The sequence below is a fragment of the Electrona antarctica genome (genome assembly GCF_951216825.1).
Source record: "Electrona antarctica genome assembly, chromosome: 11".
Lineage (NCBI taxonomy): Eukaryota > Metazoa > Chordata > Actinopteri > Myctophiformes > Myctophidae > Electrona > Electrona antarctica.
Window position 1 is genome coordinate 15,805,555 of NC_136792.1, and position 123,711 is coordinate 15,929,265.

Genomic DNA, 123,711 nt, shown 5'->3' on the forward strand with positions numbered 1-123,711 from the left:
TGAGCGCACTATAGTGTTTGATTGATTGATTGATTGATGAATTTATTAACAGATTGGAGAATTACAGTACATTTCAAGCACAACTCAATACAAAACTGTTAACTGTGGACGACACCATGAAGTATTACACTTGTTTACAATGGGGTGCATACTTAGTTTAGACTAGTCGCCTCTTTGTTCAGACATAAGGTTGGTGAGGGGTGCGTTAAGGGTTGGGAGAGGGTTACGGTTAGTTAGGTTTAGGTGTGCTGCCCCGTGGGAGGTTAGGGTTAGGGTGAGGGTTTGAGATATAGGTTGTAGGACTACCATGCATGTTCAATTCATCTTAATTCAATTCACCTCTTGTCTTCGTTTATTCAGTGCACAGTGGAGTGCACTCGAAAAAAAGATCTAGTGCGCTGCGCCCAGGTGTGCTGAGTGGGCCCGCACTGACCGGCCCTACTCAGAAGTTGGGGTTGTCCTGAGTGAGTGCGTCGCTGCGGTGCGCTCCCCGGGGGCGAAAGCTATAAGCTAGCTATGGCAAGCATTTAGTAGGCCTACATCATCATACAAGTGTTCATCATTTACCTTGGCCCAATGGCCCATGTTGTAACTGGTTAAAACTCGTTCGTAAGCGCTCGCCGCTCTGTGACGTGACTGCCCAGCGCATAAAAACTGAGCACATTCCCGGTGCGCATATCCGAACGCACAATCTCTTCATTCCATAGAGATACAGAAAACGCACTCTTAATAGCTAAACCTAGCCTTGGATTTTGACGAAAGATAGGAAAGTAAAAGTATCGATAAAAATGCATCTCTCCAAGGCGAAGCTCAACCCATCCAAGTAAAAACATCAATAATGTTGTAAAAACAAATGATGTCTACTTACCAGGTGTTTGGTGAAACAAAAGTAGCCTGTGTTTTTAGGATCGGGACATCTCTTTGAAAGTATAAGCACGTTTTAAACTTCTCATGAGTGAGACGCAACAGCTAGTGCCCTGCATTGTGAGACCGAGTTCGTTTCCAGCTGGCTACCACCTGTGTCAAGTGACGGCAAGGATCGAAATGTGCGTCACGTCGGACCAGCGTAAGCATTTTACATCTGGTCAGCAAATTCAAAATAAAAGTCAGGCTGACATATTTCACAATTAAACGTTTCCGGTAACCAGAAGAGTGTGGGCACCTGAGAACTCCAGGCACCATTTATATTTACATGCATTTGAATAAATGGGGGGCCAAATACATAAAGCCTAAATAATGTTAGGCTACAAATTGCTATACAAAACCTGTGGATAGCTAGTCAGTTTATAGGCTATAGTCCTAGTTGAATTTAGACCAACTTTTACATTATTTCTGACCATTTCCCAAAAGCTATAAGGTTAAATCTTTATTTCTTTTTGAAAATAAATAAATATAATAAAATTAAAAATGTTTTATGTTTAGGTTCCCAGTCGACGTGCAGAAGTGCCAGAAATCACTTTTATACTGATCAGTGATCACTGATGGTTGCTTTACCATGCTTTAACAGCCACCACCCTGACTGGGGATACCCAGTAGTGGATGGTGAGGCACTTCCAGACTGGGCATCTAGAAATGACCTTGCTGTGATACACGACCCCAAACAAAGAGGAACTTTCGCCCTACCCTGCACAGATCTTCATTCTTATGACGATTTCCCACACAGTCAACACCGGCCCTTGCTTGTAGGCTACACATTGGCCTACAACTCCCAGTCAGTAAGACGCTCTAGGGCGAGTGCACGCATCCGCCTCGTTGACGGCAGACTGCTGGGCGAGTGCTGGCGCTTTGGCATGGGGGGTCAGATCAACATGGAATGAATTCTGTACTGGCCATATAAGGAGCATGTCTTGAGTGTACAGGGTTTGATGAGGTCAGATCAACATATGGAATGTCAGAACAGGTCAGCTCCATACAGTATATGGAGATCTAAGGGTGGTAGTGGGGACATTCTCTTGAGTGTACAGGGTTTGATGAGGGCCCAGGTAGGCCTGGGCCTTAATTTTCGGGCCTGTTGAGAACTACATTTTCGCCGGCTGCCATGCACGGCTGCACTAATAACTTTGGGGCAGGCCCGTCTAGAGTTTGAATGGACAGGTGGGCCTGTTGAGAACTCTAGTTTTCGCCGGCTGCCGGGCGCGGCTGCACTAATAACCTGGGGCAGGCCCGTCTAGAGTTTGAAATTTGAATGGACAGGTATAAGTCAAAAGGGAGACATCGAAGAGGAAGGATGGATGGGGAAGGATCAACATGGAATGTCAGAACAGGCAACTTCTGACATATATCCATATATGGAGATCTAAGGGTTTGAGGTCAGATGTAGAGTTGCTGGCCACTATTGATGACATCAGGGATCTCCATATACACTGGCTTAACTGCGACAGCAGGTCGCATTTACTATGACATCAGGGTCTCCACATCTCCATCCCTGATGATGTCACATGATGTCACGAGACCTGGGCACCATATATGGGGGCTTGCCTGGGGTGACCAACCAACCAACACACTGACGGGAAATGCACGATTCCATAGTAAATGCGACCTGCAGTCACAAATAAGACTACGTTTTTTTCCAATGGAAATATCCTAAAAAATGGGGTCGTATTATAATGGAGGACTAGACTATTTTATCAATGTTCTTTATTATTATTATTACCCTTATTATTATTATTATTAATTTGATTTTTTTCAGCTACAATGTCGAGGAGCCAAAACCAAAGAACTGTCGTGCTCTTGTTTACCAGTATGTGCATACATGGGGCACAAAGTTTGATCAAGTCACGGACCATAAGCAGTCTGCGAGGCTGCAGCTGTGTGCCCCTCATTGCATAGTAGGCTATACCTATACAGTACCCAATCCAAACCATGTGCAGGCATAGAGTGATGGCCTGGCCTGCAGCCAGTATGGCTTCAGAGTGGTATATGCTACATATACAGACAGTATACCTGGCTGGAAAACAGTTTCAGAACATAGCAGACCCAACCAAGTCCCCAGCAAATCTGTTGAGATTAAACTGTTTCTGTACAGAAGCAGAAGGTGCGGAAGATGAATTGAACAATATCAAAGTGCATCCTGTAATGTGTCAAGGAAGGACACCATTAGTGTAGAAACTTGCGGAGCTGGCCTCAGACTTTGAGGTACCCCTTCCTGAAAAAATAAAAACAACTAGAAAAGTGTGCTCCTCGTCAGGCAGGGTTGCGTATGTGTATGCGAGTTTTGTCGGAAATCTAGTCTAGCACAAATGGCCTATTGGATCTATATGGACTACATGAGAGTTGCATTATGATCCCAGAAAAGATTTTGATTGCATGACGGTGATGGTTCAAGAGTTATAGGCCAAAACGTGAGGTGGCCTGTTATAAGCGCCACCATGAGGCAGATTTGAAAGATTTGTGGGCTTTACTCAACACTAGTGAATGTATCATTTAGATGGTTTGCTTAATGGACAAATTTAAGTTTGAAACTTAAGGTAAGGAGAAAATACATTTAGAATACACTAGATGACTAAACTTGACTTAAGTCTACATGGAACTGTGAACTTAAGTACCCTCCCCCCCATACTTTTTATATACAAGCTGTAATATCATAATTGACCTCACATCTGATATCCATGTTTTATTTTTCTTTGAGAAACTACAAGTGGATCTTGGACACTTCTAAACCGATGGGACTGTATTTCTTTTATAGCTAGAAGCAGCTTTTACCATACTTCAAAAGATATATATTTTTTTACCTCCAATGACTAGGTACGTAGCACATACTACATAGCTAAACCTAATAACTCAATATTGAAACCAATATTTCACAGAGAGGCTGATATTTGAAAGTTCGTAGTGGTCGACAGTACGGCAAGTAGGCACTCGACAGTAGTTACTTGGTGGCATTCTGAAACAAAAGGCATACATAATTCATCCAAGTAAAGAAGGTATAAAGCAGAAACACGTTTAGTTTTGTTCAAATGATATTCATTTCAATATTTCATTACATTTGTAGGAAAATGCTCAGTTCTTGAGCAGCTATACAAAGGGAAGGATGGGGTTAACACTGAAAATAAAAGAAAAAGCATTGTCCTGTCTTAAACCTTTGCCTTCTGTACAGTTCTAATTCCATTTGAGTATCTCTGTCTTCTGAAATACAAAATTAAATAATCAGTCAACAAAAACTCTTTTATGCCATCTGTATCAAAGTAAATACAAAAATAAAAACCTTTACACTCCAAATGTTTAAAATATGTTAAAAGTGTTTCAAACTTTAGAAAGCAACAAGTGGAAACAAGCGGCCTATAGTGTATTGCACCCAGTGCAAGCAAGCCTACTACAGTATCCCTTCAAATCTGTGAAATGTCCTCTATTGCTCCAATACAGCTATTCATCCTGTGCAAAGGTAGCAGGGAACTACAATGTGTACTGTATAGATTGTTGCATAGTCATGCTTGACAATGACATGTACACAATTAACATGCAAAATGCAAGATTGGTTTTCAACTAAAAACATTTCAGATTCAAAACAAAATGTGCAGAATTTGTACAAACAACAAATATAGAAATACCACTAAAAGGAGAGGGAAGACTTAATGTAATATGATCTTCTTTATAGTATAGAACCCATCTTTTAAAGTAGCTGTTTAATTATACGACACATTCAAAAGATACAAACGTAGTTTTTTTCATCGTGCTTAGAACATATTTTGTTCTTCTTTTGCTTCAGTTAAATGTCAATAGGTTAAACAGGTAGTACATCACAGGGACAAACAGTACAATAATTTGTACAATCAGTCTTGAAAATAGTTTACAGGAAAGAAAGTTCCCAAGTACAGTTACACACCGAACAAAACATAGAAACTACACTTCCAGACAGGGAAATTGGGTTAAGATTCCTTCACTAAAGAATAGCGATTATTTGTTAGCGGAAGAACATGCTCTCAGATCCATCCATAAAGTATATGATTCCCCAGTAATATTTTACAGAGGATACATTTTTTGGGAAGAAATAGACAAGAATTGAATTGATTTGACTATTATTATAGAAACCAAGTGAGAACTAATTATTTCAACATTTCTTCATCTAAATCCATATCTTCTGTCTTACAGAGTAATTGCACTTATCTACAATCTTTTTTTCTATTTTGTCTTTAATTACTGATCCATTAAGGTTGTAACCAGGTATTGCAACTACAGTCTCAGCAGAAAGTATACCTCGGGCTCTGAGGGAGAGCAGGAAGAGTTTGCAGGCAGAAATGACTCTTCTGTATAGTAATGATCGCCAAAGTGGTCCCCATATCCATAGTGTAATGATGTGCAAGCTCCCTCGGGAAGACCCCTGTCCTCCAGGTGACCGAGGTAGCCCGCTATATAAGAGCCTGTAGAGTGCCTGTTAGCTGGCGGGTTCTGAGAGCCTGGTTTATTCCGTAACACCACCCCACCAATGTTGTTGGAGCTATTGATCCCTGCTACTGAAACCCGGGGTTTCTGAGCCTCCTGCTGTCTTTCACGGGCACGGCTGTTGATGTGACGCACGCGGCTTTGGCTCCTGGAAGACAGGCGGCGGGTGAGTAGTGGAGGGGAATCATCAATATCCCTGGAAGCAGAGGGGATTACGTCCGAGTTATGTGGGTGTGGGGCTTTGGCTACCTGGGGAAACTGGGGGGACAGGGGCCTGTCTTTGTCCCCCTCATCCCCGTCCAGGCTCACCAGTTTGCGCAACTGTTCTGTAAGCGAGTCAGCAGGCTGTGGATTTTCACCATGACCCAGACCCCCCATCTTCCTCATGTGGTCCTGCTTATGGGACGTGATGAAACTGCGGCTGATTATGTTATATTTGCTCTGGAAATTGCACAATATATCATCAGAGGTCAAGTCTCCCAGGGACTTGGACTTACAGGGGCTGGCAACTTTGGAGGCAACAGGACCAGGCTGAGGAAGAGCTGTGTATGGGCGTGAATAGGTCTGCAATGGAGCATCAGTTTGAGTCTGTGATTGGTGCTTATTATTCGTATGTGAAAACATTTGTGGCTGTGTTTGGGTGTATGTCTGGCTCTGTGTCTGAGCATAGTGAGAAGCTGAAGGTGAAGGGGTGAAGCAGCTGTTGTCCACCTGGTTGTACACTGCATCACAGTCAGAATGAGGGGAATACAAATGTCTCTCTTTAGATAGACTCGCAGGTGAAGCCGACAGGTCGCGGAGACACTCAGAGGAGGATGAGCCATTGCGGAAGCGTTCTGTCCCCTCCTTCATCATCCGTTTGTCCCCTTGTCTGTCCTGGTAGCACATGGTTGGGGCATGGATGCCATTGTAACGCTTTTGTTGGGTGTAGGACCTGTTAGGGCCTCTGTTGTGGTCAAAGGAGACAGGTTTGTTCTGGGTAGTTGGGTAACTGTTCTGTGGAAATGCACTGGATTGGGAGGGTCTGGAGCTGGGAGGTCTGTGAAACAGAGACTGGTGGTGATTGGGTGCACTTTGTACATGAGAAGCGTGTGGTATGTGCTGATGTTGAATAGCATGGTATGATGAAGGGGGTTGTTGCTGTGAGCAGTTAGAAGTGGATTCATTCTTCTGGTAAATGGCATGCCGTTTGGTTGGGCTTGTGAGTCCTCCCCACATGCCATCATGCTGTGCTGAGGTCAGCATCATCTCCAGTGGATCCTCATCTACGTTTATCTCCACTTCCATAAAGCCACTTTCTGCTGTGTTATGGTAAAAGTGGGAATGATCATTGTCTACAGAAGGAGCCATATATGTCCTTGATGTCCCCCACTCCAGTTCAGATATCATTCCTGGAGGATCACATACCTCCTCATACACACTCTCCTCTGCCTCCTCACCCCTCCGTGTTTGAGCATTATGCCAGGCCTGAGTAGAATCTGTCTCCAAACGCTGATGGACCTTTGCTGGGGAGGACCCCAAGCTACTTGAGGACATAATCCCTGTGGAGAGTGCTTGAAGACAGATAGTCTGCTGCTTCATTTTATACACGGATGTAGGTGAGAGCACCTCCTCGTCCAAAATGGTGTAGATGTCCTCCTGCTCTGCAGTCTCTGGGCTGGAAAAGAGTGGCAGGGCGGACTGATTAGCCCGGGGAGTCTTCTGCGGTGAAATGAGCTCATGGTCTGTATAGCTGGTCTTTTGTGCTGCTTTTTGAGGACTGACATGCCCTTCCATTCTCCCTGGAGGATTGGATGTTTTGCTGGTCTGGAGAGGAGACATGAAATCTTGCAGCGTCTTCAGTGGGATGGTAGACTTGAAGTTTGGCTGGCTTGGGCTTGGGGTGCCAACAATTTGAGTTGAGTAATGGGAAGGTGCACCGAGAACATGGTGGTCAATGTTCAGATCACCATTTGATAATGTGGAATGCTCATTCTGGTCAACAGTGATGTCAAATTGCCCAATTAGAGCAGAGATGGAGCCATGGGTATCATTTGCATTGCCCAGGGAAACGCCATCAATTAGTCTGGAGATGGCGCTGTCCTCTAAGGACCTTGGGCTCTTCAGATCAGAGTGATCCATGTTGACAGGGGAGAGAGGTGCCACAAAACATGGGGCATGAGAGGAAAATGAGGACATGGAAGGTGCACTGGTGAAAGTTGTGCTGTTCGATGATGTCTCTGGTTTATTTAGACCCCTGTGGGTGTTCTCCGAAGGCTGTGTCTGTGTGCCTGTGGAATTGATCTGTGCTTTGCAGTTTCCATTGACCGTCACCTGCTGTGATTGGCTTTTGGGGTAGTCGTTGACACGTCTTGCATCTCCTCCACCAATAACCAGATATGACGTCTCATCTGATTGGTCGGCCTCTTTATTTATATTGCTGTATTTCTTCAAAGGGGTGGAGAATCTGGGTTCAAGGCATGCTGATGATTCAATGGGGAGACCCACAGAGGAAGACCTAGGCCGGTCAAACGTCCCTATAACGACAAAAAAAGAAAAAAGAAACAAAGATTTGCCAAATGTAGTCATGCATTATACCATGAAATGTACAACACCAAGCCAACCAACAATTAACTGACACGTTCAGTCCAGCCAACACAAACCATTAGCAATATCACAGACAAATGGAATGTACCACCATGTAAAACTCAAAAATGAGGCTGTTTAGGAAACAGAAGGACACATCCATATTCTGCATCATTTGTAGGGAGGAGATGGTCAAATGGGATCAAATCACAATAGCAGTACTCTCAGAACACTGTACAACAAAATAACTTGGGTGACGCAACACAGGTATGTTTCTGAATGAGGCAACCATTGCACAATATGCATTTTAGATTACCTGCTGGGATATCCTAGTCAGTTCTCTATTATAAAAAAGCAGCAACAGAGTGAAGAGGGGGCAGAAAAGTCAAGTTAAAGTCTGAGGCAAAAAACTTCACATGAAGCTTTTTGGAGAAAGGTGAGAAAAAGTAGCTTAGGTATTATAACAATTGAACATTTCATGATAGTATAAGCGCAAAACAGTTCATGGCAAAAATACAAGACATATGCAAAGGCTCAACCTATGTAACTTAGATCAGCATTTTATGTAGACATAGCACTCTATAGTATTATGCATAGTTTCATTATATAGATATTCCACTGTTAGGTTCTTAGCTTATGTATGATTCATGATGACTATTTTTATTTATATGATGTATTACCATGTTTTTGTTCTTGCTTACTGTAAATTGCTCTGGATTAAGAGCGTCTGCTAAATGCCTAAATTGTAAATTGTAAACTCAAAAAATTAGAAATGGAAACAAGCACAGTTGTTTTTTTGTTTTTTTTTGCATTGGGGGAATGCATACACAAATAAATATACTAATTGTAAGTAAATTGAAAATCAGATGGGAAAATGATCGGTTTAAGATCTTAAACAGATCCTTTTCCCATCTGATTTGCATGGCTGTTACTTCAGAGTTTATTCACAGAGTGTATTACCCACCAATGACAGTGTCCAAATCACGCTGCTCCTTGTCGGGGGAACAGAGAGACAGCTGCCCTTGCAGCAGCCTTTCCAGGGGCATAGACATAGGCCTATGGGTAAGGGGGGCTCGGGCCAGGGAACGCTTTTCCACTGCTCCCTCTCCTCTAGCCTCCATGGCTGTGCTGATCGTCCCATCTGACATGGTAGCGAGGGACACTGCTAGGGCCAATTTGGTTTTCTTGCGTCCTTTGGCTGGGGCGCTGGCTGTGCGGCGTAGGAGATGGTCACTGATAGAGCGCTTTCTTAGCATAGCACCAGAGCTGGTGTCCACAGAGGACTTAGAGGCACGGTTAAACAACCCTCTGAAACCACGCAGCTGCTGTCTCTGAGAGCAGGAAGAAATGAGGGGAAAAGATTATGTCAGAATGGGAATAAGAATTATCCTACACCAGAAATACATTCCACATACAGATAAAATAGACATAGCCTGTACATTATCATTAATGCCCTTGTACAATGTACATGCACTGCACTATTGTTCGGTGTTCATCTTAATTCATAGCCTGGCTCCAGCCCCTGACTCACTGATTAAACAAATTATGTTCTGGCGAATAATGAAGTGAAAATTCAGGCTGAGTGTCAGGCTACTTAATTCAAGCAACAAGAATGCAATGTTTTAGCTAGCCTACAGATGGCGCCATTTACTTCCAAATTACCACACAAAAGCAATCGGTATTAAGGCATTATACAATTATGCATGCCATGCATGTTTGACAAGCATCAACAACAATCAAATGAAAACAACAATAAATACACTTGGATTTATTGCAGGCATTTTTGTGAATAGGGATGCATGTATGGCTCCTCCAAGTAAGTTCAAACAAGCAGCAGATATACAAGCAAAGTGTATGGCATATGTAGATGGATCAATGTCATGCAAGAAACTGTGGATATAGAAAAACACAAAACATATGTTTCATGCATTCATGTGCCATTTATAGACCCTACAAGTATCAGGATACCTTATTAGATCCTAGAAAGTGCATTATTGTAAAGCTGGGATTCAGGACTAGAGGGCTCCACTAGAAAGACAAAGGGTCAAAAAACGTTTACCTTTAAATAAAGCAGGAGAAATAATTCATATTATGTGAGATGCTGTTTTGACAACTTTTCATGTGCCTTAGTTCAGACTGTACTTTCAATTGTGAAAAAAGATTCAGAGAGGGTATAACCCCTATCTGAATCTCCTAACCCATGGGTCTTCAACAGGGATTATTTCACAGCCAAATATTTGTGTGATATAAACTTCTTTTTTTTTTTACATTAACCACTTGAATCCTAGCATCCCTTTTCTGAGGTGAACATTAACCGAAAATAGCAGATCTACAAGCTCACACCGCTTCGCGCTGCGAGGCGTTGTGAGCTTGTAGATCGGCTATTTTCGGCAAAGAGGTTTGGTGTAGAGGGAAAAAAGAGCAGACCAAGTACATGTTTTCTAAGTATTGAGGATTTAAGTAGTTAACTGTCTGAAAATACACATTAACATGAATCCAACACAACGCTACACAATGACAGTGCTGTCAAACAAGTCTATGCATCTATCTACGAAATCTATGAAAAAGTTGAATCTGCAACACAATTGTGTACATTATGTTGTTGGTGTCCCTGCTTCATCTCTGTCTTAGCTAGGGGTCCTTGGCCTGAAAATCATTGAAGACCCCCCTGTCCTAACCTTAAGAATAAAAAAGGTAAACATAATATTATTAGACCTACCTTTCCATAGATATCTTGCACTGTTACATGCACAAATATAGAAGCCTCAGTCAAGCCCTCCAAGTAAACATGGCTGTAACCTGTTGCCAGAGATGAGGGGAGAAAGAGAGACAGAGAGACAAAGAATATGACAGAGATATCAAGCGGTCAAATGTTGGCCATGTCAAGCTGCACTTGCCCACAGACAGTCCATCGAAACAGCTGGTTATGTTGTCAAGAATATATACCGTAGTAATATAAATGTTAAGTGCCATGGCTGGGGGATATCATATGAGTCCCTATGCCTATGCCTGTGCATGTGTCTACAGCAGCATATCCACAATTATTCTAATGGACAGTGACAGACCTTGTCACTATGCATACCCCAACACCTTGGGCCCCTTATGCATACACATTTAAACCTTTATACAACTCAATGCACAATAAGTGAAATGCTGCACAGACCAGGCATAAGGCTGCTGAGGGCAACAGTCCGTTGACCAATAAAGTCTCGTCCAATAGGGTCGTGGTCCCAGACAAGAAAGCGCACCAGAGCGACCTCAGCCATGTGGAGTGTGAAGGATAACGTCTCCTCCCACACTGGGTTAAAACCTATAGGGGACGCACACATTCAGAAGCACAATTATTGTTATTCCCAGGTATGTGTGCACAATCAAGACATTTGTCTCGGTGAGGTTGTTACATTACACTGAATCGCATGGAATCGGTATAATAATACAACCGTTAATAATAAAAATGTAGTAATTATTTTTATTTTCCCCATTATAGCTAGAAACGATATACAATATAGAATTACATTAGACTATAATGTAGACTATAGAGATCGATATCGGCAACATAAATATAAAATATATAAATATAATATATATATATTGATTATTGTTCTTGTTGAAAGTGTACACAGAGAGACAAATACATTCCGCTTTGCAGCTCATATTATACAATCTTCCGACAAGCAAATATATACAGGCATTAGAGTATACTGAAGAGTGCGTTCCAACAACCACTGATAATATGCTATCCTGTCGGACATCTGTGCGTTTGTGTTCATGTTCATGTGTGCACGTGTCTTACCATTATCATCCACAACTCGTGTTTGTTCTTTGCAGCAATCAACAGGCAGGCCAATGATCTCCACCTCAACAAAGGGGTCAATAATCTTATGGAGAGAGTAAGACAACAAAATCATTAAATGCAGCACAATTCCGCAATTATACTAAAAACTGTACTATACAAAGGCTTATCTGTCTGTGTGCCTGTGCACTTGTGCTTAAGTAAACATGTACCTCTCCACGATCCCCAAGCATGGAATCTGGTGGTTTGGGCAGCTGCTGTCCACTAATGATCTTGAGAATGAGTTGTTTCTTTGGGCAGGCTGGAAGCGGGTCGTCAGAGAATGGATTGAATAAACCTGGAGGAGGTACAGTATCAGACATTGGAGCAGGACAGATGGTGTTTGACAATGTGGTGATGTGTACAATGCACAGGTATGATTCACTACCTTTGCACATGGGCGGTGGTTTGAGGACATAGCCACTACTTCCGTTTACCATGAACTTGGCTCTGTTGAGTTGCATCATCCTGCCCTCTGTCTGGTAATTTAGAGAAACTAAACAAATAGAGAAAAAGAAAGAAAGACATGAGATGTTTATTTGGCCACATAAACCATACAGTCTGAAGTAAATACATCACAGAACAGCATGATTCATTCATGTCTTATATAGAGAATTGGGCTTTATATTCATCGTTACAGTATAAATTCACACAAGCTTTCACTAAAGCCTTCCTCACCACTTGAACCTTGATTTTTAACTGAAAGATATTTCATGTAGAAGGGCCACAAGTACAGAGCCCTGAGGGACTCCAGTGAACTAAGGGTTTAAGAAGTTAATGCATAGTATAATGCCTGAAAATCTGTTCTTTTTGGCAAATGATGCCGTCGTGTGATGTAGTATAAATTAAACACTTTCAACCAGGCATTACTATCTTGGGCATTTCACTCACGACATGCTAAAGTTAAACAATTTCCAGGGAAAAAGAATGAATGTAATTTATATTAAATAGTTGATTTTCACGTGTTAGATAGATCTTCTATTTTTGCATGACAATGTACAATATAAAATAGGGCTTAAGTGGTTGAGATTTACTGTGAGCCCTGAAAGCAGAGACCAAATATAAATAATGAAGAAGAAATTAATGTGTGAGAGAGATAACAGGAAAAAAAAGTTTGATCAAGAACAGCTGTTACAGAGACGGTCCAATTCAGGATGATTTATTAGAGAAAACTAGTTGTTTATTCATTGCAACTTTGATTAGTTCCTACTCCTTTATGGCTTTGAGTCTCAGCAATATGAGGATATATGATCTTATTAACCTTTGAATTGAACTCAGCTGAATTGTACTGAAATACATTTGAGACACACAACACAGAGAGACGGAGACAGAACAAAAATGAGAGCGGTGGAGGCTTGTGGATGCGAACCAAAGGAAAAAGATTAACATCTGTGAAAACCTCAACCTGCGTTCGTGCGTGCGTGTGTGCGTGCGTGCGTCAGATGAGGTCTATGTGTCGAGAATCGGGTTCGAGTCTTAGAATGACAGACAGACGTCTCACCCATTTGGGAGCCCACGTTCCAGTAGAACTGGGGGTTGAAGTTGGACGAGTCAATGCGGTAGGCTGACGGGTAGATCCGTGACAGCCGTCTCTGATTGAACACCAGGAACTCTTCAGTCCTGTGATGGACCATTGACTGAGCTCTGGTCTCGCTGAATGACAAGACGTCACATGGAGTACCTGTATGAAACAATGGCATGGCAGACAGATCCACAGTGAATGGAGGACAGCGTGTGTAGGGTAGGGATGATGACATACTTATTCCAACTAATAGATTTAATTGAATATAAACAAATAATCACACATTTATCAAATTAGAGCTTGTAGGTCGGCTATTTTCACTATTTTTGTGCGACCACACGACAACATATAAAATAGGGCACCTATCTTCATGTACACTAATTGGTCCTCACTAAAGCTCATTAAAATAACTACTAATATCTACTCACTCTGTGTGTCAGAGGAGGGCTGTTCAGAAACCTGCCTATGATCGGTAGGCAGGATTGGTCATTTCATGTTTCCACATTTTGGAGTTTCATTACTTTTACGTTAACTTTTACATTAACATTACACCTTCTCCATCTTTATTTATTTTAAATGATGTGTCCCACTGCTACAACTACACAGCATTCGCAATCGCATCTTCTTTGCTGGCTTAACACCTGCTAAGAAGATGGTTGCTACGCGGTGGAAACCGTGAAGGTTAGTGCCAATCGACAGTGGACACTAACCTTTTTAGATATAGTTTACCTAGAAATTGCATGGAGCAAAAGAGCAAAATATTAACATATGGTCTAGCATGGTCTAGCATGGTGTCTTTACACAGTGGTAAGAGCTTTGCACAGGTATGCTCTTCATGACATCGTTGGTCCAGGGAGGGATGGGTGGGTGTTTTTGTTTTCAAACCTAATTGTGTGTCTGTGTGGGTGGGTTTGTGACTGTACAGTACAGTACAGTACAGTACAGTACAGTACAGTACAGTACAGTACAGCATGTGCTTGTTTCATACCTTCATTTAGACACTCATGTGAGGCCACAGAGTTGGTGAATACCACCAGCTCTGACAGATCTCTACTCAGTTTCATTGTCCTCCTCCTCCGTCCACCCCTAGCAGAATAAATAAAGACAACACAGGGTTATAGCGTTAGAGTTAAACATAGTTTTAATGAGGTTACGGTTAGGAATAAGGTTAGGTTTAGGTATAGTTTTACTGAAGTTACATTTAGGAATAAGGTAAGAAACAGACACCACGAATGTACTGTAATTCTCAGTGTTCATTTCAGTCCATGTGGTTACATTTGTACACTCACATAAAGAAACTGTACAAATTGTTTGTGTGTACTGTGTACAGTACATTACAATTATATACGGTATACTGTAGAAGAGGGAAAAGGTATAAATTTAGCACACATTTACAGTTACACCCATCTACACACTTGCACGCACACACACACACACACACACACACACACACACACACACACACACACACACACACACACACACACACACACACACACACACACACACACACACACACACACACACACACACACACACACACAGGGGGGAGTTGTCCATCAACGTGGCAGCTTAGAAATAGCAGGAAAAAGCATCAAAGTTATTAGCACATATTTACACCCATCTACTGTACACGCTTGCACACACGTGCACGTGCACATGCACGTGCACACACAAGGGGGAGTTGTTCATCAACATGGCAGGCGGCAGCTTAGAAATAGCAGGAAAGAGCATCAAAGGGAAACATCTTAATATGGAGCAGAATGGATGCTGTGCACGCACGCACGCACGCACGCACGCACGCACGCACGCACGCACGCACGCACGCACGCACGCCACACACACACACACACACACACACACACACACACACACACACACACACACACACACACACACACACACACACACACACACACACACACACACACACACACACACACACACACACACACACACACACACACACACACACCACATCTACTTCTAACACATAGGCTCAGTGACGTAGACTCCGTGGGGGCGGTGGGGCTCGAGCCCCCATGATGAATTAGACCTGAATATGTACAGTATATATAGCCTAGTCGGTTCGTCCCGTTTGTACCGCGCCAGGTCACGCCGCGCCCGTTCGCGTCTTTGCATTAATTGACTTTGTATGTAATTGCGCAGCTCTAACCATCCAAGTCTGAACGCACGTTAACACCTCTTTTGTCCGGGCCCGGGGGCGGGTGGGCCGCCTTGCCTGCAGATCAGGCATTCAAATGCTAATCTTGTTTTCACCTGCCAGGTAGGGTACAGTACTGTACTCTGCTTAGGCTAATTGTTCACAATGAAAGGGAGTAGCCTACCAGATGACTCAGTGCTGCCTGCAATCATGGCATTTAGACAAACATGCTCTTATAATCTAAACACTGTGACACGTTTAAAGAGTGTTACAAATAAGTGTTTAGAACCTAAACGCTTGGGTTTAGGGTGGAATGAAAAAAACAACTTTTTTCCCCCTGTTGCGGCGGGGGGGGGGGGGGGGGGGGGGGGGGGGCTTAGCGGGGGGAGGAGGGGCGCCCCCATGACAATTATAAAACCATTTTGTCTCTGCATAGGCTACAGTACATACACAAGTACAGTCAATATAGAAATACAAGAGCAGCCATGCAGACATTTGCATCCTGACAGTTCCTGTGAACATGCATATATAAATATGGAACGCTAAAGTTTGCCTACGAGAACAAAGTGAGAGGAAGGAAGGACGCACGCACGAGCGTGTACACACGCATGAGCGTGCGCACGCACGCACGCATGCACGCACGCACGCACGCACGCACGCACACACACACACACACACACACACACACACACACACACACACACACACACACACACACACACACACACAGACAGACAGACAGACAGACAGACAGACAGACAGACAGACAGACAGACAGACAGACAGACAGACAGACAGACAGACAGACAGACAGACAGACAGACACACACACACACAGTCTGTTTTTACATTTATGTTCAATAAACTATTCAATCAATCAAAAAATAGCAAAAACAGTCAATGTACGGTATGTGTTGTGAGCTTGTATTTATGCTATTCAGGGTACAGTCATGGATTAAAGACAAGATACTGTGAAGAGCTGTAGAGAGGACTTGACTTCAACAGCTGATGTGTGTGGGGAATCTCATCATAACCTTTAAATATAGAAAGTTCGAAATTAAACGAACATGTTTAGCTCAGCATCATCTATCAGACTTTAGTTAAGTTCTCAAGGCATATGCTTAATATTTTCATAAGATGGTCGGATCATGTTGTGATGCTGTCTCCGTCGTGCCTCTATGTGCCCAAAAGAACAGATCTATAAGCTGTTGACATGCCATGATGCAGTGCGTTGATTTTTTTTTCGGTAGATGTCGGACGTTAGTGACATTACACGTTGTAAGCTATATATCTGGGTTTATCTGGGTAATACCCTTCACTACAAAGGATGTTACGAGCGCTCCAGGTCCCTCTTTTAAAATGCTGCGTACGATAGTACTACTTAGGCTAAGAAGGCTTTTGGGAAACGGGTTTGCTTCTAAGTTACTTCTTCCAGGAGGCCTTAAGTAGTGCCAGTTAAGAACACACGTAACGCCGTGCTCTTGACAACCAGCTGCTACTAATGAAGATACTGCGTAGGCTCAAAGGGCTTTTGGGAAACGGGTTTGCTCCATGCAGTACCTTAGGTGGCTCTTACGCAGCTGTGTAAGCTATGCATGAGCTGAAATCGCTTTGGGAAACCCAGCCAATGACAGTGTCAGCCCAGGGGCCTGTGTTTGGATCAAGAAGACTGAAAACCCACCTGCTGAACTGGCTTCCAGACTCGTGGACAGAGGTTTCCTCAAAATCTTCGTCCTGCTCCTCCGATGTATGGCATGCTAGCCTGGACTTGGAGTGCCTCTGCAGAGGGGAGCAAACGGGGAAAAAAGAGCAATGTGCAAATGTAACCAAATACTCAATATACTTTGATTATAAAGCATACTACTGCATATATACTGCAAGTTTGATTAAACAAAAGTCAATACATACCTACCTATATTGTAATATTAATTCATAATTCATACAATACCATTAAAAAAACTTAGACATGAATGAATCCTACATTAACAGTAATAGTGACAAGTGCACACAAATCCTGCCCACACAGGCTCTACATACATTACATACACATGAATGATTCTTCCCACATACCAACATGAACCACATCCTTAAAAGAACAGTGTGTATCCTTCATTGAGAACATCATTGCTTGTGTGCGTGTGTGCGTGCTTGTGAGTGTGCGTGTTTAGTGCAGATATATAGTGTGGGCTTGGCAATATGTGTGTACTGTACTGGTGCACCATTTGTTACTTTGACAGGAGTAGCAGCATCTCCATTAAAGCTTAAATGGAGTTGAGGGGAGGATGAGACTGTGGTCACAGTAATTACAGGCCTTGGGTTGCTTGTCAAAAGGTTGCACACGCACGCACGCACGCACGCACGCACGCACGCACGCACGCACGCACGCACGCACGCACGCACGCACGCACGCACGCACGCACGCACGCACGCACGCACGCACGCACGCACGCACGCACGCACGCACGCACGCACACACACACACACACACACACACACACACACACACACACACACACACACACACACACACACACACACACACACACACACACACACACACACACACACACACACACACACACACACACACACACACACACACATGATACAAGGATACAAAATAGAAAGAGGGAAGCGTGAAAGAAAGTGCGGGTAGAAAGAATGGAACACAGGTCGAGGGAATGTGATGCAAAAGAAAGGTCATCATCATGTGATAAAAGAGGAATAATAATCTGGCTTGGGCACGAGGGGATGTGAGGAGAACAAACTAACAAGTGCAACATGTTGATAACTGACCCTATTTCAATGAGCGGATAAAGTGTGTGGAGTTTGCATGTTCTCCCCGTGTCCCCTAGCTAGAGTAGGTACCCTCACAAAAAACATGCAGTAATCTCTAAACTACCTCCCCCTGTACTGGTCAGCCAGGGCGCCTGATGGAGGGGAAAGGAACTGGTCGGAATAACGTGTTCCTTCCACGCACTACGTCTGGCCGGGGAAACTCCCCTCTGTCAGGTGAAAAGAAGCGGCTCGGACTCCTCATCCATTGAAGGAAGCATGAGGTCAGTCCGTTGTTCTCCCCAGGTTGGCAGAGGAATTGTAGCGCCCAGGATTACATTAGATAATTGACAGTGGGGGAAAAATGGGTTGCAAAATCGTGGGATAAAAATAAATAAATAAAAATGAGCGGATAAAGACTGTGTTCAATTGTAATCCCACGCACCACAAAATACTGTTGCTTTCGACTTGTGATGGTGTTTTATTGACTTTCTTTCCAAGTTTGTGAGATTGAATACTGGGTACCCACCCTTACAATGGCTGTGTTATAATGTTAATTTATAACACACCACTACTTTAATTTGATTAAAAAAGTTAGATATTATTCCAAAATACAAATACAAATGAAACAACCCTTGGTCACATGTTCACATGTTCACAGACTTACCTTCTGTTTAAGCGTTGTGAGGAAGGATCTGCTGTGGGATTTCTTCAGAGCCACTTTAGAATTCTGGATAAAATGAAAACAAGGTTATAAACTGTTCGTATGTGCATCATGCATGGTGGATCCATCCGTGCGGGTGCATGTGTGTGTGGATCTATTAAAGCACATCAGTCCTCTGTGAAACACTAAATCCTGAATCTCCACTTTGCTGCAGGGGCTGCAACATGTGCAACAAATAGGTGAGAGAGGAAGAGCTGGAAATAGAGGGAGCAATGAGGAAAAGAGCAGATATATTTAGATAGAGATATTGACAAGCAGAAATAGGGACAGTGACAGGGTTTACGAGAGAGGGAAAAAGAAGCGGAGTGTGTGAGAGTTTGATAGACAGAATGGGGTGAGAGGGTGAACAGTAAGTTAGAATGAAAATGCAACAGGGACACTCAATGAGCAACACTACTGCATTAAAATGGATGTCAGGAAACTCAAGCTTCTATGAATAGCATGAAAGGCAGGCAGGGAAATTAAATATTAAGTAATACTGCAAGATGTTCAGTTTCTCATTGCTTTTTGGTCTGTTTTTCAGTGTTTTGTGCACATGCACACTGGCTGTCCATGTTGTGGTTGTGTCTGTTTGTGTGCGTGCGTGCGTGCGTGCGTGCGTGCGTGCGTGCGTGCGTGCGTGCGTGCGTGCGTGCGTGCGTGCGTGCGTGATTTGTAGTTTCTGAGTTATTTAACCTAAACGCCCAATGCATTCTCAATGGCAATAGCACAAACTTTGGCATGCTACTAGTCCTACATACTTACACCTAGAAACTCTATTCACACATTTTATAATTCAGCTTACTGTGGAGACACATGCTGGAACTTTTTACTTTGAAATGATTTGTAGTTTCTGAGTTATTTAACCTAAACGCCCAATGCATTCTCAATGGCAATAGCACAAACTTTGGCATGCTACTAGTCCTACATACTTACACCTAGAAACCCCATTCAAACCTATTTAGGTTCATCTTACGGTGGACATGTTTGCCTGAAAATAAATCTTTGAAATGTTTCATAGTTTTAGAAATATAGTGCTTTCAAATTTGAGAAATGTATAATGGGGCTCAATGGCAGCTCTATGGCACGTCAAAAATGTCTTTCACCTAGAAACTCTATTCACACATTTATAATTCAGCTTACTGTGGAGACACAACTTTTTACTTTGAAATGATTTGTAGTTTCTGAGTTATTTAACTTAAACGCCCAATGCATTCTCAATGGCAATAGCACAAACTTTGGCATGCTACTAGTCCTGTACAGTATAGAGCGTTGCAGTCCCGCCCCCTTTCATGACGACGCCAGGCCCAGGAAATGAATCCCAATGCATTTTTCCCATATAGACATTTCAAAAAGTATTTATTTAAAGACCTTTTAAGCGTCGTACGAAGCCAACTCGAGTCGTGACAAATCATGACAACAAACACAATATTTTAGACCAAACAAATAATTACAAAGAAGAAAAACAACAAAAAAAGTGTTGTAACCTGCCTTTTTTTTCTACTTTCTAATTCTTTGTTGTCAGGATTTGTCACGACAAGAGTTGGCTTTGTCCGCGGCGTAAACGTCTTTAAATAAATACTTTCTGAAAAGTCTATGAGGAAAATGAACGGGGGTTTCTTTTCCGGGTCTCTCGAGGGGGCGGGACTGCAACGCTCTATGTGGACCAGTATGTGGACCATGGTGACATTGATCAATTCTTGATGAAAAGCTTCTAATATATTATTTAGGCCCCATAATCTATAAATCTCACACTATTAAGGCAACCGGCCGGTTTCACGTGCTGCACAAGGTGCCCTTTTTTCACTTGAGCACCTGCCCCTCTAAATGTCTGTGCACGCCACTGATCTGCGCTTAGGTCTGCAGTGGAACCACGGAAACACAGCCAAATGTCCAGTTTACAACCTTTCACTAATCATCTAAACCGGACACTTGGATGGATACACAATGGGGAATTAAGAAGTATGTGTGTCTTCTGTTTGTAGTGGAGTCAAGGTGCTTCTTGAGGGCGTGCGTACCTGCCGGATGTTCTTCTGAAGTCCCTGATTGGTGGCCTGCAGCAGAGCTTGGATAGAGAAGCTGTCAGTGTCTTCCTTGTCCCCGATCTGAGACTCCTTCAGCAGGGAGTCCAATTTATTTCTGATGTGAGACTCTACCTGGTGATGGCCATTCTGTGTTGGGAAGAGAAGAGAAGAGAAGAGAAGAGAAGAGAAGAGAAGAGAAGAGAAGAGAAGAGAAGAGAAGAGAAGAGAAGAGAAGAGAAGAGAAGAGAAGAGAAGAGAAGAGAAGAGAAGAGAAGAGAAGAGAAGAGAAGAGAAGAGAAGAGAAGAGAAGAAACAGAGAAATAATTAATTTGCAGTGATGAAAGACAGAGATGCATGAATCTATAGATAGATCTATCTATGGCAGTGGTTCCCAAAGTGGGGTCCGGGGACCCTCAGGGGTCCTTGAGGGAGATCCAGGGGGTCCCCAGCTAAATGATAGGGGTCTGTAACCCCACACGTAATTCACACTTTCAATGACAAATGGAAGACTTTCCTAAAACAATATTTAAGCATAAAAAGTATCACTTTGCCTTTCTTCCACATCTCATTATGTCACTGGCATTATGTCCTGTAGCCTGCTTAACGCTTACTGCTTTAACACAATGAGTGCCACCTGGTGGACAAAAGTGGTGGCCCTTGGGTGCCACATGATGAGTATTTTGAGTATTTTTTGTATGGCGCGCGTCTGGTTTGTCGCCATCTTGGATGCTAATACCAATAGCGCCAATGCTAGTGAGCTAAGGCGAGGTCCATCCTTGCTCCAGAAAACGCCATATTCCACGATCACCGGAAAATCTGAAATGACCTCCGAACATCACCAATCTGATCAACACCACGGACAGCGGTGTAGTTTCAGAGAATAGAGCATGGAAAGCCGTGGCTAATACAGAAGCTATATGGGAGTTGCGTGTGCAACTCCAGTGCAGGCGAGGGCCTAGCAACCGTGCCTAGAAACCGGAGCGCTTCCAAAAATGGAAAATAGCGAGGCATTCTTATATCGATATTAAATGAAGTGCCATCGTGTCCGATGAAGGATCCAAACGAGAAGTCCTTGCCAGAATTTGCGCAAACAACAAATATGATTTCTGTAGCCTTTTGTTAACAGCAAGCATAAAGGTTGTGGAAGATTAAGCCCTGTATTCCAGTATTCCAGTATAAAATTGCACAATAAAAGGGTAATTCTGGCTTTCATGGCTTCAAGAAATTGGGGAATAAATAAGCAGCTAATAATAATAAGCTCTAAAACGATGCTGAAGTTTAGCAGTGATCTATAGATCATACAGTAGTTTCTGCTGTCTGCCATTATAAAAAAGATGCAATAAACAAGCCATGACATTATGCTGTCTTTTGAACTACGTAACTATTTTAATGCCGTCATCTTCTATTCACTGTGACAAAATGTTTGACTGCCCCATTAAGCATTGATTAGCATGAAACATTACTACACGCATGATGTAGCAAAGATGTGTGCAGCAACATTACAACCTAATTAGTGCAGCTATTGCATCTAGAACAGCAATGCCATTACGATGCAATTATCTATCCATTACTTGCGTGTGGTGGGAAGTATTTGCTTCTCAAACATGACGATATTCCAGTCCAAATGAAGAAATTCAACTAGACCAGTAATTCTCAACCTTTCTTGGATTCGGGCCCACTTCAAAATCTCAAAAGTGATCGCGGTCTGACCACTCGACATGGCAGTAAGTGGTCAGATAGGTGGGATGTGTGCATTTTCAGGGCATGTTTATTAAGTGTTCGGGATTGGATAAATGGAACTACCATTAAGTTCTTATTTATCGATAGTCGAAGTTGTAAAGCAAAAAAATACCATGTAAGTTTTATATTATTGTTATATTATCTTAGTGTTTTGTCAATTAGTTGGGGCCCACTTGTAATATCCTCACGGCACACCACTAGGCTCACACGTGTGTGTGTGTGTGTGTGTGTGTGTGTGTGTGTGTGTGTGTGTGTGTGTGTGTGTGTGTGTGTGTGTGCGTGCGTGCGTGCGTGCGTCCACTCCTTACATTACTGTGCTTCAGTTTAAAGTCATCCTCAATTTCATCAGCGCTGTCGTCGTCTGACACTTCCCCTTCCTCTGCATCTGCAGACAGATAGGGATTAAGACGTTTCCCCTGGGGAGAGAGAGACAGAGACAGTCAGTCAGTCAGTCAGTCAGTCAGTCAGTCAGTCAGACAGACAGACAGACAGACAGACAGACAGACAGACAGACAGACAGACAGACAGACAGACAGACAGACAGACAGACAGACAGACAGACAGACAGACAGACAGACAGACAGAGGGGGAGGGGAGGCTATTAAAGAGAGAATTGCATTGTCTCAATCGAATTCACCTCACACTTGGAAAGGTCTCCCAGAAAGGTCTCCCCCCTTTCTATATGGCATGATGCCAAAATAACTACATTTTGGCATCATTCAGAACTTCTGATTTCGGATTTGCATGGATGCCCCTGACTCTCCAAACTAGTTCGGAATACCCGAGCGAAGCTGATCCTTTCCCACGTCAGAAGGGGCGTGTATTGACCTTAAGTCTTCTCACATACACATGTCCCCTCCCTCCCATATCTTACACATATGCACACTGACATGTGTGTCATGACTGCATAACACACACACACACACACACACACACACACACACACACACACACACACACACACACACACACACACACACACACACACACACACACACACACACACACACACACACACACACACACACACACACACACACACACACACACACACACACACACACACTGTATGCCCCCTAGACACGGCACGATTTTCAAATTTGTCAGAAAGCCAAGAACGCTCCGCAGTTCACACTACACAACTCCTTATCAGCTGTCAAGTCATTGTGGTTTCCCGACTATATGACATATCGGTGACACCGTGACAGGGGATATCACACACTGCAAGATAACAGGACGCAATAGACAGATGTGCAATATATATTTTTTATTTTTTGGTGTTATTTGTATTACGAGCAAGAGCAATTGTAATTTCCCTTGGGGATCAAACTATTTCTGTTCAATTTCTGCATCTCCAATTCTCCAACGTCTGCTTGGTCACGGAAACATGCATAATTTAAGCGATATTACACGAGAGGGTGTTCTTTATCGTCATTAATGCACGCCTGCACATGTGGTGCCGTAGGAACTCGCCTGCAAGTTCATTAAAGCAGCTATAACATGAATTTTAGAACAGTTTTTAATATTTAATATCATATTGTCTATGTCCCTCAAACTTATTTCTAATGGTTTGAGCCTCAATCACCACTCTGATATAACCAGTCCATGGCATTTCTTTTTTGCTTCTGAAGCTGTTTTAGCTGCAGTACCACAAACGTCCTGAGGTGGTGGGGGTGCTGATATAATGCAACTTATTTAATATTTGAGTCATTGTAATACTGATGCTAGATAAACACAGGCTTGTTTCCATTCCATGCCAGCTTGGAAAATTAACAATGGCGGACATTGTAAACAAAGTGGAAATGCAAATTTGGAACTGAAGACTGAAGAGAGGGAGGAATTATACATTGATGACATCACAAATATGACCAAATCATTTGATGTGGATTATATGATGTTATATATATCTGTGTGTATTTTTTATGCCCTTGAAGGATTCAATGTTATGTACATGTATTTTAGGCTCTATATCGGGGGGATATCAGATTCTGTGTTATTCTTGTCTGTAGTATCACAGGAGCAATAAATGGTTTATCTTTTTATTTTTATTTTATGATTTTGCAACCCATTTTTTCACCCAGTGTCAATTATCTAATGTAATCCTGGGCGCTACACTTCCTCTGCCAACCTGGGGGGGGGGGGGGGGAGTGTATGCATGAGGAGTCCAAGCTGCTTCTTTTCACCTAAAGGGAGGTTTCCCCGGCCTAGCACGTGGAAGGAACACGTTATTCCGACCAATTCATTTCCCCTCCATCAGGCGCCCCGGCTGACCAGGGGAAGGTAGTTTAGAGAACAGGATTACTGCACATTTTTTTTGTGAGGGTACCTAGCCTAGGGGACACAGGGAGAACATGCAAACTCCACACAAAAAGGCCCTTTCGCCAACCCCACCTCGGATAAATTATCTTGACGATAAGTATCATTCTGAAATGATGAATATTAATGCAGGCTACTAGAGTATGTGACAAAGAAATTATATGCTCTCACTGAACCTGCAACCCATACAAACCCTGCAACAGTGCAGGAGCGCAGTGTCAGAACGTACATGTTTTGTGGTGGTGCTGATTCCAACTATAGCAACTAGCAACTTAACACTGTCTACAATAATATCATCAGATTTACCAATATTTATAACACCATAATATCCCCACGTGGATCAAAAAAGCTTCATATATCAATCCATCTATCTACGTTTCTGCCTGTGACAGTCTGATTAAATAGTCTCATTTACGTGTAAATCTCATTTACACAACACAATGAACCAAGAAAGCTGCTCTGTATGCTGGTCACAACACATTTCATACTGCATGACTTATTGACTGGCAGTCGCCAACAGCTCTAGATATGAAACCTGCCTGATATCTCGAGATGCTTGTGGATTGCATCCTTGAGTGCTGAAATGACACACAACTCGCTTCTTTGAACCGTTCACACAGCGAGCAAAACCCCGGGGACTGTGGGGAGTGAATCCCAATCTACAATTACTTGCATAATTTGCATTACTCTTTCTCTCTCTCTCTCTCTCTCTCTCACTGTCTCACATACACTAGTTATCTCCTTTCAAGTTCACTGTGCGTCTCTTTTCCCACGTTTACAAGCATGAGTTAAAGCCACTTATGTCACACACACACACACACACGCACACGCACACGCACACGCACACACACACACACACACACACACTCACACTCACACTCACACTCACACTCACACTCACACTCACTCACACTCCAGTCTTATAGATTCCCAGAGTGACTCTCTAAGCAGCTCTTTCAGAAAAGTGGGAGCCCATTAGCAAAGCCACTGGGAAGACGTGTGCGTGGGAGGGAGGGTTCTCTGACTGATCCTCACTCTGGGAGCCCTGAGCTCCAGTCCAGATGAAGACGACCCACATCACAGCTGTAGCTCCACTCCAACTCCTGCCCACTGAATGCACCCTGCCTTCTACCTCTCCCCATCGATATCCCACAATCCCAGGCCCTCACCCCCACCCAAGGCTCATTTGTCTCATGCAGCGAGCAAGGATAAAAGCTCTATGCTCAGGAGAGGAGGCGAAAAGGAGATAATAAGAGTTTGAGGAGCCTAAAGGTATTTCTTAAATAGGAAATCAATGATGCTCTTTCACCTTGAGGGACTTGACTGAGGAGGGGGCAATGTGAATGTACTCCTCTGGAGGAACAATGTTACCTTCCATCACAGCACAGACATGGGACATGGGGAGATTTGATCTGGCCGACATCATATAAAGGAATCCAATAAGTCTGCATGCTGTGCTGCCTGTGCACCAATGCAATGCCTCCCCCCCCATCTACCTCAAACCTCTCTCTCTCCCTCTCCCTCTCCCTCTCCTTTTCCCTCTCCCTCTCCCTCTCCTTTTCCCTCTCCCTCTCCCTCTCTCTCCCTCTCTCTCTCTCTCTCTCTCTCTCTCTCTCTCTCCCTCTCCCTCTCCCTCTCTCTCTATCTCTCTCTCTCTCTCTCCATGAATAGACTGATCTGCCTGTGCTGGTGGATAATGATGTGTGCCGAGTCTCCCCATGCAAACCCTGGTCTGCTTATCTAGCTTGTGTATATGAATAACTCCATGTGTGTCCTGCACAGAATCCCAGCAGTGTCTGCCTGTCATTGCAACAGTTTTAGCACCACCTCCATGACTTATACAATGGCCTAGTTTCATTCTGCCTGTGCAATTCTTCCTTAATTCTCTCCCTTCGTTAATTGCCAAAGATTACATTCTTCCATACACTGACACCACGGCGCGTAAACAGCGCCTCAAACTGTGACTCCGCCCACCACCGGGGGAAGTTGTGATTTGCGCTCGTTCACTGCAATGCAATTTGCGGCATTTTCAAAACAATATTGAGCAGAGTAGCGATTATTAAACGTATTTGCAATGCCATACGTTGAAAGATCTGTTGCCCGTGGACAAGGCACGCTACCTCCGCAAGTTAGATAGCATCGGCATAGATGTTTGTCCGTATGTGATTAAGGATTAGACCAAATTGCATTGGCAGCCATAGAAAATTCTTACCCCAGGCTAAAACCGGATGTGACGTTTTTGGGCGTTCCTGTCTAGCGTGGTGTCAGTGTATATGCAGCGTTACTTTCTTTTTTCCCAACCTGCGTTCTCATCATCACAGACAAATAGACAGCACAAACATAATATGGAGAGATAATAAGATCTGCAATTTCAAACAATTTTGAGAGCCTGCCTACAGAGACATGCAAACCAGAGTATTCAAACATGTTTTTGACTCATTGACCATATGTGCCTATAAATGCAATGTTTCACAGTCATACCAAAACAAAATCCTCTTAACAACTAATTGTATTCTATGTACTCAAAGCATGAAGACACACAAGAGAATTTCCCTTGAATGCATCCATATAGACAGGTGACAAATTAAAGAGAAACCCTGAATACAATGAGTAGAGAAACACAAGGAATGCAGATGCTTCATGGCAGATGTTTTGTGGCATGTATACAAAAGCAAACCTCGAATTTTGATCAGACGAAATATCTCTATATATATTAATTTCATGACATTTTATGTCCCAAATCCATTGGTTTCATGTCCAAAGTGTAGCTTATGTCAGGCACACACAAACCAAAATGAGCTCCTCTTACCTTTATGAGTATCTTGCCCTGCAGGCTGTGAGGGCTGGGTAATGTTTTGGAGTCTCTGTTTAGTACGTCATTCAGGTCCAGCTTATCTCCCAGGATCTCTCTGAGATATTGAGCTATCTTCTTCTGCTGCAGGACAGTACAGTGGTTCTCTATAGAGAGGATCACTGGATACCTGAAGAAAACACATTTTTGCCAAAGTTACACACACTTTTGTGTTTGTGTGTGTGTTAAGTATTTAATTGACAGCGATAGGCGACCCCGTTTTTCCTACCCAGTTTCTCACCAGTGAGGGGTGGGAGGGGCTAGCCCACACCGGGCCCACAGCAGTCAGCACACACAGAAGTCAAGGCAGACGGCTGTGTGGAACGTGAAGCACAACGGAGCTGCGCTTATGAAACAACCCAAATAAAAACTTTGGCGAAAACAGAAGCCCAACATGAGGATAAAGGAAACATTCAGTCCAAATGTCCAGTTTGCTAATTCACAACTACTACTACTTTGGTGTTGAAGCTTTGAATTTCTCGTAAATTTACGCTATGCTTCGTATATAGCCTTTCCATAGGAAAAGGCTATATTATATAATATAGCCTTTCCTTTTATATTTTTCCAAGAAGAATACAGCCAGTAGCATATTTGAAATAACTAAAACATTAGAACTCATTTACATCAGAGAATGTTTTCATTGTGGATAAAATCATAAAAATGGTCTCTGGTCTAATCAAATTGCAGTTTTCACGACTAACTGTAACTAGAGCCGTCACCTTGCCCCCCACCCATCCCACCCCTCACTGGTGCGAAACTGGGTGGGAAAAACGGGGTCGCAGCATAGTGGAGAGATGGAGACAGGAAATGCAGAGAGCACGGATGCATGGAGAGAGAGTAGAGGGATGACATTCATGGACTGAAAATGTGATGGATATCTTGACAGGGGTAGAAATCCTATTTCATCACCACACAGGCTGGAAAACTGTTGCAGAGCGTATTTCCTTCAAATCTGAGATTAGGCATTGACTCATAAAACATTTTCATGCCTCCTCTCACATTGATGAGCGTTAAACCAGATTTATACTTAGTTGCTTGCTGGCGTCGTACACTGAAAAGAGCAGATATACAAGCTCAGTGAAGTTCATCCACTATTTGATCTTATTCTCCAGCAATTTCACCAACACACAACGAAGTATACCAAGCCCTTTAGTCTCCTAATCCTACCATACATGTACTGTAGGTCAGTGTTCCCTCTCACCAGAATAAAGGCACAATAACACACACAGGATAAGATGCAACATAATAAGCAAACATAATCCCTCTGGTACACAACAGGGATAATCAGACATCCAGAGTCAAACACACACTGTCGCCCATTTTCAGATCAACACAAGAAAAGCTCCCGGGTTGTCGTCCTGTATGGAATATTGAAACTAAATGAGCTGTTTAATTTGTCTGTGTGACGTGTGAGGGTAACAACAATTCAATTCATACTGGCAGCCATTCATTATTATTACAGGTGGCAGTGCTGATAAAATTCATGTCAGCTGAACGGCAGGTTGGAAATGGAGACAGGAGAAATGGTATGCTTGTCAGATTGAGTGATAAGCATAGTGAGAGAGAGAGAGAGAGAGAGAGAGAGAGAGAGAGAGAGAGAGAGAGAGAGAGAGGGGGGGGGAGAGGGAGAGAGAGAGAGAGAGAGAGAGAGAGAGAGAGGGGGGGGGGGGGGGGGGAGAGGGAGAGAGAGAGAGAGAGAGAGAGAGAGAGGGAGAGAGAGACAGAGATCCATCATCCAAGCGAGCCGGTCAGTTGCACACAACAAAACACAGATTTGACGGTGGTTTTGCTTTAACTACTAGTACTACACAGGACAATGGAATTATTTCCTGTACACGGGCATTTTGGGTATATATATATATTATGCGTCTGTAAAAAAAGGAAACTGACATATGTACTGCATGCATACTGCTAGTGTGTCTAGCCTGTGGCGGCGGGCAGTTGCACTATTCTCCACTACTTTGTTTTGGTGCTGTTAAAGCCGACAAGACACTGGCTCCTCAGGCGGCATACTAACTGCTACAAAGCAGATGGCCCAGTAATGGGTACTAATTACAGCCAAGAATTAACACGTCTCTTCAACAGACCCCAACTTGGCTGACAAAACATAAACAACACATAAAAGTGAGTCATAAGTGACTCCAGTCACTCCAGTTCACAGCTGAAGTGTTGTTGTGTGTCACTGTCCAGCTGGTGCTCGTTGACACCCGTTAATGTTACTTGCATCAAGGCAATTATGTTGTGTTTCTGCATCAAATAGAACTACCGTAGGCTATACCTAATCTAGGTATATATAATCTCTAATCTTGGAGAGTGTGAGTGAGACAGACTTTTTGGGTGGCCATCTACAGGCCGACCATGTGTACTACAACTTTCTATTGAAAACGAAGCAGTTCACCGGTCTCTTGTAGACATCGTACATAATTAACATAACCGCAATGTAGACGCAGTAAAGTTTTATATCGTTCACAAACGTAGGCGGGGAACAGCCCGCGACGTCCTCGTGTAGCAAGGGCCTCAGATACCATCAAAGGGAAGAATTCTTACACAATCCTCTCTGGTATTATATCATTTTTTGTTTGAGCTGTGAAATAACTAGGCTACACTTGGTTGTTAAAGTCCAGATAAAAACAATAGATATTTAAATAAAACTTTTGCACAGCATTAGGAATATACTACTTACTGGTTAGTAATGAAGGCATATTTGTTGATGGTTTCTATGACAGCCTTGAAAGTAATCTTTGACGTTAAGGTGTATCCATGTTGGACCATGGGTTCTCCTTCAGGTCCATCCCAACAGTCCACTACAGACAGGTCAAAAGAGAAGGAGGTCAATAAGGATTGATCTCTGTGATCAGTGTTGATTTCTATTTCTACTAGGACGAAAAATGTTTGTCGACTAGGTAGTCGACAAACATTTTTTTTTCTTTGACGAAAACTAAATGGAAACTAAATTAAAACTAAGCTATGATGACTAAAACAAAGACTAAATATATTGACAATTTTGTCAACAAATAAAAACTAGACTAAAATGTTATAAAGGGACTAGTGGACTACACGAGATCCAGTATAAGTAGACACAAGTCATTTTACACCTGGTTGCATGCTGAAAATAGCCGATCTACAAGCACACAACGCGTCGGGCTGCGACGCGTTGTGAGCTACCTTGTAGATCGGCTATTTTCGGCAAGCTAAAAATCTGCCATTACGACGGCATCAAAATAGACATTTCAGATGACTAAAATATTCAAAAGACTATGGGCTCCATTTTCGTTCGAGCATTCTAAATACACTATTTGGGGATTTAGCAGTGGGGAAGGCGTGTTCCCCCACTAAAGTTGGTATTTTGGTTAACTGTCTAAATCCCTAAAACACCTCCGTTGCCCGATACATTATGCATTGGTGTGGTTTGGGCGTTACAATAATTAAACCAATCACTGAGCCACATGCCATTGCCTCTAGGAGATCCCTTATCCGTTGCCTGTTGTGCCCAATGCTATATTGCTTCATAGCCTTACGGTCTATAGCCCATGGAAGAGTGATGTGTTGCTGCCTTGAAGTCTCACTCGTGCTGCCGCTATACCGAAATATGTGTGACCAAAATAGCAATTTAGGAGAAAGCAACGCCCATGATCACACCTCTAGACGCAAATACCGGTGTCGGCATAATAGTTAGCGGGTGACGCTGGACCACAATACCATTAAGGGACAGAGCAAGCTCCTATACTTGTAATTTCCGGGCAGCGGCTGACTTGCGGGTCGCGTCGCGGGGAACGGCGGCGACGAAGATGGAGCCCTATGACTAAAATAAAATCTAAATCTGCTGCCAAAATCAACACTGTCTGACAATAGCTTCGCTCCCATTGTAAGAGGGACCAGCTGGCACATTTTATATAACTGAAAGGAAACGTTATGTAAATGTATGTTAATACCTTCCACACAGCGGCAGCCAGACTGAAGGACCCAGGCATACATGTCAGTCTTGGAATGCGAGAGGAGCTGGTCTCCAGTCAGGTAAGTGTTGTGAGACGAGGCGATAAAGTAGTTACACAGAGGTTGCTCCATGTCTTGGTTCACGTCATGGTGCAAAGGGTTAAACACATCGCATGTGGGGCTGCGCATAAAACTGGTAAAACCTGATGAAACACGAAATACATATATTAAAAATCACACCTGTGTGAAGTGAGGGGCGCTCTTATCTTTGTACATCATCATCATACATCATCTCATTCAGGCCAATCAGAATTTGCGTCCTGACCTTCGTCTTCAATGTTTGTGTTTACATAAACACTCAAAGCTGGCCCTTCATTATCAATGGCATTCAATGTGTGTGTTGGGACAATGTGTATACACAAACCCTCAAAGCTGGACATAGGACGGGCTAGCGCCCCTCAACAAATAATAACAATACATATAAATATAAATATAAATACAAATATATAATTGACTATATATAGTCAATGAGAGAGAAAAAAGACTCAGACTTTTACATTTATTTGTCTAAAGTGTCAAGTGTGTCTTTGTGATGTAAACATTTCACTGAGAAATACACGGAAGACTTGTCAGCACTATGCCAAAACACATCAGCAGCTAAACAAACAAACAAACAAACAAACAAACAAACAAACAAATAAATAAATAAATAAATAAATAAATAAATAAATAAATAAATAAATAAATAAATAAATAAATAAATAAATAAATAAATAAATAAATAAATAAATACATAAATACATAAATAAATAAATCTTTTGAATGTTATAAGTATTGACTGTGCTGAACATCCAACAATATTTAATTGTGCATCCCTCATCACATTAGTAATTGGTTGTCTATGTCCACATGTCACATGTGCATGCACACTAGCCTGGCTAATAAGCCAGACCGAAGTGTGATTTGAGTCTGGCTTATTAGCCAGGCTACATGCACACGGCCACACGCAGACATGCAAACACTGGTCTAAACTAAGACAGGAGTCAGATGTGTCTGGTCTGATCGGTCAGACAGACAGACAGACAGACAGACAGACGGACCTACGGACGGACGGACGGACGGACGGACGGACGGACAGACGGACAGACAGACACTAAACTAAAGACACTAATATGGTTAGTCTGCATTCCTCCAAGAACAAGATTAGCCTCACCCGTCCCTCTACGCTGCCCATACTTCCCCCTCTCATTGCTCTGTTACAGTGTGATTTCCTCTCTCCCTCTGCTCTCATTATACTCCCCGTTTTTTCCTCTCTAACCACTCTCCTTAATCATAGCTCTCACATTCTGGTGCTATGCTAGATTTCCATATTCATGGTCCATTTGGGTCAATTTGTACACTATATGAGTGTATTGACACAAAGACACAAAGCTCATTCACTGCCAATGACGACTTGAAATTAAAACTAAAAACATATGATTCACCATTTGAGTCTCACTGAAAACATGGGAACCAGGAAATCACGTGAACGCAACATTACAGTAAGAGGAACCGATGATAGAGGCGTTACTAGGGTTGTCCTGATCCGATCACGTGATCAGAAATCGGAGCAGATCACGTAATTTTCAAATGATCGGAATCGGATTGGGAGCAAACAAAACGTGATAGGGACATCCCTAGTATCAATATTACATCCATACCATGATATTAAACTGGATATCGTCTGCGATTTTTGACATTATACTATTGTTATATGGCATCGGGAAAAAATAGTATCGGCAGATACTTGAAATCAAATGATCGGAATCGGATCAGGAGCAACTAAAAAAACGTGATCGGGACATCCGTCAGTGTTACAGATGATAAAGGTGTTACTGATGATGGAGGTGTTACCGATGATCATTACAGTAACCAAAATGACAGGTGTTGCGATGATGAGATTTAACAAGAATATGAGAGGAAGTGTAAAGTGAAATAATTACCTTCAATCCCTAAAACACCATTGTGTTTGTTCTCTTCTGACATCTCAAACTTGTCAATGATGCCCGCACAGTACTCTGGTGTCACATTGGTCATCTGTGAGGAATGGAGAAGGCCAAATATTTACCTTTCAATCTCAGTAAATATTACAAAGTGTTACCTGAAGGCAGAATGAACTAGCACTAAAAATATGTCTGTTTTACAGGTTTGTGCAGTTGTTACATAAATAACCAATTATATAAAACATGGAAATGTGTCTAGAAGCCTATGGTGTTAAAATGCAGCAGGGGGATCCGTAAAGAAAAATGACAACATTTTATGAAAAGAGAAATGTAACTGTCTTAAGAGAGAGGTAAGAGAAGCTGAGGATGGGCACCCCAGAGACAAGCCCATTTTATGCATGATTAATCCTCATAGTGGAGCAGATTCCTCAAGACAGACAGATAGCTGAGAATATGTGAAGACGCCTCCAAACTAAAACACTCTATGACAAAGGAGAGAAGGAAACAGAAACAGAAATAATGCTCAGTATTTCATAACTCCAGGTGTGCAGAAAATGGAAAACAGAAAATAGAGTATGCCAAGTGTGTCTCAAACGCATTTTCTTTTCTGTGCCTCTCACACAGAATTAGAGAAAAGGAGAATTACCCTGTGCCCATTCTCCCTCCCTCTCCACTGCTGCTCACTCAACACAAATTGAAAACTCATTCAATCTTTTCTCCAGGGATTAATTATGGCTAGACTTTTACAATCAATCTGTGATACTGTGCGTATTGTTTTGACAATTTTTATCTTTTCGATGCAGTAGTTAAATGTGTAAATTAGCTAGTGTTTCCATTTTGCATTACAAAATATGGTGATTTGTATTTAACTGTGTAGAGTGTAAATTGCATTTTAATGCAACAGTAATGTAACCATGACAAAGAAATAACCCTGTTGCACATTTTTTGAGAATAAAGAAATAACCCTGCAATGATATTTAGTGTGATGGATTAAAAATCACACCCGTGTGAAGTAAGTGGTGCAACTCCGTGTGGGTGTCCCCGGGGGGGGGGGGATTGGGGTGGGGGGGGGGGGTTCCAGACCCACATGAACGCACCCAGGGTGCCGGCCCGATTCCGGCGAGCCACCCCGCGTCCGAAACGGTTGAGAAATTACAGAGTTACCGTGTGGGGGTCCCTCTACTGTACCCTTCACTGTACTGTACTGTACTGTACTGTACTGTACTGTACTGTACTGTACTGTACTGTACTGTACTGTACTGTACTGTACTGTACTGTACTGTACTGTACTGTACTGTACTGTACTGTACTGGCACACCCGAAATCACCATATATACTGTTAATATGTGCGTGTGTGTTTGTGTGTGTGTTAGGTTGCGCACAGGTGGTGAAAAACAACCATGCTGTTTTCGTGCTCAGACGCACCCACCCAGCCAGCCACCCACCCAGCCAGCCAGCCCACACACATAGTCACTTAAGGAAGTGGTTGCACCACTTAAAAAGAAGAAAGAAAATGGTCTGCATGGCAAGTATACAATGAATCGTAGTCAATGGGCCAGACATGCCAGACCACTAGTATGGTCCTTTAACATGTTAAACTATTTATATTATATATTAATGACATATGCAAAGTTTCAAGCATTCTGAAATATGTTGTTTTTGCCGACGATACCAACATCTTTTGTGCTGGGGAGAACCTTCAACAACTATTGGAGGTTGTCTCAGCGGAACTAGGAAAACTGAAACTGTGGTTTGACACTAATAAACTATCACTCAATCTGGAAAAAAAAACTAAATTCATGATCTTTGGAAATAAAAAAAGACATTCTAACACATTAGTTGAATTAAAGATTGATAATGTAAAATTTGAAAGAGTCTATGAGAACACCTTTTCAGGAGTAATAATTGACCACAAATTCACCTGGAAACCCCATATAAAGTATATCCGGTCCAAAATAGCAAGAAGTGTTGGTGTTCTAGGCAAAACAAGGTATTTATAAAATTATAAGTCACTGCTCACATTATACAATACGCTAATATTACCATAGCTATCTTATTGTGTGGAGGTCTGGGGAAATACTTACAAAGGAAACCTCCAGCCACTTGTCATAATACAAAAGAGAGCCATAAGAAATAATAGTGCATAAGGTAGGGTATTATGATCATACAAACAAAGGTCTAATACATTGAAGTTTATTGATTTAGTTGAACTTAAAACAGCTCTTATCATTTATAAAGTAAGAAATAGACTAATTCCCAAGACTATCTTGTCGTATTTCAAGGATAGGGAAGGGGGGTATGAGTTGAGAGGAGACTTAAATTTCCAACAACCCAGTGCCAAGACCACTCGGAAGAGTATGTGTATCTCTGTCCGAGGGGTTAAGATCTGGAATGGCCTACCAGAGGAAGTCAAAAACAGTAGTAACTTTTCCAAATTCAAAAAATTGCTCAAGCGAATCCTTTTGGCCAAATACAGCATACTATAGTGAAATTACGTATATTGTGGATGTTGACGTTATTGTATGATCAACTGATACATTTTGTACAGGTATTGATGGTGATGGTAGTATTGATAGTCATTAGTGCTGTCATTATTAATAATTAATTAATTTATATTATTGTAATTATGTTAACATTAAAAATGTGAACAAAATTACATTACTCAGCAACAACACAAATTATAATGATCATTGGTAATGAGGGTAATGTGAATAAGGATAATAACAACAATAATAAGGTGTAATCTAATGGTTATATAGTGCTATGTAACTCATATGGATCCAGGTGGATCTCTACGGTGACACTGGGAGGGGGGGGGGGGGGTGTAGGGTGGAATTCTCGTATCTGACTTTTGTTTTGTGAATCTGTTAATGTTAATGTAATGAGTATTACGAATCATGTTCTGTTGTAAGTAGGATAGGCATTTAAAAGCTTTTAGCTTCTGCCTACTCCTTTTGATCATCTTCATGTTTTGTTTTGTTTTGTTTTTGTAACAGCTACCATTCATTGTCTTTAAATATTGTATCTGAAACTGAAGGATGATCAAATAAACTAAACTAAACTAAACTAAACAAAACAAAACATGTGCAGGACATTCTTTATATCACCTTGTCTTTGTGCACCACACTACAACACCCACAGCAGGTCTGACCTTTTGTTCAGTTCGCAGGAAGTTAGCCAACTCTTCAATTGTGAGGTGGTCTTTCTTGTCACTGTACGCTAGCAGAAGCAGGAACAGGTCCCGTCTCAGTGACATCATCCTGTAGAACACGGAGAACTCCTCATAGGTCAGCGAGCCCTGCTGATCATCTGTGTCTGCTTCCTGTAAATCACCACCAGAAAACAACACATCACAATCCACATCAGTGTTGTAGTGCTATACTTTTAGAAGTGGGGGGACGCCCCATAAGACACACACTATTAAAACATGCAGACGTGTATAGACTATTTAGAAACAGGTTTACAATGCTTAATCGTATCCATAAATGTAAATTTAAACATAACTTTGCCAAAAAAAATATTTTAGACGTGAGATAAGTGGGGGGGGGGGGGGGGTGGCGCTTAGTATAGTAGTATTCCTGTCTGCTATTACACACAACTGTTCCCAATCTCCACCAGGCCAAAGGTGTGGCCAAGACTATGTATTCGCCCATGCCTGTCTGTCCGTCCGTCCGTCCGTCCGTCCGTCTGTGTGTGTGTGTCCGCCCGTCTGTGTACAGCTAATCTCTGGCACTGTTGCCCAATCAGGCGATCCATGTGAAACTGTGCACACACACATATCCTTGAGACCAGAGCAGAATCTCTGTCCCAAATCTTTCAAATCAGCTTTTTCTTGCCCTGTAACTTAACTGCTGTGTCTGGCGACTGAATTTCCCCCGCAGGATCAATAAAGGTCTTATCCTATATCTTAATTAAGGTCACATCCGCTGATGCATTCTACTGTCAACGTGTTTACAGTAAAAGGAGTCATTTTGACAAAATGCCTCCTCCGAAACAGAGTCACCAGCTGCGTCTTGACTCTTTACACCCGACATCCTTAAAGCAAGGATCACTAGTGCAGTAGTCTCGCATGGCCAGACTCTCACAATTTTCAAATGCTTCTGTCATACAGTCTGGAGCACGGAAGCTCTGGTCATGAGTAAGCAATAAAGCGGAAGTCAAGCCTCCTCCCGACTTCCGTTTCGTCTTTACAGTCGCACAAATGTATTTATGCGGTAAATAGAAATCATCTAAGCATAATATATAGCTTGCTGCTTAGCAGAATTGTCGTGAACAGAAATGGCAGCTTCTTTACTCAGATTTTTGTAGGTGTAGTTCCAGACTCTATAGCCTATGTAGCATTCGGATTGTGGAATAGTTGTGTGGCTACACGAGACTAATAGTGCAGTGACGAGGACACAATCCATTCCTGGCTTGTGGCTTCCCATCTGTGAGCTCTGCCATTTGTGTTTGTTTGTCCACAGACATAATACCTGCAGTCAGTGAGGGTTTTACCACTACCTCATCCAGATTTCCAAACCAAGGACCACCTTGCTGTGAGTAATTACATGTGTAGCCAATCTCTCTTTGTGGCTTTCTCTGTCGCACTCTCCTCCCTCCTCCCATCGTGCCGACAGACTACTATCAGCTTCCTGGGAACCAGGTTTTCATAATACCTGCTGGATCTCAAGAGACTGTTCCATTCCCTTCCAAATCTAATAATACCAGCAAATGCCTCCATCACACTCACACTATAATGAGGGTGCTATGGGCTTTAGGGGCTTGATCACTGACAGACTCCACACACTATGAGCAGGGAAAATCACTGAGAGAGTCCATGACAAATGTAATACAAATAAATCCAGGGTATTAAGTAATCATGTAAGGTCACATATTTATATCTGTGCTTTAATACATTTAATTGGTGGCTCTTTCTGACTGCCCTGGTTATTGATGATATATTCTATAATATATTCTATATGAAAATGTTGTGTCTCAAGCCATCAGTAAAGCAGTCAGGTACGAGTCCCCCTTCAAATAGAAGGTCACAACGTACCCTTCAAATAAAATGTCACAGATGTGAAATCTTTCTCTCACATTTATTTGAATGTCATATAACATACATGAAATGGAACATTAACACAAGAGCTCTGTGTAAGAAACTGTTTTAGGGTTAGTGGGGGGAAAAAATTAAGGAAGTGCATGAGTCAAAACTAGATGCAAACATACATTTAGTTTTACATTTGTTTGATATGATAAATAGATGTTTATTGTATTGTACATTGTATGAATGTACTTCTATTTATAAAATACAGCCAAGAGGCCATCGCATGTGATAAGTCGTTTTGCGAGCAGATATTCCAAGCACTTTGAAATTCACTATACGCACCTGGAACATTTGCTTGACCTTCCTGCGTGGGAGATTGACATTCAGCTTGTGGAGAAGCTGGTAGATCTCCTCAATGTTCAGGAGACCATCACCATTCTTATCAGCTTCCTCAAATGTCTGCATCATCCACGTCACACACACGTTAAGGAATGTAGGATACTGTATGTGTGTGTATTGAGAGTACCAAGTATATTCACAGTATATGAAATATGATTGGATGTGCATTTGTGCGTGTTTATGTGTTTGTTTGTGTGTGTGTGCATGTGTGCAAGCATGTGTGTAAAGTAAGAACGGAATAGTATACTGTATGCTCGGAAGACTAATAGTGAAAGAACTATCTATGAAAGCTGGTCATGTTTCTCTCTCTCTCTCTCTCTCTCTCTCTCTCTCTCTCTCTGACAAATCTAGTCGAAAATTGTTATTTGTGATGTGGTGTGTCAGATATACGATCTACACAAGATTAACACTTAACACATTAAGTAAGGCAGTCGGCATAACGATTAACGCGTGAGGCTGCCGCACAATATTGTTTAGGAGTAACGCCAGCTGCGTAATGAAGGCATATTGCATAGTGCAAATTGGACAAATTGCAAAACATAGTCAATGAAACTGAAACTTGTTTTGCTGTGATGCCCATCATGTATGTCTTCCATTGTCTGGTGACGGTTCGTTCCTTGTGGAATGTTAATCCCATAGTCCCATATTGTACTATTAAAAAATATATATTATAAATTATTTAATAGTTGTCGTTGAAGGTTTTGGTTTAAAATATGTGCGTTTTTGAGCTGCTGCAATATGAGCACAAGCAGTATGATGCATATCAGCATACAGTAGTAGTAGTTTAGTGAGACAGAGACACACACATACCGTAGACACAGTTATTAGTGATAAAAGGATATTGGTCATGTGTGCGCTGCCGTTTGGACAACAAGTCCTCATCACTGATTCCAGCCATTAGGTAGCGCAGGCCGGTAACCCAGGTCCTAGCTTCCTCAGTGTTGGTGGTCACCAGGTCCAGGGACTCCATGTGGTTTCCGTGGTACACCGTAAAGCAGCACGCTGGGTCAAAGCTGCCCTCTGCATGTCGGTGGAAGATGTCTGACTGACGACCTTCTGTCACTTTGTATAGTGAATCAATGGTGACTGAGGGAGGAAATGGGTGTTAAGAGTTTTAGTTCAAAGAGTGGAATGATGTGGACAGAAAACATTTGTATTTCTATTAAGCCTGACCAGAGCCTTTTCTGGTGGTTCTGGACAACCGTGTATCTGACCGACTCAAGGCCGGGCACCGAACTCCCTGTGGTGGTGTGGAACGTGTGTGTCGAACTTGAAGTCGGTGTGGACTTCGGTGTGGATTACACGCATGTACGTACGTATATTGGTGCCACTAAATAAGTAAATATGAATGAAGCAATGACAGACCAACCTATCATTGTGTACTTGCACATTTCAATCAGGTGAAATGTTAACTTGCACACTCATTTTGGTGGCCATCTAGACTCTAAAAGCACTGTTTCCAAAACAGTGGGTTGGGACCAATTCGCGAGTAAACACCCCTTTATAATTATTTTTTCAAAATATTTCAAAATATTTTCAACAAATTCCCCCCCTCTTTGTTTTTTTATCCATTAATTAGAAGGGGGGAAATACTTAGAAGAAGTGAAAATAGCAGATTTACAAGCTTGTAGATCTTCTATTTTCAGTGGTTTGGGTCCCGGGGAGACATCAAATTTGTCTTTTGGGTCTCAGGCTAAAAGGGAACCACTGGTCTAGAGCCCTGTTAGTGGGGTCATATCTGATACTTCCGTGACCGCGGAGAGCAAAGGTCCGTTTCTCAGTGGATTCATCATCTATCAAGGTTAAAAAACAAATTGAGCCCCCATGTACCTCGCAGAAATGCGGGCAAAATTCATGAGAGCCCCAAATCCATATGGCCACCATCAACAACCTGCTGCTGCTGCAAAATTACCTTCTGCTTTAAGTAGCTTCTGCTTTAATTCCAAGCATTAGTTTTGCACAAAAAACACTCCTTGGGCTAAAAACGGCCATAGCCATCATCACAAATGTGATGAGGTCAGCCCATTTGAGCACAATTGGGCACATTTGGGCAAGTGGCTATGGCCGTTTTTAGCCCAAGGAGTGTTTTTTGTGCAAAACTAATGCTTGGAATGGATTCAGAATCATGATAAGCCCCTAGTTTGACATGTCACATGCTACTTAAAGCAGAATGAATTTGAGGTAATTTTGCCTTATTATTGTGCCTCCATCAACAACAGGTTGTTGATGGTGGCCATATGGATTTGGGGCTCTCATGAATTTTCCCCACATTTCTGCGAGGTACATGGGGGCTCAATTGTTTTTTGATCTTCATAGATGATAAATCCACTGAGAAACGGACCTTTGCTCTCCGTGGCCGGTCACGGAAGTATCAGATATGACCCCACTATGTACTCAGGCAGAGAGAACTGAGGAAAGAACACTGTGGCAGGAAATTTAATCTGGCAAGGAATCCAGGTTAAAGAAATATGTTGATTGTACCTACGGTTCAAGAGTTATAGGGCACGTGAAGTGGGAGCTGTTGTAGCACCACCATGAGATTTAAAAAATCTGGGATGGACGTTCTTCCATGGCCTAGTGGAAATGTGCGTGCAAAGTTTCCCAGCAATCGGGTGCTGCATTCAATAAGGTGAATTTTGTGCAAAACGGCCACCCCAAAAAACTTTGGAAGCCAATCATAGCCAAACGGAATACAATCTGAGAAATGTGCTCAGTTGGTACTTGCTCGCTCATTTCCTTCTCAACGTTTTCTGTATCCTCTGCTTTCAATGAGGCACGATAATGTTCAGTACAATTGAATATTTAACTCAGTATCATCAATTTACTAAAAAGGCAGGGGTAAGTTTCATTATACTCCCCAGCATCAAATGAGCATTCTCCCATCACACTCTCTGTCCTTTCCATAATCTCATCTAATCTCTGAGATTAAGCTAGAAATAGATCCAACAATATGTTGACCTTATTTTTTTTATCCTGACCAGACTACTCCACACGACCAAGCAAAGAAGAACTATAGGGCCTATCTCGTTTCAACAATGTACAATCTGACACACGCATGCACGTCACGCACGCACACACGCACACACAGTCACGCACACACACACACACACACACACACACACACACACACACACACACACACACACACACACACACACACACACACACACACACACACACACACATACAATACACGCACAACTCAACTTCATTGTCACATCACAAATTCATACATGTAGGTAGGTGTAAAAAAGTGGGTGGAATTCTTTGTTAAATCATTGCAGTTTCAAGAAAGGGGGAAATAAATAGAGAAAGAAAGAAACAGAAAAAAAAGTTGCGGGTAGTGGCCATAACAATAATAAACTTGATCTACTAAAACAATAGTGATGAAGAATGTAAACAAATGAACATAAAAAGACAGTGGCAATTTACAATTTCATTATTATGCGATCCCACTGTTCCCACATGAAAAAGGGTGTGTTACCAAAAAAAAAAAGTTAACCGGTAGTTAAACTAAATGTTTAACTACCGGTAGCCTAAACTCTGAGAATGTAATGAACGCTCAGAATTGAAATATGTGCACACTTGTCTACTCACTCTTGGCCTTCTCACTCTTCCGGGAGGGTTTCCAGCGAATGCACGAACGATGCTCATCCAGGTAGAAGAGTCTCACCAGACCTTTGGATCCAGTCTTCAGCTTTACCATCTGAGTCCCCGACTGCATCACACTCATGCATCGGTCCACTGTGGGGGAACACACACACACACACACACACACACACACACACACACACACACACACACACACACACACACACACACACACACACACACACACACACACACACACACACACACACACACACACACACACACACACACACACACACACACACACACACACACACACAGGTCAGAATCACGATAAGGAACACTCGCTGGCTCGATTGGAGCAGGTGTCTGGATTTGTAAATCGGGTGTGGATTTGTAAAAAAAAAAAACGAGCAAAGCCACAGTGTCACGCAAATGATGCGCAGCCAGCAGATGATCTGGGTCAAGATCCAAAAAGCGCAACAGAGGTGCACTGTGTTGACACACAGGTCTAGTTGTCCCACTGCTGCCCGGTGTGTGTGTCCCCGCCCCCATAGAAAAAGAGAGAGAAAAAGAGAGAAAGAGAGACAGAAGGGAGAGAGGGCGAGAGGGGGGCTCTGTGGGATAGATACAGAAGTTGTGTGTGTGTGTGTGTGTGTGTGTGTGTGTGTGTGTGTGTGTGTGTGTGTGTGTGTGTGTGTGTGTGTGTGTGTGTGTGTGTGTGTGTGTGTGTGTGTGTGTGTGTGTGTGTCGGAGAGGAAATGATGGAGGCACAAACGGATTTGGCAGAGTCGACGTGGAGAATACTGGAGACTGGAATACGAATGACATGGTACTATGCATTTGATCTGACAGGTGTGACAGAGACCGCACAGATTACAAGCAAGTGTAGAACTATGCAGGGACACTGTGTGACACACTGACAGTTATTGCAAGACAGGACTAAATGGGGATGACAACAGAGAGATGGCATGATGGCTTTGTGCGTGTGTGCGTGCGTGCGTGCGTGCGTGCGTGCGTGCAGATTGATGTTCAGTTGGACCATAATATTAATTAATTAAATCTATTACTGTCTGTCTATGCTCTATGGTACCTCCAAACACCTGGATTGGAGAGACAACACGGAGGCTGTCTACAAAAAGGGACAGAGCTGACTGTACCTCCTGAGGAGGCTCACAAGTTCTATCAGTCCGTTGTAGCCAGCGTTCTATTTTATGCAGTGGTATGCTGGGGTGGGGGCATTAAGGCCTGGGAGCTGAACAAGCTCAACAAGATCACACAGAAGGGCAGTTCTGTGGTGGGCCTCAGGATGGAGGGGCTGCAGTCAGTCACAGAGAGGAGAATCAGGGACAAACTGATCTCCATGCTGGCTAACCCCTCACATCCACTCTATGGTGACTTACAGGACAGAGTGAGCACTTTTAATCGTAGGCTCACCTTCCCCCCGAGAATGAACACAGAGCGGAACATTTTCGATGACGTGTTACTGTTGTGCAACACCGAGAATTGCGCAACAAGCGCCTCTAGGCTGTAGAGCGATGCGATCAGTTTTCATAGCACTAATTTGACGGAGATTAATCAATCTCCGTCTCGGGCAAATGACCGTGCACTTGAATTTGACGGTAATCTCTGTCCTGCGCCTCCAAGGTGTTAATGATGTTTGGGAGACAAGAAACACTTTCCTGGGGTTTTTATGTGGGTAATATGTGTTTTTAGATAATTTAGTATTTCAAGGTGTCCATGGGCTCCATGATGTCATGGACACTGGGCTCACTTACTTCCTGGACTACATGTTGTTTTAGGCCCAATCCGCTCCCTTGCTGACTCAATGAGCCCTCACTGACTTAGCTGCGCGTTCATGTGAAGTCTGCGAGGGCTTGAGGGATGTCCCATTTGAAATCGGTAAGTCAGTGAATGCTCAGTCCCTCCCCTTTATGTGCCCTTTGCCAAAGTCAGCATCGATGCTGACTTTAGCTGACTTTGGCAAAGAAATTACCCACAGTTCATAGCGTTACCAGGGGAATGAGGGGATCCTCCGAATGTCAATCATTTAAGTATGCAAATTAGTTATGTATCGCGGTTAGAATGTCAACAAACACAATAGTGCTTTCTCACTGTTCTCAAAGGGAAACAGAATGGAAGGATAGGCTATATATTTAATAACAATAATAATAATAAGGGAACATGATGAGAAATTACTAATGAGCAAAGTAAAAGAATATGGAAATGCAATTTATAATAAATATTATTATATATGAATATTACAACCCCTATCAAACAGGAAAGTGTATTTATGAAACTAATAATAAAACGATCAGCTTAAATACTAAAATAGACATGATACACATGTATTTAAATAGGCCAAGCATGTAGGCACTGGCTGTGAATAAGGCCAGTTTTTATAAAGTGATGCAAAGTGTCATGAATGGCGGACTCATATTCAAAGTGCTGTCCCATTCCTTTCACAACAATTTGGAGCCCTTGCAGCCTCTCACCCTCAAGCACTTACAGCTGACGTCACTAAAGTCAATGATGGTTCAGGGCTCAGGGCTTGAGGGAGATTGGGCCTCAGTAAGACAGCCCTCCCCTATCCACAAGGAGGAGCAGTGCACCAAAGCATTATGGGAATTGTAGTCCAGGAAAGAAGTGAGCCCAGTGTCGATGACATCATGGAGCCCATGGGCACCTTGATATACTGAAATATCTAAAAACACAAATTATCCACATAAAAAACACAGGAAAGTTTCTTGTCTCCCAAACATCATTACAATAAGATCTGGTTGCAAAAGGGGTGAAGTGGCCCTTTAAGGTCTGTGCTGAGGTTGTAGATCTTTGTGGAACTCTACACCAGCTCTTTTTACTTTACATCTGGATTTCGACCGCAACTTTAGCACCACACCACACCACACCACACCGCACCGCACCGCACCGCACCACACCACACCACATTAAAATATCTACCATCTCCATTATAATAAAGTACCCCCTCACAATACCCCCTCTCTTCCCCTCCCGGGGGGAATCAATGCCCCCTTTGATACTCCTTTGTATACAAATCACCTTGCAGGAGTACTCCAGATATCGGTAAGAACCAAATAGAACGTTATAACAGCGATTATAATCCAATATAAATTATTATAATGTATTACAATTATGATAACTAGATCGCTCAACTGGCTAGTCAAATAGCCAGAACATCCGAGACACACGCACGCAAACTCGCACACAAACACACACACACGCACGCACTCACACACGCGCACACACACGCACACACACACACACACACACACACACACACACACACACACACACACACACACACACACACACACACACACACACACACACACACACACACACACACACACACACACACACACACACACACACACACACACACACACACACACACACACACACACACACACACACACACACACACACACACACGACCCCAAGCCCTGTATAATTCACCTCCCCAAGATGTAGGACAAATCATAGATGCACTGATGCTTGCACAGCCTGCCATGTTGATTACACTAGCGCAGCCAGAGCGAGTGAGGTAGAAATTCAACTCACTAAAACAGTGGTTGACCATGGGCTCTCAGAGATTCAGACGTTGGCATCTGAGAATACCTAATGCTGGATGACACTATTTTGATGTTAACACTAATGAGACATCTGGAGCACAAGACTGAGATGAAAGACCCTGCATTCAACTCCTGTAGACTAGACACTACAGGCGGCAGTGGCTCAGGGGTAGAGTGACTGGATGGAAATATTTGCCAGTTCAAACCCGGGCTCCCCCAGAGTTAGTGTCGAAGTGTCCTTGAGCAAGACTCTGAACCCCTAATTGCTCCTGATGTGCTGGTTGGTGCCTTGCATGGTTTCCTCCGGCATCGGTGTGTGAATGTGTGTGTGAAACTGTGAATGGGTGAAGGTGAATGTAATGTACAATCTTTGTAAATCGCCTTGGATAAAGGCACTATATAAATGTACCATTACCACCATGACTAAAGCCAAACCGAAGCGTTGTTGTGGAAACAAACAGAATATGTTGATGCTGATTTCTTGAGCCATCTGTGAACATGCCAGACCATGGCAGCTGTATAAGAACTGAGATCATAATTCAACATGAGAGCATCTGGTATGAGATGAGGTTTACATTAATGGCGTGTAATGGCCACATTGGTTTATAAAGATACTTCTGCCTCTAAGCTTGTATTTACATATCGATGCTGTCGGGCAGAAACCTCGTACCTCCATAGGTTTGTTTTTTGTTTTGTAAATGAATGCCCTACTTTGTCGTACTAAAGTGTCACATAAAAGTGGCAAAAACAGACGATCTACAAGCTCATATAAGGAGCTTTCTATTTTTGCTCATATTATGAACTTAGCTGATTTTAAATTGCTTATTTACATTTCTTGACATAGCTGGATCAATTCCAGCATACAGCAATTTAAATTCACAATTATATCTCCTCATCTCACAGCATCTTGCAATCGCATCAGATATGTAATTATATATGCACTCCTGTTTGGGGCACAGATCTCTGCCAGCCCTGGGCTGGGTGCCTATACTGCCTACTCCGTGCTGTGTGGTTCGTAGGGTGCAGCCGCCAGGACACAAGCAAATAATAGGGATAATAAGAGTTTGCACGAGAGACGATGCAACTGTTCACATTTGTGGCTCCCCCTATGGGCAGAAGTGAAAACGGTATAAGAGGTGTTCGCTATAGAGCACAGAAGTCTGACGTCAATATCGGTAAAAGGCGCTAAGTCCACAGGTTCATGTATTTCATGTACTTCCATGAACCAGGGGATGAGCGAGTGACTATAGAGGCCCCTCAACATGCCATTCCAATTTGGGCATGATTGGATGTTGCATTCATGAGTTAGTTAGAGTTAGAGTTTTTCCTTTCTTTTTTTCTTTTTACAGGCAAAACTCTGTTTGATGGTCATTGTCAAATGACTGTATGCGTAATGCTTGCCTTAAAATACGCTCGCCCTAGTTGTTTTTCGCCGACCGCTCGGTAGGGCGGTTCTTGTATTCTTGTATCTGTTTTACTGAGAATAAGGTTAGAAATATAAGTTTAGGGTTAGGCATAGTTTTACAGGGGTTAAGTTTAGGAATAGGGTTAGCTTTTGGCACCGTTTTACTGAGGTTAAGGTTAGGAATAAGGTTTATAGGTTTAACCGTTTAAGCATAGTTTACTGAAGGTTACATTTCGGAATACCAGCCTGAGCTGTACACCCGGGGCGACTGTGTTTTGAGGCTAGTTCGTTGTTATTCATTATATTCCTCATTTGTGCTTAATTGTGCGTGTGTGTGTGTGTGTGTGTGTGTGTGTGTGTGTGTGTGCGTGCGTGCGTGCGTGCGTGCGTGCGTGCGTGCATGTGATGGCGGCGAGGTCACACAGTCAGTGGGTGTAAGTGAAATCGCTTGCAACACGTAATGTATGTCTAAAGAAACTGCTCACTTCAGTCGGCAGAGAGCTCACAGAGGACACATCAAAGCGTGTTTATTCACAGAGATCCAATTCAATGAAATACATTTGAATTGGGTTAATCAGAGAGGAGGTTCTCTGTGTGAACAAAGCCTTTCCTCTTGTCCATTCAGGTGCACATAATATTGAGTACCAGGCTTTATCCCATTTAGACTGGAGGTTTTAAAAACGACCTAACCTAAGTTTTCTGGAAGACAAGATTTTTATTCAAAAGAAAAGAAAAGTAAATTCATGTTGCTAAAATGACACAGATGTTTCCCGTTTTTAAATGTTCAACAACGTATAGGCTTTCCAGGTCTTAATATCATCATTGCCAGCAGCAGTGCAATGCGTTGCCAACTTTGACTTTTGCCAAAACCACCATCATCATATAGGATAGGAGCAGTGTTCCGGCCAGCATTTTCAATATCCTCCCCTTTTTTGACTCATTATTCTCCTCGTTACATCCCTATTTTCATGGTTTAGAGTCAAAGTTTGAAGAGAGCTATTCTAATAGAACACATTCATTAATAATATTCATTAATTACTTGCGCAAGCAGAGCGGCTGATGACGTAACTAAGGAACATACATTTTGCAACCACAATCAGCGACGTTTTATCCGAAAATGAAATAATTGCCTGATTTGTTCTGCAGAATCATAAAATATCACTTGCTATGAAGATAATGAGTGGAACTGACCTCAGTCGAAAGATTTGCCATAATTTATTCATAACTACAAAAATTGATATGCAGCAGCATCTGCCTGCTACTACATGCACACTATTCATGTGACATAAGGCAGCACCATATTACTGCATCTGTCACCACTAACAAAACTAAAATAATTTGTAGGTGTATGCAAACTATACAACCGTTACCTGACTTTGCATTACAGGATAGCCTTGTTAGCCTGTTGTACAATGAAAAGGTTGATGTTCAAGCCTGAAGATCAATAAAGTGAGCAGTAATGTGATTCGGTTCTTTGTGGCAATGTTAAGCAAACACGTATGCATGTATTTAACTTGTTACAATAAAACCTGTCACTGTCCACACACACACACACACACACACACACACACACACACACACACACACACACACACACACACACACACACACACACACACACACACACACACACACACACACACACACACACACACACACACACACACACACACACACACACACACACACAAAGACACATTTTGTCTTACATTACATTACATTAATAGCTTGTAATCAACTAACTAAACAAAATGCAGGTTTAGCGTTTGGTATAACCAGCAGTTAGAGTGATCCATGATTACACCATGAATATACTGACTGATACATACTCTAGTCTAAGCCTAAACATGATCCCCTCTCTGTTACTTGTGCTATAAATACTTTAAGAAGTGTTTGTTTGTCCACACATACACATGCAACACACATGCAGTTACTCAAAAGCTCACCAATCTGAAAAAGTCGGAATTTCTTTGGCACCACCATTCCACTAATGTGGTAGGCATTATGGGCCAGTAGAGATGATACAGTTACCCCAGTCGATTTCTCTGAAGCTCCAGCACAAAAGGTAGGTTCATTTTGATGAGGTACGGCATTTGAACAAAACACTGTAGCGGAAGATGCCTCCATGTTGTCTGACTTATTATGTCCAGAATAAAGTCAACTTCAATTATATCCCAGGGAACCACAGCTTCTGCTCCACGTGTAGCTAGATTTTTAGTTTAATAAGAGTATCAAAAGTGCATACTCTATAGCCTATATTTTGGCCCAATCACAAAGTTATCCGAGGCGTCTGTTTCCACCTCTGTCTGTACCATTCTCTGGTCTGGATCTGGAATGGCACCTTCATCTGACAGTCACCTATTTCTAACAAACACATACACACACACACACACACGAAAAACACACTGTCGTCGCCACTCTCTCCTGGTCATCTGTTCTCCACCCTCACTCTTCCTACTCCACCTCTGTCAGATTCACTGCCTGTGCCAACCCCTCTGAATGGGTACTGTACAGCTACCAGATACCTAATACAGGGATTTAGGTTAACATTTAATGCCATGGCATTGTTGTGCTGGTTCACAGAGTATTTCAGCGTAGGTAAGTGCAACAGCTGTGTCTCTCTAATGCCACTGTGAGACAAGATGACAGTTCATGATGTGTCACTTTCAAAAGAGGATATAGTTCTGCTTACCATATGACCAACATTATAAATTATATACAGTATAAAACTCTTAATCAGAGTGACGAGAGATGGGAAAGAGATTAGTGTTCAAATATGTGTTACTGCACTACAAAAAGTGTTTTGCAGGTTCCATCTGGAACACCTTTCTTGTTCAAAACCTATGATAAACACAAAATGTGAACATTTGACATTTTATCTGAACTACAACTTGAAATGCATATTGTGACTCAACAGTGATCAGCATCCAAGGACAAGCATCATGCGCCATCAACCTTATTATAAAATCCCATCTGTTGGAATTGGAATACTAACAAACAAAGAAAACTGTGCTAATTATCAGCAAGATACTGTATGCCTACACTGATATAAACTCTCACATTGTATACTAGATACAAGAGAGTTTTCATAAATCTCTAAAAACACTCCCAGGTCACAGTCACACCGAAATGGAATTTTACCTATGAGGGCGGATTCTGCTAATGCTTTTCAATGGGAACGGAGGGATTTGTTGACATTTGAGGATTTCTGCAAAAAAAATGCTCCATTGAAAAGCATTGGCAGAATCCACCCTCATAGGCAGAATTAAAGCTTGGTGTGACCTCAACCTGATTCTATCAAACCAGGGACATGCAGGTATAATTATGGTCAATGGACTAACTGGCAGACTTTAGCTCACATCAGGTGACACCTTCAGGTGAAATCACAATGCTTTTTTTTTTGCTTTTTTTTTTACATTTTACGCTTGAGGGACTTGGGGAGATTGAAATATGACTCTCCACCCTATCTCATCTGTAATCTCCCATGCTATTACACTATTGCTCTCAGTACAGGGAATTCAACGGCTTATGAAATTAAATGAGTCTAGTTCTCTGCTGTGTGACCTATGATGGGGACTTGGACTAACGGATAAATGCGTGGGGAAAATCAGGCTGCACTGCAACGGATGGAACGCCATTGTAGCAGTGAGGTGTCAATATATCTTCTGCTGAAAGGGAATTAGGTGGTAGACAGTACTTATCCTCAATTTGCCTCCAGGAGTCCAGGGATCAATAAAGGTTTATCTCATCTCATCTCATCTCATGTAAAGATCATTGTATAATGTATGCTGGCCTGGGTAGTCTTGCATGATTGTACACGCCAGAATTGAGCAGTAAATATTGATGTAGTAAGTTAAAAAGTACGTAAAAAGGTAACATCTGGGTCACGCAGGGGGTAATACCCATCCACCCCCTTCCCATTGCCTCTGGCTTGGCTGGGTGCTTTATCGAACACGTGGGAAGCCAACAGGGTTGTATTGTGTTCTCTGTCTCCTGCACTAGCAGACTATACAGGTTGGTTGGGGCATCTGTTCAACAGGGAGCAGAACTGGGAGGGATAGCATGTCCCTGTCACTGTCAGTGTCAGGTGGAAAGAAGCAGCTGGTGAAAGCACGTGTATTGGATGAGACATTCTTGTCTACATCCTACCATCTGCCAAAAAGTTGGGGTTAACAGCTAGAGCTACTACCAGGTTGTAGTTCATTGTCATAATGACTACATTGGGGAGAAAAACAGAAAAATAACAAACAATGATAATATATATATATATATAGAGAGAGAGAGAGAAATGCACCAAGTCGCTGTGTGTGTGTGTACTTCTGTACATCTGTAATCCGCGCAACTCGAGAACCGTTCGCCCCACCTACTTCAAATTCGACACACGCGTTCCACTAACTTCCACTCCACACCCTCACAGGGAGTGCAGTGCCCGGTGTCGAGTCGGTCGGACCCACGGTTGTCCAGAACCGCCACAAAAGGCCTCTGCCCGGGCCACAGCTGACATCACAAGGCCTCTGCCCGGGCCAGACTCCATATTTGGGCATGCCTAAATACGGGTTCGTCCCACTGACTTCTGACACACACACACACACACACACACACACACACACACACACACACACACACACACACACACACACACACACACACACACACACACACACACACACACACACAGACACACACACATACATACATACATACATACATACATACCCAGCATAACGCAGTACTTGCTAAAATAATTGCTTAAGTGGTTAATGTATTTGTCGGAGGAAAAACATGCATATAGCCTACATGCAAAAACGTCCTTCTCGATTGTACATATGAATACACATTTCTACGCGTCTTGTAGAACAAATTCTAAACAATTAAATTCTGGCAGAAAGTGTGTGCATGTCATTCTTGTCATTCTGCTCTGCCTGTCAGATTTGTCTACCTACCCTATATCCTCTCATTAAAAATGAATTATTAGGCATGTCAATCACTCTCTATGAAATTACCTTTAGGCTTGGCAATATGCTCATTAGATTTTGATATGCGTATTGTGTGTGCAAATTGATTTTTTTTGCGCTAGAAGGCAATTGGGTCAACTAATTCAGTAGGGCCCATCCTCTGGGGTTCATGGAAGTGCACAGAGAATACTGACCAACCGAAAGAAAAGGCAGGCCCGTAAAGGCATTTATTCAAACTCCAAACATTCTAGTGAAAGGCTAAGCTTATGAAACACTAATTAAACGGGGTGTATATAAGAGAACACTGCAGTCATTTATCTCACACTCTCTCCTCTATCTAATGAACACTAATAGCAGTGTTCCCCTCGCCAGCGCTACAAACGTGTTCCCCCGTCCCTCTGGAGTGGAGAGTGAGGAGAGGCACTGGAATAAAAATAAACATGACAACTGCACCATTATTATATATTCACAAATGATGCTATAGGGGGGCTCCCCGAGAGCTTGCAGAGCAGTACTGACATCAAAGGGAGGGAAACTGAAGTCTGTGTATGCCTCTGGTGTGTGTATGTGTGTGTGTGTGTGTGTGATGGTCTTTTCGCCCTCTCTCTTCTTCCTCCCAAAAGGTTTACTGGATGACTATGAGTAGATAGAGATATCTTTGGCAGCAGCGTCAGGCTTTCATTGTGACTGTGTCAGCTGCATCACGGAATGCCAGTGAGAAGTCAGAGTGGTCTGTCTAACGTTAGTGGTACTACTTTAGTACAAGGAGAGCCTGAACAGGAATGTGCTTCTGGGCTTATTTTCAGTTTGGTTTTGAGTCCAATTAAGGAAAAATGGGTGGGTGAGCACAAAATAACTATAATATGGATGCATCACACAACACATAGCACAAGGCATGTGTGAGAATGTGCTAAATTCACCTCCATATTGTCAGGATTAGCCATGGCGAGAGCAATTATGTAATGGATTACCCAATTCCTCTCCCCTGAGAACCCTATCACATGTTTAATTCATGAATAAACATAAATTGCCAAAGGTATGTTAAAATGGTAAATGGTGCATTTATATAGCGCCTTTATCCAAGGCGCTTTACATAGATTGTGCATTACATTCACCCATTCACACACACATTCATACACCGATTGCGGCGGAAGCCATGCAAGGTACCAACCAGCACATCGGGAGCAATTTGGGGTTCAGTGTCTTGCCCAAGGACACTTCGACATGTAGCCAGGAGGAACCGGGATTCGAACCGCCGACCCATGGATCATTGGACGACCTGCTCTACCTCTTGAGCCACAGTCGTATGTTGGTATGTTGTGGCTGGTAAAATTCAATGCAATTGCAAGGGATGCTTCAGGAGCAGATGGGATGATAAGCAAGTTACCCATGTACCAAAACAGGTGACATTATTTAGAGAATACAAAAAAGGTAATCACAAAAGTGAGTTTTCTATTCATATTTTTATTCAAAATAGCCTATTTACATGCTCACAACAACGCATCGTGGTGCAATCTGATCTTGTAAATTGGCTATTTTGGTTATTTTTTATTCACTATTTTTGAGTGGTTAAGCCTCAAAAGATAAATTAGACTAAGAATAAATTAGCCTTTTAGAGAAGCAACAAGAGATGCTTCAAAGGAGATGAGAGCTTGGCTACTCTGCCCTGGAGCGACAGATTATTATAGGCAGAGACAAAGAGGGTGAGACAAGGACCATGCTGAGATTCATCATCATCAGGAGGAAAAACGCATTTTACATACAAAAGTCATTTCTTCCATGGGGAGGGCAATAGAATCCATTTTCTTCTTATTCCCCCCTCACTTTGTGTTTGTCAGCCCATCTGGCAGTCTGTGAACACCCTTGAAAAATAATAAAAATAAACCCACCCAAACATGTACAGCACAAGGCTGAGGACCCTGGGCTCCCTGCATGGAGCCATGCTCTTTCAGAGATGCACCGACCACAAAATACAAAAACTACGAGGTTATGAAGCATAGCCTAATCATATTGCCTGGGAGCTTTGTCTGCCATTCAGCAGAAAGCTGAACACAATACTATTGTATCACTGAAATGCTGTTCCATTCTTGTTCCTGCCAAGCACTTTCTCAACATCTGAAATAGGCACTAAGCCACACAAGCTTATATCTTATATCTTACACTTATATCTACAATAAACACACATCTGCAGGGTATTATAGACAGATACCGCTGCTCAGGTTATTTTCAACAATGTTCCAACTTCCAAGCACTGTCCGCAAATGCGTGTGGACTGGACACAGGTGTCTGTATTTGCAGGCAGGCTACAAAGAGCAGTTGGAGCGCTTGACAGATCGAGAAAGCGGCTTTTCTGCCCCCTGTCGTCAAATACAAAGGACCGCGTTTCAGGACCAGGGACAGCTGAATGCCCTGCTGATGCTGCTGACATCCACTGGCACTGACACAATAATACGAAATAAAGGGCTTATTTATTCTCCTGGACCTGCCAATGAGCAATGTTTGATTCAAAGTTTTTGTTTATAAAAAAAAAGCGATGTTAAAAAAACAACAATAAGAATAGAATTATTAGGTCTAGTAATATGACTATATGCTCACATGCACAGTGATGTGCATGTGTGATCTTAACTGATATTTGGGATCAATCAAATATGAGAAATCATTATTTAACAATTATTTCTAGCCTGTGAATGTATGTCATGCCAATTACTAGATCCTCAATAGAGACCTAAATGGTGTTCACACATATGACATATCAAACCCGTTACCCATGCAACTACACGATTAGCATTCCATATGGATCTCAACTAGACCATGAGATCAACAATAATCCTCACATTGAAACTTACCCCTTTCAAAACTGCAGAGATTTTTGGAAACTTCAAGTTCTGCCATTTAGAAAATATCGTTTGCATAGGGTTATCCAACAATTTGTCTTTTAGGGGTGTTGGTGTCACAAGATCCCATTACAGCCTACACTGGACATCATTTCTGTTATTTCCTTTCAGCGGTTCCCGTAAAAAAAGGGGGGGGGGAAAGGGGGGGGGTCCATTTCTGATCCTGATATTCAAATTAAGCGCCCCATGATTACTCCATGTGTCAAGCCAGGGAGGGGAAATCCCCAAAACTGCTCCTCCAAGACCCGTCTGATTCCTCCAGTGCATCTGTAGAGACGGTATTCACTTGCAGCAAACCTGACATTCAATTTATTCAAACATACCCAAACGCGTCTCTCCCTGCGCGCAGCAGGCGCAACAACATAGGATACACCGATTTCTCTCACACACACACACACACACACACACACACACACACACATGGCCTGATGGAGAGCACTGAACAGTGTTATGTGAGACAGAGCTAAAGGTTGATATATCAACTATCAACAATAGAGTAGAGGACCTCGTGTGACGGTCATTTTGGCATTCCGATAGATAGATAGGTTTCACTCTTTCCTACCCAAACACTGCACTCTGCACACACGTGCCACGTTTGTTTTGAACGTGTGGCGTTTGTAATGTCACTGCGGGAATGCATGTTATTGTGACCTAGTTTTCCTCCGTCTCTCATTCTTTCTCTTGCTACTCATTCTACTTCTCTCTCATCTCTCTCACAAGACACCTGTAATCTTTCACGTTCTTGCGCCCCCGGCTCAGGTAATCTCGTGCAGGGAAACCATGTAGGATCGGATGAGTCATGAGTGTGATTCTCCCTGTGCGATCGACTTCTTCTATGGGTTCGCACATAATTACATAAGTTAACGTTGGCTAAAAGAGAGAAACCATGCACAGTCAGATATGAACGTGGGTTCATATACCTGTATATGCAGAGCAGTGAGAGCACGTGTGCTTTGTGCGATTTTAAATTCTATGACTACGCGAGGAAGAAAGGAATGGATAAGAGAGGATTCCTCCAACTTCAGTTTGGTTGTTTTAGCAGTTAATTTTACGTTCACATCGAGCTCGCCTTCCAACCATGATGATATAAATTCTGTCCTAGTGTCTGGAGCTACCAAGGGTGTCTGGTTCAATGGCAAAGCTGGTTCAATGGAGGCAGCAGACCATAAATGACACGCACGCGCCGCACACACACACACACACACACACACACACACACACACACACACACACACACACACACACACACACACAGTCAAGTCTATCTAATCTAGAGCTGTCTTGAGGAACAAAGAGGACACTTCTTTGCAAGCGGGGTGTTAGCGTTATGTGCAGCGAAGGGGAGATAGCATCGCCAGTCACAGTGCATCTCACAGACGTTTTCAAGTCAACAGCTTAGGGACCCCCAAATTCATATGTATTTAGCTGTGGACCCCCATTTGAAAATGTTTTGTGCCAGGGACCCCATCCCCATGAAGACATTAAATTACATTTAATGTCCACATCCACCACTACCCCCCATCCTGGGGATCAAAGTATAGAATATAGATACAAAATGATGTGTGTGTGTGTGTGTGTGTGTGTGTGTGTGTGTGTGTGTGCGTGTGTGTGAGAGAGTATGTGTGTGCGTATGTGAGCGTGTGCACACGCGCAGCGTGCCTGTTGCTGTGGAGTGGTGAATGCAGGTTGTTTTCTTGACTTGAGACAAGATGAGTCACAGGAGAACACGTGGCTGCCTGGCTGGTTATCGATAGTGCAGCAAATACGTTTCAAATAAAATGGTTTCAAATAGTCAGAATGAACATGTATTGAAAAAGTTAAATTTGTGAACACTAAAATGAATTTCTGCACACGTGAGTACACTACACACACACAAGAAGTGGGTATGCATGCATGCAGCATATTCTTCTGCCTACACGTGCTAGTATAAGCGAATAGGGGAAGGGGATAAATGTCATGTGATTGCTGTGGTGTGACCCGGAAAAAACCTGGATGTGTGTCTGAAAAGCTGCGTTCAGACACTCCAGTCGCTTCACTTTGGTCGTGCAGGCCAGCGTTAAGGAAAACTCCTTTCTAACGCTATGGACCAGAGCTCGGTCAGACCATCAGCCAGGTCTCTCCAGGTCAGAGGTCAAATGTCACACACATGCTCTACTTATACTGCCATGCCATTAGGTACACACACGTGAATACATGTACACCAGGCTCACACACAGCCCTCCATGCCCAATATTGCCGTTATTAATGAATCAATGATTTGAGATTGGAGAGTTACGGTATCAAGTCACTAATTTCAAATCAATCAAATTGCTAATGGCGTGTGTCCCAGTGAATGTAAACTAATGAGGCAGAGTGGCTCACAGCCTGACCTAAAAGCCTCTCCCAGTCTATAGGGAATTCCCTTTAGTCTAGCTAGTTAAGTTAAGATGTTGGCTTTCCACATGGGTCCAACAGTCTGTGTTGGTTTACATTAATTGGGACACACATCATTAGCAATTTGATTTCTTTCTTTCCTTCCAGTTCAAATAAACGTAAAACCATATACTGGGCCCCGGACCACTGGCCTAGCGGTCCGGACACATCGTGCCGTGGGTTCGAATCCCGATCCCGACAACCTTTGCTCTCCCCATTTCCTGTCTATCAATAAAAGCAGAAAAAAGGAGAAAAAAAATCACACCCGTGTGAACTGTGTGATGCAACTCCGTGTGGGGGTCCCCGGGGGGTCCCTGCAATGTCCAGACCCACAGGAACGCGCCCAGGGTGGCGAGCTGGTTCCGATGAGCTGCCCCGCATCCGAAACGGTCGAGAAATGACAGAGTTACTGTGTGGGGGTCCCCAGGGGGTACTGTACTGTACTGTACTGTCACACCCTGTGTGTGTGTGTGTGTGTGTGTGTGTGTGTGTGTGTGTGTGTGTGTGTGTGTGTGTGTGTGTGTGTGTGTGTGTGTGTGTGTGTGTGTGTTAGGTTGCGCAACAGTGACAGTGTTGGTGAAAACCAACCAAACGCTATTTCCGTGCTCGGACGGATCCAGGGACACAGCCAGGAACCCACAGCCAGGGACCCAGGGACACACATAGCTCCGCAATGGAAAAAACCATAAAACATTATGATGGATAAATTGATGACTTGTTTACAAATAATGCCAAGTTGGACATTTCTCCCTATCTATTTGTCCAGTCAGAGATGCCTCTATCATCTCTAACCCCTGGCCTATTCCCTATATTGTTCACATCCCATAGTGTCATGTCACCATGTGCCATCCGGTTGTTCAGATTTCACTGCCCACTTATCACTTATCATTTATAAGTTACATTTCTGCCGCCATACTGTCTCTATTACACTCACTGTATTTCCCCAGCAAGTTAACTTACAATACTGTAGCCCTGTTTTGATTTTAGCCTACATGTATTTGGCCGTGGCAAGTTGATAGCAGCTCTTGGAAGGTGTCAACAAAACCAACACACTATCAGGAGACAGCTGTAGACCCTTGCTTTTGTAGGGAAAGAGAGTTTTATCAGGTCACGATGACCACAGCCTTCATGCTCTCCCGGCCTGAAGGGACATCAATGTGCTGGACGAATGAGATCGACTCCGCATGGGTCCTCGCCAACGTGGAAAGCTTCTCGTCCAATCACGACAGTCCAACCAACTCTGAGCTGACCGACAGCGTGGGACGTTCCTCCAATCACAATGGACAAACAACATTGCGTCATTTTGACTATAATTGTATTATCCACGGGCAGAAGAGGACTTCGGGACCGCTCGACAATTGGACAGTTGTAAATTATTATGTAACTGTAATTCCGAATGCAACACATTTCTTACTAACTAAAATTGTTAAAACCGTATTTACTTGGTTGTCCTCATTCCTGCGTCTTTCTAAAATGACTATTTCAGGTCTTTCTATTTTTAAGGTTTTTCTATGGTTCAAAAAAGGTTCTTCATCCATTTCCGGGATGCTATTTCAAGGTGGCTGTCTTGGTAACTTCAGGATTTAACGGGCAATTCACTCATTTTAAGGTAAAGACAGCACTACATTTGGGTCTAACTTTGGTCTCATACTTACAGTCCTTTATAACTATTAAGTAACTATTAAAGTATTTATCTTATTATTATCATTTTTAAATCTATCACATTATACTGTACAGTCTGACTGAAAGACACCACAGGGTCTTATTTATAGAGTGAACTAATGAACTAGCCTGGCCCAGCCAGCGTCTAGAGGGGTGGGTGGCGCTGGGATCATGGCGGTGGATCCTATTGGTTCACTGATCTGAGCGCCCGCCACGCCGGAATTACATTCACAGAGATTTTTCTGGTAATAATTACATCACCCAACCTCTCCATATAAAACTAGTTATGTCCAAATAAAACCAAATAATCTCTGATCCTCAGAGTAATTTGTAATCTGTGATCCTGAGTAATTAGCAAACTGAAACAAGCAAAAGTAACTGCATGACTCAGCAGGCAATGACATTCATTGATTTGTGAACGTTATCACATTTCACAGAAAATCTGTGTATATTTCAAGATACGGTTCACTGATGGGTGAAGGGTGATATACATGTGTTTGTTTGCAGAGTGAGAATATCAACCACTACTGTAGAGACAAGTCTCCCTCTGCTGTTCATTCACAATATAGAACAATAAATGTGTGTGTGTGTGTGTGTGTGTGTGTGTGTGTGTGTGCGCGCGCACGTGTGCGTGTGTGTGCTTGCTAGGGCTACATCCATATCAACATTGTGATAAATATCCCCACAATATGGTCACAATGTCATGACTTTGTCATCACCTAGCGTGTTGCACACCAGTGTTTGTGTGCACTATGTGTGCATTATGTATGTGTGTCACTTTATGATATTCACCATGAAAGATGCTGTTGTCTGACAGGAAGTGCCGGCGATACTGTGGCTCTTTCCTGTCCACCATCCGGGAGCTCATGATGAGGGGAGACGATGAGAGAGACTGAAACGCCTGTGAGAGAGAGGAGTGATTTGGTCAGATCCAATGTAAACCAAGTTATACAGCACTCTCAAGGAACAACACGTTTATGTTTAGTTGGACACTAAACTGATATGATTTTCCTACCCTTCATAGGAGCACAGTAAGACTTGTTTTTGTGTCTTGAGGGTTTTATTGAACTCTGCCAGTTTTTCCAATATATTTAAAAGTCAATCAACAACAATTTAGGCATTTAGCAGACACTCTTAATCCAGAGCGATTTACAGTAATACAAGAAAGGACTGGACGGGGAACACAGACAATGTTAACGCCATTGCCTCATTAAGTTGTCCATGACTTTGTCACTCATGACTTTTGGACATTCTCTTTACATTCTCTTCGTCTGCCTTTTTGGGGTACACGAGTAAATCAAAGTGACTAATCGATAGGGCTTTGTGGTTTATCAGACCACCAGATCATTTAGAAATGTCTTGTGTTGATTCGCTAATATAATATATAAATAAAACCGCGCTTCAAGACCATTTGGTGAATAGAAAATGTAATCAAGTAATGATCAATAGTTGCTACTATCTGTATCTGCTCCCTGAATCCTTCTGGCTTCTTTCACTGCTTGGTGGTTCACAGGCACAGTCACACCTGTCCCTTGTCCATCGGCCTGTGATTTATTACCCGACCCTCCAGACACATGAGCACACTAGGAGGTGCATAGATCCGGAAGGACTCTGAGCCACTGTGACACTCACCGTGTCTGATGTCAGCTGATCTATGGATCTGAGGAGAAACTTGTATCTCAGGCTTGTGTGACTTGTGTGCCAGGGGTTAGAGGTCAGGGGTCAAACTGAAGTCAGGGAAAAGTACTTTAACCTGCTCCTCCCTCTCTGTAATACCTCCATGTCTGCAAACTGAACACAGGAACATGATCTGAGCACTGGTTCTGACCTTTGCTATTGATTTCTTGTGATGGGGATGTTCTAGGAATTGCTTAACCACCTTGTAGTTCATTGCTTGATGAAAAGTGAAAATAGCCAATCTGTAAGCTCACATCACATGGGCGCAATGTCGCAATGTGATGCATTATAAGCTTGTAAATCTGCTTTTTGAATTTGTGAACATTTTTAATACATTTTTGATTGTCTACTACTATATAGCCTACTGTACACTCGCTCCCAACCTGCAGTCAGTGAGTCACTGTGAAGCCCTTTTAAATTTTATTCTGACCTATTCTGTGAGGACAAAACAAGAGCCAGAAATACAGGCAGACTGTGCCCAACAACACCCTTGCTGTTTTCAGGAGACTAAAATAAAAATAATATATATTCTAATGTTGCACTTTTTGTAATTCACTGTGGATAACATGGATATGTCCTGCGACAAACTTCGCAAAGTGTATAATTGGATTCATATTGCTATGCGATGTTCCAGTTCAGTAACATGTAACATGCGATATATAGGCTAGGTTGTTAAGGAATAATGATAGAAAATTGCTGTTTGTTTTTCAGATCAAGGTTCAGCAGAGGTAGTAGATGACTTAGGTCATTGTTTGAACAGAATTATTGGTAGGTAGTTTAATTATGGTTACCGGTAGATTATGAATACACATGACCCCCCCCCCCCCCCCCACACACACACACACACACACACACACACACACACACACACACACACACACACACACACACACACACACACACACACACACACACACACACACACACACACACACACACACACCCCCACACTCTGAGAGAGAGAGGGAGAGAGGGAGGGGAGAGAGAGAGAGAGAGAGAGAGAGAGAGAGAGAGAGAATGCATTGCAGATATGTTTGGCAAGGAAGGGGTTTGTAAAAGTCCTGTATAAAGGATAATAAATAGGTAATAAATCAATAAAAATCACACCTGTGTGAAGTGAGGGGTGCTCTTATCATAAGTAGCAAAAGAGGCTGAACAAACAGCCGAAAGACACGGACATCCAATCATACATCATCTCATTCCGGCCAATTACAATTTGCGTCCTCACCTTCATCTTCAATGTTTGTGTTTACACAATGTTTGTGTTTACACAAACCCTCAACACTGGACATAGGACTCGGAGGGGCTAGCGCCCCCTCAAAGAAAATGTTTGGCCAGTGGCCACAATCCAAAATTCTATGAATTATTAATTGTTGCCTGTACACTGTAAGAAGCAGGCAGGCATAGGAACAGGCATAGCATAGTTTGGACAAATGTTCAGTTTAAATACATCAGCTAGCCTATCTAAAAGTGCATGTGAACTGTGAACAAGGGAAAGGACTGATGGGAAAGACAGCATGTGTTTTTCACTTCCAGTGTGAGCGTTGTCATGGTCATGGCGAGGTAGTTGGTAATATGAACCTGGCTCTTCTCTGTGTCTGTAACTCTAGTGGCTCATCCATGGGAAGGCCTCTAACTCCCCAGAGAATACAATCTGTTCTTTCGTGTCAGACAGGCAAGTGGGAGTGAATGAATCTCATAAAATATGCTCCCCTACTAGATAGCCCCAATGTCGCTCTCTGTCTCCGACTCTGGCACAAGTCAGTTTTGTTACTGTGATTGGTTATCTGAATAAGACTACAGTAATTTAATATAAACACACAGAGATGATATTTTAGGAGTTTCACTTTTCATCGTTCTTCAATGCATTGCTGTATTAAAATGTTGACATTTACAAAACAAGACGATTTTCCCAAACTTAAAAAAAAGAACAATAGTATCTGGCAAAATCCCAAACTTTGTATAGGTAAAAAGCCCTTCCTCTGGGACCCATGGTATCAACGGGGTGTAAAGATTTTGGGAGATCTATACCAAGAAAACAATTTGAAATCATTTGAAGAATTAAGAACAGAATTTGGCCTACCACACAAGGCACACAATCACTTCTGGCAGTACTTACACAACTGAGACACCTATTGGTAAAAACCTTTGGTTCTCTCACATCACCCCCCCCCCTAAAATTGACACAGTGGAAAATATTTTTAAAATATTTGGACTGGGTCATGAGGCTTCTACATACTATGCCATGTTCCTGGATGCCTCTGACCAGTGTAAATTCACATCCAAGTTGCCATGGGAAAGGGATTTAGGACTTACAATATCAGATGGTGATTGGGTTAGAATTCTTAAGAATGGAAGGAAAATGTCAAGAGAACTACGTACAAGGTTGATTCAATTCAAAATTATAAATAGAATATATTGGACACCATCGAGATTGTTTAGGGTCGGCTTGACTGATGGTCCTGAATGCTGGAGGTGTCAGGATAGAGACGGTACACTTTTACACATGCTTTGGGGCTGTCCCAAAATTCAGGAATATTGGACTGCTATACATGAAAGACTGGAGAGAATAACGGGCATACACATTCCTTTTTCACCCAGTCTGTTCATTCTGGGGGATCCTGCCACATTGAGGCATGTTGCTCCTCCTTTAGCTGAATGGATACAAACGGCCATTATGTCAGGTAGGAGGCTGTTGGTCAAGGACTGGAAGGCTCCATCTGCACCTGCTCCATCCCTCTGGGATGCATCGATGGGACTATTGGCCGCTTACGAGCGACTGTCATACAGGCTGCTCAATAGGATGGACGACTATGACTTAAAATGGGGCTTTTACCATATGCACGTATCAGGACTCTGATTCGTTTCTGGCTCTGAGTGAGCTCTGAACGGGCTGCAACTTTAGAAAAATGCACTGAAGGAATATGTCTGGAATTGGGGCTGGGGTGGACTGCGGGATATTTCTGTGCATCTCTGTTATATTGTTTTGTTTTGTTTTGTTTTGTTATGTGTTTGTTTTGTTATGCATTTATTTTGTTGTGTTTTGTCTATGTCTGTCAGTTTCATATACAAAAGAAATTGAATAAAGTACAAATCATAAAAAAAGAAAAAAGAACAATAGTGAGAATAGCAGATCTACAAGCTCACAACGTGTTGCATCGCGTCAGGGCTTGGAATGATGCTTAAGTAGTTAATTCATGTAATAACATTGACAGCTTGGATACCAAAAATAGGCCAACTTATCTAACTGTATTATCTGGCTATTTTTGAAGAATTATTTTTGTTGACAGTTTGACTGCCAATAGGCCAACTAAACAGCACCCATGTCGTGACTCTTTGGCCACGCATGTAAAATCAGCTGTTTTGGACACATTTTTTGAAGACTTGATGTCTTCACACACACGCACGCACGCGCGCGCGCGCGCGCACACACACACACACACACACACACACACACACACACACACACACACACACACACAAATCTGTCACAGACAAACGGAAAGCTGCATCAGCTTTCATCTCAATTGAAGCACCAGCTGTCGCGTTTGAGATAACTCAATAAGTCAAAGGTGATCAATATACCACACTGACAGTCAGTACTCAGTCCTGCTTCATTAAATTAAGTGTGTGTGTGTGTGTGTGTGTGTGTGTGTGTGTGTGTGTGTGTGTGTGTGTGTGTGTGTGTGTGTGTGTGTGTGTGTGTGTGTGTGTGTGTGTGTGTGTGTGTGTGTCTGTGTGCGTGCGTTTGTGCGTGCGTGCGTGTGGGGGGGGGTGTGAGTGTGCGTGTGTGCGTAAGTCTGTGCATGCATGCGTGAATCTTGTCAAAAGTTGTCATATACTTTTTAGGAGATCAGTCTTCCATTTTACAATATTCCCAGTTTCCCACACACCTACCGGTGTGCAAGACTGCGAGTGCACAGGCTGTACGATTCTATAAAGGTAGAGGACGTTCAGTTGTCGAACCCTTCCCATAAGCACCAGGTGTAGGTTTATTAGTGGATCAAATAGTAAAATCAACAGATAATTTCCTTATAATGTTATCATCAGAATGTGCTTTGTTTGTGTTTGCGTGATAAAATACTGATATTGAGACTAATAATCAACAGAGAAACTGACGATATCTCGCCAATATTTGGAGTTATATTAAGGAGTTATATATAAACTACACAAGCCAAACCGCTACAAAAGTGTAATTAAAGTGGACTATTCATTCCTTTAGAGTTTAGATTATGGTGGGGGGTATTTTCAACGTCTCGTCTAGCACCAGGACAACGGCCGTGAGTTTTGGAGCATCCAACAGCTTTACTAATGTCATGATCTGATGGCTGAATATCGACCATCATCTAGAAATTAAGTAATTATAAGATAAATGAAAATGACATTCAATTAAGTACATTGCTTGCTTATCTCCATGACAGTTGAACATATTACATTGTGAGAGAGAAAGAGTGAGAAAGAGAGAGGGAGAGTTACTGTAGGAAGTGATAAGATTGTGTATTAGCAGTCAGTGCTCATTCAGGGAATGGAGTGTCTGAGCTGAGAGGGTGAGAAGTTCAGTCACACGAGAGAGACTCAGAGTAGAGTCGCTGCTTCTTCGCCTGGAAAAGAGCTAGCTTTGTGGTTCGGGCATCTGGTTAGATCTTGCCTCTCAAGCGTCTCCCTAGGGAGGTCCTTGACCGTCCCACTGGGAGGAGACCCTGGGGCAGACCAAGGATGAGATGGAGTGATTACATCGCCACATTGGCCTTGGAACGCCTCGGGATCCCCCAGGAGGAAGTTACTAATGTTGCTCTGGAGAGGGAAGTCTGGAGCTCTCTGGTGGAGCTGTTGCCCTCGTGACACAACTACAGATAAGCGGTTGAAGATGGATAGATGGATGGATGGAGTGAGTGTCTGAGCTGATACAGACTAGGGATTCTCAAGGCATTGAGCAACAGGGTTATTGTCAGGTTATCAGGATCAACAGGCGCTATCTGAAGCTATCTTGACTTGTCTGGCTCAAGCCAACATTGTAAACACGCAGAGGTTAGTGGGTGATCGGGGACATGTTTTACAGTGTGGAACTGAGGGGTGGGTAAGGTCATTGGGTTAATCATCAGATCTATTTCAAGCAAGAGGTCTTTGGTCTTTTAGGTTTAGACTTTAACCATCTACTACACGGTCTGCTTAACTTCACAGACAAGGAGGTCTGTTTACTTTCTGGAAGGAGAGAAGTTGACGAGGAAAATCTTGGCTGCTTGACTACACAAGCATGTCATGTTGCACCAAGACAACACAATAGGCAATAGGCAGAGAGTGAGCCTACTACCGTCTCCAATTTTAATGTTAATAAACATATTTAAGCAAATCTATAAGTAATTCACTGTCACACTCATGTTGTCGCATGTCAACAGAAGTATTATTCACTTCCTACATAATCTGTGAATGTCTGTGTGTGTGTGTGTGTGTGTGTGTGTGTGTGTGTGTGTGTGTGTGTGTGTGTGTGTGTGTGTGTGTGTGTGTGTGTGTGTGTGTGTCTCTCTCTCTCTCTCTATTTCCAACCTGTCTCTCCTCCATGCATAGTACTTCAATTATTCATAAGGGATCACAGCACCAACAAAGGGTCTTGTATCCACTCATAAAACCCTACACCACCACGGTGCCCAGCTAACTGATACTCTCCATAATGCTTGAGTCACATAACAAGAGAGTCACTTTACGGCCGATACATTCCTTTACACACATGCACGCATACACACGCTTTGTGTATGTGTGAGTGAGTGAGTGAGTGAGTGAGTGAATGAGGGATTGAGTGAGTGAGTGAGTGAGTGAGTGAGTGGGTGAGTGAGGGAGGGAGGGAGTGAGTGAGTGAGTGAGTGGGTGGGTGGGTGAGTGAGTGAGTGAGTGAGGGAGGGAGTGGGTGGGTGGGTGGGTGGGTGGGTGGCTGAGTGAGTGAGTGAGTGAGTGAGTGGGTGGGTGAGTGGGTGGGTGGGTGAGTGAGTGAGTGAGTGAGTGGGTGGGTGGGTGGGTGAGTGAGTGAGTGAGTGAGTGAGTGAGTGAGTGAGTGGGTGAGTGGGTGGGTGAGTGAGTGAGTGAGTGGGTGGGTGGGTGGGTGAGTGAGTGAGTGAGTGAGTGAGTGAGTGAGTGAGTGAGTGAGTGAGTGAGTGAGTGAGTGAGTGAGTGAGTGAGTGAGTGAGATGATGCTTCAACTTGATCTTGTTGCAGGTACTTGCTTACTATGTGAAAAATGCTGTGTCGAAGCACAGATCACGTCTAATTATGGTCTACATAAACTCTGCCTGACAAAGACCTCCCTTGCAGCTAGCTCTGGTCCATAGCTCTAATGCGTTGCATTTAGAGCTATGTTACTCTCGACTTCCGCTGCTCGCATGAATGCAGACCAGCCTCTCGTCTTTAGCGTAAATAAAAAGAACGTTTTTGCTACTCACCAAAACAAAAGCGGGTTGTGTCATTATAAAGCCTACTTTCCTTAGTGGAAGCACTCTGAGCCCCCCACCACACATATAAACGGTACTTTTTGGCCAGAAAGGGATTTTTTTTCACCGGCGGAAGAATATTCTCTATGAGGCAATTCTCTGGGCGAAAATAACATCGCCTGGATGCAACTGGGACGTATCCTCAGTGATGTATCCCAAGGTCATCGGGGTTTCGGGTCTCTCGAACATCATACCCCTCACTCGGGTGACCCAGACGGGGTGATCAAGTCCCGACTTACGTCCCAGTAGCTACCCTCGATCAGACCACTAGGGAAAGACAGGGCCGCACAATCCGTTGGAACCACTCCGGAACTACTATGCCGGGACTGAGAGGTACTATTCTGGTAAGTGGAGGGACTAGGCTCTGTGGGTTGCCTCATGTCCGGGCCCCTCCTACGTCTCACCAGGTCCACTCCTGCTCTCACCAGGAGTACCGCGAGGACCTGTGCATTGCACCAGACTCCCAGCACCAGACACTTAATTCCAGAGTGGTGGATTCTTGAGCCGCAGTGGTTCTGCAGGGGCAGACGGTAGTACCGCAGACTCCACTTGCGGCTCAAATGGCCCTCCTAAAGGCCTCCTCGAAGGTTTTTGGGCTTCCTCCTCACGGAGGAGGCAAGCAGGGGTGCTAACCCATACTGCTCCCGGGGTAAATATCGGTAGAAGGCGCAGTGGAGTAACTAAAAGTATTTTTTTTCCTAGTGGAAACAAAACAGCTCACAAAACAGAAAAGATACTACTATAGAGCGACTGGGGGAATTTGCTCAACCATATGGTTTTTAAGAGGTTAATAAGGTCTGTCAGAGCAGGTAGTAAAATGCCTCACCTTTGTATGGAGGGCGTAGTGTGCTTTATTTAAGTGTCACTCCAGCTCTTCTCACATTACCATCTCTCTCTCTGAATTCAATTCAAAGGAGCTTTATTGGCATTAGTAAAGGTGTAATAATACAGTCAAAACAAAATAACAAAATAGTATGTACAACTTAAATGTGTAAACAGAATTGCATCTCTCTCTCACTCTCACTCTCTTTCTCTCTCTCACACACACTCCCACACACCTACACGCACACGCGCGCGCGCGCGCGCACACACACACACACACACACACACACACACACACACACACTTAAACAAAAATCCCCAGGGACTTGCTCTCTAAAGGGGAGTGTCCTGTCCCATTCTTTCTGAGATGGCTACCGGCTGAGTGTAATAAAGGCCTTTGTTATCATCCATCACTGTTGCTCTGCTTCAACTGCCAAATGATTAAAGTAGCCTACTTTAACTTTTTATCGCCACTATTAACGTTATTGTCACTCAAGTAGATGAAATGTTGATGAATTGTTGATTTTACTGTCAACAATTAAAAGGCACAAATAAAAGTATATGTATGTAGGCGTACTGTATATGTAGAGACCTAGTATAGGCATAGGCAAATTAGGCACACGTCTAACTTTATGCCAGCGAGAACGACAGAATACTTCACATCTATTCCAAAGTGACTCATTTGATATGGTCCTGATTAATGTACACTGGATATACCGGCAGGGTCCAGTTTGGGGCAAACTTTCTAATATAGCTATCGCTGCACGTACGTGCCCCAGATGTGGTGAACAGGTGCACTTCTGTTTATAAAGTTAATGAAAAAAGGGATTTTGAACTGACATAAGGTTTTTAAACTGCTATCATCTGATTAGAAAACACATAAATAGCCAAATAGGCCTACAACGGCACAATGTCAGACAGGCCATTGCTTTCTTTTTTTAAAGGTTATTTGTTCAGTTTTTCAATGTTTACATTCTGTGTAGTGTTAGCCTTTCATACAAAAATAATTTAGACCTACTTGTGTTTCCGATTGAGGACCACGCTCTCAGCTTTCTCGTGTCACTTTCGCCAAAACAATAATCCTTTGGGGTCCTTTCTTCCGTGCCATGGGGCACAAAAGTGAGCCACCGACACGTTAGCAGAAGACTGTCCCCACAACTCCACTGAAGGAAAGCCTGCCTACCGCCACACGCACGGTCCCTTTTCAAATGAGTGGCCAACGAGTCACAACAAAATCCGGAATGGAGCTGGATCGGACAACTCCTTGGGGCTTAATGCTTTCTACAGATTGTTTGCTCACTAAATCACTGGCTTTATGTCACTGTCAGAGAGGGAAATAATTAAAAAGGGTACTATATGAGATGTAAAAAAAATATTATAAGATCATAAACAGAACAGATTAGAATATTACATTCAGATTTCAACAAAATTGGCAATGCCAATATTATGCAAGACTTATATTTATATACAGTTAATGTTCAAATCAAACAAACTAGCATAAACCATCACTGACAAACTAGACAATATATGTAGGCCTACTGTTTTGTTTTTGTTATTGCAGCAAATTACCTGTGTGTCATTGCAGTAATAATCATCCTTCATAAGTCTTTTACGTTTTTGAACAATACTAGAATGAAAAAATTACAACGTGTGAACCTCCACAAAGGACATAAAACTAAGCCTAAAACACAGTAGCCTACAATTCTTTGATTTAACGAAAGAACCGTAGTTTCCTTCCCACTGTTTCCTTAGTGACAGTTCAAAGTCTGGCAACACCAGCCATCAGATTTAAATGCACCTTACAATTCAAACAAATCCACCAATCAGATGCCACCATTGCGGTAACAGCCCGCTAGTAACATTTACACAACAAAAGAAAGACTAGCTGATTCATTGTCTCCCCCGCGACTCCCCCCATTCCTCACCCCACAACCTAACCCCACCATCCTGACTCCTCCTCTTGCCTTTATGCATGGACCCGAAATCCCCTTACCCCTCACTCTAATCTACTTGTGGCCATTAGATTGGATTGACAAAGCACTACCTTTCACTATACCCCCCCCCCCCCCCCCCCCCTCCACACACACACATCTATGGCAACTCTCCTGGGTACCATATATTTATTCTTTAGTTTAGAGTTCACTGTTGTCTAAAAATCATCTAAACATTTCCCATCTGAGTTTTAGGTTTATTTTATTTTTTTACCAATACAGTAACTTCAGGTTTTCATATAAAGTTACAATCAAGCAAAGGCCAATTACTCTGATGTCCCTTGTGTTATGGAGGGTAAGTGCTCTAATATCTTAGTCAAGTCTAAAAGCCATCTTTCATGAGTCCCTAAAGAGCGTCCTCCTCATCAGACACAAGATTCCCAGGGGGTTGGGGGGGCATTATAGATTTACCCCCTGATAAGCTTTGTCTTTCAAATTTGGCGTTTCTATGGCAACAGTGGGGGGCCAGTGCACCCCCACATTTTGCACATCATTAAAAATAAATCCCTCTGCTTTTTGAGAGGAGTGTTTCACTGCAGACACACACATGTAGGCCTACAGAGGGACTACAGAGGGACTACAGAGGGACAGAGGGATTTGGGGTTGTTAGAAAATGGACTTGAAAGCCGGCCAGGGAGATTAGTATTATATTTGGTAATAATGGCATTTTCATCAATTCGAATGGATGTTAGAGATACTACAAGGCTGGGATAATACAAAAAAGGTGCTTTTTTGCATTTTAAAATGCCCTGATAAGACTGTCAGTCCATATGAGACTATAAATTAACCATCAGTCCTTAACATTTCTGAGATCTTCTGGATATTAGTCTGTCGATATTCACTATATCCAATATTAGATAGTCCATTAATCTAAAGTGGTGTTTTAATTCTGCATTCCAATCCAAACACAATCCCAGTTAACTCAGGGGGTCAACCTGAACTTCTATTAGATTTTTTAGGTTTCACCTAAAAATCTAAAAAATGCACCCTAAAAAAATGCATCACTTGTTTGTCACTGAAATTATCAATCATTCAATGAATCAAGTCCTCTTAAAGAGACTCATTATGAATCTGAGCAATGTATTGTCTTTAACAGCCTTTGATGCCCTCTCCCATAGGCTGTCTTCCTTCCACAGTCCTCGTCCCTTCTTTTCGGCTTTAACCTCTGCCTTGAGAAGCCGTTTGTGTAGCCGCCAACAGAGATGAGAGTCAGAGGGCAGTCCTGAGATAGGCACAGTGCGGGCCAGACCCAGCTTAAGTAGCTCTTCATTCGCACATTGGCTCCACATTGACCCCTGCTGGAGAGAGAGAGAGAGCAGTTGGTCACTTAACTGGAAAACTCAATATCATTGTTGTCTACATTCAAATAGACCCCCCTTAATTCTCTTGACTCTGAGGTAACAGATTTAGAGCCAAGCGAATTACAGCATTCTCACTCTCTGCCTTACCTTAGTGTAAGACACCATACAGTGCAGTGTGTTCTCTTCTCGACTGATCAATTTTAGCCAGACTACAGGAGCAGGAGCCAGGTGCTTCTTCATCCATTCCGTCCCCTCTGGTGTCACCTCCACTCCTGCTAGACACACTGCAAGTGAAGAGGTGCGCACACCTGAGAAGTGAGAACGACAAAGGAGGGTCATGTGCAGTTAGCCGTTAGTTGTGCAGGTACATAGAAGCTGTGAGTTGAATCAGGGGCGATTAGTTCTTATAAGTGTAGGGGGTACAAAGTCACAAATGACATCCAAACTTTGGATGGCTGAGGATCACCAAGGACAGCTCTCTTAGATTCCGACTTATGGAGGTTTGAAAATCCTGCTTTGAACCCGAGGTAAACAGAGAGGAGTTGTAAAGTCCCATAGCTGGTGGTGACTGAGGTCGGAGGCGTTGCATAGAAACCGGATCAATGTTAACAGCTGCTGTGGGGCTCAACCACCTTATACACGGAGTATACGAGGAGGTACCTGGCTGATAATGTTCCATAGCTGGGGGGTATGACTATATTCGTACCTCGCAGAGAAAGAATTACCATTGAACATGACGTAACAATGTATAACAATACCAACGTTTTGGGACATTACACACCAGTTAACATTGATCGTGAAAGTACCACAAGCAAAATGTTAATAGGATAGGATAGGATCAGGATGTAAGCCCCTTCAGCCTTATAAATAAAATGGACTTGCCTTGACTCTGTCCTTTGTCTTTATGCAAAGGACAGTCCCCAAAGAATGGCCTTAAAACAGTCAGAGGTCAAATGAGACAACGGTAATACTTGTAACTAGTTTATAGAACAGCCTTTCATGCGAATTCATCTCAGTGAGGGTGCTGATGGGGCATTTCCTGGAGCAGATGAATAAGATAACTCAGTTGAACATCATAGACAGTGACATAATTTAATAAAGTAGCCCACTTGTTCCAACTAACAAGCTTACAAGCCAATCTCACTCATGAGGAACACAATATTTGCTATTTTTAAAGTTAGAACTAGAAGCTGAGTATCTTGCTCAGGGACATGTGGCCGGGGTGCAGGGGGGGGGGGTAGGGCACACCGGTGACCTTCTGATTACCAGACGGCCTCGCTACCCACTAAGTTTCGGACTACGCCCAAGCTAACAACTAGATAGTGATTAGATACATTTTAATAGTAATAAAATAAAAAATAAAACTGGCCGGTAGCCAGTGGTAAAAGTCCCTGCCCAGTGCCCACCACCAAGGAGGTTGTGGGTTCGAATCCACCGTGGTGCATCTGGCTTTGTCGGGTGTCTATGAGACGTAGAAAGGTAGACGCCTCCTCCAGCTCTGGGGCGTCTGTATCTCGGGTGCCATTTCAAGGAAAGTAAGCTTCCGTGTGTGTCACAGAAGGGGACGTTCGGCAGGCCAATCAGAGGCAGGTGTGTATTTTCGTAACCCAGGGAGTTTTCGGATATAGGCACTGAGCGCACTGGTGTGCCCTCTGGTCGTTTGTTTATTCGAGCGCACCCTAGATTCTGTCCCGGAAAAGACGCACTGTGCCAGTAGTCACTTTGAGTGGCAGCGTGCCTTCCCAGATATGGCGACTGCGATACAGGTCGCTCCTGCAGCGGCAAATGAGGTATCTAGGTTTCTATATCTATGGTCTATCTATGTGTTCGTTCGTGGGAGGGAATCTGGGCGGGGAGGGTGATATTAGTCATTGCATGTACTTCTACAGGCTGGGCAGGACCTGTTTGGAGGAGTAAGACGATGTCCTCCCAGTGGGCCCTCTTCGATCACTGGCAGGTGAGTCAGCAGTGACAACACAGAAATGTGTGTGGGGATGAATTCATTGGTATAATGGCTAAATTGGGGAGATTTATACAGATTCCTAATACAAATATATATATAAAAACTATGATTCATTATTTGAGAAACATATGTATGGATGATACATATGTAATGACTGATGTGAACATTCTTTCTATTTTTCTTAGCTTTTCTTCCAAATGTGTGTGTGTGTGTGTGTGTGTGTGTGTGTGTGTGTGTGTGTGTGTGTGTGTGTGTGTGTGTGTGTGTGTGTGTGTGTTGACTCCCTTACATTTTGAAAATAGATGGGAGAGGACAGGGAAGTATATTGGGAGATGTTCCACTTCCAGTCCTGTATCTGTGATGGTATGAAGTCTCCCACGAAGGCTCACATTCCTCTCAATAAATCGAGTAGGGATCTCACACACAGCTCCAAACTTGGTGATCTAAACAGGTTAATTAGAAAAAATCACACCTGTGTGAACTGAGTTCCCCCCCCCCCTATCTCTCTCTCTCTCTCTCTCATTAGCAGGCAACAGTGCAGCACTATCTCTCTCTCTCTGTTTTTCTGGCACAACGCGCCCCTACTGGTACTCATGGGTCACACATGAGTCACACACAAACATAGTCACACACAAACATAGGTTAACACGGCCATTGCTGTTCCTTGGAGTGGTTGCACCACTCAAAAATCATGTCTCTCCATCTAGTAAAACATTGTATACCGGTATGATAAAGAACATCCATGTTTTGGTGTGATGAAAGGGGCTATTTGATTGATTGAATACTTAAACTAACTAAAATGTGTTAACAGTATTAGTAAACAAAAAGCCATGCTTTCCATTTTTGTGTGTCAGACTGTGTGCGTATATGTTATCCCCCATTACATATTGAAAGTTAGACTATCCATTCACCTTGATCTGAGATAACTTACCAGTCTGACACTCCTTGCTATTACAATAACACCAGCAATTGCGAGTCCAGTGCTAATGTTCTGTGAAAGACAAGAGAACAGACACCTGTTAAGATGTGTGATCCCCAGTTCTATATAGTGTCAGACCCAGTACAGGGTCAGACCACTGCATGCCATAGAGTTAGACCCTTTCAGGACCCTTGTTTAACTTTATACAGCAGTGGTTTTCAACCCTTTTCATATCAAGGTCCATTATTTAGTCGGCATTTGAGATGATTTTGTCCCACAATTCCATGCTGTATTTATGTGTGGTACCATAGCCATAGGAGAGATAACAGGCATCAAAATAACAATTCTTCTACATGCTCTAATTGTGTAGACTTCTTAATTAATGCAGATGTTTAACAATAATGTAACTCGTGAGAGCCTAAACTGAAACCAAATTTTTCATTTTATACTCAAGAGTTAACGATCTAATAAGGGACCATTTGGTTACCAACACTCCATCAATTAGCTGGGGAGCCTGGGGACCACCTTCGAGTATATAAGGGGACCACGTGGAACCCCCTCAAGGACCACTGGTTGAGAACCACTAAAATACAGAAAAGGTAAACAACTTAGGGTCTCGATTCAAGAGGCTAACCACTGCATGGAAGAAGACGATGATATCGTGGTTCACTTCATACCCTCACAAAAGTTAAATTATCATCTGCAAACTGAGATATCACAGACACCATGTTGTAAGAAGACGACTCATCTTTCTGTATTTTCTTCTCCGTTTCGTGTTGTGTCTCGGACAATGCGGGCATATTGTTGACATTACACTCCAGGAACACTGACGTGGCTCCGCCCCTGTAACCTCGCGTCACCAGGTTTGGGGAAGAGCCATAGTAATGGTGCGTTCATAATAATAATAAAAAAAAGTAATGGTGCGTTCACACGGGCAGATGTAACGATACAGAGACGCGTTGTGAGTTGATTTGGAGCAGCTACATGCATCGTTGCGCCTTTGCAACGTCATGTCGCTGGCTTCCATTGACAATGAATGGTAGACTGCATCGTTTAATCTGCCCCGCCGTGTGAACGCAACATCAGACAGAGTTACTTGTCTTACGACAACTCCGTTCACTTCATGGGGCCAGTCCAATGGCGGCTCTTCTACATACTCAGGCAACTGTGTATGTGGAACGCCCTACCAACAGTCATTAAGACATGCGAATCCCTTGACTCCTTCAAAACCGCTCTCAAAGGGCACCTACGGACGGCTGCAATTCGAAACTGGCCTCCGTAAAATCTGAACCCCCCCCCTTTTTCCTCTTACTGTATATGTTTATTTTCCCTTTGACAAGTGTAGTTATTTGTACGTCTCTAAATGTTTTGATGAATTGAACAAGGTGGACCCTCTTGTAAACAAGTGTAATGCTTAATTGGGTTGTCCACTCACAGTTAACAGTCTTTGTATTGAGTTTGTGCTTGAAATGTATATACTGTAATTCTGCAATCAATCAATCAAAAACTTGAACAGACCAGCTTCAATTATCTCAATATTTCAAATCGTTTTTTAGTAATGTTGCACACATGCCTAAAATTGCTGATATTTGCAGCGCCCTCATTGAAAAATATATTTTCAAACTCCAGCTTAATTGTCACTCTGACTCTCCAGGCTGCATGAACACTTTGAACAGCGCTCGAGCGCTCAGTTTTCTACCCCCTCAATGTCGTAACTCTGTCTTAGGGGTAGGCATCAGATCACAACTCATGACAGGTGGCTTTGGAAATGTCTCCATCGTGTGGTTTGGCCATGACAGGTTAAAGAAAATAAGATGTTAGGTGGTGGTTAGTAACCCTTGATTTGATTTTGGAAAAAACACACGCGCCTAGTGGCTTAATCTAATCCTGTTAGATCAACCACCAGTTTCTCATGGATACCCTTTGTGACCTTGGTTTCACGGGATGGCCCCTCAAGTGGCTCTCCTCCTACACGACGTCCTACCAGGTTTCATCATGTTTGGAAGGAGTTCCACAGCAGTCTGCATGGATCCCTCCATTTTCCCTTTACACCAGATCCCTGTCATCTCGCTGATAACACACACGTTCTTAGTTTCTTTCCCTTTGCCGCAGTGTGAAGTCTCAGTGCAGACAAGACTGAGCTTCTCCTCTTCACTGAAAAATGTTGCCTTGCCGGTCCTTATAGCCGGGGAGCCACAGGCCCAAAAGCTCATGGAATACTCAATAGATTAACCTGTGATGTCGTTACGACATACTTTGTGTTTTGGTCATTACGTTCCACAGAATGAGGCCTGCATTCCGGAAACATCACTAAAAAAAAAGTTATGGCCATTTTTGTATACCACACCATAGGCATAGACAACATTGGCAAAATATTCCAAATTTCATCATACTATAAGTAGCATGTGACATGTCAAACTAGGGGTTTTTCATGATGAATCCATTCCAAGCATTAGTTTTGCACAAAAAAATACTCCTTGGCCTAAATTCGGCCATAGCCACTTTAAACTTCGGCTTCAACTTGTAGCATCTGCAAAGGCTAAGCGTTTCAGTTTTTTGCATAAACTACAAGTTGAAGTCGCAGACTCGCGTGCGAGCGTAATGTCCATCTACCAGCTGTTTAAAAACAGAAGTGACCCAGAAACCCAGAAGTGACGCCTGGTCTAGGAGTTGACGCGAAGGTGTGCCTGTACCCACAGCTGCTCTAATTTTGTGAGACCGTTTGGTATCCTTGCTATAAAGACCCCATAAAAACAGTGACAATAGGTAGACGCACTTTATTCCTAAAACAGAAGTTGCACCATCAGTAGTGGCACACAATTATATGTACACATATACACACACGCAATTACCTAAATCTGTAATATAAAATATAGAATCTGACAATGTACCTCTTATTCCTCTTCAGAGCTCGAGTTACTGTGCGAGAGACTCTGGCACCAAAGCAGATGGAGAGGTAATTCTCATCCACTCACTGGGTGGGACTCCAATGCCCAGACCAGCCCCTTCATTTGTACAGCATGGCAATAAAAAGGTCTGTACCCTTTGAAAAAATAATACTCTAAAAGCAATTCTACAGCAAATTCACTTGAACAGATTTCTGTATTGCAATTCAGAAAATTACATCACTTTAAACCAATTCCTTTACAGTGAGATGGCAATATACACACTCTCTAGGATTTGTAATATATAAAAAGATATTAAGAATTAAAAATTCCACATTTAAAAACTTACAATAAATAATATATGCAGGCATTTCATTAGGATAAAATTTCATAGATTGCAATCTACAGTCAATAAAAAGAAAAATGTATTCTCCTTTATGAAAAGTCCCTTGATCATCCAAAATGGGTTCTTGGCATTTGATTAATTGATTGGAAACTTCCAGTCGGCCAGTCAGTGTCACATGAGATACGCCAGGAAGGGAAGTGCATCCTACGCGTCTTGTATGGTCCTTCTTCCCCTGGTCAGAGGTCCATTTAGTTGTTGGGGATCGCCCTGACTGAGTGACTCGTATCTCAGCAGTTACATCCCACCAGAGATCAGAGCATGTTCATGATAAAGTTGTACATTTGGTTGAGCACCACAAAGTGAACAGGCAGACAGGAGCGACGGTCTTGAGTTGCAGGATCACATGTTAGCCAAGAGAGGGCGTTGTATTGCTCCAGTACAAATCTGTCAAATAGAAGGGAAGTTGCATGTCACACTAATGCGATGATTCATATGGCTTTCATTCTGATAAACAATCCATAATTTTTCATCGCTTAAGAAATATTTCTCATCAGAGTAGCATACCTGAGTACATCGGAGGTGTGGTTCGAATCCAAGGGATGGGAGTGTTTACTGTGCAGAAGCTCATCTGAAGACGACACGTGTAGGTGCAAGGAGGCCTGAGAGAGACAAAGAAATGAAAGTGTTGACGTTCAGCGCAAGGTTACAAGTCAAAGATAGTGTCAAACAGTGTACCACATGGGTGGTCTTCCACAGAAGGAGTGTTCTCCTACCTTGAGGAACAGAGGACACTGGTTCTGAGCTTGTGGGCAGGCGGACCAGAACCAGTCAGGAAGAGGTCCAGCCTTGGCTGTGGAGATGAAGTAGCCCAGAGCCATCGGCTGCTGCAGGATGTTTAAGGCCTCCTCATGAGACTCCATACGATCTGTACTCTGGCCCTGCAACACAACAAATCATGATTTAATTAACAATCCAGGGTTAACAATACAAATTACTATATTTTTTTAATGCGGTTTCAGACAAATTACAATATGATTATTCCAATTATTTCTCAGGAAAAAACAAGAATATATTTTATTTTTCCTAACTTTTCTATATCAAATGAGTGTGGTTCAGGTTATGGTCAATACTCCACCATACACTGTGTAGCGCACCAAAAATAGCCAATCTAGCTCAGTGCATTGCGATGACACGCATTGTGAGCTTGTAGATCTGCAATACTTTAGGCTTGTCAGGTCATACTGTGTGACAATCATTGTTGTTGTTTTTGGCAAACACCAGGGGCAGCTATCTGGTAATTAGAGTAATCCGTTTTTAAAACTGAGATTCACAGAAGTCCATTTGAAGAACTAGTACTCACTGGAAGCACAGCCTCAAAATAAACACAGCATGGCTTGGGCTGTGGAGCTTCGTCAGAGTATGTGAGTGGACATGATGCAGCTCCACCAGATCATAAACATCTCTTTATTAATAGGAACATTTATTCACTGACAAATAATTAAAAACTGCACCGCTGCATCCACAACTTCACAGCTAACGCCTAATTTATATTCCCTAGTCAGTTGGTGTCACCAACCAAAAAAAGACTCAAAACTAGATTATGCACTTAAAAAAAGAAATCTTCCAATTCACACATTTGAATCATTACATATTTGTATCAATAAACTGTCTTGTGGTGCATCATTAAATCCCTACAACATACACTGGAAAATTCTGCTTGTGCCTTGCCAAGACAGGTAACATGTTTCACATTGACATAGGCATGCCAGTGAATAGCAATTTAACTTATAAGAGCCTAATGCATCATTGGAAAAAATAAATAAATGGTTTACCTTGCTGCCATCTCCCTGGTGGTAATGAGAGCCAGGGGAGTGTACAGGGGAGGTGGTGGGGGAGTTAGGCAAGATGTTGATGAGGTCAGGATCCACCATGTCGTTGTCAAACAGGTCAAAGATGCCCATCCCGTCAGAGCCATCTACACACACACACAGACACACAGTCATTTATCTTAAACGCTCTTGACTGATATAAAGTAAGGTTCTACCTGCTGTTAGAACCTCGTCAAATATCGCATGTTTTTACTACAGTAGCGTGTCTAAGAAGACATGTGACTGTTTTGCAGATTGTCATGGACACCGGGAGACGATAATAAACATACCAGGATTAATGGGGTTGAAATTAATGTCCATGGGCTCAGTAGTGTTGGAGTTGACCTGCACCATGGCAGAAGTGGGGAACACCAGGATGTGAGTACAAGATGTGTCCTGAGGTGTGCTCAGTGCGGATGTCTGCATGTTGAGTGTGGTGCTTCGACCAAACACAGAACCTGTCGACACAGAGTCTAAAAAACAAAAAGAGAACTTGTCAGAAACAAACTATACTAGTAAATCAAATATCAGTCCATGATTTCAATTCAGTGGCTTTTTTTTTACCTGGCATGATAACAAAGGATCCCTGGGGCTCCATGGCAACCAGGCATGCACTGAGGATGCTGGGAGTGTCAGCGGCAGAAATGCCACACATCTTACAGGTTTCCTTCAGTCGTTTGCTGATGGTCTGAAGGTTCCTTCTGCTCAGCAGAATACTCCAGTCTGGAACAAAGCCGTGTTGTTATTAGCACAATGTACGATGTTACCAGCACAATGTACTTGTAGAGCACATCATTGAATTGAAATGTGTACCTTTCAGCTCGCCGTGGCCCATTCTGCCGAGACGTCCAACTACTACTCTCCAGGGCAGTGATGTCACTTGTACCAATCCGAGACACCAGTCCCACAGCTTCTGCAAGCCCAAGCGCCTGGCTGACCCCTTTTTCCTTCTGGCCCTACACCAAAAACAGCTTAGTTTAAATACGATATCGAGTGGAAAAAGTGAGTGATCTTGAACTTGGTGTGAGAGTACAATGCATGTACCTGTTGGGCACATCAATGCTGATGATGCAGGTCTCCAGAAGTTCTCCATGTTGGTCAGTGCAGGAGGCTAGCAGCCAGCGCTGGTCATGGGAAAGACAGTAGCCCACAAACAGAACATTGTACTTCTGGGCTGCTTCGCCAAACGTCTCCCCCAGCTCCACCTGCTTGTCTTTCACTGGTGCCAGGATGAAAGGAGGCGTGTAGAGACGCAAACACTCAGGTCTCTGCAAAAAGGTCAAGGGATAATGGTTTTAACTACAAAGACAGCAAAATGACAGTGGTAGACATTAACTTTAAAAATATGCAAACTTACTAAACTCCAGCTTACTAGATGACCATGCCAGAATCAATACAATATTGTCTATTGACAGCTTTTCTTGTATTATATTGTACATAGACAATTTCCCCATTAATGGCTTTATATATTTTTTTATTTCACATTTGTTTAAATACATTATATTTAGAAGTTTCAAGTCTCTGTAAGTTGATTTTCATATTGTACTGAAGTGAACTGACAATCCAGTCAGTTCACTTCAGTACAATATGATCATAACAGTATGCTGTGGAAAATGCTCTGTAATGTAAATGACACGGTCAGTTGCAGTCAATAGGCTAACAAGTCAGATCACTGGTACGGTCCCATAAGTGCAGGATCAACTACCTCTGGGTCCTTGAGTGCCATGTCGAGGGCAAGGCCAGGCCCAAAGCCAGTGAGAGCCTTGAAGTTTGTCGAAGAGGGCAGAGGCCGACGACACTGAGTGAACACGGAGAAGGCCAGGGACTTGAGGTGCTGGCCGTAGAGGTGTCGATCCCCACTACGTACAGGCTGCAACAGGTACTGGCACGGGACAATCTAGACCAAGACAATAGAGTTTAAACAGGCTGCAACAGGTACTGGCACAGAACAATGTAGACCAAGACAATAGAGTTCAAACAGGCTGCAACAGGTACTGGCACGGAACAATGTAGACCAAGACAATAGAGTTTAAACTACACGTTTAATGCCATGTTTTCATACCATTAATACAGCACAATGAGTTGTACATACTTTGTCAAAAGCCGTTTTCACACATCCATGAACATTGAATTTAGATCATGTTAATTGTGTATTTCCTATACAGATTAATTCAAATTAGTTGTGGTGGTGAACACCAGTGATAGGTAGATTTCAGGCGGATTTTGGCCAATCACACCTAATGTGTGATAGCCACTGGTCACATTCATGTTGTATTTTATTAGACGCAAAAAAAGATTAATCGGCCACTGAAATAACATAATTGGTCGATCACTAGTGATATGAATGACCTTAATGTTGAGCTCTACCTGCACAGAGACTGCGTTTCTGATGTGAGGGGGAAGGAACTGAAGCATCTCCAGGTAGCAGCGCAAGAGACCCATTGTATAGACGCTGGAGTGAACCTCTCTGTCGGCGTCTTCATAGCTGAAGGGGTCCACGATGTACACCACGATGGCAGGGGGGAAAGTAACAGCATGGGACTCCCCGTCCGTGGGTTTGCCCACCTTGTCTCTGTCCATTGTGCTATTAGGGATAGTGAATTAGTTAGCAAGCTGTGCAAACAATGGTTTCTATAAAGGCTGGACAAAATCAGTATTATTTAAAACTTTTGCCACAATTATGATTAACCCATTCTGGGCGGGAACCCCTTTTGGTGTTTTACCCCCTCAGGCCGGGAACCCGTTTTTGGGTTCTGTACAGTAAGTATTGTACAGTATTAAGAAATGTAAAAATGTTGATGCTGCTATATAAATATTTGAAGTTTTTCAGAAACCTTAGGTCAGGATTTAGAGGCGTTTTTAGAATCGGCCTCAGGCCTAAATGGGTTAATGATCAATTATAAAAAAAAAATAGTGAAAATAGCAGCTCTACGAGTCTGTAGATCGGCCATTTTCATTATTTATGTATGCCACCATTGTACAAGTATAATACAGGGTTAAGTGGTTAATCAAATTATTTAGTCGATTATATACATTTTAATATATCATTTTGTCATGTCGGTTAATTGTGCGGCCCTGGTTTCTATGGGAATTGGACGGTCCAAGCTAACATGCAGCGGTGACCTACGTCTCTATTGGCTCAGTGGTAGCCTGAGGCTGGTTGGCAGAGCAGTCACCCAAACCTCCTGGTCCCTGGGGGGGGTTGGACTGGGGTCCGTTCTGAGAAGTACTGACTGGCAAAGCCCCTGTCCCAAAGCCGGGGTAGGAGCTTGGCTTGGCTGATGCCATTCCCCCAATGGCTTGGGGTCCTGAGGAGGATGAAGGAGGGGTGCTGTTGACCAGGGCAGGCTGGGCAGAGCTGGTAGTGTTTGTGCTACTGGAGGAGCTGGAGGTCTGAGACGAGGTGGAGACCACGACCGGGCTGCGCTGGGACAACAGAGAGCTGTCCAAGGTCTGGTCTGACAGGTACGGAGCTGAGGGGACCAAAACATCAAAATCATCAATATCATTATATTATATTGTATGAAAATGCTAAAAACCCAAACGCAGTTGGAATCCATGTCAGACTTTCATGTCTTACTCACAATGGACTATAAGGATTGGGTAAAAAAAAAAAGAAAGATACATTTTGCCCTTTAAGGGATGTGAATAAGGTTGCATTACCCAAATCATGGCGGCAGACTTGAGCGAAGAGCTTGAGCTTGTTAAAGGCTTCATTGTTCCCTTCTCTGGCAGACATCTTAAGGAACCAGTCGCTAAGGGGCTGCTCTGCCATGTTCTTGACCTCGGTGGTGCCAACCTTCAAAATGCCCTCTGGGTACGTGTTACAGATGGCCCTGTGTTGGCCAAGCTGGCATCCCTGCAAAGGAAAAAAATTATAAGTATGTGAAATAAGTTTCATCATTGCCTTTCATTCAAAAAAATATAAGTTGCTTTGTGGATGTGCAAGCATTTCAGAAGATGTTGTTGCTGACCTCAAACACAGCACTAAGATCCTTAAAGAAAGTCTTGGCTCCATTGATGAGAGCCTCACTCTCAGGGCAAATGACTACATATCCCACATCTCTTTGGGAGCCAAATGGATCCAAGAGGAGTTTCTCCCAGTAGGGCAAGCCAAAGGGAGACAGCACCACAAAGTCATACTCATAACCGACCAGGAACGTAGGGATGGGCAGTGGCTCTGGAGACTCGTCTGTACCTGGAATGAGAAGGTGGTGGTCAAGGTTTTGACTGTTGATCTGAACCCATACAGTCAAGTTGTACAGTGTATGGGATGCACACGCAGATTAGACACACCAACATGCAGAAACAACAGTCGGACATGCGGTCGAACATGCGCTGCTCCCATGCTTGCGGTTAGGTTAGGGTTTGAGGTAGGTTGTCGGTCTAATGACAGTCGGACCAATAGTATGCCTAAACTAAAACCTGTATGTAGTGTATGCATCAGCAGACTAATTCCAAATGTATACTTCATTGCACAACAGTATGGCGCCATGTTCATTCTGGCGAGCAATGCTGTTGTGCGACAACATACAAATGAATCTTCAGAGTGACTCCTGATAAATAGATGTATTTACCATAGGAGCCCCTGCCAGCCATCTTGTGGAACTGTTGCCAGGTAAGCGGGCCCTGTACACCCCAGGAGCGCACACTCCTTTTCTTCTGAATGGTGTCCTGCAGTACAGGCTGCAGGGACAACAACACCCGGAGCACATCCTGAGAAAACAGCTTGCTCATGTCTGTCGCTTCAGAAAAACAAACAAAAAAAAGACAGAATAAGTCAGCATCATGAAGACAAACTAAATGTAACAGTCAAGAGACAAAACAGGATGGTGATAGCATAAATGGATGGAGCAGCATAAATAAAAAAATAAAAAATAAACTCACACTTTCGTTTCGGCCACTGATGCAGACAGGTGGTTTTCACTAGTGTTTCATCCACTTTGCCTCCTGACATATTGTCCATAAACTGCCTGCCGTGCTCCAGTGCCATGTAGCAGTCGTTATAACAGTCTCTTTCCTCGACGCGCACGAACGATCGTGAGGGCGAGCTCACAGGCTTGGGGTAGTCCACGCCGGCCATAGGGGCAAAGGGGTTGGTGCACTGGTCCTGCAGGAGGAGGATGAGCTCATCTGGAGGCTTCTCCTTCAAGCTGCCGGCCTTATGAAGGGAGGCGGCGCGCAGCTCCTCGTAGGATCGCTCCGTGTCGCGACTAGCGTCAGAGCCCCGCCCCACCACATCCAGCTCGTCTTCCAGGAAGAGCCCCGCCGCCTGGCCAAAGCGCCGGTTGGAAACGGCACTGAAGCCGCAGGTGCACGGGTACTGGGCCTCGCCATTGTCGTTTAGGTACACCCCGACGTCGGCGCCCCGGATGTTCATGTTGCACACGCACACGCAACAGCTTTCAAAGTTGCAATCCTTGAAGAGGTTCATGACCGACTCCGAGAGGATGAGGGTGACGTAGAGGCTGTGGGCCTCGGGGATCGAGGGCACCGTGGCGGGCTCCACCGAGCTGAGCGGGCGGCATGTGGAGGGCGTGGAGGCCGGCGAGTACAGGTCTGAGTTGTCATACTTAACCGAGCCCTGGACACTGGAGGGGCCGCGGGGTGTCCGTGGAGTGCGAGGTGTTCGGGGGGTGGGGACGGAGAAGCGCGGCGTGGCTGGGGATGGGGATGGTAGGATGCCGGTGCCGCTGTTGCTAGGGGGGGCGCTGTTGGACATGAAAGGCGTGTGCGTTTGAGGGGTGTAGCTCTCGTAGTTCGGCTCCACACTGGGTATGTTACTGATGCAGAGAGAAGAAACAGCAATCAGACCCACTTCAGGTCACAATGACAACAAAGAACAATCAGTTTCAAACTCAAATTCTATCGGTCCACTTTCTTATTTCACTGCCTTACCTATCTTTGGTGAGCATACTCATGGTTGGCACTGGGGTTATGAGATGGTTGGTCCAGCTGGGTGTGTACACACACTCCTCTGGCAGTTTGATGGGCATGAAACACTGACTGGGCAGTGACTTCAGGGGGGCATACATGGAACAGCCAATAAAAGGCTGACAAGCGTCCGATTTGTAGACAAAGGAGAAGTCCTGAAAGATGGCGAGATGGTGGTCATTAGTCACTAGCGCAAGACAGTTTGAAAGAATGTTTTAATTTGTTCTTTACACAAGATAGATTTAGTTGTTGCCGTACCTTGATCTCAGAGGGTTTAGGGCTACAGAAACCTTCTTCCACCTCCATTTTGTAGAGGCTGAGCTGACCACCATCCAAAAGGGTGAGACCTGACCCAGCTTCCAGGTGACCATACTCTTTGCCCCCAGTGTTCATGGGAGAATAGCCCATGATGTGCTGTTCTAAGGAAGGCGGAGTGGGAAACATTTGGTGCAGGTCTGCAGAGCCTAGAGCAAGAAGAAGACAGAGATGACATAATTAACACATTTGTACAAGTGTACAAGTGTTTCTAATGATCCACTGTTATATAGGAAATGTCCTTACTTATGCAAGACAAGGGGTCCAGGGTCCCATGTTTATTGTCCTTAGAACCAAACTTGTCGTCTGTGCCAGTACCCGCTCTCCTGGATCCAGGCTGAGTGGACAAAAGTGAATCATTCGTAAAAAGTGAGTCTTTGGCATCTGTGGACTACTTCACCACTACACTTATTCTATAGGTTTCAACAGTCATTGAAAATATGCACCTAAACTCTGGGGGAGATGTATTGCAAATGTGCCCAGAATTATACTATAGTGAATGCGAGCGAGTCTTCCCAGGACAGAGGTTACTAAACTGTAGCCAGCAGTAGAACTCTGGAGGAGACCTAACTAGGGCTGTATTTTATTTAATTGTATTCAACGTTTGTCCTATAATGACATGCCCAAAATAGGTATTGATTATGAATTGATTATTTGATTACATCATCTATACTTTTTATAATCAATTAGATTGATTAACTGTTGCTTATACCCCTAGACGTAAGCAAAGAAGAAGTACAAACCGCTAGCTCATCCTCATCAGAGTTGAAGATTTTGTCCAGGTCACTGAAGGACACAGCCAAGTCATTCTCATGGATTAGACTGGTGGACACAGGAGGTTTATTGCCTGGTGTTCCTTGGCCATCTGTAACACAATCAAATGATACGTTTTCAATAGCAGGTCTTCAAACAAAACCCTATTCAATATGATTTTTAAATTAAAATGACACATACAAAAATAAAATTACTTTTATTAACTAAAAACCCTTTAGGAATGTGCAGCAACAAATGTCACTGATGTTTAAATTATGCTTTTGTAAAACCAGCTCAGTGGCCTAATATCTATTCAATTAAAATGTTTCGTGTCGATTTGTTTATGTATAAAACATTTAAAGATAAGAAAGATAATTTACAAGTAATTGATACAATAATCGGAAAATTATTATTTTGGTTAAATATTAGGAGCAGTGTCATGTAATAGTCAACTAGCTGCGCATATACCTAGAACATTTAATAAACAACTTGAGAGCTATTCTCACCATCTCCTGAAGTCCCACCTCCATCATCCCCCTAGGTGAAGCAAGCAGAAAAACAATCCTTTATTCTAGGAACCACATTATTGTTTAATGGGCAATCCAGATGTGACACACACACACACACACACACACACACACACACACACTTTCAGGTTGCTAGTATAGCAGGACTTCCCACGCGTAAATACAGCGGTGGAGCAGAACATTGCCTGAATAGTCTAGTGCCTGCCTGCCTCCTCCTCCTCCTCCTCCTCCTCCTCCTCCTCCTCAAACAAGTTGCTTTACATTCAAGCCACCAGAGACCAGTGGTGTTGCCATTCAGCCTAGTTTGGTTGAATTATTGAATGGCAACAACCCTGGGCATTTGGCTGATGGGCATACTGTAAGTGCATTATACATACAGTGTTAATAGAGAATAAATGACTAATATCTGGATCAGTGTTCATTTTAATAATAATAATGAATTGCATTTTTATAGCGCTTTTCCAAGTGCTCAAAGTGCTTTACTTTAATGGTTCATTCATTCATTGGGAATTTTGTTGTCTTAAGACTAAAAGACTAAGGGTTTTGATATTTAGTCTACTTGACTAAACAATTTCAGAATACTAAATAGGTCTAAGACTAAGTGGTGTGTTATTCAAAAACCTAAGACTAAATCAAAATATTCTGAAAAACATAACACTGATCTGGATCAATTTAGAGTGCTAGGTTTGATGCCCTGGTGCGTGAAATCAACCTACCTTGTTTTTCCTGGTAGCCTCTCTCTCCCCCCCTGGCCTGTCCTTCTTCTCTGTGAAGCTGAACTCTTCGTCTCCCTCTACAAAGGCGTAGGGGTCCGACGTGTCACTATGCTCTCCGTCCCCTGTGGCAGATGCCAGATGGCTATTTCTCCGCTGGGCATAGGTATTCACCAGTTCCTGAGACACCTTCAGGGGCCAAGAGCCGCCCGACATTAACCTGAGAAAAAAAGAGAAGAAGACGTGATCAGACAGACACCAGTATAACTATGCAATTACTAGCATGTGATCTTTTAACCCATTAAAGGCGGGAAACCTCTGTCATTTTAGATGTTGGCGTCAAAAATAGCAGTTATACAAGCCTGAATCTGCTACTTGATTTTCATTTTTTTTTTTATCTTGAAAGTGTGAGAACTACTGATTTAGAAGCCATTTGTAGAATGGCCTCAGGTCTTAATGGGTTAACTTCAAATACTCACTCAGTGACAGACACTACACTCTCTGCATATCTGCCTCCTCCTGAGTCATCTCGTATTTTGTCCACAGCCAGCTGGGGTGTGAGGAAATCAGAAGGCTTCTTCTTGGGCAGACAAAAGTATTTCCAGGGGTTGTGGGTAGAGTCTTCATTGGGGTTGATGGCTGAACCTACAAAGATTGTGGGTTCCAAGGTCTCCGTATAAGCTGGGGGGAAGGGCAGGGGCATAGGCACAGGGTCCAGGTGGGGCTCCTCGGACGAGGCCTTCTGGGGCAGAAGACAGGGCTCCACCGACGGTGGGTAGAAGGGCTGGTGAATAGGTGTGGAAGAACTCTTCAGCTGGGCTGCTGGGTCACCTTCCACGTGGTCACAGGGATGGGGGCTGAGGGGAGGGGGCTGGGGCGAGCCTGCCAGGTCAGAAGGGGGGCCGTGGGTGTGTAGCGTGGGGGCTTTGGGTGGGGCCGAGTCCACGTGATGCAGGCTGGGGTACGAACTGTCGTCCTGCACTCGCAGGCAAAGCCTCTGGGACTGTGGCGGCTCGAAGGCCTGCTCTTCGCTCAGCGAACTGCGATGATGGAAAGGCAACTGGGGCCTCTTCTGCTGCTTCTCTGCCTTCTCCAGCTTGTCTCCTAGCTTGTGCTTGGGGGCTGGCTGCTGTGGTTGGCCTGATGATGGTGGGTGTCCTGAGGTGCTACTGGAACGCTGTTTCTGACCCTTATGCCTGAGGTACAGGAAAAGAACAAATATTTTCAGGTCTGACAATGGTAGGTCTTCAAGAAGCTAATTAGTATAAAAATGGGTGGAACGATGTAAATGATGCAAATCTGAGCTACTTAACAGTACCTTGTGCAAGTGCACTGTGTCCTTTGACTTGGTTCTGTGAAGTTCCAAATCCCAGGTTTGTCTGGCTCCTCTTCACATGTCCCATTGGTCAGTGGCAGTGCACAAAACTTTCTCCTATGAGGAAAATCAGACAGAAACACAACTCAACACTAGTAAGCATACACAGTGTACACACAACACACACCTTATTGCTTTTGCTTTCATAAACTTCTTTTCTGACCGTATTTTAACTATATTATACTACAAGTTTCTGTTTGATAGCTTGCAATAAAAAAAAAAAGACCTCCCCCATTGCTTAATTTATACTCAACGTTATTTTCTTGTACATTGGCTATTTGTGGCCAGTATAAATCAGGCTTAATAAGCTGGATGGGAACCCCTCTGGACATACTTGTTCTTGGCGCGGTTCATGTTGCACTCCTGCCACACAGACTCCACCACCTGGCTGGCCAGCCTGCGAGGGATTTTGCCACCATGGAGACTCCTGCTGTTGGAGCTGTAGCTGTCTGAGGCAGAGGACAATTTTAGCCATCTCTGGGCAGGCTGACAATCTGGGGGAAGACAGAACAAACCCATAAATAATACATACAGTATTCTCACAGAAAATGCTCTGTCTGTGAAAATGGGTCGAAGTGCCCTCTATTTAACTGGACCACAGGTTCGTGGATCAAATGCAGGTCAAGATATCGTAGTCTCTTTAAGAGAAGTCAGTTCACTCTGGCACATCTTCGGAATGGCACGTACTGAATAACATTTTATATTTAGGAACATTGGTGAATAGTATACAACGTGGTAGAATTAGTTCCAAAGCTTCCGTTTTCACAGAAAACACAGACTATGATAGTTTGATTGTTCTTAAAGATATGCAGACAAGACGATTGGCCGGGTTTGCTGGTCTTACATTGTTGCCCCATTTCTACCATTTTATGTTTTCCCATACTAAAGTGAACCGTCTCCTCTACATCATACTGTCTCTGAACATATATCTTATAAGTCTTACCGGTCTGAGCCTCCTCTGGTGATGTTGGAGGTGTGAGAGTGACAGACGACATGGCAGGATCTCTGTGAGCAGTCTGGCCCTGTGGGGCAGAACACAGGCTGCCCGACAGGTTCATAGAGCTCTGAGGAGCCATGGCAGGCAGGTCCGACATGGGAATAAGCACCAGGCAGGCAGGGTACACCATCCTCACACCCGCTGGAGAAGCACAAACAGAGCCCGTTACTTACTTTACCTCAACAACTTATGAATCCATGTTAAAGCTCAACTGTGGAAGGAGGTAGGGCCCGCACACCATTCTTTAGTAAAGGAATACTTTATTGAAAAGACAACGTTTCGATCTCAATGGATCTTCGTCAGGTTAACTGTATCACTGATGTTGCTAGATTTTCAACGAAATGGGTCCCGGAACCCAGTAGGTGGTCATTCAAAGGGGTCCCAAAAAAATGGGGACGCCCCAAAAAAAGAAAATCAAGTGGAGACCAGTGGTGCAAAAACATGGACGATAATTCATCGATTCACAAATGTCAAAAATCGATTATATAAATCTTTTTTTACTGGAGCGAAAGGGCAGAACTAATCTGCGACTCCGCTGCGAACAATAAGAATAGCTCTATGTGGAAGGGAGAAAGAGAATGTAAACGAAACAAAGATATTAGTTTAAGAAAAGTTCATGTTTTTTGCTCTGGTGTTTTCTTTTCACAAAGTGGGATTCCCTTCCCTTCAAATGATTTATGCTGGTGTAGCACTGAAAATAAAGATCGTCACATTTTTGCAGTGTGCGGCTCGCTCTGGTGTGCGGGCCAGTGTGGCTCACTGCATGCAGAAAGAGAGTGTCGGCATCACTGAATTGCAGTACATTATTACCATCTTTCATAAACCAAATCCATATCGGACCACTTCTTACCGACGAGGACTTCAACAGCTGCCAAAGAGTCATCCTCCCAGTCCGTGTCCTCCATCTTGTCTTCTTGCGCCTCCTTGGGACAGGGGCTGATGGGATAGAACTGCCTCCACTCCTCAATGAGCTTTTGGGTGGGATGGTCTGACATCTTGAAGGCCTGGCCTGTGAGGGTCCCATTCAGGCCATAGGGGCTCAAGATGACTGGAAAAGGGAGAAGTGTGTTTAGGGAGTGTCTCTACAGCCCTATTCGGATGCTGATTAGTTTCTCATGGTAATTAGGGTGATAGTCAAATAGTTCCTTAGTGATTCGTAAAATTCGAAATTTATGATGAGCACATCACATACTGTATCCATCACTAGAACAGGCAATTTGGTAGCACTTTATACAAACATCATGTTAAAACACATACATCATGTTAATAAAACACATAAGGCACTTATAAGTTGCTTATTAATCGAATTATTTGTTAATATGGCTATATGAAAAAAGAAATGGAAAAGTTGTAAACAGTCTGCAACTGTCAATGATAATATCATGTACCGTCTATCCAGATAAAATTGCCAGAGCACTCTCAAATTCTTTGATAAATTGGCATTTGGGGCTCAAATAAAAAAAGAAATCACAGACATGACCATGGGTGCGATTAAAATTACATGTCATAACAAATGCCATGATCTTTGAATCCTGTCAAACAGGCTTTAGGACTAGCTGTAGAAAACCAAATAAGCCATCAACTCCTTGTCATCAACTCCTACCTAATGTAAACATGTACATCAGTATATGCATAGCTGGCGTGTTCCTACCTTGCATGGGACTGGAGCTCTGCTGGGCCATACTAAGGTGCTCCTCACTCAGCTGTTGGACAGGTTGGTGCTGGGCTATCTCCACACTTGTGCACACATTGCTGTCACCATGCACAAAGAAGGTGAAGGCACACGAAAGGTGCTCACTGTAAGAAAAATAGGCATCACTGTTAAGAAAATCATTGTGGAACAGTGTGTAATTAAACAATATAAGCCAGCCATTTTGCAAGAGCTTTTCAGGCAAGAATTGGTATTATTCATGGCTCTAACCCAGGAGTAATATACTTAAGTTGGTAACTGGGTATGTCACGTTCTGGCATGCTGCCAAGCATTTGTGTGAAATTAAATATGAATATTATTGATAGTGCATTATTGAAAGTTTGTGTGTGTGTGTGCGCGCGCGCGCGTGCGCACACGTGTGCGTGTGTGAATTGAAAGAAACCACTGTCTATCAGAAAAGACAAAACCATATAAACAAAGATAATATGTCAGTCAAAGGAAAGAGAATGTGCCAGGCTCAACTCCTGGAATATTTGTTTGTGCATTTCAATCCTGTCTTGATTAAAGTATTGATGGCAGCCAAGACCTTCAGTCGGACAGCGGATAACAGACTTTAGCTTTAGCTTGACCCCACATTACCCCCACTTCTTCCAAAAACAGGTGAAAACGTGACATAAATGATCATAAAGCGATCATCATAGCCTTGAAATGTTTCTTTAGACAGTTTTACACATTTTAATTGTCTAACATGTGCTGCATGGTCGAGGGGGTAAATGCACTAAAATAGTTCTTGTTGACATGGTTGCTGTAAAACCACAGTGCAGCAGACTCAGCGTTTTCCAAAGACTGCCCGTTTACCAGCCAGAGAGAACAGGCGACAGTGAGACTGACTGCTGGATCTTTGTGTTTGAGGTGCTGCACTGCCATCTCAACACCCACTTCTAGATGTCTTCATCTAGAATGAGGCCAAAGGGGCCTATTCCCACACACAGAACGGTGACACTAGCCAACAAGCACTGCAGTCACCTTAAGTCTTTGCAACAGCAGTTACAACTGAAAAGCTCCGGTACAGTGTACAAAGCAGCCAGAGGTAACTGTGCAAATGTTTTTGCATTATGAGAAACTCAAGGCTACATGAATCACTAGAGCCAAACAGCCCCTGTCTTAAATTAGCCCGCCAGGGAACTCCAGGATTCCCCAGCCTCCATACATGTGCAAACGGAAGGCAATAATACTGTGAAGAAATACGATATCAGAGTGGTACTGTACAGTACCTCGTCACGTCAAGCTGGGACATACTGTGCATGCACTGGACAGATGCACTTATCTTATCACAACACATACACAACATAACTTGGTGGTTTGCTGGGTTGCTTTATCAAAAATGATAGTGCATAGCTTATATTGGATGCTCTGCACCTTTATCTGATGATGGAAGACCTCTATATAGAACAAAACAAGCAATACATCTATATAAAAAAACGTTGATGAAAACTCTCTCGCACACTTATTCCATGACATAAGTTGAAACAATGTCTATGAAAACCTACGATTTCTAAATAGATTGTCAGAATTCTAATACTTCCCTGCAAAGAATTAAGCTTGAAAAAAGTATGGTAAATGACAACCATAGAGTGCAAGATTCAGACAATCTGCTTCTAAATGCTTATCAGTTCAAGTAATAGCTGAACTGAGATTACTTAGCATATAAGATCTATGTGTAAATTGATTCAGTGTATCATTACCTCTATGGGGTCAGCGCAAGAGTCACATTGCATAGTTGTAGTGTTTTTCATGGTGTCACTGACAGTCACTCTGATTTACCGGTAGATGAACCCAGTGCATTCTGTTTGAATACTGTATGTATACAAAATGTTAAACCACTAAAACTTATCAACCATTCCTGTTAAAAATGTACTCTATTTTCGCACTCCAAATATTAACCGATTTAGACCCGAGGCTGATTCTAAAAATGCCTTCTAAATCCTAACCTTCTACCCCAAAAGGGGTTCCCGTCTTGAAAGGTAAAAACTAAGGCTGTCAAAATTAGGGCTTATGGTAGGGGAAATAGCCAATAAGGAGCTCTTGCACAAAATATCACCTGGACCTCTTTGGTGGGGACGTAACAACTACAAAGAAAGGTAAGAAAGCCTTTTAGTATGGAATTCTCCTTAACGGCATTAATCAATTGCGTTAAAAATATTTAACGCAATTAACGCATGTGCAGTGTTCCCCCTAATGTGCTCACGGCTCAGGAACGTCCAGCACATAACAAATCTGTGTGGCGTACAGTCATGATTGGACAACACCAGAGATAGATTGTGTATTGTAGTTGGGTTGCCAAGTGGTTTGATTCTGTTGCGTTACGTTGTCTACCTAGCAAAGCGACTGGGGGTACCAGCTTTGCATCATCATCATTACACACGGTCACACACACGCCTCCTCCAGTCTGCAGTAACACATGGTACTTTTGTGTCACACATGGAAAGCGACTGAAAACAACCATGGATATAAAGACGGTTCCCTTGTGCTGCTGTGCACAGCGGAGATGATGCACAACTCCAGGTACGAACAAAAAATCAGACCTGTCTGAAGTGAGTGGTGCAACAGCGCCCCCTGTTGGTACCCTAAACATACAGACAGACATAGGGATGGACGGACATTGCTGGTTGAAGATGTGGTTCAACCACTCAAAAACTGACTGAAGCTGATCATTCACGACTGTAACTATCTCCAGAGTCCTGCAGTCCCACAATGAAGGACAGACAAATGTATATCCGCTTTCTGTCATTTATCTTTCCATTTCCACAACAACATACAGGAAAACATGGAATATTTTGAGTTTGAATGGTGATTAATCATTGATTAATCACTCCAAAGCGGATATATATTTGTTTTTTGATTAATTCATTTTGAAGCTGTGATTAATCTGATTAAAATTTGTAATCATTTGACAGCCCTAGTAAAAACATGTTCAGGATGTATGACATAAATCAGTTGGAGCCATTCCGCACCCAATGAAACTCATGTTTAAATGCAACATGCTTTCTATTAACTCATCATATAAATGTATTGATTGCTGTTCTGCCAACTCTGCCAACCAAGCATAGCCATCAAGTATTGTCTGGAGTGTCTGCATCAAAATCAGGGGTCAGAGCAGTTGACACTCATTACCCATCAAAACCGTCAGCAACATAATTACTAGCTTCAAAACTATAAACACCATTTACAAATTATGAAAGCCAGCTACAATGTGACAAACATCAAACCAGCCACGAACATGATGTGATTTGGGTCTGTGATAAATGTCAACCTTCGTAGCAAATTCTCGATTCCCCTCCCACAACATTTATGCCAGGCTATATGCACAAGTGTGGCATTGTGAAGTGTTCTGGGCGTTCTGTAGATCTGCCATTTATTATGTTTTTGAAAAATGCCAGGTTGAAAATGGTTAATTAGCAAGTTGGAACAAAACAAATAGTTTAAACACTAAAGCTCCCCTTTAAAACTTTATTTTGGTACCACCCGAGAGGGCTGAGCGATGTTTCAAGCACACTGCTCTTCTTCAGAATAGGGCCTGACTCACACCTTCGCATCTAGCATACAACATTGATGCATGCTAGATGTATGAAAGGGTTTGTTTACATCTTGCGCCAATGCATTTCCAATGGAAGTCACATGGTTTGACACAACATTTGTGTTGTACGGCTTTCGGCTGTGTTTCGACTGCCCCCCACCCCCTCATACAACAAAAATGTTGTGTCAAACCATGTGACTCCCATTGGAAATTAATTGCGAGCTTGCATCAGTAAATAAGTCTCATGCATCAGCTATACATCAGTCTGTTGTAAAGGTGTGAGTCAGGCCTAGGAGTTAGCAATTTGGACCTGGGAGCCCAGGTTCGAACTGGCAACGTTGCTGTTACCATCCGGCCACTCTACCCCTGAGCCACCGCCACCCTTAGAAATAAAGTGTCATAAAATATGCTTCTTATGATGCCAGCCCATTATGAAGAAATACATATGGCAATGCCCATTGCCCAGGCACATAAGGAGACATACCTTTTATTAATGGGCTTCTCCTCCTTCTCGTATGGTTTAACGAACCACTTTCCAATGCGGGCGAAGCCACGGTTCATGAGACAACGTTCCAGCAAGTTGTGGATGGCTTTGAACAGAAGTGTACGGCACTCATAGGACAGCCCACTCTCCCACTCACCATCCTCTTCACCTGAAAGCAGACATCAATTAATTCTGGTACTTAATAAACCAAATCTTGCTATTGTTGTTTACAAATCACATTATATTACACTAATTTTGTTATTATCAACCAAACGGTTCATTGGACACCTGGTAACTGAAACACAGACTAGAACCTATGATCTACATATGAATGTGTGCTTTTGTATTCAACTATGGTGTGAGGTTATGTTAAACAAACTATTCTGGGCTGGCACATTTGCACATAGACTACTGTATTGACTGTGTTGACTGTATGTTATGTTATGTTATATTATTCACCGTTTATACTTTACTTATGCTATCCATACAAACCGTTACACATATTTAGTTTATACTTTTTACTTACATTGTAGTTTCTCTCTACATTTACCTGTATCTATCATGTGTTCATGCTTATTACTGTACTGCTACATGCATTTCCCCCATGGGGATTAATACAGATTGGTCTGTCTACACAGACTGAGGCACACAGAGAGAGAGAGAGAGAAAAGAGTCTTGTCTGAGTCTATCCATCCATCTATGCATCTATGCCCAGCACAAGGCATGATCAAACTGGTTACAAAGCTACTGACCAATAGGAGACACCAATGAGCTGTGTGATTTTGCTCAAACAGTGACCTTAGATAGTGGGGATACAAGCCTCAAATCGAATCATACAGGAGATTCCCATCATGATCACAAATACTGTGTGAACTGTCCAATGCTGCATGTGCAACAAAATGTACCTTTTTCTTTTACTCTGTGTGCATATCATTTACTGTATGTGTCCAGACTTAAAAATCATCATCAGCACAAAGCACCTTCCATATAGCATGCACTTACTTGAGAGCTCATTATGGATGAGCTCTGCAAAACTGGGGTCATCCCCCCACCAGAAGAGCCAGAGCTCTCTACGGCCAGGGGTGTGGTGTCTTCTCCACACACTCAGCACATCTGCCGCCAGACATCGGCTGAAGCTACACAAGATAGGGTCCTCCTCGGTTACAGGGAACAGGATCGGTGACGATGTGGGACCTTGCCACACAAAACGGCGCCATTTTATTCCAGTCAAATCGGCCTAAGAGAACAGGAAGAAAAAACGTGAATATGCATGAATAAATAATGTAATTGCTTCAGTACTTCAAACTGTTGTTGACTGCAACACTGACTGTATTAACATGTGAATGGTAAAAAAAAAGATCCCCACCCATTGCACAAGGATGCAGAAAATGTTTTCAATTAAAAATGTTTCGTGATAACTTGAACAGCGATGCCATTTTGTAAAGTTTTGCAATATTGTGCGCATGCAATAGTACAATCACATCGAACATACAACGAACATACAGTAATCACCCTGCTATTCATATGTGGTCAAATAGATATGCATTAGGCCACAGACCTCCATTGGAAAATGTTGTGCCGGGGACACCCATAATAAATGTCGTTGAGTTAAAGATATCATTTGAATTGTGATTCTTATACAATCTCGTACTTACTCAATCAACCTCTGCATAAATGTTTAGTGAACTTAAACCCATAGTCATTTTGCTCGTGACCCCCAGACCCCTGGGGTTCCCCTGGCCTCACTTTGAGAAACACTATTATAAACTGATGATGAGGCATTCCAGACACACAGAGTGACTCACTAAAAGCAAATTAGCAGGATTAATATGATAGCAATTACTAGGGTGAAATAATCTCCCACATGCGTGGATGAACACACCGATACTATCTACGAGATAATAATATAAAAACAAGTCTTTAAAAAAGACTCACGTGTCAATGTTTTAGTAGTTAAATAAAGGTTATACAATATGAAAATGGTTATTTTGATGAATTTACCAACCGGTCTGGGACTGTCAACAGAAAGTAATGTTATTGTTAACTCAACTGTCACTTAATGTTTTGTTACAAACTTTGATTTGTTCAAGTCAACAACTCTGTATGTAACGACTCTGCGGTGCATTATGCACACTTTGCACAGCATACTCGGCTATTAAAGCCAATGATCTTGCAAGTTGCAGGCCTGTGATGCCTTCACTTCTGTCTGAACTGACGTTACAAAGCTTGTGTTGCCTGATTAGCCAAAATGGCTTTCCGGGCCTCTCAGTTATTATCACCCACAATCAAGATACCAAGGATGCTTCCGTGGCGTCACAACTAATCGTCATCTAGTCTCAAAGTGATCCACCATACTCAGCGAGGCGTCTCGGCGTAAAACTTGATGTCAACAGATTGGCTTAGTTTTGTTACACTCGCGTATAAACGCGTTGACTATTTTCTTTATCACACACAAACACACTGAGCGACACTGTGAAAACAACACACACTTCCGTTCCGACTGTTGGTAGACGTCATGGTCACATCCTTGTTACGTACATGGCCGCTAATGTTAGCATCGAGCGCATACATATACACTACACAGACTGAGGCACACAGAGATAGAGAGAAGAGTCTTACCAAGCAAAACAGGTTGGAGTGGCAGTCCTCCAAACTGGCCCCGTTTGGTACAAAGCACGAACTCATCCTCCTTTTCACTGCGTTGTTGTCGTAGCGTCGCCGTCCATTGTCTCAATCACCATGAGGAGAAATAACGCATTAATCCGCTATAACTTGGTGGCAAAAAGCTCCAACGCGTGCGATGTACTTGTAATTCCACGTCAAAGAGCAAAGCGTACCCAAACCTGCTAGCTACACGCTAGCTATCGTTAGTCTACCAGCACCGACAACTTCTACCGTCCCGGCGCTAGCCTAACGGCTAAGCTAACGTTATTCATCAATCCTACTGTTTGGTCCGATCTGCTAAACTTGGCCGCCAGCTTTACTGCTATGTAATGCTAACGCCAAATATAAGCAATGTTAACATGACACGGGCCGGCTAACCTTCAATCCTATATTAGCAATGTTGTGTGCGCAATGAAAACAGAGGCGATCGCTAGCTAACAAAAACTTCACCCCAATAGCCTAATAGTGGCCGGGCGAGCTAACAGTTGCTAATGCTAGCTAGCCGATCTGAAACAATTTCAAAGCAAAGGAACTCTCCCCTCCCCCTGGTCTGCCTTAGCCTGTTAGCACCCAAGCTAACATACCAAAGACCTAACGTTAGCCAGCCATGGAAAACAATTAGCTACACCACACTCATCTTCACTAAAACGCCACAATCCTCCGAAACTCTAAAAACTACTCTTAAAACCGATATAATAGCGAATTATCCAGATTACTCATCGACTACTCCTCCTATCTCACTGATCCATGGGTCCTGCAGATTTCCATTATTTCAATTCATGGATTGAATTCTTTAATGGCGGCCAGGAGGACAACTCTGCCTCTCAACTCCTATTGGCCAATTTGTGGTAATGGGGGCGTTATCTGGCAAGTAGCTCTGTATGACTTCACAGGTTTATATACCGTTTATATACCGTACAAGATGAAAGCATAATAGATCTGTCATCATTCACTCCTTAATCATATCACTTGTACAGACCTAATTCGTGATCTAAGGAGCAAACTCTGATGCCAGAAAGTCGTGTGTAATATTAATAGACATTTGCGTCTGGCTTTTGGGGGAAAATTAAGTTTTAAGAAAAAATATAATCTCATTGTTTTTGTAGTATACGAATGTGCGGACATGTGCTTTTGTCTGATGGTCCATTAGTTTGCACGATGTAGTCTATAATATGCTGTGCGTTCCAGAAATGAGGTCAATTGAGAGGGTATAGATTGACAGGTGACAGGTCATATCATCAGTAGTAGTAACTGACATGTAGCCTAATCTGGATTATGTAATCAGATTACGAAAAAATAGGAACTGTACCAATCAACTCAGTATACTTTCGGAGAATGTGTAATTAGATAGTAATTAGACAGTTACATGGAAGCTTGATTATTATTTGTACATGCTCTCTCTCTCACACACACACACACACACACACACACACACACACACACACACACACACACACACACACACACACACACACTCTCTCTATCTCTCTATCTCTCTCTCTCTTGCTAGTCTGACTGAGAGCCGCACCGCACGCATAGTGAAGGTGATGTCATGCGCATTGCCTTATTGGGATGTTTCTAGCACAAAAGACAGGTGGTACTTTGGTGTCCATTGTCAAACAAATGACCGGCTCTGCTCTGTCACCACACCTTGTATTGTGAATCTAATTCTCAGACAGGAAGAAATAGAGACGAAGGCTTTCACCAGCTTTCACACCCCGGCATCACTTGAAGGTGTGAGACCCAATTGTCTCAAAGGGTTTCCCTAGTTGAATAAAGATTAGATTAATTAAATAAACCAATAAATACATAAACAAACGAACAAACAAATAAATCAATTAACCAATCAATAAATCAATAATCAATAATAAATAAACAAATAAACAAATAAACAAATAAACAAATAAACAAATAAACAAATAAACAAATAAACAAATAAATAAATATGAACAGGTTTGTATAGTATTTATTTACTCATTTAAACAGATTGATTGATTGATTGATTGATTGAAATATGTATTAACAGTTACAGTTACAGAATTACAGTACATTTCAAGCACAAACTCAATACAAAGACTGTTAACTGTGAGTGGACGACCCAATTAAGCATTACACTTGTTTACAAGAGGGTCCACCGTGTTCAATTCATCAAAACATTTAGAGACGTACAAATAGACACTTCTATACAGTCAAAGAACAGAACAGGAATTCATCATAAAGGAGGTAAAAAGAGAAAAGAAACATATACAGTGAGGGGATTCAGATTTTACGGGGGCCAGTTTCGAATTGCAGCCGTCCGTAGGTGCCCTTTGAGAGCGGTTTTGAAGGAGTCAATGGATTTGCATGTCTTAATGACTGTTGGTAGGGCGTTCCACATTTTGGTGGCATAGGAGCGAAAATAATTTAGTCCCTTGTTTGTGCCGAATCTGGGTTGTACATGGTTCGTTGCACTCCCTCTGGTGTTGTGGGTGTGGACTTAACATTAAGGAAGTTTCTAGACAGGTACATGGGTATCTTGGTGGTGTATCGAATCTTGTGGACCATTGCAAGATGCTGTGTCGACAGAGTACAGCAGGGGTGGGCAGGGGTGAGGTGGGTTCGGGGGGTGAGGCCAAGTAGGAGCCTTTGTTTTGGGAAGTCTGGAGCCTAGTTTTAAGGGCCTTTGAGGTGCTGTGGTATACCAGGAGGTGCATGCATAGTCAAAGAAACCTCCTGTTAAGGTCTTCAAGGTGTTTTTGTTGACCACTGTGACCAGTGAAAAAAAAGTCAACCAAAGAACAAGATTCCTTTACAGTGTAAAGGAATCTTGTTCTTTGGTTGACTTTTTTGATTACGTTGGTGGCCATTTTATCACCGGAAAGATTAGCCTCCAGGATGGAACCTAGGTAGGTAATTTCATCTTTACGTGTGATAACATTGTCACCCACTCTAACCAAGAAGCCATTTGCCTTGCTGAACAGAACTTGTTGGACCCTGCAATACGCCAAGCATAAAGGTCTGTCTGTCTGTCTGTCTGTCTGTCTGTCTGTCTGTCTGTCTGTCTGTCTGTCTGTCTGTCTGTCTGTCTGTCTGTCTGTCTGTCTGTCTGTCTGTCTGTCTGTCTGTCTGTCTGTCTGTCTGTCTGTCTGTCTGTCTGTCTGTCTATTATGTACACTGTACAGTATGTTTGTTTGTTTGATTGATTGATTGATTGATTGATTGATTGATTGATTGATTGATTGATTGATTGATTGATTGATTGATTGATTGAATACTTTATAACAGTATTCAATACACAAGGCACCCTGGTGGTCATCTTGGTGGTAGTGACTATAGCAGTGGTTTTCAACACTCCATTATTGTCTCCACCAGGCCGAAGGCATGTGGAGACTGGAGAGTGTATGTTTTGCGGATAGTGTTTGCCATTAAATGCATTTATATGGACGATATTTATATAAATAAATGTCACCCTCTTTTACATGCCCCAAAGTATTTAATCAGAATACAACTTTTGAAATGTTTTCTTTCTGCCAATTTTCAAAATAGACTCACATTGTGTTCTCGGCTATATTCATTCATATATGGGGGCATTCCCATGTATGGGGATGAAGCTACTAATTTAGACGGAAGATAATTAAAGTGGGTCATGTTTGCATGTTTGGAATTGTAACAGCTGAAATCAATAAAAGGAGACTTTTACAGGGGAAAAAAACGTTTCTGCTTACCTACTGTAATCATTAATAAGAGAAACCTATGAAAATCTGGGAAGTAAATTGTTACCAAGAAATTTCTTCACCAATATGTTTCTAAAGGTGTCTAATAACATGTACTAAAAGTTTGAAATTGTGGGAAATTTGAGTTATTAGCATAATATGTGACCATACCATTGACATCCTATATAAGGCAAAAAAAAAGTGTGTGCGTGTGTGCGTGCGTGCGTGTGTGGGTGTCGTGTGACGTGAGTGTGAATCTCAGTATTCAATTATAAACAGAATAGGATGCATGAATGCATGTTTTCATTGTCTCTTTTTTAAACAGGGGGTATTTAACCTGCAGCTATTATTGTTTTTTATAAGAAAGTAAAGACAGCACCAGTAAGCAGGAACTGGGGATGGCAATGAAGGACCGGAAAGTGTGGTGTGGCGTTGTGAAATCCATGATCTCGACCGCGGTCGAAAAATGATGATGATCGTAGTCACTTTGTGTAGTTGTCTACAACATTGGTTCCCAACCTTTTTAATACTAAAGTACCACCTCAGAAAATATTTGGCTCTCCAAGTATACCACCATAATATGATGTTAAAATACAGGAGCGTATATACCTGCCCTTTTTTTCCCATTACTAAGCCAATAATGCTAGTGTTCTGACAAAACTCTGTCTAATCACTAATCAGCACAACTGATGACATTTCTAATGTGATTAATCTCAAATCTTCTTTTAACGGCTCAATTCAGCACTGCTGGATAGCCTATTTCAACCAATTGCTTGGTCAGAAGAACTATACCTGTAGTAATACATATTTCATTCCACTTTCGTCTTTTTTGTGCGACTCCTCTGTGTACCACCAGAGGGGGGCTCAAGTACCACCAGTGGTACCAGTGGTTGGGAACCTCTGGTCCACAACAACAGCATGCTGCATAATGATATGAGGAACATTCACTATTAGACTAATTGGATTACTAATACTGAGTTCTTAGAACCCTAAAAATTAAACAGATTAGGCACAAAAATGCTTATCATATATAGAAACGGGTTGTGTGTGTGTGTGTGTGTGTGTGTGTGTGTGTGTGTGTGCGCGCGCGCGCGTGTGTGTGTGTGTGTGTGTGTGTACTGTGTCAGATGAATGACAAAACAGTGAGCCTATTGCGAAAATGGTTTGGTCTCAAATCACATAGCCCCTGTGACATAATTTTTCATCCACATTGGGAGGGAGGGCTGGGGTAGCCTGGTTAATAAACCAGACCGAATCAGCCGTTGGCAAAAAAAAGTTGCCTACCGCGACAGTGTTGTGTGATATTAGTCTGGCTTATTAGCCAGGCTAGGGCTGGGGGTCCCAAACGTGGAATGGATCTACACCAGCATGAGGATTTCCCACCTCCTAAAAATGCTTAACAACGATGACAAGGATGTTAGGGAGCTGGCTCGACCCTCCCTGTTCCTGGACCTAAGGAGGCGTAAGGTCCCTCTGGCCAGGGAGTTAGAGCCACACTTTCTTGGCTTCAAGATGAAACCCAGCGGGAAACTCGACACCCGTTCCGCTGGCTTTGGGGTTTGGTCGGACCAGAGCTATCTAATAGAAGAGTTGCGATGTTGAGGGGGCAGAAACCGAGCGCTCGAGCTCTGTTCATGCAGCCTGAACTGAGACAAGCTGGAGTTGGAAATACATTGTTTTCAACAAGGGCAAGAGCTATTTTAAGCACGTGTGCAACATGACAACTGTTTTAAAGTATTGTGTTACTTACAACTTACAACTAAAGTCTCTTTAATGTTTATGTTGTGCTATTACTACAAAACAATTTAAAATAAAGGGATTTAAGATCATTAAAGCTGGGCTGTTTCCTGAGTCCAATGCATTTCTGCCTACTTCCGGTCCAGGACTTGTCCCAGTTAGTTGTCCCCATTCTCAATAGAAGTCTATGTAGAAGACTGGCCCCATGAAGTGAACGCAGTTTGCGTAACTCTGTCTATATCTAAGGCTCTGGGTCGGACTAACCTTGCCAAGCCATGAGGCCCATAGGGCAGGAGTCTATCTCCTGTTTCTGTAGGGTGTTTGTGTGTGTGTGTGTGTGTGTGTGTGTGTGTGTGCGCGCGCGTGCGTGCGCGCATGGAAATACATCATCTCATCATCCACCCTTCCACACCATGCATCCACATGTAGGCTCTGATTCAGGCTTCCATCTGGGGGTCGATGTTATCTGTTGTCCCTTCTTGCTCTCTTAGGCTAGGTGTGTGTGCTGCAGGGAGTGACATGCAGGATCAGAGCCAGCCCCCCCCCCCCCCCCCCCCCCCTCCCATGTTAATTTTGAACAAGTAGCCTTACCTACCTGGTTAAGCACCCAGATTAGCATTTCAATGCCTGATCTGTGTACAAGGGGACAGGCAACGCGGTCCACCCCCCACCACCCCCGGCCCCGGACAGTGAGGAAAACAGAGGTGTTAAGGTGCCAGACTTGGATGTTTAGAGCGGCGCGATTACATATATACAAAGTCAATGCAAGACGAGAATTGCGCGAACGGGTGCGACCTGATGCAGCACAAACAGGACGAACTGAGGGCGAATATATATTCAGGTCCAATTCCTCATGGGGGCCGAGATCCCTGGTCCAATTCCTCATGGGGGCCCTAAACTGTATATTTTACTATTGTCATTTATAGATAGTATATTGATAGATGCTAGGTTTACTAGTTACTTTGTAGCACTTTACTTTTTATCATTCTAATTGCTTGACCAATTAATTGCCCAGTCATTCATTGAGAGATTGACTGACTTGTATAGGTTTCATGACTCTTAACTCTGACCTTGGCAGAAGACTTAATTCTGAAGGGCCTAATTCTGATGAACACTTCTTCTGTCTGGTGAATTAGGTCATCCTATTATTCTACTCCAACATGTTTGCGCTCCAGTGGGACACCAGCTAGCCCCAAGGGCAAACCCAGAGATGCCAATCCCGTTTCAATATGAATTGACCTAACATTAACTAAGTAGGCCCTATTTATTTTATACTATGTATGGTGGTGGTCGTGCTGCAAAAAAGAAATGCAAAAATAGCTGCTCTACAAGCTCACAACGCAAAGAATTTACCTCTCTGGAATCATGGTCACGGCCACACAGCCAACTCAAGGTACGGCCACGGAGCCGACTTGGGGACCCAACGCAGCTCCTCCAAGGAAAACAAACAAATAAACGGAGCTGAACGTGAATCCCCCCCACCGCCCACCCCTTTTTTTCCCTCACTGTATATGTTCCTTTTCCCTTTTTACCTCCTTTATGATGAATTCCTGTTCTGTCCTTTGTCTATATAGAAGTGTCTATTTGTACGTCTCTAAATGTTTTTGACGAATTGAACATTGTGGACCCTATTGGAAACAAGTGTAATGCTTAATTGGGTTGTCCACTCACAGTTAACAGCCTTTGTATTGAGTTTGTGCTTGAAATGTACTCTAATTCTGCAAACTGTTAATACATTTTTCAATCAATCAATCAATCAATCTCCATATGGGCAGTTCCAGTAGAACCAACCTAGCCTGGTTAATAAACCAGACCGAATCAGCCGTTGGCAAAAAAAAGTTGCCTACCAGCGGATTACGGTCTGGCGAGGCTCAGTAGCACGCCTCTTTCCTACAGCAGAGAACAGGTCGGACCAATCGGGACACGGTATGCAATATAGGCGGGCTTTGGTACAGTGACGTTCAATGCTTGAGACCTTTGACTGACAGTAGCTCTGACCAATTGCGTCAAAGAGAAAATGTTCCCCGGGAAATGAAATCCAAGTGGAGCCAGCCCAGACTGATATACCGCGACAGTGTTGTGTGATATTAGTCTGGCTTATTAGCCAGGCTAGAACCAACCAACCTCCACCAACCACCTCCACTCCAGTGCTGCACTATTCCCTGGCCAGACAGTGAGGTAAGATGACACTTTTGTCTTTTGTGCTATACAGTATGAGTTACGGTAAAATTAATTTCCATTCTAAAGCCTAATTTATACTTTGTAATGAATGACACTGTCATACAAACTTCTAATAAGGGTCCATTTGGTTAACAACTCTCCATCATTTAGCTGGGGACCACCTGGAAACTCCTCAAGGACCACTTGTGGTCCCCGGACCCCTGGTTGAAAACCACTGCTCTATCCTGGTCCTCATGTATCCAACAAGCGAGTGGCCACCTTCCCCAAGATTCACTTGCATGTGTCCATCCATACCACTGTCCACTGCCCAACCTTCTTACATTGGCATCCTAACACAGCATGCTTCAGTTTCAAAGTGTTACACTTACGATATTAGATATAGTAGGAACATTTAGGATGGGATATAGCGAAACTGAATGCAATGTAGATTTAGATTACAAGCAGAATGTAAACCCAAGATGTTGTAATTAAATGTCAAATCATTTAATTTAATGTAAAATAAATTAAATGTGGCCCATGTGGTAGGCTACTTGAACTCACCAGTTGAGTCATCAGCACAACCTGGACCTGCACTTTTCATTCCTTAAGTGTATTTCATCAATGTATGATTTTGCACTGCAAAGAAAATGGCTACACGATTTCAATACGCTATCTGACCTTATATGTGAAGTGATGAAACTGTATTGCAAAGTAGAATTTAATTCAATAAGTATGTCACAGATTCATAAAGATGTAATATATGGCAATTGGTCAAGCTGAATCAATGCACAATTAGGTCTATGGACAATGCAAAAATAGGAGTTGATAAGACTACACAAACTCTGCTCAAAGCTAAATCCTCTGTATTTATCATGTAAAAGAAGAAACAAGCAGCTGTTTTTGAAAAGTAGAAATTAAATAGTAGTATACTTGATTTACATTCCAAGGACGTACATGATAATTGAAGATTGAAGATTCTGTAGATAAGGAAGTTATTTCACAGAGCTGAATTGGTACAACAGCAATTTCCCCTGTCAAGGGACCAAAAATACTCCCGTCATCCCATTTCATCCCTGTAATTGCTTTCAATAACTGCAATCTATCCCATAAAAAAAGAAAAACATATCTCAGTTGTCATATTCAAACTTCAAAGTTACATTTGTGTTGCTTTATAGCATTGGAGACCTTACACATTTTATTTGTACAAAGATAACATACAGAAAAAGTTAAAACTGATAAAATGGTAAAACCAATGACTTAAATATGCAGTTGAAACAGGAAAGTGGAGAAGCCAAATTACAACTGTACATTTGGAATGATGCTCAGAGACAGCTTGCAAATTTAATGTGAGGCTTTAATGCAGGGGTGCCCAAAAGGTAGATCGTGATCTACCAGTAGATCACAAAGGCCGTGCAGGTAGACCACATGATATGCCCTGGCTTAAAATATATATTATTTAAATGAAAAATAAATAAATAAAAAGGGCATCTGCCAGTTGAATTAAGGTGACTTGATTGACGTCAAAAAGGGCCTCAGCTCAAACCCACAATGCAATACTTTGTTTTTAAGTATTGTATGATCACAAACATCAGTATCAGTTCAGTAAGTTTTCCGCCTGTATTTTCCATTCCAAGTGTGTTAGTCTTATATGTAATGCCATTGCCGCTATTCCAAAGCCCCAAAACAAGGTACATTGTTTAACAATTTTCAGCAATTCGATAATATTTTTTTTGGTGGGTAGATCTTGTTGAGCTCTCAAGTCAAAAAAGTGTGGGCACCCCTGCTTTAATGCATGAGCTTTTTCAGTGCAAGGAGGAAGGTTCAAACTACATCCATGCCCAGGCCCCTAGCGACATCAGTCAGGGCCTGCACTGCTCCAGAGGTTCCACCAGAGTCACCATCCTCCAGGGCTAACCCCCCTGGGTCATCTTCAATAAGAGGGACACTGTTCATGACGCAGTACACAGGGAATACAGAGTCACTGCCCCTGCTGGGACTACCTTGAGGTGAGCTGTCTTCCCCTCCAGACGGCTCAGAAGAGGAGCAGGACGAAGACCAGGAGGACGGAGATGAGGAGCCTGTGGGAGAGTTCGGGCGGGACTCTTCTCTGGTGGCAGCTCTTTTGGCCCGGCTGCTGATGCTCTTCCGAACGGTCTGGCGCTTCTTATCCATGTTCTTCATGAGTTCCTGGGTCACCTCCACTGTCTCATACCGAACCATGTTCAATTTCAGGTAGCCATCTTCATCCTCTTTGTATCTTTGTTGCAAAACCAAACAGGCAAAACAGAACATTATTGATTTTGAGCACAGATTTATTGGTTGGTGGTTATTGACCAATCAATCTATCAGTATGGTGTCCAATATCCACCCCATTTGTTGAGGGGCGCTAGCCCCTCCTATATTCAGCTAGTGTAGACTTCTTGTCCTAACAAACATTAAATGCCATTGACAGACAACAAATGGAGAATTTACATCATGTGTCTGAGCAAATCGGCTATTTATGTGTTAACACAAACATTAAATGTCATTGACAAAGAATGGAGAATTTACGTCATATGTGGACGAGCAAATCGGCTATTTCGGTCCAATTTCGTCATGATGTACGATGATAAGAGCCCCCCTCACTTCACACGGGTGTGATTTTTGAGGGGTTCTAGCCCCTCCTATATACAGCTTTTGTCCCCACAAAATGTCTGCAACACAAACATTAAATGCCATTGACAATGAAGGGAAAATGTACGTCATCTTGTCCCCACACGTCTCATATTTGCCATCGACAATGAAAGGAGAAATTAGGTCAAATGTTCACCAAATATGACGTACATTTGTGGCAACACAAACATTAAATGCCATTGACAATGAAGGGAAATTTACATCATATCTAGACGTCATATACAGCTTTTGTCCCCACACGTCTCAAAAACGAGCAAATCGGCTAAGCAATCACATAAATTCACTTGTTCATGAGATGATGTATGATGATGTATAATGATAAGAGAGCCCCTCGTGAAGGGAAAATTTACATCATCTTGTCCCTAACAAACATTAAATGCCATTAAAAATAAAGAGAATTTAATGTTTGTTTTGTCACCGTTTGTCTTACATCACCATTACATCACCATATCAACATGAGTTAGACTTTAATATATTAGCACCCCTCACTTCACATGGGTGATTTTTATAGTTCTCACCCGCCAAGGGGTGCATACGTTGGTTAGACATACCAACAGTCATTAGTCAGACAAACCCGTGCTACGGGTTAAAAATCACCCGTGCTACGGGTTAAAAATCACCCGTGGCTCCTAACATGCGTGGCGGGTTAAAACTAATCTGTGCTGCAGGTTAAAACCACCCGTGGCTTCCTGTGAGGTTTGGGGAGGGTGTCTGACTGTTGGTATGTCTAACTAAACTAAACACAGGCCAAACTGTGTTTCGTCAGGAGGTGGCATCTCAACATAAAAGGTTGCAGACGCCTTCATAAAATGTTTGGTTGGGAAGATGCACGAGACTACATCCACTTCCTTGTTTACTTTTTGTGGCAAAGCTGTCATGCTGGCCAGTTGCAGAGCAGATGGTATGAAATGAATACTCAAAACATTTGAGAGATACGTAGTGCAACGTGTCGGTCGACACTTGTTGCTCAACGTATAAATTGGGCTTTAGAGATAACTCCAAGTACAGCCTCTGCCCCTTTGCATGGAAAAGAGCCAGCTGAGGTATAGACGAATTCAGAAACTGGTCTCATGGTCGCAGCTTACGTATTTCCTGTAGGCGGAGCCGACATAGCTGCGGTTTAAACCCGTTAAAGAGTGACTGATGTTAGTCTGCCTCAAACGTTACTCTTTTACCTGCTTTTTACTAACACTAACATTACAAAGATGCCCAGAACATCGGGATGAACCTGTGTAGTTTATGGCTGCTCCAACAGTAGTGGCAACATTAAAAAAAAAAAATAGTAATAGTAATGGTTGAGACGAAGCAGTGAAAGGTCCTGAAAGATACATAACGTCAGTCTTACCCAATACCTTTCTGTTTTATGAACACAAGGCTGCTGTACTTTATACCTCATACTAAGCATTTAAAGTATGAGGTATAAAGTACAGCAGCCTTGTGTTCATAAAACAGAAAGATTGGGTATTGGGTAAGACTGACGTTATGTATCTTTCAGGTCCTTTCACTGCTTCGTCTCAACCATTACTCTATGGCTCTGGTCTCAGCCACCGCGGTGGAAATTTTGACATTCCGTTTTTTTTTTGTTGGAATGTTGCCACTACTGTTGGAGCAGCCATAAACTACAGGTTCATCCCGATGTTCTGGGCATCTTTGTAATGTTAGTGTTAGTAAGAAGCATGTAAAAGAGTAACGTTTGAGGCAGACTAACATCAGTCACTCTACCATTCACTGTAGTAGAAGAGCGCAGGTTTAAACCGCAGCTATGTCGGCTCCGCCTACAGGAAATACGTAAGCTGCGACCATGAGACCCGTTTCTGAATTCGTCTATAGGTAGGGCATCTAGTAAGGATGCCTCCTATTTGCCTCCCTAGGGAGGTTTCCCAGGCACATCCATGGTTTCTGGTTTGTACTTTGCAAGTTGAACCTGTAAAAATGTTGCATTTGTGGATATAGATTTTCTATTAACATTTGTGAACAGAAAAGGTATGAATGCAAAGTTATTAGTTGTACATACATTTGCATTCCATCACACAGTGTACTCTAATAAGAAAGTTACAGATCTGTCTTAGCTGTGAATACTCATACCTGAAGCGGGAATGGCCAGATGGCCATTTCAGCTGATGTTGCTTGCGCAGGTGAAGTGTGAGTGTGTAACACCAGGAGAAGGTCTTTTCACAGATATGGCATTTGTATTTGGAAATCATGCTACCCTGAGGATATAAACCCAAAACACACTCATGTAATAATGCAAGTAACAGAAAACCATTGCAGTTATCATCAAGCACAAAGGTCTATCTGATAGACTTGTGGTAATTGATAGTGTGTAGTTGTACTCAGATGACGGACCTCATGGATTCTCTTGTAATGCTGTTTCATGACGTGTGACGTACGGCAGGAATAATCACAACTCTCCACTGTGCAGTGGTAGCTACCACCCTCATTGTGGGTGTCCATGTGTTTCCGCAGGTCATGCTGATTCTTAAACCTGTGGTAAAGATGTTACACCATCATCAAGTACAGAATTTGGTCATGATTATGTTCAGAAATACATAGTAATTAAAATTACATTCTTTCATCATAGATACATTGATGTGAATGAATTAGCTGCCTTATTAAAAAAATATGAACTGAAATAACTCAACCCAACTTACAATGTTATTGTTTTCCATACTTTTCTACAGTAGATTATAGTCAATATGAAATGTATTAAGTAAAAGTGTTTTTTGTTACCACATTCTTGCCATTATTAGACAATGAGATAGACACCTATTAACTTAGAAGTAGGCAACAAATAAAATAACATAAAACCATAGTAGCAGTTGTTGGTGTGTAACAACAAAAATATCAAACTGAAGAAACAGTGTAGCTAAATGGCATTTTAGCTACACTTTTTGCAATTAAAAGTGAAATATCTATATCTATACCACTGGTAATTATTTCAAAAATTCTAATGTTAGCCGATATGTCCCAAGTAGAATGAATGTTTCTAGCTAAAAGCATGAAGGACTAGTTAGGTGCCAAAAATAATAATAATAAAAGACTAATAGGCAGAGAACTCGACATTTCCCCATTGAAATGAATAGGGGAATTAAAAGTGAAATATTGTATGCAATATGTTTTCTTCTACCAACATATTCACCCCAAGTTGAGACCCAATATGTTTAACTTAAATTGATAGTTTTGATTGGGATAAGTTCATCAGGTGAGATACAGAAGCAAACATTTCAGCAGCCGTTTTGATGGTCTACCTGCTCTCACAGAAATCACAGGGGAAGGGCCGCTCGTCGCAGTGGCGGAACTTGATGTGGATTTTCAGAGTTGCCAGAGTAGTACAGGTCATGTCACACAATGGACACTTGACATGATTCACTGCAGAAGAAACACAAGGTTAGGTTATGTGTGTGATATATTTTATAGAATATGTAGCGTGGCTGGCCAATATAACATTCTCAATCACATAAAATGATAATATATTTATTTGAATGAATGGTGTGAAAACGTCTACAATATACTTGAAAGTATTCTCTCTCCTGCTTCCTCTTTAACCTGTGTCATTGAAAACTGTGATTGAAATCACACAGTAGTCCATAGCATTGAGGTATATTGATGAATTGTGTATTAATTCAATATTACAATGTAACAAATATGACCATTTGGTCTATAACTTGTGATGACACATATAAGTCACAAACTCAATATCTAAACCAGCTACATCAAGACAACTTTAGGTTTACAGACTGAAGAATATAATTACCATGCTGTCGCACATGGTCCCTCAAAAGTCTCTCATTGGCAAAACCTTTGCCACAATGCTCACAAACCAAAGATGCTGTTGGAATGAGATCAACGGGTAAAATACATGAGGAAATCGAAATGAAAACAACTGCTATTGAATAGATTTAAGATGCAGCTTTCTTCTCACCCTCTGGTGGAGCTTGCCTATGGAGGTGATCAAAGAACTTGGTGTTGCTGGAGAACATACAACCACAGGTAGGACAGGCCACAACTCTCTCCTGAGTGTGGCTACGCAGGTGTTCCCTAAGGCGGTACTTGATCTTGAAGAAGGCATCACAACCTATGGTGAAAAACAAAAAGCCAAATGTCACTCAAACTTTGACCAGAGTTGGAGCAAACTAAGCTGCAGAACATCAGAGTGGGATACATGTGCAACTTTTGTCAATCCTTAATTTACCTTTCCAGTGACAAAAGAGGGCCTGCTCTTGGCCTGCGAGAGGCTCCTGCTCTGCACACTGAACATGATTGTCGACATGGCGGTAGAACCACTCTGGATTGTTAAATGTACTCTGTACAAATATAATTGAAAAAGTCATGGCAGAGATTAAAATAGGGTGCATTTTGCATCCCAAAACGCAGTTTATAGTTAAGGGACGCCATAAAACGACCTCTGCATCCCAGTGGGATGCACTACTGTACTACTGTATTGTTTTTTTTATTCTAGTTTATTTTGCTAGCTTTAGTTATAATAATCATTACTTCTTCTGTTTTCTACATGAATATAACCACATTATAACCATATAAAATGAAATGATGCAATTTGTAAAAATGGCAAAATATGACTCCTAACGTCGTTGAAGTGGGACTCATCAAATGTCCCTGGGACTCATCTAAAAGACCATCCCTGCATCCCGGGACTCATTACATTGAAAACCTATTTACATCACTGCATGGTTTCATAAAATTATGTCTAGTTTAGGTAGGGTTAAGTGATTTTCTTTGGTTAAAACATGTGTTAAATAGCTCTATATTCTATGCTCTATATAGCTCTATACCGCTGATTGCGGTATAGAGTGATTGTTCAGTAACCAGTCTCCATGTCTCTCCAGTCAAGATACAGATTAAACAAGTGCAATTGGAAGTGATGACACAAATGAGCAGATATAATTGGAACTGGAACACATCAGTTAACTACTTCAAAATGATGGAGCTTTACACCTGTAAACCTGTGATGTGACAATTAAGTTGATTCTGAATCTCTCATTTCTCCAGCTCTCATCTCGTTTTTCCTTTATGAAAAATCTATACAACAATCAAGAATTAATGTTCATGAGAAAATACCACAATACATGTCTTTCTACTCGGTCTGTGTCTCATATGAGGGCTGTGGCTGGGCAGTTCAGAAACCTGTCCACCAGTTACATCATCTTTAGGCAGATCTTTTTTTACATATTTAGATTTATTTTGTATTATTGTGAGACTGATGGCTTCCATTTTCATATTGCAACTGTTCAGGAATAGAAAGCCTGCAGTTTCTATTAGCTTGGATTCCCCATCGATGATGTCACAGCTGGTGGATGGGTTTCTGAACTGCCCACAGCCCTCCTACACTGAGTAGAAAAGAATTGTGCTATTTTATCATGATCATTAGTTTGAGGACCAATTATATGAAGATAGGTTGAAAAGTAGTCCTTTAACAAAGTTAATACACATGTGTACATACATCACAGTGCTCCCACAGGCAAATAAGTCCATCTGTGTCCTCACAGATCAGGTTGCTGTTGTGCTGGTTACAGCTGGGGAGGTCTGGGTGGGATTTGCGAAGTTGTGTGCCTATGAACTTGAGTTTGCCGTGATAGGTGTGGAAGTGAGCATGGACCTCAAGCCCCTTGGGCTTACCCATGGCTAGGAACTCACAACCCTCCCAAAGACAAGGATAGTCATCTAAACAACAAGTAAGAAGAAGGAGACAAGGGTTACATGGCAAACTACTAAATATAAGTACATTCATTCTTTTGACATCATCTTTCTTTCTCCATCCTAACTGATCATTATCTCTGGTCCATAGCTCTAATGCGCATTAGAGCTATGGACCAGAGCTAACTGATCATAGACCACAGGAAGGAATGTTCGTTCTTGGCATACACTATGTAGGACAGGACAGGAGGCATGCATGAATACATCTTCCTCACGTACCTAATTCCTCCATGGCATCTCCTTCTCCCAAGTGGTCCTTCAAGTGCAGAGACATGTGCTCGCTCAGCTCCTCCATGGAGGTGCCCTTGAAGGTGCACGACGCCCATTCACACATCACCACTAAATTAGAAAGTTGCTTCTTCTTTGCCATAGTGCTGCGGGAACGTACCCTAGATAGCAAAAGGCTCACAACAATGAATCCAATAGCACATAGGTTGGTACTGTGTGTAAAGGTTAGCTGTTTAGGTACACGACTAGAGATGGATTCATTAATCCCAGGATCGTGTTGCCACCTGCCCAGTGCCCACTGTCTCCTAAAACCTTTCTCTGGGTAATCCTTTTAACATACCATTAACAGGGGAGAACGTATGCAGCCATCAACATTTAATGACAGGCACAACAAACACATCAAAGTTATGTTATCTTGCCAGTTGACACCATATATTCCTTCTCTGTCTTAGTCTTTCGGTATTTTTTCCCTCCAATGTTTTGGTTTACTTCCTGCAAAAGGAGGAGCGTCTTCTTTGTTGTCACTTTGTTGTCGGCAGGTTACACTCTGACAAGCGCATACCGCCACCAAGGGGCGACTGTAAGAAATGTCACTCAAAGCTTTAGACGGTTAATTTAAAGGTAGTGTAAAGTGATATTTATTGTTAAAGGTTAAATCACTGTATTATTTATGATAGTAATCAGAAACAGAATATCTCTGCGGTTGGGAAGAAACCACCTAACGTCAAAATGTTCATTTTTCTGAAAATGAAAAATATTATTTTTTCAGGAAATGAAGAAAACCATATAGGCCTATTAATATTACTGCCTCATCAAAGTTGGTGTTGTGAGTTGTGACTTCAGTTAGCCTACTACACAGTATGTAGAATGGATATAGGCTACATTTCAAACGAAAGCACTGTAAGTCAATTCAAAAACTGCTACTTTGTGGACGAAACCATGAAGCACAAGACTGTACTGTGGTCCACAGTTCTTCCATTTCAATTCGTCATAACAATTAAAGACGTAGCCTACACATATACACTTCTATGAAAAAACAGGAAATCATCACATAAAAAAGTAAAACTAGGCCATATTGTGAGGTCCCTTTTCGTTCAGTTTCGTTCCTGCGTCATGGGCACTACTCTGGACTTTGGGTTAAAAGTTCTACTCGTGATATCCTGCAGTATTTTGTCACAAGCCAGAAATGTATATAACCAAAAAACAAAAATCAGTCAAAACAGTGTTGCTGTTTTTGCTTGTAAAATGTGTTAAATTTATTTTGGCAACACAAAATCTTTCTCAAATTTCATAAATACATATACCTAACATCTGAAACAAGAATCGGTGCCTTAGTTCACTCATATGTGAATCTAGATCATGCAATGTAGCAAATTTGTTAAAGAAAACACTTCAACTTAAGTGATTGGCACCCAGCATAATGAAACAGACAAATAGTAAATTTAGCCAAAAGCTTATGTTTCATACATAAGACATGTTACAACCTACTGTGTAATGAAAGGTAGAAAAGAAAAGCAGTGCACCTTGGCCCAAAATTGCTGAAAATCTATCAAAATGTTACCACGCCCCCCTAAATTGGAATAATGCAAAAAAAAAAGACTAAAAACAAATGTAATAAAAGGTCAGAATTATTACAACATATTGTATGAAACATTTATTCAAGTACCACAAAGTGTCACAGCATCTGACATTTGTACACCGTACATAGCGGCCAAATCGGCTGCTACCTAAAAGGGTTTTGGCTGTAACATTTGAACCAGATGAGCTACAAATGCAAACTTTGTGTCTATGTCATGTTTTTGACCATTACAAACGGCTATGTGAGAGTGAACGTTTGACATTTTTGACAAACGTGGTGTCTATTTTATATTTTATACATTGAAATGCTCTGGTGTATGATTACATCTATCTAGAACACTCTAATATATACATTCCTATTGATACAGATATGAGTATTAAATAATCTCGATCTAATAATCTCGATCTAATAATCTCGATCTAATAATCTCGCGATCTAATAATCGATCTCGACCGCGGTCGAAAAATTATGATGATGATTAAATAATGAATGCACAAAATCTCTGTATGTGCATACACAATGTCCATCTAGTTGACGTATCTCGAGAATCGTCCAACCGACCAACTTCAAACTTGGCATGCGCGTTGCTGCTGACCGCAGGGACATTTATACAGTATGTCCGGCATCGAGTTGTTTGGATAGGTAGTTGTCCAGAACCACCTACAGTATGTATGCTCATACATACTGTACAGTAGGTATTGGCGTAACAGTATAGTATAGTATAGTATAGTATAGTATAGTATAGTATAGTATAGTATAGTATAGTATAGTATAGTATAGTATAGTATAGTATAGTATAGATATGGGACTGTTCTCTTCTTGCCCTCGCATGAAATGCAGACCAGCCTCTCCTCTGTTGCGAAAAGGAACGTTTTACCTACTCACCAATACAAAGGCGGCTTGTGTTATTAGAAAGATTACTTTCCTTTTAGTGGATGCACTCTGAGCCCCCCACACATATAAAATGCACTTTTTGGCCAGAAAGGGATTTTTTTCACCGGAAGGAAAAATCTTGTCTATGAGATTTTCTCTTGGCAATATCGGTGGAGGGCACAGTGGCCTTTCTGTCCAAAAAGTGCAATTCATACGGGGGGCTCAGAGTAAGTAATCTATCTAATAACACAAGCCGCCTTTGTACTGGTGAGTTGGTCAAACTTTCTTTATATTTCTGCAACAGAGGAGAGGCTGGTCTGCATTTCATGCGACGGCAGGAAGACAACAGTCCCATAGCCTTAACGCAACGGCTTCAAAGGGCATTAGGGCTATGGACCCTATATAGAGATCCGGTTGTCCAGAACTGCTGATTCAAACTACCTACAGTATGTACGCCCATACATAGGTATATGTAGGAGAACAGTATAGTATAGTATAGTATAGTATAGTATAGTATAGTATAGTATAGTATAGTATAGTATAGTATAGTCATATATGGAGATCCAGTTGTCCAGAACTGCTGATCCAAACGATATGCCTCTCCCTGAAGACAGGGAGGAACTGTGGAAATCTTTCTGCATTGTGACCGATGGTGAGTGACTACTTCAACCCCCTTAAATTTGCATACCAGGTGGACATTGGGTTTGATGATATCATCATCTACATGCTAAACAAGGCATTCACACACCTTGACACCCTGGGCAACACAGTTAAAATCATGCTCTTTTTACAAAAATAATTCAGATGACATTGCAGCTGCATCCTTCCATCGCCTTGCTCCGTTGTGCACTGGAGCAAGGCAAACTGCCTCTGGCTCAATGCTAGCAAGACCAAGGAGATGGTGGTGGACTATATGACACGACCAAGAGGGTACCTCCAACATAAATGCAGAGGTAGTGGAGAATGTAGACAACTACAAGTTTCTAGTTTCCGAGTGCTTCTCGAAAGCTCAGATCTTTTAGCGTATGCAACAGGATGCTGCAAATGGCTGGCGAGGAAGGCAGGCTGTCGTGGGGACCTCACTGAGTGGGTGGTTTAGGTGCATACAGCGAGGAAGCTGTACGCCATAATGGCAAACCCATTATGGCGTATGAGTGTTCTAGATAGATTTAATCATGAATTGGAACATTCCAATGTTCCAATTCCAATGATTAAAAAAACATAAAATCAACTCCAAGTTTGCCAAAAACTCGTTTTCACATAGCCACATCTTGGAAATATGAAAATTAGGATTCTAGACACACCCAATTGTAATGATAAGTATTCCAACGTGTTTGTAATGGTCAAATAACATGAAATAGACACCAAGTTTGCATTTGTAGCTCATCTGGTTCAAATCCGTTTTAGCCATATTTGATTTGGCCGCCATGGTGACCCCGAAGGTCACAGGCTCTGACGCACTAGCCTGATCATTAGAGCATGCCCTGGGCTACATCTGGGACAAATGTCAGATGCTGTGACACTTTGTATGTATGAAACATAAGCTTTTGTTTTTGGCTAAATGTACTATGTGTATGTTTCATTGTGCTAGGTGCCAATCACTTTAGTTGAAGCGTTTTCTTTAACAAATTTGATACATTTCATGATCTAGATTCACATAATAGTAAACTAAGGCACCAATACTTGTTTCAGATGTTAGGTATATGTATTTATGACATTTGAGAAAGATTTTGTGTTGCCAAAATAAATATGACAGATTTTACAAGCAAAAACAGCAACACTGTTTTGACTGATTTTCGTGCAGCAGTGACAAAATACTGCAGGATATTATGAGTAGAACTTTTAACCCAAAGTCCAGAAGGGTATTATCTATGCAAAAATGCATTGAATGAGTAGTGCCCATGACGCGGGAACAAAATTCATTTTCTAGGCACTTTTTCCCAACACGGCCTAAACAGGGAAAAACGTGTACAGAATGGGGAAAAGTATGGGAACTCAGATTTTTATTACGGGGGCCAGTTTCGAATTGCAGCCCCTCTCTGCGTCTCGCTGCTCTTTGAGAGCGGTTTTGAAGGAGAAATAATTCAATCCCTTGTTTGAGCCGAATCTGGGTTGCACGTGGTTTGTTGAACTCCCTCTGGTGTCCGTAGCATTGCTATGGTATTTCTATCTCTGGTACCCAAATTATGCTACAGTAGCATAATGCATATGAAACTGGGGGTCCATGAAATTAATATGTTTTGGAATCGGAATCACTGCTAGAGCCGTAAAAATCCTCTCTTATCGGGGTCACTGGAATATGTTTTCAAATGGGGGGTCCGTGGCCTAATAAATGTCGATTTGGGGGTTCTTGACATGAAAAAGTTTGGGAACCACTGTCCTAGGTCTAGGTCTAGGTGTCTCCCTGTCTCTCCAGCTCTTTAATAAACAGAAAATCAATGTTCAGGTAGGTGACAAAATGTCAGCCAATCAGGAGAAAGTAGCCATTCGTTCCGGTTTAGTCTGCTCACTTCTTTGTCATCACTTAAGCCAAATTCCAATACCCAAAATCTTGGCCTCACTCACACTCGGTCACTCCAGCAAGGTGGTGTTATGGTGGAATTGGTGACCTGCTGAAATATGTGACAACCGTGTAGACAATCACATAATGTTAATGTGTCCTAATATAAATTGTTGCAGTTTGTTCATTAGCAGAGTTCAACCTAACTGTATTTAGGCCATATATTTAAATACTTCCATGTAAGTTGTGTGAAGTCCACGAGATGGTCACATATTTTGGCAGGTCACCAATTTTACCATAATTTGCCATGCTGGAGTGACCGAGTGTGAGTGAGTGAGTGGCCGAGATTTTGGGTATTGCATTTGGCTTTACAATTCTAATCTGTAGGCCTATCCTGACTGAATTCTCTATCCTGATTCAATAAAATTTGTATCACGAACTGAAAATGCATTTTCTGTTTAATAAAAAAGCTGGAGAGACATGGAGACTCAATCCTACACTGCAATGAATACTATCACAATATAGAGCTTTTTTACACTAATTTTAACCAAATAAATCACTTACCCTATACCTTTAACAATACAATATAGCCTACTCAATAAGTACGTGTTTCATTTAGACTAATATCTTGTAATATGTTATAGGCTGGTGAGTTTGTAATATAATGAAAGAGGAATAGGCCTACACATGCATGCAAGCATGCAGTCATAGTCACATAGTCACAGCCATAGCCTCCTATACAGCCCTACAAAGTAGCCTATTTATCTGAAAGAATTTGTAACTAGTCCACTTCTGCAATATAAAAGGTAAGTTAAATTATGTAAAAAAAATCATATTACATATTTATTATTATTAAATATTTGTTTGCTCTTATCTGTAGCGTTTGTAACAGGTGAATAATACAAATAGTAGGCTACTGAATTTGTCTTGCAGTAAGGATTTTGTTTTTACAGAAGCTACTGTGTTCATTCTGTTACAGCTCTTTTCCACTAGAGGTCAGAATTGGCTGACAATGAAGGTACACCTTTCATTTCATAAAAATGTAGCCTACAGTGCTCAAGTAGAGTACAGTTGTTGATAAAAAATAAAACATGAATGAATGAATGAATGTCTGATTGTCTGTTCACTTGTTATATATATACTCTATGGTTCACTCAGGTAGACATTTTATTTATTTATTGTCAAAGATGTGTCACTGACTCACTGTAAATGTATATAAAAGAATGTAAAGCTGTAATGAAGACTGGCATATAATAAATGTACACTTCTCCCACGTTTACATGGTCTTACACCACACAGCTCTTTCAGAGAGATCACTGCATTGGTGTCTGATCCACTGTCATATGGTCTTGTTCTCAATATTTCATACAGCTCTCAAAATGTAATTTTGCCTCATAACAACTGAATTATTCATACAGTTTTATGTCAGGATGACTGATTCACAAAATGACCACCACCATGTAATAGCAATTCAGTGAACAACTGAACTAAATAATCTACTGTAAAGAAAATCCATTAAACATGATAATAATGGATACACTATAATAATACATCATGTAAATAAAATAGAAAGTTACAGCTTTTCAGGACATTTTGTACAGACTCAAGACACACAATGATATAAGTATGTATGGTACAGTACAGATCTACCTCAGAGCCAACAATTCATGTAGCCTAGTTGGTTATCAACCAAGATATTTTAAGCTTTATGTTCCCGAAAGTATACTTACTTTCTCTCCGATGAGGTACAACCAACCTTATAGGCCTACACATGAAATGTCGATTTGGATTATCTATTCTTCAAAGTTCAAACTAGACATAAATAGCCACTTGTGGTATAATGTTGCCCTTTTGCCTTTATTGTTACCAAATTATACCAAGTTTGCTTATTTACGACCACAAAGACATCCACAAAGACTAGAAAGATTTTTATAATGCAATCACTAGTGTTAATCTTAAAACCCATTGTTCGGCTCTTAAAAACACCTTTTTGTCAGGATTTTACATCTAAATTAATGAATGAGCTATTGGTCTTATTTGTCCCCTGACAAGTGGTTTTTTATTGCCTGTAAATCACTTTCAGATTTTTAAAAAGCACTTAAATATTATATGTCATCATACTTTATGAAATGTAGATGTCTTTTTTTGTTTTAACAAAAAATAGACCAGAATAGAGGATACAAGTGAATATTTTACACACAATTGCACACACACACGCACGCACACACACACACACACACACACACACACATGCGCGCACGCAAATGTCTAAAGCCAAGACTTCAAGAAGTCACAACAGATGATTTTCTTTTGTCATTTTAATAATCATTTCACCCAGCAAGCTTAGAATACAAGCACATAATCACAATGCATCTGTAGCAGACAGTATAATGACACAAACTTGTCATTTCACTCAGTCGAACAACCCCACACAACCCAAAAACAGACAGCATAGATGAGATATAGCACCAGGGTGTCGGCATGCTCAGCAGCACTTCTAGTGACCATAATGGATGCTAGTGTAGGCAGGCTGCTAAGGTCAGTTTTTACACACACACACACGCACGCACGCACGCACGCACGCACGCACGCACGCACGCACGCACGCACGCACGCACGCACGCACGCACGCACGCACGCACGCACGCACGCACGCACGCACGCACGCACGCACGCACGCACGCACGCACGCACGCACGCACGCACGCACGCACGCACGCACGCGCGCGCGCGCACACACACACACACACACACACACACACACACACACACACACACACACACACACACACACACACACACACACACACACACACACAGGAGTTTGAGTTCAGACAAAGACAGGAAGTATACAAGACTAATAGCCTACTAGAACTAGACTGTGCACTCACTCACAGCTAGTTGGGCTGCCAACATTAATGTGATACAGGACAGTGTGTTACTGTACAGCCATAAAATAGAAGGCTGATATAAGTGAAAACATGGTGAATAAATGTGATTTCAGCATTTTTGAACAGCAGCATTTTAAGAACCATTTTAAGAACATTTTAAGGCCCACTCCTGGTCTTACAATACATTGTTGGCATATGCCCTTTCAAAGTGAAGGTGATTGAGTAAATACAGTAGGTTCTCCTATTTCTATATCATAGGCCTGTGCATAATTACTTTCTTATTTAGCACAACTATAGCATTATATTTCAGTGAAGAAAATGGGCTACTAGAGAAAGACTAATCAGTCACTGTAAAAAACAGTGGTATACAGTATGCATGTTAAATCAAAGTAGTAGAAAGCAGACAGTGATTCCCAGTTCAGATTGCTAGAGACAGTTTGTGGGCAGAACCATATCGTTGGTGAGTTGATTTAGTAGCTACAGACACTACACTACGTGTTTACTTATTTGTGAAAGTCTACTTTGATTTCTGATGTGACATAAGTCTATCTCTGCACATGCATCAGATTGGGAAATGTCCAGCCCCCATCATGTTCTTGAATTAATTAATTTACAAGCTACTACGCTTTGGCTATTACTCAACCAAACATGGGGCCTTGCATGCAAGCTGTAGCAATTATATTACAGTTCAGTTGGTTTCCT

The 123,711-nt window shown here is 42.5% G+C and overlaps 4 protein-coding genes across 6 annotated transcripts; all 4 read right to left on the reverse strand.

The window, feature by feature from the left end:
• Positions 1–4,150: 4,150 nt before the first annotated feature.
• On the reverse strand, positions 4,151–69,784 carry plch1 (phospholipase C, eta 1). Its single transcript, XM_079513719.1, has 23 exons — positions 69,720–69,784; positions 60,516–60,624; positions 42,809–42,955; positions 40,029–40,297; positions 39,155–39,313; positions 36,938–37,108; positions 33,787–33,880; positions 31,804–32,007; positions 30,555–30,675; positions 27,830–28,001; positions 23,013–23,120; positions 20,959–21,111; positions 18,905–18,967; positions 17,144–17,241; positions 14,287–14,384; positions 13,278–13,457; positions 12,165–12,272; positions 11,950–12,074; positions 11,738–11,822; positions 11,108–11,254; positions 10,664–10,743; positions 8,909–9,275; positions 4,151–7,895 (listed from the first exon to the last, which is right to left on the reverse strand). The coding sequence occupies exons 2-23, from the start codon at positions 60,589–60,591 to the stop codon at positions 5,170–5,172; spliced, it is 5,751 nt and encodes a 1,916-aa protein (XP_079369845.1). The 5' UTR covers positions 60,592–60,624; positions 69,720–69,784; the 3' UTR covers positions 4,151–5,169.
• Positions 69,785–70,809: 1,025 nt separating this feature from the next.
• On the reverse strand, positions 70,810–75,720 carry c18h3orf33 (c18h3orf33 homolog (H. sapiens)). 3 transcript variants are annotated; one of them, XM_079513559.1, is made up of 5 exons: positions 75,559–75,720; positions 74,888–74,947; positions 74,246–74,399; positions 72,141–72,301; positions 70,810–71,990 (listed from the first exon to the last, which is right to left on the reverse strand). In XM_079513559.1, exons 1-5 carry the CDS (start codon positions 75,673–75,675, stop codon positions 71,733–71,735), a joined length of 750 nt encoding a protein of 249 aa, XP_079369685.1. In that variant the 5' UTR covers positions 75,676–75,720; the 3' UTR covers positions 70,810–71,732. The 3 variants fall into 3 exon arrangements, with proteins under 3 accessions (XP_079369685.1, XP_079369684.1, XP_079369683.1); XM_079513558.1 differs by having other exon boundaries at positions 70,810–71,987; positions 75,553–75,720; XM_079513557.1 differs by having other exon boundaries at positions 75,553–75,720.
• A 1,912-nt stretch (positions 75,721–77,632) lies between these two features.
• Positions 77,633–99,817, reverse strand: LOC306933118 (mediator of RNA polymerase II transcription subunit 13-like). The gene is made up of 30 exons (XM_079515135.1): positions 98,920–99,817; positions 97,303–97,537; positions 96,301–96,469; positions 92,240–92,385; positions 91,439–91,636; positions 90,535–90,729; positions 89,926–90,085; positions 89,535–89,648; positions 88,696–89,412; positions 88,220–88,436; positions 87,483–87,513; positions 86,967–87,088; positions 86,470–86,560; positions 86,167–86,372; positions 85,873–86,063; positions 84,862–85,757; positions 84,552–84,719; positions 83,949–84,172; positions 83,638–83,833; positions 83,102–83,447; positions 82,342–82,558; positions 81,680–81,871; positions 81,019–81,242; positions 80,788–80,930; positions 80,539–80,697; positions 80,265–80,447; positions 79,939–80,081; positions 78,880–79,044; positions 78,671–78,765; positions 77,633–78,550 (listed from the first exon to the last, which is right to left on the reverse strand). The coding sequence occupies exons 1-30, from the start codon at positions 98,983–98,985 to the stop codon at positions 78,418–78,420; spliced, it is 6,342 nt and encodes a 2,113-aa protein (XP_079371261.1). The 5' UTR covers positions 98,986–99,817; the 3' UTR covers positions 77,633–78,417.
• Positions 99,818–107,890: 8,073 nt separating this feature from the next.
• LOC306932223 (histone H4 transcription factor) lies at positions 107,891–115,672 on the reverse strand. Its single transcript, XM_079513921.1, has 9 exons — positions 115,158–115,672; positions 114,685–114,905; positions 113,419–113,530; positions 113,149–113,301; positions 112,981–113,055; positions 112,475–112,595; positions 111,573–111,711; positions 111,312–111,436; positions 107,891–108,810 (listed from the first exon to the last, which is right to left on the reverse strand). Exons 1-9 carry the CDS (start codon positions 115,306–115,308, stop codon positions 108,375–108,377), a joined length of 1,533 nt encoding a protein of 510 aa, XP_079370047.1. The 5' UTR covers positions 115,309–115,672; the 3' UTR covers positions 107,891–108,374.
• Positions 115,673–123,711: the final 8,039 nt, after the last annotated feature.

Excerpts from the sequence above, each read along its gene's own strand:
- plch1 (XM_079513719.1), bottom strand. The coding sequence starts at position 60,591 with ATGAGCTCCCGGATGGTGGACAGGAAAGAGCCACAGTATCGCCGGCAC. Across the intron at positions 40,298-42,808 it reads GAAGAGTGAGAAGGCCAAGA|TCACCATTGATTCACTATAC; the intron begins GTGAGTAGACAA and ends TTCCTCCCTCAG. Across the intron at positions 32,008-33,786 it reads TGGTGTTTTAGGGATTGAAG|GTTTTACCAGTTTTATGCGC; the intron begins GTAATTATTTCA and ends GTGTTTCATCAG.
- c18h3orf33 (XM_079513557.1), bottom strand. The coding sequence starts at position 75,675 with ATGCCCGCATTGTCCGAGACACAACACGAAACGGAGAAGAAAATACAG. Across the intron at positions 74,400-74,887 it reads TAGCAAGGAGTGTCAGACTG|ATCACCAAGTTTGGAGCTGT; the intron begins GTAAGTTATCTC and ends TAACCTGTTTAG. Across the intron at positions 72,302-74,245 it reads CTCCCATCTATTTTCAAAAT|GTGTGCGCACCTCTTCACTT; the intron begins GTAAGGGAGTCA and ends CTCACTTCTCAG.
- LOC306933118 (XM_079515135.1), bottom strand. The coding sequence starts at position 98,985 with ATGAGTTCGTGCTTTGTACCAAACGGGGCCAGTTTGGAGGACTGCCAC. Across the intron at positions 81,872-82,341 it reads GAAACGCAGTCTCTGTGCAG|ATTGTCCCGTGCCAGTACCT; the intron begins GTAGAGCTCAAC and ends GTCTTGGTCTAG. Across the intron at positions 80,448-80,538 it reads ATCCTTTGTTATCATGCCAG|ACTCTGTGTCGACAGGTTCT; the intron begins GTAAAAAAAAAG and ends TTTGTTTTTTAG.
- LOC306932223 (XM_079513921.1), bottom strand. The coding sequence starts at position 115,308 with ATGGCAAAGAAGAAGCAACTTTCTAATTTAGTGGTGATGTGTGAATGG. Across the intron at positions 113,531-114,684 it reads GCCTGTGGGAGCACTGTGAT|AGTACATTTAACAATCCAGA; the intron begins GTATGTACACAT and ends ATATTTGTACAG. Across the intron at positions 111,712-112,474 it reads TGTGATTTCTGTGAGAGCAG|GTTTAAGAATCAGCATGACC; the intron begins GTAGACCATCAA and ends TCTTTACCACAG.